Source organism: Conger conger, chromosome 8, assembly GCF_963514075.1.
Source record: "Conger conger chromosome 8, fConCon1.1, whole genome shotgun sequence".
In the NCBI taxonomy this organism is placed as follows: domain Eukaryota; kingdom Metazoa; phylum Chordata; class Actinopteri; order Anguilliformes; family Congridae; genus Conger; species Conger conger.
In genome coordinates this window covers 42,319,691-42,455,486 of record NC_083767.1, presented here as the reverse complement: position 1 = coordinate 42,455,486, position 135,796 = coordinate 42,319,691, and the positions used below count along the sequence as shown (strand labels likewise).

At 44.9% G+C, this 135,796-nt stretch overlaps 2 protein-coding genes across 7 annotated transcripts; both read left to right on the top strand.

The window, feature by feature from the left end:
• The first annotated feature begins 12,109 nt into the window (after positions 1-12,109).
• On the top strand, positions 12,110-52,587 carry ccdc136b (coiled-coil domain containing 136b). The gene is made up of 9 exons (XM_061250662.1): positions 12,110-12,224; positions 27,871-28,188; positions 30,236-30,310; positions 33,847-34,149; positions 37,912-38,029; positions 38,846-39,143; positions 39,650-39,784; positions 42,581-42,695; positions 45,991-52,587. Exons 1-8 carry the CDS (start codon positions 12,110-12,112, stop codon positions 42,683-42,685), a joined length of 1,467 nt encoding a protein of 488 aa, XP_061106646.1. The 3' UTR covers positions 42,686-42,695; positions 45,991-52,587.
• A 2,512-nt stretch (positions 52,588-55,099) lies between these two features.
• flncb (filamin C, gamma b (actin binding protein 280)) lies at positions 55,100-120,161 on the top strand. Of its 6 annotated transcripts, XM_061250629.1 has the most exons (49): positions 55,101-55,997; positions 75,105-75,353; positions 79,389-79,486; positions 81,998-82,148; positions 83,043-83,161; positions 83,281-83,358; positions 83,759-83,921; positions 84,182-84,382; positions 85,286-85,408; positions 87,182-87,319; positions 87,704-87,830; positions 88,247-88,383; positions 89,322-89,515; positions 89,780-89,893; positions 90,015-90,158; positions 90,634-90,757; positions 91,209-91,369; positions 92,173-92,263; positions 92,717-92,886; positions 93,078-93,195; positions 93,362-93,624; positions 94,618-95,215; positions 96,484-96,657; positions 97,833-97,995; positions 98,660-98,820; positions 99,198-99,365; positions 99,908-100,031; positions 100,675-100,831; positions 102,479-102,668; positions 102,926-102,949; positions 103,087-103,334; positions 103,635-103,727; positions 105,556-105,655; positions 106,037-106,177; positions 107,516-107,644; positions 107,934-108,107; positions 108,656-108,817; positions 109,262-109,465; positions 110,887-111,039; positions 111,589-111,711; positions 112,773-113,024; positions 114,780-115,049; positions 115,341-115,478; positions 115,567-115,682; positions 116,853-116,985; positions 117,214-117,390; positions 117,788-118,006; positions 118,197-118,403; positions 118,759-120,161. In XM_061250629.1, the coding sequence occupies exons 1-49, from the start codon at positions 55,619-55,621 to the stop codon at positions 118,944-118,946; spliced, it is 8,328 nt and encodes a 2,775-aa protein (XP_061106613.1). In that variant the 5' UTR covers positions 55,101-55,618; the 3' UTR covers positions 118,947-120,161. The 6 variants fall into 6 exon arrangements, with proteins under 6 accessions (XP_061106615.1, XP_061106618.1, XP_061106619.1 ...); XM_061250631.1 differs by lacking the exon at positions 85,286-85,408 and having other exon boundaries at positions 55,100-55,997; XM_061250634.1 differs by lacking the exon at positions 112,773-113,024 and having other exon boundaries at positions 55,100-55,997.
• The last annotated feature ends 15,635 nt before the right edge of the window (positions 120,162-135,796 follow it).

Sequence of the window (135,796 nt, the reverse complement as noted above, 5' to 3'; positions counted from 1 at the left end):
TCTTCACCTTCCTGAATTTGCATGAAAGAACGGGATTAGTCTTTCATCTTCGCTGCAGATCCCGGGAACGGCATGGTTCAGTGACCCGGAGTGGGACTAATATCCATCCATCCATCCATCCATTATCTTAACCTACTTATCCTGGACTGGGTCACAGGGGGGCTGGGGCCTATCCCAGCATACACTGGTCCAAAGGCAGGAATACACCCTGGAAAGGTTGCCAGTTGGGTCTAATATGTGCCGTTTTAATCTTCAGGTGTTAGTAGAGTGCTGCTAGCTGTAGAATACAACAAGCAACAAGGTTTTTTGTCGTCTTTTCTGGATGGAAAGGTCTTGGTCCGGCGGGACTTCTGAAAAGCATAGCAAGTTACTGAATATGTTTTCTAAAAAAAAACAGCCACACGCAATCAGGGATATGGCCGCAGTCGGCCACTAGATGGCGCGGTCCCTTACAATAAAGGGTGAAACGCTCTGGCTGAACGTTTGGTACTGTAAAAGAAGTAGTTTACTCTTTGAGTCTGCAGCGTGCGGGTTTGTGACCTAAACTGTTGATTGCGTGTCGATTTCATAACAAACCGCATTGCAGTGTTCAGGGTCTAGTTTGTGTCCGTTCCTGTTGTGTTCATTTAGTAGGTGAAACTGCAGGGGTCAACAGCTGCTTCGTGTGAGTTTGTGTACATAGCTGCACTTGTCTTGGGACGGGTATAATCCGTGAGTGGAAGGTGCTGTCAGTCGGTTGGTTGGTCGAGGATCTGGTTGTCTACATTGATGGGTCTGCTCCTTCCTGCACTACTCTCTTATGGCTGAGGGTGTCAGCCATAAGTAAAACCTAGAATCGCTCTTTACTTCAATCCATGTTCCAGATGTGGGAAGGCTCTGGGTTTTAATCAATGCTGTAACACTGCTTAGTGATCCAGGCCCCTGGTCCATACAGGCTGGAAGTGAGATGTTCTGTCCCCCTTAGTGCCCAGTGTGTACTGGCCTAAAATTCCTTTGAATTGTTTTTTTTTTACTTGCTTTGTGCTGGGTTTTGGGATTTCTCTCTCTCCCTCTCTCTCTCTCTCTGTGTCCCGCTCTCTCTCCCTCGCTCTATTCCTCTATCCCTCTCCCCCCCTCTCTACCTCTCCCTCGTCTGTGGTCAAGGAATAGAGCATCACAGGGCTTACAGAGGAAATTAGCATAAGGATACGGCTGAAAAGTTCAGAATTCACAGGCAGTATAGGCCCGCTGTTGAAATGCCAACATTCCCCCCCCTCGGACCTGTCTCTTTTCTGGGAGAACCGTGACATGTTAGCCAGCTTGGTGTGCCACTATCCCCATCCTGTGTGGACCTGGGTTCGATTTCCTGGCTCTGCGTTTGTCACAGGTCAGTGAGTCACAGCTTAGCAAGGACGAGAGGAGAATGGATGCACTCCACGGCTCATAAAAAAAAATCAATCCGCCTTTTCACCTGCTCGATATTCCATCGCACTCTGCAGCCCACGTTCGCCCTACACCACTGTAAAAATACATATATTCCTGTTGATATACTGACAATCCTGCTGGGATGGCCTGTCGCAGTCCCAGAGGGCTGTAGTCGTGCTGGTGTCAGGGGGATCGGGGGTCCCGGGGGGGCATGATTGACCCTTGGGATAATGAGATACAAGTTCCCAGAATTCAGTGGTTCTGACTGTCGTCGTCCCCCCCCCCCCCACGGGCCCAAGCAGGATTGAAAATTACCTGTGGACTTCAGGTCTTTTCTGCATATTAAAATCAATAAAGATATAGGCTAGTTTCTTCTTATTTTTTTGGTGAAGGATGAAATGTAGGAGGCTGAGTTAAGATGGAGTTATTAACCTGGCATTTGCTGGCCTATATCTACTCTGGTAAACTCCTGGGGGATGTCGTGCTGTGGGTGGTGTGTCTAACTAATGAGCCTATCTTTGGAGACCGCTTACCCTGGGCTGGGACTGAGTCCTGACCAGCGCCGGTGCCAACTGTGGCTAATTGGCACCTTTGGCGTGCTTAGGCTGTCTGCCGGAGTATGGGCTGGCAGGGTGTCTCCTGCGTCTTCGCGCGGTGAGGATTCCTGCAGTCGACGGTCCCTGGCAGCTGAGCCGGCTGTGCGGAGCGACGGCTGCAGTTAGTGGTGTGCTTCCTCACGCAGGCTCCTGTGCTCCCTCACACTGCTGCAGTCACGACTGGGCTTAAAAATAACCTGCTGAGAAAAGCCTTGGCATATAGGGAAGGTGAATGCCTTTTACATTTAGTTGTGAACAGTTTCTCTGGTAAGCTCGCTGTACCTGTGAATTGTCTATCATATCTGCAGGTTGTGTGTGTGTGTGGCAGAATTATTATGTTTCGTTTTTTTCGCACCGTTCTGAGTAAACTAGAGACTGTTGTGTGTGAAAATCTGTGAAAATCCCAGGAGATCAGCAGTTTCTGAGATCCTTAATCCACCAAAAATCATGCCACGGTTGAAATCACAGATCATATTTTGTCCCACTATTTGCATGATTTTATCCATTGCACTGCTGCCACACGGTAGGCTGATTTAGATAATCGCATGAATAAGCAGGTGTACAGGTTTTCCTAATAAAGTGCTGAGTGAGTGTATATTCGAAAAGCAATGGCTGAATTGCCATGACATTTTCTGTACCCAATCATGTTCCCTAGAAGAAGAAACTTGATTTTGGTCACCCCCCCATATCCTTTCTGTGACGTCACCATCTTAATTTATCTTGGAAATTAACAACTGGATTGTGTATTCTAGTTACCCTCTGTTATTGCATACCAGGTGAGGACTAACAGGGTCTGTGTTTCCATAGTCACGGAGCTTGGGAAGACCAAGGCTTCCTGAGGATTTGATGGACTGCACCAGAGACTGTTAGCTGTATGGAGCTTTGGCACGCATACATATGTATGTTTTAACTGTTGCATCTCTATTTTATTTTTATTTCTCCTTTATTTCACCAGGTGAGTCCCATTGAGATGGTTATCTCTTTGCTGGCCAAGGGAGGAGCAAGCAGAGAAGACAACAAGATGTTCAATACAATACAAAGGCACAACACAATTATACGTTAATACAATCTCAAGTAAAAACAGTGTCAAGTAAAACAGTGTCAAGTGAAACGACTGCAGACCAGTTTGATATCTTTCTGGAGCTGGTTCCAGGACCATGGAGCATGAAAACTAAAAGCCATCTTCCCAAAATCTGTGCACGGACGAGGGACAATAAGAAGTGGCAGGTCCTGAGAGCGGAGGTTGTAGGAACTTGTTTTCCAACTAAAAAGGAAATTTAGTTGCCCTAAGATAGCTTTATAAATGCGTCTATATGTGCGGGTCTGTGGTTCATCTGCTTTGAGGGCTGCTGTCAGTAAAAACAGAGTGCACCTTCCAACTCTGAGATCTCTGATCCCTGAGATATCGACTGATCGATCCCGAGTTAGGATGGTGCAGTCTTTATGCAAGCAGCTTTGTCTTCAGTTTAAATCTGGGAAGCTGTTGGAGGCTGATTTAGTTTACAGCAACGGACTAGTACTGTGTCATACTGGCAGTTCACCCTCTCCATGTCTGTATGTGTTTGCATGTGTGTGGGAAGTGTGTCTACACAGTGAAGGATTGTGGTACAACTAAGCCCTAAAGGAGAATCTGTCTTCCAGGCAAATATTCTATTACAGAACAAGAAGCATATTATATCATGCACACACACACGCACACACACAAATGTGTGCACACACACTCATTCTCACCCACACATGCACACAAACACACATGCACGCACACACACAATCTCACACATACATACACACAAATACACACATACAAACACACACACACTGTCTTTCAGGGAACTGGGACCCGCAAGGTCGGAGGTTCGATTCCCGGTGTAACCACAATAAGATCCGCACAGCCGTTGGGCCCTTGAGCAAGGCCCATAACCCTGCATTGCTCCAGGGGGGATTGTCTCCTGCTTAGTCTAATCAACTGTACGTCACTCTGGATAAGAGCGTCTGCCAAATGCCAAAAATGTAATGTTATGTAAACATGCACACACACACACACGCACACAAGCACACATACCCATACACACACACATTGTCAGATAGTTAATGACAGTGTACTCAGTGATCTCACACTGCACCAGTTCACAGTCTAGGTGGTCACTTGCTCAAGTATTTCTCAAGGCCCTAATAATAGGGTACACATAGTCAAGCTTGTTATAGGCCATTTGCCATTGATAGGCCAGAAGACACATTGGTAAATGAAGCAGCCCACTAATCCCTGACCCACTAACGAGAAATAAATAATAAATAAGAGAAGCCCATTTTGCCTATTTTATTATAATCAGAACAGAATTCCTGGTATTATAAAATGGATTAGATGGATTTAGATTTTGATTGGCTGTCAGTGTCTTATTGTTAAAGCAGCAGGAAAAAATCGCTCAAATTGAAAGTGATCCCAACAATATTGTTTGTCACTGTCATTGTCGTTGAGTCCACTTGAGTTAGAATTATTTGTAAAACATAAGACATAATATTTATAGTTATGGACAGGTGTTGGTGTAGATGGGCCTTTAGAGTGTGTTGAGGTGTCCAGTCAATGCTCCCTGCAGATGGTTATAGATGAGCGCTGTCTCCCTCCCTTCCTGGCTCTTACCCTGCTCCCACCTGCTGCTCCCTGTTCCCTCCTCTATCTCACTCTCTCTTCCTCTCTCTTATTCTCACTCTCTCATCTCTCTCCCTCTCTATCTTACTCTCTCAATCTCTCACTCTCACTCTGTCCCTCTGTCTCTTAAATCTTACGGCCTCATTCTTAATTCATGACACATTCTCTCTCTCCCTCCCTCTCTCTCCTTCTCACTCTCTCTCTCCCTCCCTCCCTCTCTCTCTTCCTCTCTCTTTCTCACTCTCAGTCTCTCCATCTCTCTCTCTCCCTCTCTATCTTACTCTCTCTCTCTCCATCTCCCTCCCTCCCTCTCTCTCTCCCTCCCTCTCTCTCTCTGTGGGTGTGTGATGAGAGCCCTGCTCCCCCCGTCTCTGCACTCCCACCTGGTGTCACTGGAGCTGTTGACTCTCCCTATCCTCCACCTACTCTCTCTCTCTCCCTCCTTCCCTCTCCTTTCATTTCACCCACTCTTTCACTCCCTCTCTTGGTTTGTTTCAAAGCGGGTTGCCAGGTTTGTAGGATTCCTCTGACGATGGGTCACGAAGCTGGCAGCCCCAATATGGCGCGCAGTGAGATGGTGAGATGGAGGGGTAGGTGTTCTTCCCCTTCTCCCTTTTCCAAGTGTGACTCCTGCTAAATTAAGTTTTCAATTGACAATGTACATTTCTGGATGTTATGAAGCACAACCTCTGCAACTAGATTCTCTATTCTCACAGCAGTTTCTATTTACCCAGGTTAATATTTAGATGCTTTGAGAACCTCTCTGCAGTACCAGGCTACAGTACTCTATATAAAGGGCAGAAGGGGAATGTGAGCTATCCAGACTTGGGTCAAATACATTATTGTATTAGTAATTACAATTGTATTGTAAATTAAATTATTCTGTCAGTTTGAAAATGTGAGAAATTCAGGCTAAGTGGATCTGGTTATAAAGTTATAAAGTATGCACGTGAATGGTCAACTTTGTGTGTGTCAGTGAATATGCATTTGTGCATATGTTTGTTTACTACTGTAAGTATGTAAGCATGTGTTTACCATGAGAGTGTTTTCGATCTCTCCTGCTGTGTTGGAAAGAGAGCCCCCCCCCCTCCTTTGATTACATTGAACAGACAGGGTCGCAGATTATTCCAATAGTGCATAACCACATGAAGTGCACTTAAGCCCTGTATCGGTTGAAATGACTTTGGAACAGAACGAAACCCATGAGTTTAGTTGTGCAATGTATCTTACATAATTTAGCATGATATTGTGAGGCCCCCCAGCTCCCATTGACTGCTGCCTCATAGAAAAGCCTTATGTAACCGAGACTGCAGTGCTTAGCGCTGTGCAGTATTTCTCCTCTGCATGATTCTGTTGAAAAATAGACAGTTAGGACAGGTTTATGTAAAATAATTGAGGACAGCACTTGAGTCCACTGGGAGTGCCCGCTGGTTTCCGTGGTGACGCATTCATGCAAGGTTTTTTAGCCCTCTTGTGTGGGCAGCCAAATTAGTCCGCCCCCCCGCCCCCCACCCCTCCACCCCCCACCGAGGACATGATAACCCGTCTGCCTGTCATCATCACGACTCCATCTGTACACACTCCAATGCAGGTAGTCACACTTATTCCATTTAACCTCAAAAAAGTTTTACAAATGTTTTGTCGTATAATCCTCAAATGTTTACAAATCAAAAGTCCTTCTCTATCAACTTTTCACCCGTTCATAGCAAACGTATGGCAGTGTGACAGCTACAGAAAGTAATTATTATATTTTATATATATATATATATATATTACCTGCTTGCTTTATGATATTTAGCTGAATAATGACTTATACCTTAATGTTTCATGATTAAAGCTTTCAATGATTTCCCGTCATCTCAAAGGCCCCCAGGTACCACCCTGTGGCCCCCTTTTGGGCCCTGGGCCCTCTGTTTAGACCCACTGATCTACAGTACTCGCTCTAAATGAGCTAGGTAGCCAGTGTGTTAGTCATGTTAGAAATGGCACCACAAACACTGTAGCCAAACGGGGGAGAAACTGGGCTGGTAAAGGTTGCAAGTTTGATTCCCAGGTAGATGTTGCTATTGTACCCTGGATTAAGGTACGTCACTTGATATGCTTTAGTATTCTATCTATCCAGCTGTATATATTGATGCCTTTTTGTTGTGTAAGTCACTGTGGATTGTGCACTGAATGCCAGTAATGTTATGTTAATGTTATTCTGTCATAGTAACTTGAACAAATGTCAAACCTACTTTATGAGAAGTATTATTTAGAACTGCGGTACTGTCATACAGAATAATCTCACATAAATGACTTAGTCACATTTGCTTGGATTTATTGTCACATTTGCATTCATCAGAATATTTAATTGACTTCCTCAGCACCACTGATAAATTATTCCTAAATATTTGACTCTGTTTCTATTCAGCAATAGAGTTCACGTGATAAAGTTATAAAAAATTCATTTCTGTTTAAAACTGAATGCTACTTCCTCTGCATAATGGCATCAAATCTAGCAAGTTGCCTCTTTTGTCATCTTTTAGTCCTGTGTTTGCTGATCTGCTAGCCACCCCTGCTCTGTGCTCGATTGGACTTGCATGGTGCAACTGAGCCAACCAAGGGGACCATAATGCGGGGTTTGCACTTTTTGAGAGTATCTCATAGGTTCCAATACACCAGACAAGCCAGACAATATTCCTTCCCACTGTAAACCATTCTACTTTAATCATACATTTTCTGTGTGTGATCTCTGTGTTTCTACATTCCAAGTGTAGTGTGTGCTGCAGGTATCGGACCTTTGTGAATTTGAACAGCTTTTGATGGATCTTCCTTTCTTGTCCCGCCACACAGGGACATTCACTGTGATGTTTTTGTGTGTAAATTACAGCGGCTTTGAAAGTTAGACTTGCTCTGCTACTGGCCTAATTCAGATGCACTCCGGGTACCTTCAGTTGCCTAGCAACACTCCAAAGACTGTGTGATGCTTGAAGTTAAATGTTGTTCCATTTTAGAAACTGAAGGTTGAATTGTGAGTCATTGTTTACTCCGGGGCCTATCGCATTAACTTAAGCCCAGTTTATTATTTAAGTTTAAGAGTCTTCTCTACCCGATGACTTTAACAGTTCTCTTCAGCAAATATGTTTGAAGCTGGAAAGTACTGTAAAAGAACAAGGAAAAATATATAGCGTGGTAAATTGGTATACTCTCTCAGAAAAAAGTGGTTCCAAAAGGAGCCCTGTGTGCCTATCTAGTTCATTTTAGATTTATCGGGCAAAATGATTCTTTGTCTGCAAGCTTTCACACATCAGTTCACACCTATGATTGAGGGTTCCATAAAGAATAGAAAAAGGGTCCTCCGTGGAAACAAGCCAGAGACATTTTTTTCTAACATATAGAGATATGAAACTGTAGATGTTGTTGGACAGCTAGGTTATCCACGTTAAAGACCTGTCCCTTGTTTTGATAAAATGTAAATTTGAGTGCAAAGCTCTCAATTTGTTTTGGAGAGGCTGATAAACACATATGCTAAAGGTGTCGGTGATAAACAGGCTAGGAATACATTATGCTAACGGTGTCGGTGATAGCGATTTGACATCACAGCCCACAGAAGGACACTGAGATGAAGAGTGTGGGTGGTACACCAGCCTCCCAGAAATGCAGGAGCCGCTGTTTTCAGGTGAGTAGGCTGTGCGTCAGATAACTGCATATTATCATGTTGTGTTAAAACCCAGTGTGGCTTTCTTTTTGTCTTTGAACATGCATTTAAAATTCTCGTTCCAGCTTTATGTGCTGTGAATGTCTCAGAACTCAACAACCAATGATTGTTTTACATTTTCTGTGACTACCCTGCTGAAAGAAACGGCTCAAGCAAGGTTTTGAAACAGCTGGTAGATGTTTGACCAGTTCAGATCAGCTCCCAGCTTGACATGGTTGACCAGCTGTTAACCAGCATTAGCATACCTGGATTTCACAGCAGGGTAAACTGTAAATTAATGTATTGGTAACTTAATATAAAAGCTTTTCTGGTAATTTGGTCATAAAAGGCTTTTGTTTGACACTGTATATGTGTGTGTGTGTGTGTGTGTGTGTGTGTGTGTCATGGCTCTGAATAATAACATTGTGATAGCCATGATATTTTTGGATCATGTATCAGAAACTCCCTCATTCTAAGAAAAGCAATAGCAGGATTCAGCTGTCGTGATATTCTGGGCCGTAGTCTTTTTTCAGTCAGGTTTCCCTGCTTGCTCTCTAATGCCCATGTGAGGCGACCCCCAGATGCACTGAGACTCCCAGTGTGTCCTTCTGCTGGCCTTGTTAAGGCCTGGTGAAGACGGGGGCTGCCAGGGGCAGGTCACCAGTGATGACCTCATTATTCTAGCAGAAAGTTCCAGAACAAGCAGACCTGTTTTTTGCTTTCATTGTGGAGTGGAACTCATGAGAGTCACAATGCATTTTCAAGTTTGGTCAGTGGTGATTGGCCACATTTTATGTTGGCACGTTTGGTTCGTGGTGATTGGCTGCATTTTATGTTGTCATATTTGGTCCGAGGTGATTCACCATATTTTATTGTAGTCTTGTTTGGTCAGTGGTGATTTGCTGCATTTTATGTAGTCACATTCAGTGTCATAGTCAGTGTCACAGTCATAGTCAGTGTCATTTACACTGTGCTGTGGAACTCACATCAGACACCACTGACCAAACGTGACAACATAAAATGCAGCCAATTACCAACTTAGGGAATGGCCACTCGTTCTGTGTGAGAATCAGTAAGCGCGTAGAAACACACACAACGCTGAACAGCACAGAGCGTGCTGTGATTGAGATGGCAGAACGGAACCGCACTATAGTCATTAACACACTGGCAACCGACGATTAGCCGGCAAATTAAAGCAGGACGTCTTGTTCCACAACCATCGATAAGTGGCAAATATCTTATTGGGCATTGCATGTATGGGTGTGATAAGAGTAGTTTGTGCGATTGCATGCCTGTTCAACCATTTATTTTTCTTATATTCTATACCATATTCTATTCTAATCATATTTCCATGTTCTTATATTCTATGTGCATGAGTGCCGTTGCGACAATCTCTCTGACATTCTCCTGTTCCTCTTCGGCAATTCCCCTATTTTTGCTGTCACCGCCGTGCACCCTGCCCAAAACAATTGCTGTCAGAGTGTCTCTGAGCAGAACTGATGTGGCCATCTAAACACCCACTACTCCATTTTGAGCTGCATTGTTATTGCCCTGGCTCCCTGCATATCTTTATGTCTGTATATATGAATATTTTTGTGCTGTTGAGAATCACTGTGTGGCTAGACTCCACGGTGTAGATGCTGATGGGTGGCCATGGAATCTAATACCCATGCCACAGTAGTGTGAGCAAATATAAACTAGATAGCTTATGTGAAGGTGGAGCAGCTACAACTGTGTACTCGCTGATTTTTTTTTATTATTATCGGCATTCCCGATTTCACGACCATGAACCTCCATACCCCATTACGTGGCTTATGCTTTGTTAAACAATTGGCTACTATGTATTATTTTTAAACAATGCAAGTAAAACAGTTCCCATTGACTATTATGATTCGTTTTACTTAAGAGCTTGTTAAACAGTTAAACAGACGCCAGTTATAGTGGGAACAATGTCATTTTGGTCATAATCCTGATATTCTCTCGTAAATTTGCTACCAAGCGAATACCTCACCATCTGCATTATCTTGACAACAAACTTACTTTTCCTCTTAGGTATTTATTTATTTATTTATTTATTTATATGCTAGCTAGCCTGTTGGTTGGCTAACTTTGCTAGCTACAATTCATGTAGTTATGTACAGGTGTAGCTAATGATATTATAATCTACAGATATAATAATATTGTAGTGCCGTTGGACATTGCACTGTGTTGTAAAAGAGCCAGGGCACGTTTGCTGAGCTGGTATCGTTTGTGTGCAACATGCTACTTGCAAACTTTTACATTAAAAAAATACATTCCTATCCAGTGAGAATAAACCATTGGGAGACGATCACAGTTTCATCTGGCTGGCCTTTTCTTACAGCTAGAGCCTGGCTGCCTCAAACGTGCTATTCAGAATTGAAGATTGGACCTGACCCTTTACATTCAGATTGATGCCACTCTGTTATTGTTTGTATTCCTCCTTACAGTCTGTGAATCCCCCTCCCTGCTCCCTTATTGTGATACCTGTTTGGTACATGGGTAGTGAGGGGTTAAATCTTACCCCCTCATTCTTAATTCATGACACATCTCTCTCTCTCTCTCTCTCTCTCTCTCTCTCTCTCTCTCTCTCTCTCTCTCTCTCTCTCTCTCCCCCCTCTCTCTCCCCTCCCCCCCTCCCTCCTGCAGCTCGCTCGTACTGCAGGCTGACGTACCAATAAGCCAGCTGTGAGCTGGGGATCGGAGCCAACAGTCAAATGTTTGAAAATTACAATCGCGTGGAAAAAACATAGAGACAGGCAGGGAGAGTGAGACCAAGACAATTAATCTGACATCTGAACAGTTTTAAGCACTAGAGCCCATCGAGGGATAAATAGAGAGAACACATTGTGAAAAGAAACGGTCTGAGGAGAGAGTGAGAGAGGTGGAGAGTGAGAAAGGGGGGAGAGAGAGAGTAGAGACGACAGAGGGGAAATGAACAGCTAGCTGGAGAATCGGCTGTCAGCTCCTCTTGCTGCAAGATCTGGATCTCATTAAAGGTAAATACCCTCAGCCAGTTGTATGTGTGTGTGTGTGTGTGTGTGTGTGTGTGTGTGTGTGTGTGTACAGTACGTGTATATCTTTGTGTGAGTGTATGTGTCTGCGAAAGAGAGAAGATAATTGCGGGCTGCTGATAGTGTTGCAGCTGATCTGCATTGGCGGTGAGAGAGAGAGAGAGAGGAGGAGAGAGAGAGAGAGCGCGCGAGAGAGAGGGGTGTCTGGAGAGAGGACGAGCACATCAAGGGAGCAGAGAACCAGCAGCACCGTGACAAAATGGTGAGGAGCATAAATGTCGTGACAGAACTGTGTAGTAATGGATTGGAGGAAGTGAACTAGAGAGAGAGGGAGAGTGTGTGTGTGTGTGTGTGTGTGTGTGAGAGAGAGATGAAGAGAAATGGAGGGGGGAGAGAGGGAGAGTGTGTGTGTGAGAGATGAAGAGAGAGAGAGAGAGGTGTAACATGCGTGTACATGTGGTGTTTGTCTCATTGATCTCTTCTTCCTCACATACAGGATGAAGCTGAGTTGCAGCTGAGCCTGTGTGGATCTTAGGATCCCCCCCCCACCACCACCACCACCACCACCACCACCACCCTGCCCTCCCAGCCAGCGTCTGTCCACTGTGACCCCTGAACCCCCCCCCCCCCCTTGCTTGTCTGCAAGGCCGCCTACCCCCCCACCCTCCTGCTGCGGTTCAGTCGAGTGTGCGGACGTCGCCCCCCCCCCCTTCACCCCCCCACCCCCCCAGCCTGTTCTGCGGCAGGAGCCATGGACGGACTGCGTCTGCCACCGCTCATCGAGGAGATGGCAGACCCCACAGGTCAGTGCGCCCCTGTGCGGGCCAGTAGGCCGGCTGATCATCGGACCGTTGCTCTGGTGGAGGGTGAGGAAGGGGGGGGCGGGGGGTATACGTCATAAATGTGTGAGATCTGGTGAAGACGGAGCAGGACTTTCATTCTCAAATTCATGAGAGAGTGAGCCGTCGCTAGCGACTCAGACTGCGTTATTAATGCGCTGGCGGGCTAATTGCATTAGCTTGTTAAGCTTTTTTTTATTTTGGTCGCCGGGGAAAAGCGTTGTGTTGTTGCCGTGGGCTCCTGGGACCGTCGGCTCTAACCAGCACGTGTCGCCATGGTGATGTCGTGACGGAGGGTTGGCACTCCTTCAAGTGAGCCGGCAGGTTGTTGGGATGTGTCTGGTATCCTTGGAAAAGGTCGTTGCAACGCTGTCATCAGAAAACATGGGAATAAGTGCAGGACTGGAGTTTGCCCTTCAGGTTGTAGGCAAAGTTGTTCCTTTTCAGGAGCTTCCCCAATGACCCCAAAACACAAATATCCTGTAACAGGGTGATCTTGGTTTTACACCTGAGGGGAAAATTCATGTTCAGAGATGTTTGGAGATGCTTGTACTTTTAAAGCAGGGACATTGTTCAAGATCTTTTTATTGTGTATTAAGTGGTTACGGAGAGCTTATTGTTCTCACTCAAATTTACTACCATTGCCATGGGATCATGCTGGTATATGATAATGAATACAGTGATATCAGTAATAAGCGGAGAGTACCCGTATAGGTGGGAATATTTGGCAGGGAGCGATAATATGAGCTGGTGTTAGTGTCGGAGTCCTGTCTGCTACACGCTGAGAGAGAAGGATTTTACTTTACGAGGATGACATTGTCTGCACCCCCCGTAAGCTGATTGGCTGAATGAGTCTAGCTCTGCATGCGCAGTTAGGCCTGAGATTTGATAGGCCGATGATGAGCTTACTGTAATTGTCTCAGGGTGACTACACTTTAAACAAATGGTTCCAATAGGGAACCCTATGATTCCATAGAAGAACCCTATCTAGTTAGGGTTGATTCTTCTGCTAAAACCAAAAAGGGTTCCCCTATGGCAGGGGTCGGCAACCCTGGTCCTGGAGAGCCACAGGGTGTGCTGGCTTTCGTTGTTGCTTGGCATTAATTGATCAATGAAAGCCGTTGATTACACAGTTAACTCACCTCACCTGGTTTCTTGGGTCTGAGTCGCTTGCTTATTTTAAGGTGGAGACGAAAGCCAGCACACCCTGCGGCTCTCCAGGACCAGGGTTGCCGACCCCTGCCCTGTGGAATCAACCCAAAGAACCCATTCAGAACCATTTTGTATGGAGTGTATATTCAGGTTTTCTTTATCACACAGATTCAATGACATGAATAGCAGTTCTGTTCATTAAGCCTTCTATGTCTTGTCTTTTTGGAAGTTGATGCAACATTATTTGACTGCTCGGTAATAATACAAACCCTTAACATTGCATCAGACAGTCAATGTGAGATAGGTGAGTGAGTGCAGTTTGTGCTCATCTGGGAAAGTCTCTCCATGGAAACTATACCTATAAAAGACAGACAAACTGGTAACACTAGATAGCTAGCTACCTACCTAGCATGACTAGTTGCTCCATTTTTTATTTGGGTACTTTTCTCTCTGAACGATTTATCCATAGTTTGGCTTGAAAATGTGGTCAAACTTTCCTCCAGAAAGGAGGAATAAGGCACAATTTGAAGCTAAACAAAAGAGAAATGGCACAATTTTCTTATAGAGCGCTGGCAGACCAGCCGCCCTGTTCTCCCTCCTGATGCAGGAGATAGGGTACATTTTCCTGCGTCTGCAAATTACATCTAATGCCAGGCTTCATTGCTTCTCCCTGCTGAAAAAAACAGCTCATGCTATGCTTTGAAACAGCTGGCAGCTGGTTGACCAGTTCAGATCAGCTCCCAGCTCGACATGGTTTAGCTGGTTGATCAGTTCAGACCTGCTCTCAGCTTGTCATGGTTTGACCAGCTCAAGCTATGCTTTGGTTGACCAGCTACCAGCTACCAGCAATAGCTGGTTTACCGGCTCATACCCAGCCAGATCAGCCTTATGACCAGCTTGGCTATGCTGGTTGACCAGCTCATACTTAGCTAGGCAGTTTATAACCAGCGTGACCAGGTCAATTTTCAAGCTGGTCAGGCTGGCACAGTTGGATTTTATCGCCAGGGTATTATGGCTGTCCCGCTCCCTGCTGCTCCACCTTCCCATCTCCCCCGCTGTGCAGAATCCTCACGCAGTCGCACTTATGGCGGCCGTGCACCATTATTCTCTCCCCAATCAACTTTCCTCCAGCGCCCCAGTCCCCTGCAGTACGCACCCTATTCCCACCCTTCCCCAGTGCCCACACATTCCTGCAGCCTCAGTCTGGTGCTCTGTGCTGGTGTACTGTACGCCCACGGATACCCTGCCTCCCCAAGCCTCTGTCCTGCTTTTAATACACGCGTCCCCTCCCAAAAAACACAATATACCCCCTCCTCCCAACAGCCACATCCACCTCCATCCCCATCTCTCAGGAGTGCCGAGGTGTTCTTTCTTTCTTTAGTTAAGAAAGTGTGTGGCAGTTTGTGGCACAATCTGCACACGGCTGGTGGGTGTTGAGTGACAGGTGTTGAGTGTCAGGGCTGGTGGGTGTTGAGTGTCAGGGCTGGTGGGTGTTGAGTGTCAGGTGTTGAGTGTCAGGGCTGGTGGGTGTTGAGTGTCAGGGCTGGTGGATGTTGAGTGTCTGGGCTGGTGGATGTTGAGTGTCTGGGCTGGTGGATGTTGAGTGACTGGGCTGGTGGGTGTTGAGTGACTGGGCTGGTGGGTGTTGAGTGACAGGTGTTGAGTGTCAGGGCTGGTGGGTGTTGAGTGTCAGGTGTTGAGTGTCAGGGCTGGTGGGTGTTGAGTGTCAGGGCTGGTGGATGTTGAGTGTCTGGGCTGGTGGATGTTGAGTGTCTGGGCTGGTGGATGTTGAGTGACTGGGCTGGTGGGTGTTGAGTGTCAGGGCTGGTGGGTGTTCAGTGACAGGGCTTGTGGGTGTTGAGTGACAGGTGTTGAGTGTCAGGGCTGATGGGTGTTGAGTGCCAGGGCTAGTGGGTGTTGAATGTCAGGGCCGGTTGGTGTTGAGTGACAGAGTTGGTGGATGTCCCTCCCCCCTCCTCTCATCCTCACCAGCTCCTCCACACTGGTGAGGTTCCAGTATGCTCCACCTCTGTGCTCCACCTCTGCGATCTTCTGTATCCACACCAAACCATGAGCATGTGCGCTAAGGGGAGATTTCTACTTGTTCACCCTTAGGAAACTTTGTTTAGGCTGCTTTTACATCTCAGATGGCTGTCTTGAAGTAGGGTATCTGTTGGTATTTATCAGAATTAAGCTGGAATAGAATAAGCAAATAAATCTTTGCTAGCCTCTTTTCCTTCATTGGGTTCCTTCTGGATGTTTTTGCTTTCCATTAAGACAAAACCATCTCATTAAATTGTCTCAAATTTGATATTTCTGGAACTGCTTTAACATTTTGTCTTGGGGAAACTTTGGCGCTTCATGATTGGTTGTTATGTATGCACGAGACGCTGCAGTTCTCTTTAGAAACGTATGGCAGTGCGTTCATACTGTACCTGAAATGCACACAATTGTTTATGCTGCCTTTGTATGTAAGATGAGTGTTTTTGAAGTAGGGCATCTGTGGGTAATTATCAAACTTAAACTAGAAAAAAAATCACTGGAAAAATATCAAAATAAATCATTGCAAGCCCCTTTTTTCCTTTGTATTTCCCTGTGGACGCAAAAACATATTGCTTCCCATTAAGACAATAAAATTTGATATTTATTGGACTACTTTAACATTTTGTCTTGGGGCAACTTTGGTGCTCCGTGATTGGCTGTTATGTAAGCACAATTTTGTCCTTGGTGCGGTGCTGTAGTTCTCCGAGCTGCAGTGAGTTGGGATAGCATATACTGATGCTCTAGCGATGCTAATTGTTTCCATGGTAACAGCTGAGAGCTTCCCTGCAGTTTCTGCTGGGGGTGACAGCATATGGGGCGGCCTGTAGCATAGTGGTTAAGGTACATGACTGGGACACGCAAGGTCAGTGGTTCTAATCCCGGTGTAGCCACAATAAGATCCGCACAGCCGTTGGGTCCTTGAGCAAGGCCCTTAACCCTGCATTGCACCAGGGGAGGATTGTCTCCTGCTTAGTCTAAAATCAACTGTATGTCATTCTGGATAAGTAAATACCAATAATGTAATGTAATGCGTACAAGTGAGGGGTTGTTTTGAGGGTAACATGCCGGAGTTCTGCACTGAGTGAGGAGGCAGAGGGGTGGTTAGTGAGGAGGGAGAGAGGTGGTGGTTAGTGAGGAGGGAGAGAGGTGGTGGTTAGTGATGATGGGGATGGGTGGTGGTGAGTGAGGATGGAGAGGGGTGGTGAGTGAGGAGGGAGAGAGGTGGTTAGTGAGGAGGGAGAGGGGTGGTTAGTGAGGAGGGAGAGGGGTGGTTAGTGAGGAGGGAGAGAGGTGGTTAGTGAGGAGGGAGAGGGGTGGTTAGTGAGGAGGGAGAGGGGTGGTGGTGGTGAGTGAGGAGGGAGAGGGGTGGTGGTTAGTGAGGAGGGAGAGAGGTGGTTAGTGAGGAGGGAGAGGGGTGGTTAGTGAGGAGGGAGAGGGGTGGTTAGTGAGGAGGGAGAGAGGTGGTGAGTGAGGAGGGAGAGGGATGGTGGTTAGTGAGGAGGGAGAGAGGTGGTGGTTAGTGAGGAGGGAGAGAGGTGGTGAGTGAGGAAGGAGAGGGGTGGTGAGTGAGGAGGGAGAGAGGTGGTTAGTGAGGAGGGAGAGGGGTGGTGGTGGTGAGTGAGGAGGGAGAGGGGTGGTGGTTAGTGAGGAGGGAGAGAGGTGGTGGTTAGTGATGATGGAGAGGGGTGGTGAGTGAGGAGGGAGAGGGGTGGTGGTTAGTGAGGAGGGAGAGAGGTGGTGGTTAGTGATGATGGAGAGGGGTGGTGAGTGAGGAGGGAGAGGGGTGGTGGTTAGTGATGATGGAGAGGGGTGGTGAGTGAGGAGGGAGAGAGGTGGTGGTGAGGGAGGAGGGAGAGGGGTGGTGGTGGTGGTGAGTGAGGAGGGAGAGGGGTGGTGGTGGTGAGTGAGGAGGGAGAGGGGTGGTGGTGGTGAGTGTGGAGAGAGAGGGGTGGTGGTTAGTGAGGAGGGAGAGAGGTGGTGGTTAGTGATGATGGGGATGGGTGGTGGTGAGTGAGGATGGAGAGGGGTGGTGAGTGAGGAGGGAGAGGGGTGGTGGTGGTGAGTGAGGAGGGAGAGGGGTGGTGGTGGTGAGTGAGGATGGAGAGGGGTGGTGGTGGTGGTGATAATGGAGGGGTTGTCTCCATGGCAACAGGACAACTGTGTCAGATGTGTACGCGCCCTGCGTCACTCCTCTCCTCTCCTTTGATAAAAACGGACAGAAGAGAGGGGAACAAGAGGCTCTCACACACTCGTACAGTAGCCCTCACAGTGGGACTCTTATGTTTTTGCGCTTTTGGAGCGGGAGGGAGGGATGGAGAGAGAGGAAAATGAGAGAGAGGGGGAGAGATGAAAAGTGAATAATTCATGCCCTCCTACACTGCTAGTGAGCCAACGCATATAATCCCCACCCCCACATTCTGGCATGTTCCGAGCTCAATGTACAGTGGAGGCCACAAAGGAGAGTGGAGGCACCGACATCTATAGACCTGTTTCAGACCCACGGCACCAAGAGCGGTCTGACAGATGGGAAAGATTTCACCCGCCAGCCTTACTTATTATTTCTATAGACTTTCTGTGCTGCCTGCCTCTCTCTGGTCTAATGGAGGGGAGGTTGACTTTACCCCAGGAAAAGGGACAATTTCACAGTTGCCTCAACATGTGTCCCAGCTGGGCTCTGTTGGTCACGGATGCATTAAACGACAGCAGTGACCTACTTCCTGTTTGAATTCAGCTCCGTTCAATTCAGCTCCATTGGCATAACAGGCCGTATGCAGTGCTGGCAATTTTATCATTTGTTTTTAGAAAATTAAAGCCCATTGTCATTTGCTCACAAAGATATTCAAACTGCAAACGTCTCAAAATAAAAAATGTATCAAGATCAATTTTAACAGTCCAACAGGGACCATACTCTACTCTATTAGAGGTAAAAGTCCTCTTTCTGAGGCGATTCTACCGTGCAGTAATATGACAGAGCAATATCACCAGACCATTCGGAGTGGCAGATGTCTACATCTCCAGAAATACATCCAAATATGTCTCCGGGTCTTAAAGGAATTTGGTGTCTTCCTCAGGCTGTTTGGTTAGAGCGGAACATCTTGGCGTCATGGCAACTGTCGTCCTGATCCCCAGCTAGGGGCGCACGCCCTGAAAACTCCCCCCTCTAGTCACGCGGTAATAACGGGCGGGAAACGCTGAGACCAGGGTTTAGTCTGAGCGTCTGCGTGTCGTGTTTGCTCTGCGGAAGGTGCTGGAAGCTCCAGAGGGTCCTGGGCAGCGCGAGCTGGCCGTCTGTTTATCCTGCGGAACAGATTGTCCGTCTCGCTCCCTCTCTCTCTCTCTGCGCGCTGTGGGAGAGTCTGGGGCAGCAATGTGAAAACAGACCCTACCTGAATCAGCACTGCAGATTCCTTCTAACAGGGATATTACACAGTTACACAGAGAGTATCTGAACTCTCAACTTATATTTTTATTTATTATAGCCCACCGATAAGCAACATTGCTTATTTAACTTGATATAGATTTTTCCTTTAGTTACAAAAAGAGAATGCGCATCATTGCCTAGATGCTAGCTGGCTGGATTTTCAGCACATTATATAATATTGACCTGCAGCTTCTGTCAAGTTTCCTTGTTTCTGCGAGACCTGCTGAAGCTTATTTCATATTAGGCACAAGAACACTTTCTGCTCCTCCATCTCTACACAGGAGCCAAATCCTTCTTCTTTACAGTAAGCAGAAAAACTGTGGGCATTAACAGGTACAGTGCAGTGATTTGGATTATGTGTGCTTGATTTATGAGTGTTTATGATGACTTTAATAACTTTCTGCTATCGTGACAGTACTTGTGGTCATTGTTTGTAGAGTTAAAGCACTATTAGTGTGATGGACAGGGTTAATGGAGTATCAGTGTTCTGGACACATCAGTTTGGGTTGAGCAGCATTCACTAAATGTTTGTGAACAGAGTAAATGGGTTTAGTGGGAGCTGATTGAATATTACTGGCACTGTGTATCGGTGGGGTGTCCACAGCTGAATGAGAATGGGCAAGATCATTGACTGAGTGAAGTATCAGTAAGTTAGATGAACTGCGTAAATGAGTAAATGGGGAGAGCTAAATATCTGTTCACTGGTAAAGAGGGGTATTGAACAGCGTCAGGACTTCCCCAGCTCTTGGTACACTGTCAGAGCATACAGCTGTTGCCCCTCCTCTCTCGCCACTCGTTACACTGCCAGTGAGCATCGATGAGACGCGTGTGTGTGCTGCATGTGCGAGCTCAGTGTGTGTGCTGCCTGTGTGAACTCATTGTGTGAGCTGTGTGTGTGAGAAGCGTGTGTGTGCTTCGCTGATGAAGCCGTCTTAGATCGCGCGCGCTGAGAGAACTTGTTTCCTCTCCGCTACTGACACCATCATCATCGCCAGGCTAGCAGCACAGAGGTACTGCCCGACTCCGCTGTGGGGTTGCGTTGTTCGGTCCGTTTGCTCCTCGGTCATGGGGGTTTAATGCTTGTGTGTACTCGTGTGTATCTGCTACCTGTGTGTGTGTTTGTGTATCTGTGTATGCATGTGTGTGCGTTTGTTTATGTCAGTGTGTGTGTCTCTACAGTATGTGGCTGTGTGTGTGGGAGTTTGGATATGTGTATATGCCTGTGTGAAATGTATTTGTGACTTTCTTGTCATGCATGTATATTTTTGTATAAGTATGTGCATACATTGTGTGTGTGTGTGTGTGTGTATGTGTGCATGTGCGTATCTGCGTGTGTGTGTGCGTGCGCGTATGAGTGAGTGTGAGTGGGTGTGTACACTGCAGTGTGTGTGTATCTGCGTGTGTGCATTTCTATTTATATGTTGGGCAGAAGGCTGGATTATTTCTAGTTTGGATGAGATTTCGGATCAGATTGGCAGGATGAAAGCAGATAGAGAGACTGAGAGATGGGGACCGTACGATTAGTATTCGGGTCAGGTCCCTGTTGAGGACTTCTCATGTTTATAGAGACACCTATGCCTTGTGTATGCCATAGATTATAATAGCACTTATGTATAGTTATTCTTGTACTCTGGGTATTCTAGAGTTGGTAAGTTTATGTGTTCTTCAAGGGTTCACGTTGTATCTCTGTGATCATGCTAGGACTTGCAACTGTACTTTCCTCTTGGATCTTTTCTGTTCTGCATGCTCTCTTCTGCAGGCTGCCCCATACCATTGAGTGCCTGGCAGTCAGTCTTAGTAGCCCCAGATCTTCTCTGCCTTTTCTGAACTGACGGTGGAATGATCTCCCCCTGTCAGTCATGAGGCTAGACTCCCTGGCTGGATTCCACAGATGTCAAAAACCTCAAATGTTTCTATTTAATGATAAAAAACAGTGAACCCTTTTCTCATTATATCTTGAAGCATGTGCCTTGATGGTGGTACTTTTATTTTCCTTCTTCCAGTAGATTCTTTTGTGTCTCGGGCAGTTGCAGTGCAGTGCTGGAATAAGGCATCGTTTGAGCTTTGTAGCCAGGGAGAGTGAAAGCAGGAGAAAAGCGGATTCTCAGATCCTCTCTGTTCGCAGAGGAAGCCGCCCTTCCTGCGCGCGCTCCCCAGAGGGGCGTAGGACTGTGCGCCGCGGGGCCAGGGGGGCAGCGGGAGTAATAATTACCGCTACAACTCCGGTGGCTAGGAGAGGGAATCGCCCCAGTGGACTCACCTGGGGAACAGAGGCACACAACAACACTTCTCTCAATTAACCTCCGTCTATTTATCCCTCTCTCTCTCACTTGCTTTCTCTCTCTCTCACTTTCAGAAAATTAATTTCACATCAAAGCAGCATGCAAAGTTGTAGTTAAAGCACTGCAATTTGTGAAATTTGAACACAGAATAATAACACTAAATATATGTTATTGTATTCATCTTAATCCAAAATCTGTAATTAGAATATGTATAGCTCTTCACCCTCTCTGTTTCTTTCTCCCTCTCTCTGTTTCTCTCTCCCTCTCTTCCTCCCTCCCCTACTCTCTCTCCCTCCCTCCATCCCTCCCTCCTCCCTCCCTCTCTCTCTCTCTCTTGCTTCTACTCTCTCAACCACAGCCATCCCTGGGTTCCAAGTTCTAAGTCATGAATCCGTCTGTCCCCAGATGCTGGTTGGGGGCTGTAAGCATCTCCTTGATTAATTCAGAGATGTACCTCGATAGCATCCAGTCGTGACTGTGGCTTTGGGGACTGGGCTGCTCTGTGTACAGGAGCAGTGGAGTAATGTGTCAGGATGTGGCTGGCTCCAGGGTGGGAGTTTGGGATCGGGAGCAGTGCGAGGCGAGCTGTCACTGAGAGTGGGAATGCCTGGACTGGGCTGGAGGCCTGAGGTCACTGGTCTAGGGCCAGTTTCACTAATGCGTCCTGTAGCCCACACACCTTGCCCCACGCTGCCGTTATTCGTGTTTTTACGTTCCCACACCTGTTTGTCAAGTGACCTGCTGCGTTGAAAGGGCACATGTGACACTCTCCTTGCAGGCTGGTTAAACTGAGTCTGTGCCACTCGCACAGAGTCAGGTCAGATACTGCAGAACCAAAGCGCCACGTCTGGGATTAGAGTCGGTGGACTTCCTCACGTTGCGACAGGTTCCCGCTACGTTTCGCACCGTGTTCGCCGAGTTGTTTCAGTCGCGCCACGCTACGATGCCACAGTAGCACGCCGAGGTTAGCCTCCTCTTCCTGAGAACCTCTCTGTGGGTCTGTGTGATGCGAGTGGATGTGTAAACCGCTGTGGATGAACCTAAACCACACAGCGCTCCGAACCACACAGCGTAACGAGGTTGTGTTCGCACCGCTTTTAGTTTTAACTGATCTGTTTCCATCTTGGCTCCGGGCCCTGAGCCTGGTGAAACTGTATGCCTCCTACGTACACGTCCTATAGGCTGCTGTGGAGAGAGATAATGCCAGCCTCAGTGCTATTTAGTTAGATAATTGTACAACTTTATTAATACACAGGTGAGCAACCATTTGAAAAGGTTCCTATATATTTCTGCATTATTCAGGCATGTATGTCTTTCTCTTTGGTATTACATTGAGGTGGTTGTTTTTCCTTGTTGAGATGGGTCTGGTGGTGCCACAAAAATGATATGTGTATGTGTGTGGTCAGATATAGTGTACCCAGTACAGGGGAAATGAGAGGTGCTAAAACAGGACGTTGGTGTCAGCCCCTGGCCGTGGGACAGGTCAGGGCTCCCGGGGCAGGAAGGGGGAGAGTTACAGAGGGTCAGTGAATGTGACGCGACTCTGGAACCTTCCGCTGTGTCAGAATCCCAGGGTCAGAGGTCAAACAGGTCACTTCCTCGTTCAGGCTATCTCCATGACTGTTTTCATTTGTCATGTTTTCCTTTTGCCGATGCAGTGGCAGAATGAAGGTACTTACTTTGGTTGCTCAACATATTTTCAGATTTCACACGATTTAGTCAATTTAAGGTTACTCATGGCACCTCTGCGATAACTGCAGGCACATTCTCTGCAGTATTCATTATATTACATAATGAGGAGGTTGCTACTGTGCAGTTCTGCAAATGTGTGTGCATGGATGAGTGTGTGTCTGTGTGTGCACTTCTGTGTGTGTGTGTATGTGTGTGTGTGCACTTCTGTGTGTGTGTATGTGTGTGTGTGCGGGTGTGTGTGCACACTTCTGTGTGTGTGTATGTGTGCGTGTGAGCATGTGTGTGTGATACATGCTATCACTATGTAGCAGATGCTGTATAGTGATTCAGTGTGTCTGGTATCACAAGCTCCCCTGTCTGTGAACACAAAGCCTCAGTTGTGGCGGGCCTACTGTCAGATAGAGGGGGCTTCTGTGGCCTTGCCACGGGGAACAAAGTTGACGGTATGCCCAGAATGTAAGAGACGGCCTCCGAGATTCTCCACACAGTCCCATATTATCTGGCCCCAGTGTGTAAGTGGGGCTGTCTTGCTGCAAGATAAGATACCTGACGTAGGTTTATCAGCTTGCTGATGTTTATGCAGGAAGATATTCGGTTTTGATTTGAGCCCAGTCCTTCTGTAAGGAGTCAGAGGTTTCTCATCAAAATGTATCAGCTGCAAAATAAGCTCAGGTCTCCGTCCGGCCCTGACTTCACTCTGTCATTCAGTCCAAAGCAATGACATCCGAACACCTCCGATACAGTCTCAGAGCTATTTTTTCTTTCAAGTTGAGACCTTTTAAAATGTAATTTCTTTGTAATATTCCACCGAGAAGACACTTCTACGAAATGCCAACCACTCACAGGCAAATCAAGTTGTTTGTGTGTGGTGGGGTGCCTACAGCACGTTCTTGTGCGAGCTTGCATGTGAGAGAGAAGTGGGAAGAGTATGTGTGTGAAAGAGAGAGATGGAGAGAGACACGCTATGTGATAATTGAATGGGACAGACAGTCATTTTGTTATCATAGTTGTCATAGCTTCCCCAGAGCTGGTTTCCTTCCAGGAGCCGATGCCAGTCCTGTGGTCACATGATTGACTTTTTGGGATTTGAGCTGCATTGCTGATGCGATGAGAAAGAGAATAAAACAGTGAGTTTTTAGGATCTCTGCCAGGTTTAAGTGACAGTTCCACTGTTAAAGTGTGTTTGCTTGCCCACCTGTGGCCAACATGACGACCTGTGTTACACTCAATGTTACCTGCGCAGTAGAACAGCAGGATGCTTTTAAAAAAATGTAATTGCAATGTTGCACAATAGGCACAGTATGAACGTGGGAATTAAATTCTTCATGCCGTGCATAGCTATTTTTGGCATAATGTGGCTCAAGATTAGGCACCAAATGAAGTAGAATGAACAGCTTGTTAAAATTCTGGGATTGCTATTGTGGTTGGAACAAAAAATATATATATACACGGTGATTACCCAAGACTGAGTTTGGGAACCACTTATTGGAGGAATATCTATAACTGCTCAGTCATGTACGTTTAGGAATAGTCATCAGTTTGATAGTTATCAGATTTGCTTTGACGATATAGCAACATGTAGACTGAACTTGAATCTCAGAACAAACTCAGATTGCACCAAATCTATTCTCGCTCAGTTCAGCTATCTTAGTTATTTACATTGAACATATCCGGTGCCCCCGAGTTGAGTAAATCACGTTCACGATGTGTCTGAAACTAATCTGAGAAAAGCACGCTGGTCACTCTGCTTCCAGTGGTAACAGAATCACGTCCTGGTGATGACTGGGGCGTAAGCCCTCCCATTTCTCTCTGTGACAGGGAGGAAGACTCTGAGTGGTACAGATACCTGCCTCCCCTCCTCCCACCCACTCCCGAACCCTGCCCAAAAGATTTATCTGCTTTTCACTCTTTCTCTCCCTTTCTTTTTATCTCTCTCTCTGTCTTCATTTTTCACTTTAATTCTAACATCCACCCCCACATGTGTAGGAATCAATACAACACCATGCTCTCTACCCTAAGATCTGTCTTTCTCTCCCTCCCTCTATCTCTCTCGCTCTCTCTCTCGCTCTCTCTCTTTCACTCTCACTCTTTCTGTGTTATTTATCATGTGGAAATCACACCTCTCCTACAGACAACCTGATAATAACGCTTGTGTGCCTGGCTAAAATTAGGATCTACGTTTGTTTTGTTTCTCCGCTGAAATTGCCACGCCTCGTTATCTATGTACCTGTGTTTGTGAACTCCCTCTCCACCTGGCTTACCTTGCCTTTAGATCAAGGCTGTTTGTCAAGGCTGTGGACTGCTGACACTCACAATTGCACAGGGAAGATAAATTGGTTTGAGCACGGTAATTACTAGCTGTGTAAGGCGGCTAAATAGCTTGGTTGAGTGAAAGCCTGTCTGTGCTGTAGCCCTTGTGGGCTGGGCTAGAATGGTCTTAAATCAAGTGTCGCTACGCTAGCGGTGTGTGTGTGTGTGTGTGTGTGTGTGTGCGTGCGAGGTCAGGAGCCTCAGTGGAGGAGATCGTTTTCTATTAAATTAAACCCGATGTTATGGCAGGTGAAGATACTAAGATACTGCGTTTTAAGTAAACAGTAAATGGAACCTTTGCAATAGTCGGCTAAAATACTTTCTCCTGAACTGTTTCTGCTAAAAATATGTTAAAGGAAGACCCACATAAGTCTTTATCATAATTTAGCTGAATGAAATCCTAGGGGCCACTGTTGTTAGTGTCAAGAACTTGTGGCAGGAAAATATGTGATCTAATGCCTGTACCAGGCACATTCAATGGCCTGTAAACACATTAGGTTGTCAAGTGGGCCAGTCAGTAATGGACAACATGGGGCCATTATTGATGTATCACAGATCTGTCAGCTGTATGCAATTCAGCCATTTTAAAAACTGGTGCCAGGTAGATGTTGAGTGACTTTAGATATGTTGCTTGTTTTTAAGTGGGACATGCATGCCTCACTCTGCTCCTTCCGATGTAGTGAAGTGGCAAAGGGCAAAGGATTGTGGGATTGAGTAGCTCATTACTATTTGTGAAAGATTTTAATCACCAGCTGGGACTGATTAGTGAGTGACACGCTGCTCTTTCCTCACCATGAAACACAGTATCTTCAGTGCTAATCCACAGGAAACCCACATTAAATAGTTGTGTGTGTGTTTGTGTGTGTGTGTGTATTATCCCTTCACAGCATATGCCACTGCTGACTTTGTCTCTGTGTGCGTGCGTGAGTGTGCATGTGAGCGTGTCTGTGAGTGGGTGTGCGTGTGTGTGTGTGTGTGTGTGTGTGTGTGTGTGTGCGTGAATACAGTATGCTAGTGCCAGTCTGTGGGCTCACTCGTTATATGAATATGCAGATATATTCTCCCTACTGATGGGACTAAGAGTACAGTAATGACCTCGTCTCCTTCTCCACAGGGACCTCATCTCTGACACTCTGGCTCTGTGCGCAGGGCACACACAGACCGCTGTAATCGCTAATGGCCTTAGCGCTAAGAGGATCACAGGCCAGTGTTGTCTGGTCTGGCAAGTTCAGACAGACTTACTCACAGGCAGAGCTCTTCTGTTTGCAGATGACCCTGAAATCCAATGAGTTAGACTCACACTCCAAATTTAACTTTCATTCTTATCAAAATAACTCTCTCACTAGACCCCCTCTCTCTTACTCTCTCTATTTCCCCTCTTTCTTTCACTCTCTCTACCCCCCTCTCTTACTCTCCCTCTTACCCCCCCTCTCTCTCTCTCTCTATTCCCCATCTCTGTATATATTAGTACACGTATATTCCAGGATAAGTATCCACCGCATAAACTGTATCCTAGCATTTTACGAGGACTGCTTCTGAATACTAAGAGAGCAGTCTTTAGTGGAGCTGCGTCTGGCAGGCAGTTAAAGACAAGAGACTTGAAGCAGAGAGATTGATTACAGTGGGTGGTGAAGACCTCATCGCTGCAGATATACTTTATAACACTCTAATCATAGATGACATACTCTTTCTTCTTCAAGGATTGCTGCCTGATTAATTGTGATGAATAGGTGTATGTAAATAGCCTCCTTACAAATGCTAATCTGTTTATATGAATGAAAGCTCTTTTAATTCTGTGAATATATGGGGAGGGAGGACCCCTTCCTCTGTGCTATAGCTGCACTTTCTGCTCAGTGCACGGTCATGACCACAGCCCAGAGGAATTTTAACTGGGGGGGTGATTTACAGAGACTCACCTCCTTTCCAGGGGCTGTGGAATGGGAGAGTAGTCTCACACACGCTGACCAATGGAATGACTGGGAAAGGTCATGTTTTCACATGAGAGCAAAGACACATACTTTGAAAGTATGACTGTATAGCAAAATATAATATAGAGTGGAAATTCAATTTGAGAGAGAGAAAAGAAAAGATGGAGAATGAGAGAGATGGTGAGAGAATAAGAATGGTAGAGAGAGCTATCGTGGTTATTTATAGGTTTCCGTATGCTGCCACAGGGTGGCGCACTTTATCACACGTTGTATATCTGTCCCTGGGTTTCTCGTCTCATCTTTGTGGAGAGAGGGTCTGACGGGGAATCGTGTTGGTGGCTTGTGTGCAGGGATGTGAAGGTATTGTGCCGAGCCGCTCGAGAACAGCCCTGAGAAGCAGTACAGACAGGGAAATGTGGAGGGTCTTGCAGCAGATCTGGGTCCAATATGTCATTGTTTTGGATTCAAATACTGTAATACCCTTTACTGGGCTAGTCTGGTGTATTGGAACCTAGTAAATGCTTTCGAAAAACCTCTGGTCCTCTTGGTTGGCTCAAGTAATCTGAATAATGCAAGATGGGTGAGGCCAACGTGATGGCCGAATGGCTGGAATGTTTCTGGATTTATGGTCCATCCCAACTTGATCCCAAGAGTTGATGGATTATTTGTGAGCATGGGGCGTGAATATAAATTCTCCCTTACAGAACAATAATGTGTTCAAAAGCCACATGTGAACACCCAGCATGTGAAGAGTATACTGTACTGTGAATTCATCGTTCCAGGTGAAAAATATGACTGTAACCCTTTCTGTCTATCTCCCTCCCTGTCCCTCTTTCCCACCTCAGACGACACGTGCGATCTCAAATTAGACAAGCCCGGCATGGAAGATGAGCTAACTGTCAAGGAGAGGGAGGTGCTGGAGGAGAACGAGCGGAAGAAGGAGAAGGAGGCGCAGGGGGGCGATGCGGACGAGGAGCAGGGGGAGGAGGAGAAGGGGGTGAAGGAGGAGAAACCGGACGATGGGGAGGAGCGGAACGAGGAGCTGACCTCCGAGGAGCAGGAGCTGGAGGAGCTCCGGGCCCAAGTCTTGCAACTCCTCCTCGAACTGGAGGAGGCCAGGGAGGTGTCCCAAAAGCATGAGGAGAGCTTTCAGGAGATGCAGGGTGAGATAATTTTACCATTCAGGGCCCAGATTCATGAACCATGGGGCAGCCTTTAGTGTAGTGGTTAAGGTACTTGACTGGGACCTGCAAGGTCATTGGTTCGATCCCCTGTGTAGCCACGGTAAGATCCGCACAGCTGTTGGGCCCTTGAGCGTTTAAACCTGCTTTAAGCTCTCTTTGGGGGATTGTCTCCTGCTTAGTCTAATCAACTGTAAGTCACTTTGGATAAAATCACCAGCCATATGACATGTAATGAACCATCCCCGAATAGGAGTGTTGATCTAGAACCAGGGCCTTGTCCAAAACGGCCTCCTAACTACTGTGTTCTAAAATTGTCTATTGTATTGTCTATTATATTGTTGTCTTGTATTGTCTATTATACATACTGCCTACTGTTAGTGCATATTCTTTCAGTAGGCAATGGGCAGTATGTGAGAAATATCCTCCATACTATTTTCCAACCGAACTATGGAGTAAGATGCCCCAGCATTGCAGTAAAAAGGCCCAGCCTGTTCCTCTCTGGGTGGAATGCAGTCCAAGCTGTGGCCTGCAACAGCTGCATTCTTCTGGATCTTTTGTCTTTGGGCATTCCAGACAGCACTGTGACATCACCCCTGGTTGGTTTTCACTGAGCATGCTCAGCTGTTGGGATCCTGTACTATACAACAGCTGTTTCCACTTGGGACAGCCCAGCTACTGCCATGGCCATCTGTGAGTCATTCACAGAGTCATAACACTGGCCTATCAAGGTACTCCATTTTACAGCAGAGCAAGACGGACAGGCACACACTATACCTTCTAAAACTTCAGTTCAGTTTGTACTTCCTCCATATGTTTACATCATGAAAGACTCGCCTTTTGTTGGTTTGGGTACCTTTGTAACTGGGAAAACAGATTACCATTTTGTAATCTGAGAATCTGAGAATCAAAGAAAATGTATATAATGTTAGGAACATTACTGATGTGAACCATTACGGTAACATAAAGCAAATTGACAAACTCTGGAAGCCAAACTATCACAGCAGAAACAAACACTCAATGTATTCTAGAAAATATACATATTTTAAAAGTTAGGTAAAAGTGCCAGCTTGCTTTTACAGTATTTTACTGTAATTTGTGCCACTAGAAGAGCACAGATTGTTATTCTCACTTTGCTATTAGTGGTGCTAATGGCAGTGAGCGTGACTAGCGAGTGGCTAATTGGCTAATGGCACGCGTACAGCCTTATTCTTGCATGCATCATACATCCTGCTGAGAATGCTCTCTCCTGGGGACAGTGGTGACCTTATGTAAACTCAGACCTAAGACTTCAGACTTTGGCAGCCTTACAGCAGGAGAGCAAGTGAGGGTGTGCAGTGTGAGATGCCTCTGTGTCAAGTGGGATTACTCAGAAGGGATCCAGATCAGAATGAAAAAAAAAGAAAAAGAAAATCCAAGATGCTTCAAATTGACTTTATCATGGATTAAATTAAATTAGGGGAAAGTAGAGTACATGTCCTTAACGTGGAGATCTCCCCTGTGGTCTGGAATCTGACCCTGATCATGCCGGGCCCTCCTAGGTTGGGATATGTGTGAGATGAAGTTGCAAGCAATTTTGGTGTTTCCACACAGTATTGCAGCTTAAAGGTACAATATGTAATTTCGGACAAGCGCTGACGTTGAAACTCCATTGGCTGTGGCAATTAGAACCAATTTTCAACCTATGAGCTTGAATTATTGTACAGTTATACAATGTTTTAGTACAGAGTGTCGGGCCGTCAACTGTATATTTTGAAACCCGAATTTAAGGACTATAAACACAGGCAGAGGGTGAGTCAAAATGTCAATGAGCCTTTTTCAATGACAGGAAGGGATTTACAATGGTCTGGTAACAATGTTTTAACACAAAAATCTTACCTATTGTACCTTTAATATACAGTAACACAAATTAGCAGTGATTAAAACCCAACTGTAAAGGCATGTTCATCCCCAACCCCGTAAGTTAAATTGTCTCTCTGACCACTGTCACCCTTTCTTTCTTTCATCCTTGTTTTTCTTCTGTCTGTAGGTCTTCTGGAGGATGAGCGTCTGTCCAGTGCCCACCAGGCAGAAGCTTTCACGCGGCAGATCCAGAGACTGCAAGGTAACCCGGCTGCTTTTGAAATGAACAACAACAGCTAAGGGCTGCAGATCAGATTAAGGGGCAGCTTGTAGCCCAGTGGCTAAGGTACATGACTGGGACAGCTTGTAGCCTAGTGGCTGAGGTACATGACTGGGACAGCTTGTAGCCTAGTGGCTGAGGTACCTGACTGGGACAGCCTGTAGTGTAGTGACTGGGACCCGGAAGGTTGGTGGCTGAAGCCTCAGTATAACCAGGATAAGATCCTGCTGGGCCCTTATCCCCACATTGCTCCAGGGGGGATTGGCCCCTGCTTAGTCTGTAACTGTAACTGTCAGTTTGGATAAAAGCGTCAGCTAATTTACAAGTTATTCTTATTATTATTATTATTATTATTATTATTATTATTATAAGTTATTAGATTAGGGTCAGGGGAAAGGGTAGCAGAAGTAGTTGCGGAAGTGCAACCTTTTTCCCCCCAAAAAATGGGAGAACACTAGCAAGCCCTGACACTCTCCACATGGCTCTTTGAGGAATCCGGATCTTCTGAGAGGACACAATTAATCAAGCGGTGGGTGTTTTGATACGGGGTCCAGACAGGGGACACCTGGGAGTCTCATCTGCGCTCTAATTAACAGCAGCCCCAGAGAAGGGTCCGGAACACGTTGGGGCTAATGCATGTAGCACCAGGACCACGGCTGTGATCAGTGTGACGGAAGAGAGCCGTAACGTAATTGGCTGGGCCGTGTTAGATGTTGACTGAAATAGAGTTCTGTCAGTCTAGAAAGATCTTAGAGGGGAAATACGTGTGGCTTGTCGATGTGTTAACTTCTGATGAAAATGGCTGCGCGATTCTACCATTTCTCTTCCACTGACACAATAAAAGAACCGTGCCTTTCCGAGTCCTTTCATGCCAAAGCCTTTGATTTTCCATCCTATGCATTAATTACACCGCCATGATTATTAGTTCCTTACTTCGTACTTCTAAAAGTTAACAGAAATAAACGAGAAAACATCTTCAAACATGCTTTGTTCTGTGTTTCCTCTCCAACATGTTTAGCACACGTGCACGCCCTAACATGCACATGCACATACACACACGCAGACACATATGCATACACACGCACGCACGCAGACACATATGCATACACACGCACGCACGCACACACACACACGCACACACACACAGCGAGTGCACTCACACGGTATGTGTTTCTCACACTGCTGTACAGTCTCAGTGAGGGGCTGTGGAAGTGTGTGGGGCCGGCCTCTCCTCGCTTACAAGCCTCACCGCACCTGTCATGTGTGTGTATGTGTATGTATTTGTGTGTCTGTTTGTGTAAGTGAGTGTGTCTGTTTGTGTGAGTGTATGTTTGTGTGTCTGCTTGTGTAAGTGAGTGTGTGTGAGTGTGTCTGTTTGTGTAAGTGTGTGTCTGTAGGGAGTTGATGATAGGGTCAGAGCTGGTGCCAGCTTTCGACTCTGTGGCCTCGGTTGTTAGTGAGACCTGACCTCCCCCACCTGTGTCCCTCTCCAGCCCTGCTCACTCACCCCTACAATCCAAACTCAGTGTCCCTCCCCAGCCCTGCTCACTCACCCGTACAGCCCAAACTCAGTGTCCCTCCCCACTCACTCACCCCTACAGCCCAAACTCAGTGTCCCTCCCCACTCACTCACCCCTACAGCCCAAGCTCAGTGTCCCTCCCCACTCACTCACCCCTACAGCCCAAACTCAGTGTCCCTCCCCAGGCCTGCTCACTCACCCCTACAGCCCAAACTCAGTGTCCCTCCCCACTCACTCACCCCTACAGCCCAAACTCAGTGTCCCTCTCCACTCACTCACCCCTACAGCCCAAACTCAGTGTTCCTCCCCACTCACTCACCCCTACAGCCCAAACTCAGTGTCCCTCCCCACTCACTCACCCCTACAGCCCAAACTCAGTGTCCCTCCCCACTCACTCACCCCTACAGCCCAAACTCAGTGTTCCTCCCCACTCACTCACCCCTACAGCCCAAACTCAGTGTTCCTCCACAGGCCTGCTCACTCACCCCTACAGCCCAAACTCAGTGTCCCTCCTCAGCCCTGCTCACTCACCCCTACAGCCCAAACTCAGTGTCCCTCCCCACTCACTCACCCCTACAGCCCAAACTCAGTGTCCCTCCCCACTCACTCACCCCTACAGCCCAAACTCAGTGTTCCTCCCCACTCACTCACCCCTACAGCCCAAACTCAGTGTTCCTCCACAGGCCTGCTCACTCACCCCTACAGCCCAAACTCAGTGTCCCTCCTCAGCCCTGCTCACTCACCCCTACAGCCCAAACTCAGTGTCCCTCCCCACTCACTCACCCCTACAGCCCAAACTCAGTGTCCCTCCCCACTCACTCACCCCTACAGCCCAAACTCAGTGTTCCTCCCCAGGCCTGCTCACTCACCCCTACAGCCCAAACTCAGTGTCCCTCCTCAGCCCTGCTCACTCACCCCTACAGCCCAAACTCAGTGTCCCTCCCCACTCACTCACCCCTACAGCCCAAACTCAGTGTCCCTCCCCACTCACTCACCCCTACAGCCCAAACTCAGTGTCCCTCCTCAGCCCTGCTCACTCACCCCTACAGCCCCTGCTCGCCTCCTCAGGCTGGTACTCCCTGCTTGGCACGCCGTTAGCAGTGCACGCCCCTCAGGCTGGCCACTGTAACAGCTCCCGGTCCCTTGTAATTAAACCGATTAACGAGGGATATGACGCGAAATAAACAAGTGGAGATGTGGAAGCAGTGAGCCTGCTCTGCACTATAGCAGTTTCAGGTATTATCTGCAGCAAACAGCATTAACTTACAGTAAACAGCTGGCAGTTATTAACAAAGCTAGTATGTTTTAGCCTTCCCCCATGGTGACCCTTCCTAACACTATCGTTGGACTCACACAATTATTCAATCGCTAGACCTGGCAGATTTTGCCAAGGTCTTTGCCAAACATCTACTATTTCTCTGTATCTGCTTAGATTTGTCCTCACTGCAGCTGAAATTCAGTAACCACATTTTATCTGTTCATGCTCAGTCAGAATAAGGGATATTGAGCGTGGGTTTGATATTCATAGGGCTTATTTAGCATTAGATTATACAATATATCAATACCAGACTTTATCAGCTTGTCACACACCTTCCAGAGGGGAAGATGCCTCTTAAGCCAATGTCGGAAAAATGATAAAAAAAACATGTTGTAAATATTCATTGACCCTTCAAAACTAAGTAAACACTTATTCACACTCAGAAATAAAGGTATGAAAAAGGTAGAAATGCTTGTCACTGGAGTGGTACCCTCTAGGCACATAAAATTGTGGCCAGCAACATATAATTATTTTGTAAATGTTTTGCTTGGAAAACATACTCATTTGTTTCCAAAGAGAACATTACTGTACATTACGGTACATTAGGGAAATGTAATCCTTGAAGAACAAAAATCTACCTCCGCTTTTGCTTTGTAAATGTGTAATGTGAGTTGTGTTACTCGGTAATGAAAAATGACCAGCCGCGGTTATGTAACCCCGCCTCCGCCCCCGTTCTCCAGCCCAGCTGCGGTCGGTGCAGGAGGAGATGGACAGCCTGGAGGAGGAGAAGGAGAGCGAGCTGTCGGAGGCGCAGGAGGAGCTGCGGGCGGCGCAGGAGGAGGTGCTGGAGCTGCAGCAGGCAGCGGAGGAGGCGGCGGCCGAGCGGGAGAACGACATCGCCAGCCTGCAGGAGGAGCTGTGCCGTCTGCGCGCCGAGCTGCAGCGTCTGCACGCCACCACGCAGGAGTACGAGCTGGAGATCACCACGCTGCGCGCCGAGATCACCATGAAGAGCCAGAGACGCGTGGAGGAGCGCAGGGAGGGTGAGACACACTGAGTCACTCCATACACTGGTCACTCCATAAAGTGGTCACTCCACTAAGTTACTCCACACACTGGTCACTCCACACACTGAGTCCCTCCACACACTGGTCACTCCACACACTGGTCACTCCACAGAGTCACTCCACACACTGGTCACTCCACACGCTGGGTCACTCCACAGAGTCCCTCCACACACTGAGTCACTCACACACAGAGTCACTCCACACTCTGAGTCACTCACACACAGAGTCACTCCACACACTGAGTCACTCACACACAGAGTCACCCCACACACTGAGTCACTCACACACAGAGTCACTCCACACACTGAGTCACTCACACACAGAGTCACTCCACACACTGGTCACTCCACAGAGTCCCTCCACACACTGACTCACTCCACAGAGTCACTCCACACACTGAGTCACTCCACACTTTAAGCAACTACAGACAGTGCTTGTGCACTCTCAGACAAAAAAGGTTCTCCACAGAGGAATCCTTTTTAGTATTTATTGGAACCCTCCATCATAGGTGTGAAGTGAGAATGCTCCCAGACAAAGAACCATTTTGTCCAACAAAGAACCCTTGAACTAGAGAGGGTTACCTTTCAAACCATTTTTTTCTGAGAGTGAATATATGAACTCAGCTGGTGGAGGTGCCTAATCAATTAAAGTCCCATATTGTTAATAATTCTGTGTGCCTAATATTTTATTAAGTAATCATTTTTTTGAGTGCCACAACAATCCCCTGCCATATTATATGTATCCCTAACAACCAACTGCCATCCACTACCCTACACTTCTCTCTCCAACAGCACAACCATATATTTGACTGCGATGCTCTTTCTTGCTGCCAACCAATCGCAGCCCACTTCCCCACTATGTTACTCTCTGTAAATCTCACTGTCGCTACTCCTTCCCTGTATTTAACTCTCTACCAATCATGTTGCTTTAACTGGCTGGATATCATTCTTGGCAAATCACACTGCATTACCTAATTTTATATCACTCTCCTCCGAGCAAATCCATCCTACCATTAAGGTTAAGTCCATGAATAAACATCAATAAAATTCCCTCAGTCCTCAGGAGTTTCCTCTACTGCGGCAATAAGAATAAGCGTACAGTGGAAAAACCACAGTAATCACTTATTCCAATGCATATTTTACAAGCATTACGTCATTTAATTCACTGAGAAATATATATATTATTTTTTCATTAATTATTTCAACTCAAATGAGGTTTTTAGTAGGAGACAGCCCGCCAAACAGGCCAAGATCTGAGGATCTTGTGCAAAGTCAAAGTTGCCAGATTTAACTTTTCCTGTCAAACTACTCGGCGGTCTCAAGTTGCATTGACTCATGGGATTTAAAGTCAACTGTCAATTAAACAAATGGTTGGCTCACTTCTCCAGCAGAATGAGTAAAAAAAGAAATGGGGTCTTTTAGTTCTGGTGTAATTTTTTTGAGTGAACTCATTTTGCTCACAGATACATAGTATATTTACATATAATCAGAAAATCACAGTTGAGTGATTCTTGAGTCTTGTTTTGTATACTTGTTTGCTTCTCAAATTCTTACTGACACCTCAAAGGGAATTGATTTCGTACAGCAAAACCACAGTGAAATACTGTGAACACATTCATGGCTAGGCTAACTCACGCCCTGCTTTCAATGCTCTGTGGGTCATGGCTAAGCTAACTCTTCGCCTGCTTCCAGAGCTCTGTGGGTCATGGCTAGGCTAACTCTTCGCCTGCTTCCAGAGCTCTGTGGGTCATGGCTAGGCTAAATCTCCGCCTGCTTCCAGAGCTCTGTGGGTCATGGCTAGGCTAAATCTCCGCCTGCTTCCAGAGGTCTGTGGGTCATGGCTAGGCTAACTCACAGCCTGCTTCCAGAGCTCAGAGGGTCATGGCTAGGCTAACTCACAGCCTGCTTCCAGAGCTCAGAGGGTCATGGCTAGGCTAACTCACAGCCTGCTTCCAGAGCTCTGTGGGTCATGGTAGTCAGACTGATGTTGTGAAGCCCACAGGCTACATCTGTACTGCTGCATGTGACTAATGTGTGTTTTGGAAACTTAGATTTGCCACACCTTGTTGGAGTTCTGAGAGAAAAATCTGATTGGTATGGAGCCACACCATCCTTACTGCTGTAGAGATATCTGAAAATATGAGAGAAAGAAATTAAGTGTAAGGGAGCATGCGAGAGAGGGGGAGTGCAAGAGATAATGTTTAATGTTTGCATTTGTGTTTATATGTCTGTATACATATGGTTATATATAATTCTTTAGCAATATTCATATAAGCACTCTATTGTACTGTTTGTAAAATGGTTTACTATGCCTTGGCAACTCAGTGCTATTTCTCATGCCAATAAAGCTGCATTTGAATTTTTAAAAAAAGGAGAGAGAGAGAGAGTGTACAATATGTCTGTGTCACAAAGCAAAGCCCATATCTGACCTTCATCTGGGGTCTGGAGCTTGTTGCACTCATTAAGGCCTTTGAGCCTTTGATTGGAATCATGTGCCGCTCTGGGGGTGGGGGGGGGGCATGAGGACCCTGGCTGACCCAGTGCTGAGGGTCTTCAGTGGGAGGCAGGCAGGAGGTACAGTAATCACATTACACACCCGCTCGAGGAGTGGACACACACTCCTTCCCTTAGACAAACTACAGCAGCATATGAGCAGCAGAACCCAGTCCAGGGGCCTGACAAAGGCTTCCCTGTCCTCCATTTGCTGTTCTGCGCTGCATTGTTTTTTTTTTCCTATTGTTCATCATCTGATGGTCCCTTGTTTTTCCTGTGAGAAGTGCCCTTCACTTTCCTGTTTCCGTGGCACCCTCTCTCATTCTCTCTCTCTGTTTCTCACTCTCATTCTCTCTCAATGTCTCTCTGTCTCTTTTTCTCTCTCCACCAGCAGAGCAGGCATACAGTAGTTTAAAACAGGTGATTAATGAGTACATGAAAAACCAAAGTACAGGTAATTATGGCATAATCTTCACTACAGTCTGAATATGAAGTATGAGTATCCAATGGTTCATTAGTATACAATTCATCATATTTTAATACAAGGTACTACGCAAGTTTACTATCTCTTGTTTCATAGACTGACGTTAATGAGTGAAAACCCTGTGGTTATCCACAAGTAATAAGAGGAATAAAGCCCTGTGGACCACCTGTGGCTGTAAAATTGCATTTCTTACATAACATAACATTTCTTGTACCACACTGCCAGCACTGCTACAGCACAGTGTGTGTACTGCACACACATATTCAGGGATTATTTCCCTGCTGGTCAGAGGCTTAAGAAATCTGTTATGGTTTCAAAATGGTCTCCAGAATTAGCATAGAATGAGGGAATAAAATGATACCTTATTTTATGTAGAATTTAATCAGGATATATCTCAGCACCAAAAAAATATATGCATCAGACCTGAGTCAAATACGTAATTGTTTTGGATTCAAATACTTTTCTACTTTCTTGTCTGGTGTATTGGAACCGATGAGATAGTGTCATGAAGTGCAAACCCTGTGTTCTGGACCTCTTGGTTGGCTCAATTTCACCAGGCAAGATTAATCGAGCACAGAAAAGTATTTGAATCCAAAACAATTACTATGTATTAACCCAGGTCTGATATGTATTAGACCAGAAGGTGTGAGTTTTGTACAGTAACACTCACTGTCAGCGGTTCATCTCTCCCCACGTGCTCATTGGCTCCAGTGCTTCCCTTGCTCTGTGGTTTTGGCTCACCTCTGTGTCCCCTGGCGACAGGTGACGTGGGCCAGCTGAAGGAGGAGTGTCGCACGCTGAAGGATGAGTGTCAGGCGCTGAAGGATGATAACCGGCAGCTGTCAGAGAGGCTGCGACTACTGCAGCTGCAGAGGAAGGGGTGAGGGCGGGGCCGTGCTGTCCGTCTTCAGCGTGTGTCTGTTGTTCTGTTGTTTTGTTTAATTTCTTCCTTTCAGCTACTTTTTGTGAGGTGCTCTGTTAACTTTGTTTGAAGAAAAGTGAAGATTATTAGTCCATTTGCCAATCTAAAGCTGTCCTGCATTCACTGTATGCTTGTCTTGTAGCCATAGCTCTATCAGTCCTTTGTTGACCTCAGAGGGGATGCCTAAGATTTAAACTTATATTTAAAAACTATAGCCTAGTAGTCAGCCTTTTCCATATCTTAATTCGCCCTTTTCCACATTTCGGTAAAATGTTATCTAAGTCAAATAATGTTTTAAAGAATTAGGTTGTCAAAGGGTAATGCCACCCTAACAGTGTATATCCTCTTTATAATTTCTTACACATAATAACATGTACAGTATCCAGCATTAGTACATACTATACTTTCAGCAGAAGAATGTCAAGTGTGCTCAAATGCATTCATCCTGGCTCTCAGCATAATGCCATACATTAAAAACCCCTACTTTACTGCCACTTGTTGCCTCTGTAATAATTGGGATATAAGAAAAATTCTATAAATATCACAGGTTTTGATATTACTCCCTGAATTGAAGAACCTTTGTAAGTATAATGTACTACTAAAGCATTGCCTTCTTCTCCTTATTTCTTCTTCTTCTTCTTCTTCTTCTTCTTATTAATACCAATAATAATAATAATAATAATAATCATAATAATAATAATCATCGTTGTAGTAGTAGTATTACCATAAGCTCTGCTCTGATGTAAAGATGCACCCACCCCCCACTCTGGGTAGGTCCAACGACGTGTACCTGGCACTGAAGGAGGAGGAGGAGCAGGAGGTGGGGGAGACGCGGGAGGTGGGCGGCGGGTTGGATGACGAGCTGACGGAGGACCACCTGACGGGCAGCTACATGAGCATGACCCAGCCCAGGGTCAACTGCCGCCTGGTGGACGCCTCAATCCAGAAGAACATCTCCTTCGAGGGCAAGCCCGTCACCCCCACCAGCTGGAACGGGGGGTTCGGGGAGGTCTTCTCCCTCCGAGACCAGCTGAAGCAGGCTGAGGAGAGGGCTTCACAGGTGCAGAGGGAGGTAAAGGTCTTTTATCAGCTGCCAAATATCACCGGTGGGTTCTCTTCAAGCCCACCCATAACCCACGAGTGGGTCCTCCTCAAGCCTACCCATAACCCCCCCAATGGGTCCAGACCCTCAGTTTGAGAAGCGTCTTCATTACAGCCAGAGGTGGAAAATCCAGATTCAGAAAGTAAAAAAGTCATTAAAAAAGTTGAGGCAGAACTAATTAGTGGAAGCAGTTGTGTGAGTTAATGGGTGGAAAAAACACATGGCAGGACTTTCTGACCCCTGGATTTTTTTTGTTTTTCTGCTTAGAGCAGAAAATCTTCATTGCCCTTACCATTAATTGGTGTCATTGAACTTACCTGATTTTCCTCTACATTTGCCTGTGTAAACAGGATGTCTGAATTAGATACAGATGGATTTGGATTAAACATTATTCAGTGAATGATTTTGAGATAAGAACTGATTTGGTTTAAAGGCTAATTTGCTTCTCTCTCTGTCTCTCTCTCTCTCTCTCTCAGTGTGATGGGTTGAAGGCGGAGCTTCAGGACCTGCAGGGCCTATACGACAGCAGTCAGCGTGAGAGGGCGGAGCTTGAGAGCGAGCTGCAGCGCTACCGTGATGAGCTGAACAGCCTGATGGGGAGGAAGGCACAGGTGAGGCGTCACAAGGGTCAGAGGTCACAGGTCAGACAGAGTCTCATCAGGGCCGTGGTGCTTTCCTCTCTTAGTGTCTGATGCCATTTCTGTGTCATTCACTGATGGGGTGTACAGTAAAGTGTCCACTTCTCTCAGCCTGGGCTGGGAAAAATGGTTGGTTACTAGTAACAGTTGCCATAGCAAGGGAGTGATGGACAGCAAGGGAAGAGTGCACAGCCATTCCCACTCGAATGGAGATCAGAGGGGAAAGGTCGGGGGAAAAGATCACAGGGTTTCCTGTGGGGCAGCGATCACCAAAATGTGTTAAAACTAGCTGCACTTATTTTTCAGCGTTATGGTAAAATGTTAATTGAATCTAAGCCCTACATGGAGATAAACAATATCTCCAGGTGGTCAATGTGTTTGATTGGTGCAGTGTTTCTAACAGGTGGCAAACAGACATACTGAAACCTGCAGAAGACCATCTTAGCTCACAGTGTTGAAAGAGATTGAAAGGTTTAACATGTTTTTTTCTTACAGGTTTTCCTTTTTGCCTTTGTAACTTGTGCAATATATACTGCTTGTGTACTAATTAATCTAAATAATGATAACGCCAGCCATGATGTCGCTGTTGCATCCTGTGATGTCACACCATCCCTGCTGAATGTGTGACCGCCACTGCAGCGCTGACGTCCTATCGCTAACGTCCTATCGCTAACGTCTTGTCGCTAACGTCTTGTTGCTCACGCCCTATCGCTAACGTCCGTTGCCTGTGCCCTCCCTCTGGGGCCTTAGCGTTTGTGTCGAGCAGCACGTCTGCGTCATGTCCAGATGTCCCTGTCCACCTGGCCCTACGCGCCATTCTGTCACCACCTTATCTATTCTCAACCAAGCGTCCCTCTGAGAAGCGCTGGAATTTAAATACGGCCCTCTCTTTCATCTGCAAGATCTGCCTAAGATAGTAAAAGAATGAACAAGCCATAAAGCCTTGAAGCGAAGATTAGGATGAACCTCACAAGCCTTGCGGAGATGCATCTGATTTTGCTTTCGTTGTTTTATCATCAGTTTCCGTTGAGGTATTAGATATCAATTTTGTAATAAGCATTCAATAAACACTAAATACATTTAGACATTTTTTATTTTGTATCCACATTAGGTGCTTCCACTAGTTGTAACAATAGCAAGAAGAACGACCTGGCATAGTTACCTAACACTAAATAAAGACCAGTGCTGAATACTACCTCATAGCAGAAACTTTATCTACCCTCTGGCTTTAGCAGTTAGCAGTTTAGCAGTTATAACTTTCATATCATTCTCAGTGTCTACATTTGCAGGGATTATCTTTGGCTGCTCCTTAATTTGAGCAGTCGTGAACGTCGGCAGTCTGTATTTAGAGGTCTGAAAGTGCAAAGGCGTAAAAGAATGAAAATTAGGATGAGATTGCTAGCCTTAGGCTCAGTTAACAGTTTTATTATTCTGTAGGAATTATTTCATTTTATTCATGGTATAAGGGCCAAGCACAATCGTAGGGAATGTGCCTCTCTAGTCCCACACCTGTATCACATCACTCATCTGTCCCTCATAGCTTTAGATTAATGTGTGATTAGCCCCTCCCCCACACCATTCTAGACCTCTTCTCCCAGAGTTCTACTGGCTGAGAGGTGGAGCCTCAGCTAATAGGATGGTAAGTGCTTTTGTCATCATCCTAGCAACAGGCATGACAACCACTACTTGGGATCCAAACAAACTTAATATACTTTTAGTATATATAGCTTATTCATCATTCAAAAGAAACATACAGGCTCATATGAGGGACAGAACATTAAAATAATTGATAGAACATTCAATAATTAGCTAAGAATTTGATAACTTTTCTGTAGCAGAAGCTTAGTTATTGTGGTTTAGTACTGTAGTGAAATGGGTTAGAAGTCTTAGAATATGGCAAAAAAGCACAAAAGATTAATTTGAGCTTTTCTGTCCAATTAAAATTTTGGATTGGATCCAAAGGTGCTGTTGCTAGTGAACCTGACATCACACTTTACCAGCAATTAGGAACAACATCAGCTGGGAGGGGGAATCTGGTTGGTGCGGTCAGAGATTCTTTAATGACAAGGTGGAAACCATGACTGTTGCTTCTGTCCTCTCTATGTGCTGAACAACCTTGAACTTTCTATCGGGAGATGCTTTGTGAATGACCACAAGATCTGTGCTACCGTGCTAATGCTAATAGCACATTTCATGGTGGCATTCCTGGAAGCACAGGGCTGATTAAGGAGGCGAAGTTAAAACAGCATTGGTTCCCATCTTGTCATTATCAATCTTTGGAGCTGTCCTAATCACAGTCTTTTTCTGTTTCTCCCCTCCCTACATTGTCTCTCGTTTCATTATTTTGTTGTACCCCTTCATGTATTCTTACATATCCGCATTTGTGTTTATGCATGTACTATACGCTTTTATACCCCACACCACTGACCTTGTCACTCACTTTGAAACTCAACCAATCTGATACCATTCATGATTATCTATCTATCTATCTATCTATCTATCTATCTATCTATCTGTCTGTCTATCTGTATCTATCAATCTATCAAATCATCCATCTATTGTTTGCATGAATTTATTTACCTATTTACCTGATCATGTATTATTTATCTATTACTCTATCTATATACCTACCATTCCATATGTAATTGTTTCTTTTTTGTCTTTTTTGTCTTTTTTTCTCTTGCCTTTTTATTTCTTTCTTGTCCCACCTCCTCCTCCTCCTCCTCCTCCTCCTCTCTCCATCCCCCACAATCCCTTGTTTTTCCTCAGAGCGCCACTCCTCGGTCTGAGCCCCCTGTTCTCTCCATCCCCTTCATAGGAATGATTGTAATAGTGGCCCTGATTTGGTGTTGGTGGGCGGAGCTCTCATCGTAGAGAGGAGAAGGTATGAGTACGCCTTTATTTATCTTCCCAGGGGGCCAGACACTCAGATAAAGATTGGTTCACTTACCGACAGCCTGTCTGAACACCAGACACACAGCTGAAATTGCAGCCCTTCTGTTACTCTGTATAGCGTCTTTGCTAGCGTTTTGCAGTCTTCTGTGAAAAGCACTATACAGATAACATTGAATTGAATTGAATTGAAATAAATGACTGGGTAACTACAATGTAATTATCAAGTAATTATAGTAGCCAGTATTTGATATAATTAATGTTATACAGTAGAGCTTGTATACTTACATAAAGGGTAGAGGCTAAGGTTTGTATAGAGAGTCAGCTGAGGCAGGAGAATGCATATTTTATTGCATGGACTACAGCCGTGTACTGTGTGATAGGCATACTTACAGTGCAGTTACATACAGTGTGATTACATTTGCAAATGGCTGTGAGTACCTTTATAAGCCAGTCAGAGCACCAGTGACTGCTCTGTTAGAATGTATGAATGGATGGGACTGCACATGTTTAATTCACAACTTTGAGAAGACACACAGGCCTGTTTTAAGTCAAGGAGGGAGTCAGCATTCTGTGCATGTTGGCCCTTTGTAGAATCTGGGGCATGGTTTCACACTGGTACTGTAGTAATATTCGTTTCACACTGGTACTGTAGTAATGTTCAGTCTCCACCAAACAGCCGAAACGAAACGAGACGAGACGAGACAAGACGGTTTTAGAACGTTTTTAGAAGAAAGTTTTATCGGCGTCCCGTTTTAGAACATCGGCTCTCGGCGGCTGGCGTTACGAAAACTGAGCATGCCAATTCTTAAGCCCGGAGTTTTAGAACAATTAGTGATTTAGCGTTACAGTTAACTCGGGTCGTCATGGAAACAGTCGCTTACTTGTTTAGTCGGCTCGCGGACGTTTTGAGATTTAAACACGGACGTTCCGAGATTTCTCTAGTCTTGTCTCGTCTCGTCTCGGCTGTTTGGTGGAGACTAGGCTTTACACTTATCTCTGAGTGCTATGTAGTGTACCGCATGAAAGAGCTCATTGCCCTTCATATATCATTTATTCCAGTGCTGGTTTTCGTTGCAGTAAACGTGTCTCCGGCGTTCTGCCTCTGTACCACTAGCACCAAATGCGTTGCGAAAGACACTTAGTTAAACTCTGGAGAGAAATTACTTAGAAATCTGATGCAGAAAGATTAAAATGAAGCTTTGCAATGAAAACAAACAAAAAAACAACAGCTCCTCCTTATTCTATTTCAATGAGACTCGCTGGATTTATGAAAGGAACTGAAGAAAACAAAAGTAAGAGAAATAAGTTATTTAAAGAGTTTCATTTAAAGTTGCGTATTTGATTCTTACTCACCTGTAATATATTCATCTTACGTGATATAGAACTACTGTTACACCTTCTTAAAATCCTCTTGCGAATGTGGTCAGTATTACCCATTTTTCTTTAAATACATTTTTTACATTTCTATATTTTTTACACTCTTGATTAATTGATGATTAATCAAATGTTGTTCTCATAAGCACGAAAACAGCCCACTTCCCGAAAGCTGCGCATAGCCTTCAAATGTGCAGTACCACCAGATAACCAGAAGGTAATGAACCTTCATCTAATATAAACCTTATGTAGAGACACGACCTTATCCATGTCAAAGTGTGCTTTTATAGGTAACTAATTAGGCATGGCTTTCTGTGTACGGCTCTATTTAAGATACAATTTGACAATATTACTGTTTTTATGAGGTAAAAAAAATAAAAACACACACCAACCACGCTCCCTCATGTCAGATGCCCTTTTATTACCTTTGCATATCCTTTAGGCTAAAACAAGTTTAATGATTTATGATTAAATAAAACATTTTAAGCCCTGACTTTAGCTGTATTTTTAAAGATAACCCCTTATCAACAATTTAATGCCTAGAGATCGCAAAAATAATTAGTATTGCAATGGCATTCTCATAAATCCACTCCCTTTGTGTCTTATACTTGCCTTTTTTTAAGCTCTTACATGTCTAATACTTCCGATGGACTAGCAAAAAGTCACGTCATCACTGGAGCCGCTTTTAATATAATAATAATAATAATAATAATAATAATTATTATTATTATTATTATTATAATAATACAAGACACAAGCAGCAAAATGCGCAAAAGACTATGAATCTTAAAAGGATAAAGATGGGCACATATAAGAAAATAATAGTCATAAACTAATATACGTATATCTCTATGAAACTGCGCTGCAATCACGGAAAGCTGGTGAACAGCGAGACAACCAAAAGCTGATGTCTCAACAATAAAAAGTGAGAGGCAAATGCTTCTGAATAATTGACATGGAAAGCAACCCCACTGTTCTCCAGTGAGGAATCAAATGAGGAAATAGCATGCCCATTAAGACTGGTCCCATTCCCACCTCAAACATGCGGACACAACAACCACCAGCACACTGAGTGTAACTTTTAATGATCCACTCCAGTATGTATACTATGTGGATATCGTTATAGGGAAAGAAAACGAGTTGTTTAGCGCGGCCCGTTAATGATAAACATACTGATATTAAACCCACACTCATGGAGGTGTTACTCCCAACAGATTTTAAATGTGGGCATGTTATGTATTGGAATATGTTATTAGACCGTCACCCCCGTGCCTGACACATTCAGATGCGGAAATACATGCCAATGTGCAATCATTCCTGTGGCCCCTCTCCAAATTTTAGAAAGTACGGTTTGAGCCAAAAGGAATAATTCAGCACCGGTTTCCACGCTCGCCTTCAGTGCCCCGCCAAGAGTGTGTGCCAGCCATCAGCAGCTCAAAGCTGGGACAAACTCCCACTCTCCCACAAACTGTTCCTAAATATGGATGAAGTTCAGCGTGGGCCTTGTCTCTGGGTATTGTTAATACCGAGATGGAATTTTAGAAACTTAAGTCTTTGGAATGAAGGTAAAAATTGATGACTTTGGAAGAATGTGTATGATGACAGAAGATTAAAGATGCCATGTTGTTTTTGTGAGAGACTGATGAATGTGTGGAGATGTTTTTACAGGGAGTTCAACGCTTCACCGTTATGCCCATAAATACAGAGTGTTAAGTGCAAAATATCTTAACCCCAAAAGGTCCTAACCCCAGGGCTATAAGGAATGTAACAGCAACAGTGTGTATGTGTGTCTGGTTTTTAATTGTGTATGAGTGCTTGTTTAAGGCTGTGTACAGTTGTATGTATTTGTGTTTTTGGCTTTTGTGTGTGGTGTTTGTGACCTTTGACCCCCCTGCTTCTGCCGTCTCCAGGGGAGTGAGGGAGACTGGAACCCAGTGCTGGTGGTTGCCGTGGCAGCCGCCATGTTGCTGATTGTCCCCGGTTTGTCCAGAGCTCTGTCCTGAGGAGCCCGCCACATACGCACGTCCTACGGTGATGTCACACCCTTCCCACCTCACTCCCATTGCCTCTCACACAGAAGCCCCACCCATTACCCCTCTGGCCCCTGAAATCCTCCACAGAGGGTGTCCACATTTTAAACAGGAAGCAGAAGCCTTCTCTAGTGGTACCTGTTTCTGTGGAGTGGGGAGTACCAGGCTCTTTGAAGATTGGTTGTGGGGACATTAAGTGTGGCTAAGTGTGGTCCCTATGGAACAGGATGGCAGCTGCCTGCAGGATACTGGACATTCATGCTCTGCTGTGTGGTGGTGCCATTCAAACAGAACTGTATCCTCTTCCCTCACTGACTCCTCATCTCCCCTCTCTGACTCTCTGTATCCTCTTCCCTCTCTGACTCCTCATCTGCCCTCTCTGACTCTCTGTATCCTCTTCCCTCACTGATTCCTCATCTCCCCTCTCTGACTCTGTATCCTCTTCTCTCACTGACCCCTCATGTCCCCTCTCTGACTCTTTTACCTGCGCTCACTCGGCAATGCTCTCCACCAATAGGACGGGGAGACCCCCAGGGGATTTAGAGAAGGACATTTAGTTTTTCGCTTTTTTCTCTTTCTTTGTATTTTCATGATGCACTGCTCGGCTACATGTATGTATTGTTTTACTTATTGATTTATTTGCCGTCGTGTGCATTGCTAACTGGAGAAAATGTGCCTCGTGTGTTCTCTGAGGTGTATTAGGAACAATGATTTGAGCATTTCAATATGTGGCAAGTTTGTTTTTAGCCACAGAGGTTAAGGCCAAATGTGAGTTCACCCTACGGGGGAAAGCAGGGGGATTTGAAACCTCTCATTGACGAAAAACCTCTGAAGAGGTCTCTGTGATATGAGAATGTATTCTCACTTTTCTTTCCTCTTGTGAATGCCTTCTTTTTCTTATGTTGATTTTTAGAAGGAATGACGACGATGTTTAACTTTATTATTTTAGGGCATGCTCTGTACAGTTTCAGTAAAGCAAAATGCTGATGTATAAAGTTTAAGTTTATACATGGAAGTTAAATTTGATGTGTTTTGGATGAGGTCACAAACGTATTTGTCTCATGCAGTCTGGGGCAGGGGTCGACAGCCTTGGTCCTGGAGAGCCAGAGATGTTTCTGCTATTTGTTCCATCTGAGCTTCATCCCAACAGTTTGATGGGTTTCAGCTAGATCTAGTCAGCCTGAATATTCAGGTCTGAATGCCCCCAGTGCACGATCACCTCCATTAATTAAACCTGATTAATGAAAATGAATCCAGTGTTGTAGTTATAGGGTTGGATGGAGCAGAAACCAGGACCGCCTCTGGCACTTCAGGACCCTGGTTGCCTACCCCCTGGCAGGAGGGGTGCAAGGCAATACATTACGCCCCACAAAACACACACAATCCTCTCTGATTGGACTGATGACAAGCCACCAATAGTCCACTGTGATAGGTCGTCTTGAAATCTGAGGTTTTGGAAGGTGTTTTCATTAAGTTGCCACTTGTTTGACATTGGTCTTGTTTCTGAAAGTAATCATCATTCCCAAGCCAGAGATGGGAGACACCGAGTGATGTCAGGCCTCTATCTGAAAAAGCTATGTTGTGTATTCTCAGTGGCCTTTCATAATGTGGATAGATGTGTTTTCATTAGTGAAATGGCCTGTATTAGGGTGACTGAGCATTTCTTCATTTTATTGCTAGCAGAGACAGTGGTATAGCACACAGTCTTGGAAAGTTGGATTAATATTTGCTAGTCATGCAATTTATTCTTGTAAAACATAACAATGAACTAAACTGGCATTTTATATTTGATCTCTATTTAATTAATCTCGCTAATTAGGTGATTAGCTGCAATGATTTCTGTGTAAGGGGAATATGTATGCTCAATGCAATCATCTTAAAACATGTCCATTTTTTAATGGAGGTCCACATAATTCCAATGGGACTATTTTTTCTGTGCATATGTGGAATTTCTTGTGTATTTTTGCTGCTTTTTGCTGCTCTTTCATACAGTGCCCTGTAAAATGATCCACACCCTGGGCCAATGCGGAGCTTTAACTGGGACCAGGCTTCATGGTCCGGTGAGACCAAACCTAAGCTTTATGGTCCTGGCGATGATCTGTGGGTTTAGTGTCGGAAGACAGATGCTTCTGCGGAAAAGGGCGTCATACCTACGGTGAAATACAGGGGTGAACCTTTCATGTTATGGGGTTATTTTGCATCTATTCGTCCTGAGGGGCTCCTGTTAATATCAGTGGAATCATAAACTCCTGCATGTACCAATATATTTGGGCCAAAAAACCTGTTACATCCCAGTGCAATCCCCACCCTACCTCAAAGCAATTGGGCTATGATATTATTTGTTTACAAATCATGTTCCCTTTTTTGAGCATGCAATATAGATAATTGTATATATGATTTATTTTATACAGCTTCTTAGCTCATCTTTATCAAGGGTGTGGATGCATTTATAGGGCACTGTGTTTCCTGTGATTTGTTGGCCTTTACTAAATAATCAAGTGGGTGTGCAATATTTTGTGAAATAGATTTCTATTTATTTATTTTTATTCTGGGGTACAAAACCAGGCTATTCCAAATTTTGGCACGATTATGCGATGGTTTATCTGTGTTACACAAAGTAAAGAAATGCATACAGTAACAATACGGTAACAATGTTCCGCTGTAATCAACTGTAATCTTTACATACCGTAATTCTGAATGCTCCACACACTGCAGGTTGGAGTACATCATGATAGTTAAGGGACTGCTCTGGTAGTATGGAGCATAAGTGCTCAAAAAAATGTCCTGATGGGGCTCTCAACTGCTAAAGATTGGGCTCTACAACGCAGCAGTTAAAGTACACAATATGTCCAGCTAAATAAGTCAGGATTCATTGATTGATAAGATAGTCAAGCAATCAAATAATATGATAATAGCTTAATAAAAAAAATAATACAATTACATACTGTATATATTCCGCATGCTTCATGCAATGTGCTAGACAGAAAATGTTTCATACAGTAAATGCAATAATTATCACTCTTCAAGAGGAAGTATATTTTTTTAGCCAAACACTTTTCCCTAAAGCCCAGGTATCAGGATGTGGAAGGGGGACGGAAGTGAGTGTTTAAATGGAAAGATATTTTTTTTGTAAATACTTATTTAAAATGGCATGCTGACAACAATTTTATTTACGAAACATGTCAATACTAGAAAATGGTTATTGATAAAAAAAAATCCTATTATGCCTTTTGTCAAAAGGGAACTATTCTGTGTATAGATATTGCTTAGATGCACAGAAATGATTCTTTAGTTCTCTTTTTTTTTTCCTGTCATAATGTTTTTGAATAGTTATTGATAATTGTACCCTCTCTGTTAGCACATTCTTACAATAATTATGCTATTAGTATTTTGTGAGTAGTAGATGACCATCTAAAACACTGTTAAAAAAACTCTTTCAACTTAAAAAGGTTAGTGTCTGGGCTGCTGGTTGTCAAGTTAAAGTGAACTCAAGCAGACAAGTTTACAGGATTACTGTAGGCAACTTGCCTTCTCAAGTTGACTTGATGTAACATTGTAAGGCAGGCTGGACACTTGGAAACTTTTTTACCGTGCAAAGATTACATTATTTAAAGTTATTTGTGATTTGACTGCTTGCATTACATACCTGTCCCAGTTTGTAGAAGACAACATTGAGTCGTAACAACCTTTACAAAATCCATGCAGATGGCTTAAAAAAAAGTGGCAATTCATATTACGACATTTACAAATTACAGATTTATGTCAAAACAGTACTTTCACCACTCAGATGCATTCAGTATAATGGCTCTCTTGAAAGGCCTCTCTCATCCTCTGCCCAAAAAGTTCTCGAAGCTGAGACACGATTTAGACAGATTAAAAGAACCACCCAGCTGACTCATGACATTGTTACAGTGTTGAAGTGGCGTCATGGTGTTGAGATAATGGTGCTGTGAAGATGTTGTGGGAATGCTGTACAGTATGTGCTGTGTGAAGACCATTTGTTCAGACATAGTTAGCCAGGAACACTAAAGACCATAGTGATGGTCCAAGCTAGGTGAAATGATCAATTTTAAATATTTAGCTAAACCCTAAAGAGCTGTTGATGGTGGGGGTATGATATGATTGGCAGATGCACACTACTGTTTGTATACAGACTGGGCCTGTGTTTAAAAGCCCTGTTTATGGAATTGCTGAGGTGTTCGAAATAATTTGAGGTTGGCTTACTGTAGAATGTAAACTCAGTACAAATACAGAGAATGCCTACCATCCCCATCCCCTCTGATGTCATCTGTCAGGGACCAATGCGTCACAGGGGCCTGAATTGAATCAATCTGTCCTTAATTTTGCCTTTCTGTTAAATGCTCGATTTCAACAGTTACCTAAATTTATCAAACACACCGTTTAATCCTAAACCAAAGTTAAGGCCACATTTTGATGGAATCCAGGCCAGAGTATCTATAGACAAGATTATACAGCCCAGCCCAAGAACATAATGAAAAACAGACTAATCTTATATGTAAAAGCAGGCACTTTGGTGTGCTGTTTAGGCTATGTACATACATTGATTGTGTATGTAAGTACATATATGGGATACAGTATTGCTAGATATGTACTTCCATTAGAATGTAGACTCTTTTAGTGAATGTCAAACATTTAAATAATATTTCAAATGTACATACATAGTGATGTCTTCCCTTATGATTATTTTTCCAACCTAGTCAACTGTGACTTAAGCTTGTATTATGTTTACTTGTGTAATGTAAGGTTCTTGTGATTTTATTTATGGGAAAGTTCATGATAATTATAAAATATTTTTTAGTTTGCATTGTATTATATGTGCTTTTAATTAAATGGTGAAATTATAAATTATTTATGTATAATTGCAGTCTTGGAAATTGCATCTAAAGTGCTTTATATTAAACACAATAGTTTATTGATACTGCTTATAAAACAAATATGTCATGATAACCGGTTTAAAATTAGTAGTATTCTGATGCTGTGAGATTTTAATTTGAATGCCTCTACAGTGATTTTTGCACAGAAACGTTTAGAAGCAGCTATTTTTGCATGTTGGTAGACGGTAGACTTTGCATGCAGAAACATTGCTTGTATATGTAGTCGCTATGGTTGTGTAATAACTATAGCTTCTATAGTCAGGACATGGTTAGTGTGATTGCATTAAAGCTATAGTTGTGTAATAACTATAGCTTCTATAATCAGGACATGGTTAGTGTGGTTGCATTAAGACTATGGTTGTGTAATAACTATAGCTTCTATAGTCAGGACATGGTTAGTGTGATTGCAATAAAGCTGTGGTTGTGTAATAACTATAGCTTCTATAGTCAGGACATGGTTAGTGTGATTGCATTAAACTGTGGTTGTGTAATAACTATAGCTTCTATAGTCAGGACATGGTTAGTGTGATTGCATTAAACTGTGGTTGTGTAATAACTATAGCTTCTATAGTCAGGACATGGTTAGTGTGATTGCAATAATGCTGTGGTTGTGTAATAACTATAGCTTCTATAGTCAGGACATGGTTAGTGTGATTGCATTAAACTGTGGTTGTGTAATAACTATAGCTTCTATAGTCAGGACATGGTTATTGTGATTGCATTAAAGCTACTGCATGGACATTCTAATACTTCCAAAATTCTGAGATTGAAACAGAGCAATACTTCATCTATTTATATGTGTATCTGTGTCTATAGAACTTAAATTAGAGGTATTCTAAATGCTCGTCCCGTTTGTTTTTGCCGATTTATATTTTCAACCCTTTTGAAATGTCATTATGGCTTATTCTAGATATTTAGCATTTGATTTGTGCAGCATGACAAAATTGAATTAAATAATTATTCATCCTCTTTTACAAAGCTACAATCTCCAAATAATTTGTGTTTTGTACTCAGGACGTCTGTGTCCCCAAAAACAACCCAATATTATACCGTGTTTGGAGTCAGTGAACAGTAGACCCTTAGAGGTTTGATTACAGCAAGAATTCAATTTATCTAAAATCTCCAGACCCCAGCTTTCCCCCTCTTCAATGCTCTGTTCAGAACAACTGCAGATGATGATAATCCCATTTCAGATGTAGCTCAGATCAAGAAACTTGTGTGAAGCATACTGACTGTATATGCATTTATTCTGTTCTGTGGTTAATACAACACTGAAACAACAACAAAATAGACCATAAGCACTTAGCTTCTCTGAGAGTGCTTTTGCCGACCTGACTGTTCTGTACGCACCCTAAAAGCTCAAATATATTGAGAGACTGTTGTGTCTGTCTGTCTCTGTAACATAAACCAGTTTGTACTGTCAAGTGCTCTTTCAATTGTGTGTATGGTTTCTAAACATGTACTTTGCTTTCCTTTACTGATAGGCTTTGTTGTTTCAAAGAAAATTGTGAGTATTTTAGTAAAAAGAAAATGTATATTTTGTAAAGTATTTGAAAAATAAAATACTTTATCCTTCCTCTTATTTATGTGTGAGGCTGTAGAATGTTGTTGCGAGAAGATACTATTTACAAGTATCCCTTTCCTTGGAAAATGATGGGCCAGTGGAATCAACCTCATTTATATGGAATAGGTGGTGAGACGGCTCTCTCTCTGAGATGTTAGACACTTCACCTGACAGCAAATTTGTGAATAAAGATGAGATATTTTCCTAGCAGGGCAATCCTTCCCTGCTGAGACCTACAGATACATAACATGAGTGTCAGCGAATTAAAAAATCTATTCCAAGAATGATTCTGAATCTTTTAGATAGGGTTTGTCCTAATTAAAGTCGGTAATTAAGTCTACAGTTATTCTAAATGAATAATGAAACAAAGGGCAGCTTTGATTCACAGGCGAAAAAGATCATCAGTTATCTGTAGGCCTTCCCCCAGAGACCAGGGCTTGGTACTAAATGGGCTTTACCATGTTAAAAGGAGCAGTGACGTATAGAGTGAGGGCTATATTTTAGCCTCCTATAAACTGCCTGTGGCTCTGACTCAGTGGCTAGGGGTCTACAGTTAGAAGGAGAGGCTCAGGCCCTATTCTAAGTGTCTGTGACATGGTCGCATTCCCCCAGACCATTCCTGGGTGAGCTCACCCACCTAACCATCAATAGACACAGAGTGTGAATGAATGGGCTGAGGACACAATGGACTCAGTGATCTATGCTCACAAACATACACACACACACAGACAGCAAATGTATCATCTCTGCTCTTTTAAAACATTATCATACGCTTGCATTGGTAGTAAAATGATATTTTAAGATACCACATTTGCCAATTAAATTCTCCCTCTCACATTTTCCCCTCTATTGTAATAATTGGATTGTAAAGGTAGATAATGGGCAATTGGGCATGGTATTAGGCTACATTGTAATTGAAAGTTGATGCTAACAAAAAAAGATACTGAAGTGTTTTTTGCTGACGTGCTGTTAATTATTGTTCATATTAATTGATGAAGGATTAATACGTGCCACGCCTTGATAATAATTAGGCTTATGTTTTACCTGGAGCCCAGCTTTAGAAAATTATAAATGGGAACATGCATGCATTGGTCAGGTGACTGTTGTCACAGCAATGTTACTGTGTGATGAACCAGTCTACTACCCAGGAAGTGTCCTCTAATGTGGAAAACAGCCCACAATGTAAAGAGTCAATGAGTTCATCCTGTGTGAACAGAGTCATAGGCAGAATGCCATATGTAGAAATGTAAAAATACCTGGCCACAAATTGAAAATGAGAGGCTATAGTTGATTTGCCAGAAAAACAAATACAAGTAAACACTGATGAAATGTAATATTGCTTTGTAAATGGTTATAATTATACTCTCTTAAGTACCTCCTCCCTGCATTTATTTCCTCATAAAATATAATACTTGCAACTATTAATACATGCATGGAATCCATAATAGTACAGATAAATTTGACCTCTGTATCAAAATATGTCATGTCAAAGCAAACAATAATTGTAACCTTTTTGTATATGCACACTATATGGAATATTATAGTATAAAGTACAGATAATATTTTCTAGATACATTAAGACACAGAATATCGAGAGAAACCATACAGTGGTCGAACTGCACGTAGGGAGGAGGCAGTAACTGATATGATGTGATATATGGAACACAATTTTACAGTACAATTTGTTGTTTTTATCTTTTGTCATATTCTTGTAGGTTTGCATTGTTCTTGTTGTTGCTGTATCAAAGCATGCTATCTTCAATGCAGTATGAAACGATAACATATTCTGTCATATCTGACAGGTATCATTTCCAAACATTTCCCTACAAACATAAATTACAAAGGCTGTTTTCAAAAGACAAAAATGAGCTAAACATGCCATGACAAAAATACCCAGGGTTCTCAGTACTGTACCAATTATAATATGCCCCGATTGAAAGGTTTTTGCGTTGCTAAATATATTTCATGTGACCATGTTGTATAGAAATAGCTCATTAATGAGGAATGTATGTTTGTGGATTATTTCAAAGAGGATTCTAAAATAAACAAAATCCAACACAAGTAAACAGTATGACGCAAGTTGCATCATCATGATCACAGTCATTATTACTATTATACTTATTATTACTGTTGTTGTTATTGTTAGTATTATTATTGTTATTATGAATTCACTTCAGGAGCATTTGACGTACGACTCCCTGTCATATCCTACATGTAAAATAATTGAGATAACACACAGCGAAGGATCCCAGTTTGGTTTATTTGGTGCGTCACTTTCTTTTCCGGGATCAATTGTTAAGCACGCAGGAGCCTCAGTCACTTCACACTTTTACAACTCCAGCCCCCCAAACCGAATTTGGTGCGCCTAAAAATAAGGTAAGCAGTTCCAACTGCAGGGGGTCCAGCCAATCGCTGTCTCCGTTATCCTTAGTGCCCAATCGTGCGTCGTGTCATTATCGCCGTAGCATTAGGCAAGTATCTATCCTAAATTGTATATGGTCATAGCAGGGCATTCCAGGGAATCCAGGCATCTGACGTGGCCTGGGGGGGTCTTCGTTCTTTTTAAACCCCTGCTCTGTCTTTTGCTTCATTTAGTCACATGCTGAACAAGTCTCTTAACGTCCACTTTGCGGCTGTCTTATAACTTATCTCCCATGCTCACAGGCTCCGAGTATTCATTCTCACAAACGCATCTGAGCCAATCTGTCTATTAAGAAGCGGCCTCCACATTTGTCACGATATCGCCAATTAAAAATTGAGACTAACTGCGCTGGAAACGAGAATCGGATTCTTCAGTTCTTCAGCCACGGAAGTGCTCGGTTTGACAAGCCAGATCTTCTTAACAAGTATACCCGAAAGACCTACTATCACTCACTCTTTCCCCCCCGGGAGGCTTCTTCCAACTTTTGAACTTTCTTCATCGCAAGCGCGCGCCTGGCACTGACCTGCGAAAATAGTTTTTTTTTTTTGCGCTCCCCCACGTGTGGTAAATTTCACACACAGGGTTCATTGATTGCGGTATAAAAAAGGGGGCAAGGAAACTAAAAACATGATGAGCAATAATACGTACTACGACCAGCAGCAGCCGCCTCAGTACTACCAGGGCTCCGATAACGGGGAAGAGCAGGACGAGGAGATGCCTGCCACCGAAAAGGATCTAGCGGAAGATGCTCCTTGGAAGAAGATCCAGCAGAACACCTTTACCAGGTGGTGTAACGAACACCTGAAATGCATGAACAAGAGAATAAACGACCTACAGAAAGACCTCAGCGACGGGCTCAAACTAATCGGTCTGCTGGAGGTTTTGAGTCAAAAGAAAATGTACAGAAAGTATCACGCGAGACCCAACTTCAGACAGATGAAATTGGAAAATGTATCTGTCGCGCTGGAATTCCTGGAGAGAGAACACATCAGACTGGTATCGATAGGTAAGTTATTTTCCTCATTCAATTCTGAGACGAGCCCCTGTATTTTTAGCGTTGGTTAGAAGAAGCTGACATTTTACTGCAATGCTGAAACGCAGAGCGCTTCCAAGGAACGGGTTAGAGGGCGTATTTGAGTCAGAGGACTGGGAGCGTCCTTTCACGAATTAACTTTACAATGAATGAAAACTATGTTGAAATAGTATTGCAAAACTGTTACTTCTGCATTTCAATGTTAACGTGGAATTTTTGAAGAGAGATTCCGACTTACTGCCTTGTTTCCGATATAGTACTGGGACGTGTGGAGTTTAATGTTTCTGTCGGCTCACCCTATGCTCCCAGAACATCCTGGAAAAAGTTTTTCCAGTTAACAAGACTGTATATTGACGCGAATTATGTTCGTCATAACCGATAAGTACACAACTATAGGAGTTTATATAGTTGGCTAATGTGGTGAGGATAGGCTACTACTATTGAATGTGTAACGTCTGACGGGCGGAACAAAGGCTGTGTTTACAGTCCTGATTGGGATATCGAATGGAGATGGAAGTTATGCATGCTTATTGGCACAGTATCTTTATTAGTGTTGCATTCATGATTATTATTAATCTCATTTCATTCCTTCGAGATATTCAAACCCTTTTTGCGGTTCTTCCGAAAATTGCATCAACGACCTTATGTAGCCTATAGCAGCTAGGCTACATCTGAGCACCAGCATGTAGGTACCATATATTACACGCAAACTAACGTATGTATAAACAGAAACGGCAGCAGAGCAGAGCTGAAGTAAATATTGTTTGTACATGTGGATAACCGGTATGGTTGCATTTTCTTGCAATCAGTGTTGCTGCAATGTAAATGATCAAGTACGTCTAGCCCCAGTATTTGGGAACTCGAGAGTTGTAATATTTCTGCATCTACAGTACAGTATGTGGTTAATTAATGAGCGGTAGAGGGACAGCAAAACTGTATATTATTGTATCCTGGAACTACAGAGTTCGTAATCTCTGTGTAGTCAAGCTGATCATCTGAGGAGTTATGCTGTACTCTGTGAAGAACTTATATATTTTTGAATGCAATGTATAGGTTGAATGCAAATCATTATCATCATCATCATCATCATCATCATTTTATTTTCTCATTGCTGATGCCATCTCTTTCATGATAAATAAGATATTCTTATACCTCACAACCTAGTTGGATAAGGATAACCTCACTCTTATCATGTGAAGTTCATTCTCTCCTATCATGTGAAAATGTGTACAGGATTAATAACATTTCCGGTGCATGTTTTGACCGATGATCAAAGACAACAAAGATTATTATTATGCTCGCTTTTCTGCATTTCATCAATATATGCTATACACAGTAGCTTAGAAATATCTCAAAAAGTAAAGCCATTTTCATGGGAAAATCTGATGGGTTGAAAGATATGGACATTGGCTGTATTTTCCTGCCTTTCTGGCTATTCATAAGGGAGTAGCCGTCTGGGAAAAAAAAAAAAAAAATGTAAAAGCACCATTTACTCTAGTTCACTGCCAGAAGAATAATATACGCGAGCAGCTCATGGATGTGCTAAATGGCCCTGCTGCACAGTAGTGGTGATAGACGGAGCCTGCTGTGAAACCGCTCTCTCCTCCTGTACAGGACTGCGGGAACACCCATGGAACCACGCTTGTCAACAGTTGCTCTAAATTGTTGATTACTCTCAGACTTGACGAGCTACTGCAGCTGTCCTAGTGCACTGAGAATGTTTGCTTTGGTTCTGATCATTATGCAAAGGTGTACGGAACTCCGGAAAGCCAATTTTTGGATAAAACCTACAGTTTTTACCTCATTTGTCTCAGTGTGGCCATTTTAACTCACACAAGAAGTTGCACTTTAGTAGTTTCTGTAATCCTGGTGCTGTTCACTGAATCACTTGCCCCCTGCTTCAGTGTGCCAGATTGTTACTAACACCGGCTCAGTGCCAAATGTTCTCTGAATGTTCATGAATCGTTTCGGTAAACGGATGACCTCGAGTGCCCTGTCACTGGATCATTGTGTGAGTCTAGCTGTTTACTTCGAAGGCACCTGTTTTAAGAATGTACACTTCACCCAATTAAGCTGAGCTTCTGTATTTCACGTCAGTTTCTGCAATGTGAATTGAAAAAACCCGGTGACTGAAGATGGTGCACTCACAACTTCAGTCACCTCTTGCTCACTGTCAGACTACCCAGCTTCTGTGGGTATTCTTTACTAATACATCAACTGTCGGTGGCTTTTTCTGATGAGTCATGGTTTCTGTTTGCAGTTAGCAGTGGGTTTAAGTGTTTACTTGTGTTGTCAGTGCAATGTAGGGACATAAGTGGAATCTTTCACTGATTCACTCAGCATAAATTACTCTGGCCTGGTGATGAAAACCTGCTGGGATCCTGGTCTAGACAAAACCCAAGTGCTCAGTCATTCAGAAATACTGTATGCTACCCTATGACGCAGGATGACCAGAACATTTTTCCTTTGATAGCCCTGTATTTAGACATATCAGGCTTATTGTGAGAAAATCTAGATTTGTTGTGTATTTTAATCATAGCATATTATAAAGGGGTTTTCTAATTCTGCCTGCCATTATTGTAGTTTCTCATTGCATTGTATATACGGTCCTCAGGGGAATCTGACCACCATACCTAATATAATACCATGACTTATACTGGCCACTGTACCTAGTATAATAGCATGACTTATATTAGGAAGTACAGGGGTTGAGGCCCAAATGGCCACAAAGTGGGAGCTGAAACTGCGTATAGATAGCACGTAGAGTCCTCTTGACACAGTGTTGTCACAGAGTGCCAGGGACCCGGAAAGGAAACGTTTACACCTTCTGATGTCATGGTGAAATGCAAGCAAGAAATGCGGGCAAGCATCTCTCATAACATTTGTGAGCTGGGCTCGGTTTGCAAGAAGAAAGCAGGGCAAGCCCAGGACTACGCCTACTGGTTAAGTAGGCACACACCTGGCCAGATTTGTAACATAATCTGCTTCCATCGCCCAAACTGAGCCCAGCTGCCACAACATTCAATCGAAAACAAAAAAACTGAGAAAGTTTGAAATTCCACAGGGCAGAGGTGGATGGGGATGGCAGAGTGGATGGGGCAGGAAACTCTTCTTCTCCTTTTTTTGACTTTTACATGAAGACTAAGCATGCTGGGAATCAAGGCAAGACAGTCCATTTTAGCTGTCCATTTGAATGTAAACAACGTAGCTGTGGTGTTGAGTTCGGGCTGCTACTGTTGACAGTCTCATCACATTAGTGCGAACATATGCAGTAGGCTTAAATATTTCAAACAACTCTGAGCTCATCCCCCTTTTACAAAATTTCCAAATTGAGAATAAATAAAACTAGATTAAGAGGATTTTAGCATAAACATTCATGCTGAACTTAGTGGAAACTCTCATACTGTGGAGAGGGAATTAAAGGGATGCATAAACGGATATGTTACTGGTCAATGGAGAACATTTTTGATTTTGTGGCATATATAAACACATATACCGTATGTAAACAAAAAAATGTATATGTATAAGAAGTATTTATATATAAGTGGTAGCATTTATTTCATATTATAATAGTAATAATTCATGGTGAGTTTCATTTTCTTATTTATTATTCCAAGATTAAATTGTAATGTTATCACAAAAGTGCCTGAAATACATCCATAGTATTCTTCTTCTTCTTGTTCTCTTATTATTATTATTATTATTATTAATAATATTATTAATGTATTATTAATTAACTCGTGTCACCTGATGTCCCCATGGCAGTGTGTACCCATAATGCATTTTGAGATAAATGGGTCAGGAGTAAATCTGAATGACATTGGCGATAAAACGGATCTTTCCAGAAGGGCATCTGTCATGGATTGCTCAATGTAGCACTGAGTGTCGGGTATCAGGAGTGCTGGAAAAGCACCCCCTCCTCCGCCTCACCCCACACAATCTCGCCAGGAAACAAGTCTTGGGAGTTAAATGTCTCCATGTCACTGTGGGATTGGGTCTACTCCAGGAAATATGTCATTCCGCACCCATGTTTTCATAATGTGCCAGTCTCTCTCTCTCTCTTTGTCTCTCTCTCTCTCTCTCTCTCTCTCTCTCACAAACACACACACGCACACACACACACACACATACACACACACATACACTTACGTTATTGAAATCTTTGAGCCAGGTTTAGAGCCCTGGGTGTAGACACGAGTGTGAGCCGGGGGTTTCTTAGTATGCTTGTGTGCGTGTGTGCCTGTATGTGTGTGTGTAGTGTGGTGTGAGGGTCCTGTCAGTGGGTATACCAGCTGAGGGTCTGACAGCTGACTGGAGCCTGGTTCTTCTCTGCCTCAGAGTGACTGATTGATGAAAAGACAGCTGGACTCTGGGCTCTATCAGTAACATTTACCAAAAATAGCCAGTGACCCAGAGTGGCAGCAAGGCAGGGCATCAGAGAGGGTGGCTGGGGGGAAGTGCGGGGAAGAGGGAGAGAGGGGTCAGTAGGTTTTGGGGGGAAATTCAGCAGGGACCCAATAACTAACAGGTCATTTAAAAATTGGCAACAGGTAAAGGTAAAGATTGTCAAAAATTGTATTTCTTTCAGGAAGACACTTTGGTGCCACGATGGTGCAGTTTCTAGCACTGTCGCCTCACAGCAAGAAGGTCCTGGGTTCGGACCCCACTGGGGTCGTTCTGTGTGGAGTTTGTATGTTCTCTCCTGTGCCTGTGTGTGTTTCCCTGAGGTTTCATCTGACAGTCCAAAGACATGCAGGTTAGGCTCCTGGGGGGAGGGGAGGCTAACAGGGTGTTGCTGTAAATGCGGGTGTTCAGTCAGCCCACGCTGTGTAAAATGAAGAAGTGGTTAGTATTTGAAGTTTCCTCTGTGAACGAGGTGTCTTGTGTGGGTACACGTGAACATGAATGGAGTTCCCTCTCTGGGAGACGTCTGTCACCACTGCGCTCTTACTCACGCTAATGTGGTTCTTGGCCCCAGAATGGGGGAATAATGGCGTGTGTAAATTGTGGGGGGATGATGAGGTCCCGGCGTTCCTGCAGAGGAGTAACGAGGGAAACAGAGCGGGAGTGAGGCGCGGTGAGAACGCTCGACTGACTGAGTCATTTTATGAGTACAGCCCCTGCCTCACTCACGCACTCACTCACGCACTCACTCACACACTCACTCACACACTCACTCACACACTCAGTCACTCACACACTCAATCACACACTCACTCACACACTCACTCACTCACACACTCACTCACACACTCAGTCACTCACACACTCAATCACACACTCACTCACATACTCACACACTCACTTACTCACACACTCACTCACTCACTCACTCCCTTCCTCACTCACTCATTCACTTGCTCACTCACACGCTCATTCACTCACTCACTCCATTCCTCACTCACTCACTCACTCACTCACTCACTCACTCAGCATATGGTGTCTGTCTGAGTCAAGACGTAGGCATCACTTATATCTCTATCTTCCTTATATTCTGAATATTTTTTAGAGAGGGATAGAGATGAGAAAGAGGGAAGGAGGCAGGGTGAGAGGAGAGAGTGAGAGGGAGGAGCACAGGTAGAGAAGAAAGGGAGAGAAAGAGACAGACTGACTTCCCCCTCACAACCCAGTAAAGACATGGAGAATTTGGTCTGGGCAAAGGACAGGTGAGGTGCAGCCACTCGCTGTTTTGACTCTGTCTAGACATCCTCCTGAGGTCCTGTGTCAAAACGTATCTTCTTACCACGGACGTTCAAAAAACCCTCTGTAGTCTCCAGACACACGCAAGGATGCTTATCACAGTCCAGGTTTCCTCTCTTAGCATAAAGGTGCAGTAGAAATGGGTACAAGCAGGAATCAGTGGCACGTCCTGGTCTCCTTTAAAGATGTGTCTGTTTTGTGAATCATGGCGGTACATCAGGAAGACCAATTTGTCCCAGCATGCCGGGGCTCGGAGTGTTTCTCTTTTCCAGAAAAAAAATAGCCGTCTGACCAGTTTCAGCTGCCTCATGTCTTTACTGGGCTCTCTGAGGGAGAAATATTTATCTCTCTCTCCCTCTCTTCCTCTCCCTCTCTCTCACTCACTCACTCACTGGACCGTTATGACGGCATTTGTAATTGCTACCATGTGTCAGGTAGTCAGCTCAGAGGAATGTTTGAGCGAGGCCAGCACCCCCAAACGATCAAGTACGAGGGACGTCAACGAAGGCAGGAACCTTTCTGTGACTAGAGCAGAACCCCTCCCCCACACAACTCCACCCTGTTATTAGTATCTATTATCATTTCTTGTTTTGGGGTCTTTCCCTGTCAAAGTTGCTTTCAGTCAATGTGTTGTGATTTCACATTTTGACAACATAACATTCAGTTTGGAGAGATTTTGTCTGCTTGCTATGTTGTTTTTGATTTGAAGTCAGTATTTTGATGAGGAAAAACACTATTGCTTCTATGAGCATTAATCTGTATAAGATGTCGTTGAGCGTGGTGCAGACAGGGGTCATGTGGGGTCGGGAGACCTTTATCGCTCCCGTGGAGTAGACAAAGTGCAGGCTTCTCTGAGCGCTGGGCCTGAATGAGCCCCTTCCTCTAGACTAAGGGTGTTTTCCCTCTTTTCCCCACACGTTGGATTTTAAGTTAATTTTCTGGAGATAGATATGTAGAATTAAAGAATAAAAAAAGAATTCCTAACTATTCTCAGATGTTGTTGTGATTTGATTTTCAATGGGAATGCGTCATTCCATGTCCTTTTTTTTCTTAATAGTGAATCCAACATCTGTGGGAAAGTTGTTTTTTTACTGTTTGGCATAACTATGATAAATACAGACATGTTATCGGGAACGCTGCTGAATATAACAGGTGAATATGGATCTTTTAGCACTGAGCATTAGTTTATTAGTGTCTCAGAGGGTAAGCAGTGGTGGTGTGAAGTGGGGAGCTGTGGTATTCGTATGGTTCAGCTGATGTGTGGTCAGCATTCTGCCGCAAAATGGCTGCCCTGCATCACCCAGGTGGGCCACATTAGTGGTGGTTACGGCGAGTTTCCCCCTCATCACTATAAAGTGCTTTGTGTGTGAGAAAAGTGCTATATAAATGCAATGAATCATTATTACTGATGAAACCATGACTGCATGATGCCAATTTTGTTAAACGTACAATAGCTAAGATCTTTGTGTTAAAATATTGTTACAAGACCATTTGGTGAATCCCTTCCTGTCATTGAAAAAGGCTCACTAACATGTTGACTCACCCTCTGACTCACCCTCTGCCTGTGTTTATAGTTTTGTACCAAAACATTGTATAGCTGTATGATAATTCAAGCTCATTGGTAGAAAATTGGTTCTAATTTCCAGAGCCAATGGCGTTTCAACCTCAGCGCATTCAGAGAGAAGGGGGAGGGATAAACAGTGTTGTGGTTTGCGCTTGTTTGTTGCTGCAATTCCTCTCTTGATCGTTAGAAGTCCGAAATGACCTATTGTACCTTTAAATAGCACTGGCGTGCATTTTTCCCATTTGCGTTGATATCTGGTTTTATTTACTTTTCTGTGACATTTGTGGAGGTGCTCATGAGTTCAGCAGAGGTGCAGCATCTGCGTTATCGGTACCTGGGGGAAGCCATGCTGAGGTACCTCAGCGGACTTGTAATTACTCAACAGTTGACTTGAAGAAGATGAGTACGCATGGGCCGCCTGCCTCCGGGGGATTAAATGTGAAAACCTGGTAACAGAAGGCGCAGGCCCACTTTTCTATGACAAATAGATACAGTAAGAGACGTGTGCTGTGTGCCAGGAGGAGCAGCCGTGGTGCTGATAAAAACCATGATGTCATCTGGAAGTGTTGGGTTCTTCTGAGGTCAGCCGTCTCCCCCGCAGGAATGGTTTAGACACTGCCGCCATGTGTGTCTCCTCTCGTGTTATCTTACAGCTCTCCCATCCCTCAGGCCCCGGGGGGCCCCGCGGACGCGATCTCAAACCTCTGTCACTCTGCCACAGGAACCCAGTTCATCTCCGGGGTCCTTAAAAGCTCTGACCGTCAGCCCGTGACTCCTGTAGGCCAGCTGTTAAATCATCTGTGTAAGATGTTTCATTTGTATTTTTATGGCTGAAGTACTGGAATTCGGTGAAATTAATCTATTTGGCGTATGTAAGGACTGTCTGTAGTAAAGTAAGTGAGGGTGTAAAAGTTCTGTCTGTGGAGATATAGAGCCAGGCCTCAATTCAGTGTTTTCCCTGAAAAAAACAAAGTGACTCAATTTCAACAAGAATATATAGTCTTATATTGAGACTTAAACTCTTATTTCATTGGCCAATGCGGCAAGCAAGGCAAACTTAACTTAAAACAAACCAGTATTTTCTACTTGACGGAAAAAAAAATTACACGATTAAAACGCTTGTTAAGATGCTTATTTTTTGCAGTGTGCCCCATGGCTTTGTACGAGGGCTGTAGCATGGCGAACATTGCGCGAGAGCATCGCGTTAAAATGGACATGTTCACGCCTGTGGTGGAGAGACGGGTCTCTTAGTGGGAGGAACGTCGCAGCGCCCCAGCTGGCCAGTGCACAACCTGATGGCAACCGCAGGAAGAGGGGAGGAGGAGGGGAGGGAGGAGACGAGTGAGAGGGGGAGGGCGGAAGTGTTTCACTGAATGATGTCCTACAGCAGTGCCATTTTCAATTTCTGTGTCCCTACCCCTCTCCTCATGCCACACGAGTGAAATCTCTGATACATTAGCATGCTGCAGAATATGTGCTCTGGAAAATGCTCTCAACATTGGCTGAGATTGAAAGAAATGCACTGCTGCCATATTTATTGTGCCTTTTGGTACTGACACAGACCTTTGGCTTTTGATTTTCACACTGATAGAGGCGTTTGTAGATTCAGGAGTGGTGCTACCTGCATGCTGAGGCACAATGTAAAAGAGTAATTGAGGTTATATTGCCTTGGCATTAAGGTTAGAGGCTTTAGCGGATCGGACTGGTATATTCCTGGCGGTGTAGGTGGCAGGGCTGCGGTAGTTTAGGGTCAGCGTGAAATGGGCGGGGGGTTGTACTTGCAGTGCAGTGTGGGAAACTGGGTGTTGCTGGTGGCGGGATTTGATGCAGCTGGCTGTCAGGAGCCCAGCGCTGATGTCACTGACAGCTTGACCCTCTCCAGAACTCCCACACACACACACACACGCACACACACACACACACACACACACGCACACTCCCTCTCCCGTTCTCCTGTCGCTGCCGCATTACTTCACATCCCGGTGATAACACGCTGCCCTCGGAGAGCCCTCCTTTCTCCGAGGGAAGCCACAGGCCTCGGAGTGTTTTTCCTAATTAGCGGGGGAAAGTGACAGATAACGCATTGAGGAATGTTCCCAGGCCCGTCTGTGTTTCAGCCCAGCGCTGAGGACAGATTTAGGCAGAGCTGGGAGCGAATGTGCCCTTCGTCTCCTGGCACTCACATCGCTGTGTTGGGCAGATGTTCTGCTGGCGAGGAGGCAGGAGAATATTTACACGTGCATGTGAGGAAAAAATGGCCGAACACGGGCCGCTCCTCCAACACGACCCTTTCCGATTTGTCGCGACTTTCTGCTCTGAGAAGCAAAAAAGCGTAGGGATAGTAATGTAATAAATGCCTAAAGATTGTGCAAGTGTGTGTGACTTTTAAAATCCTCAGCATCCCTGTTCTGTAAGTGTTTTGTGTCATGCTTCTCGGTAGAACTCTCTAGAAGACAGCGAGCAGACTCGCCTTCAAGTTTTGTCAATGCGAGCTTGTCTCTGCCCGGCCATCTGTGGAGTCGTCGGGTTTCAGTTGAAGCAGTGGCCAATAGGATTCGACATTACAAAACAGTTTATTGGAATCCGCTCCGAAGCATGCCGGTCGGAGAACATATTTTTCTGAATGGCTCAGCTCTCATTCCTCTTCAATTAAACCCATGAATGGAATGTCGGAGAATCATTCCTTATAATGTGGTGTCCAGGATCCACTGTCCGATCTGTCAGTGCCTCCTGACAGCTCACAGGATTGACTAAACTAGAGTGTGCTATACTACAGAGCAGCGTACATTGTACAGCATTACAGTACTGCTACAGAGGTGTAAAATCCAGGTTCAGAAAGTAAAAGTCTCCCCCGCTATTTTTGTTCCAATCCCCTGGATTTGCTAATGAGCACAATTCTTCACTCAGGAGGTAGAACTAAGAGTTCATGGGTGGAAGAAACACCAAGCAGGACTTTTACTTTCTGACCCCTGGACTTTCCTCCTCTGCTGACCTGTAAAAAGCGCAGCAGATTCTTGTTTTGTGAGTTGTGACTCTCTGGGCTCCATTTTAAGTACACTGCTGTGCTCTGTTTTCTTTTGTCTGTCCCAAGTGCTCTCTGTGCACAGAAGGGGTCCACATGTGTGTGTGCGCTTGTGTGTGTGTGTGTGTGTGGGTGCACTCTGAACCTCCCCTAGGCCCCTGCCAGCCTGTGAGATGTTACACGTTACAGAAAGTATCTGCATTATCACTGTGGAAGGACAGCTCGAGTCTGTGTGTGTGTGCTTATGTGTGCGTGTGTGTGCCTGTGTGTGTGTGTGCTTGTGTGTGTACAGTATGTATGTGCATGAGTGTGTGTGTGTGTGTGTGTGCTTGTGTGTGTACAGTATGTATGTGCATGAGTGTGTGTGTGTGTCTGTGTGTGTGCTTGTGTGTGTACAGTATGTATGTGCATGAGTGTGTGTGTGTGTGTGTGTGTGTGTGTGTGCTTGTGTGTGTACAGTATGTTTGTGCATGAGTGTGTGTGTGTGTGTGTCTGTGTGTGTGTGCTTGTGTGTGTACAGTATGTATGTGCATGAGTGTGTGTGTATGTGTCTGTGAGTGTGTGTGTGTGCTTTTGTGTGTACCGTATGTATGTGCATGAGTGTGTGTGTGTGTGCCTGTGAGTGTGAGTGTGTGTGTGTGTGTGCTTGTATGTGTACAGTATGTATGTGCATGAGTGTGTGTGTGTGTACCTGTGTGTGTGTGTGCTTGTGTGTGTAGAGTATGTATGTGCATGAGTGTGTGTGTGTGTCTGAGTGTGTGTGTGTGTGTGTGTGTGCTTGTGTGTGTACAGTATGTATGTGCATGAGTGTGTGTGTGTGTGTGTGTGTCTGATGAGATAGAGGGAGGGAGACTCTTTTCACTGTTGCTTCTCTTTGTTATTTTTTTACTCGGGTAGAAATCCCTCCCTGCAGCCTCCTGGACAAACTCACAGATTCGCGTCACAATCACTTGGCTTACATGACTGTGATGTGAACACAAAACAAAAGGAAAAACTGCAGCTATCAAAATTGTACAGTATGCCTCTGGCACTACTGACTTAGGAGCTGCGTCAGCGAGTTTAAGACATGATGAGTGTGGGGCTGTGGCTCAGTGTAGAACATGAGGACTGGGGCCTCGGGACAACTACAGTACACTGAAAACTCACCAGAAATGGAGAGATCGACAGTACACGGTGGATTATAATCGGCCCACCTGATAACAGAACATTTAGAACTAACAGCACTGTGCACTGTCTCCACAGGAGAATGTTGTTTGCTGAGATGTGGCTCTTTATCAGTGCGCTGACATGCTTATTCCCTCTGGCTCTGTGTAATGGAGGAGATACAGGAGTGTGTCGGGTGTGACGGGCGATAGCCTCCCTCTCCGCTCCTGGTACCGAGCTCGGTGGGTCTCTTAGTCAGGCTGAGACAGCAGAGAGAGAGAGACAATGCCCCCTGTGTGCTGGGGGCTGTGAATGAGTGGGTTGGGGGGTAACTATTGCTGTTGTCTCCGTCTGTTAGGCCTGTGAGCACCCCCTCAGTCCATTTGCTCAGCCTTGTGTTGAACACTTAGACGCCTTTAAGCAACTGGGCAGCAGCTGAAGCCATGACCCCCAGAGACAAGGTTCCCTGTTCTCTCTGTACTTCTGAGACAAAAGCTCCTGCCACAAGCTGAGATTAATAACAACAGAGGACGACTTCCCTCTTAGCCACACTGTTTGACCATCTTCCTTTTTGGACCAGGGAAACCTGTGTCCCTCTTTCACCTCTTTAGCTGCAGAAAGAAACTCAACATTTTCCTGGCTCTGTCTTTCCTATTGTTTCGTTGTGGTTCCTTTCTTCCCCCCTTAGCCCTCACAGAATATTTATTCAAACCGTTGGTTGGTTAAAACAGCTCATTTCTCAAGCCTGTTAGCATCCTGACAGGATTATTACAACAGTTCATAAATAAATGGCTTACTTTTTATTAAAAGTATGTGTAGAGTTATATTGATTTGACATATGACTGCAGATATATGGCCTGTGACTTGTCAAAAATGTATTTATTGCTAGTTTTTGGATATGATTTGTATTTTAACTGCTTTTGTTTCTTCAACGACTTTTCCCCAAAGATATACTATTACTCAAAGTGTTACATTTGTTTTTTGATTGGGGTGTAGATATCATTTTCATGTCATCTCTTTTAAAATACAATAAATCATACTCATCATTAAAAAAAAGAAATGATATTGTCAGTGGAGGTAATCTCCTGCAGATGTATTGTCAATTCAGGATTTAATGCAGTGTTACACAAAAGCAGTAATTTGTGGAACATTGTGTCACTATACTGTAACTGCATAGCTGCACTGCTGGTCAGTTAGTCTTATTCTGAGATAGAAACTGTATGCAAAGCATTGAACATGCGCCATTTTGACTGGGGGGTTACATTGCGTGCATGCCAGCCGGTCTGACACCCGACAAGAGCGCCAACTCACAATGTCCCCTGTCGTCGGGCGGAATTTAAACCTTATAAGCCACAGGTGATTGGTCGCGGTGTGTACTCATGATTTATTTCACACTGAAAATAACTGGAGCTTTTTCTGCAGTGCGATAACATGGTCAGAACTCCCCGCGTCACTGTGGGGCCTGTGCTCTTATGAGGATTTGGTTTCAGGCCTAACATTTATCCAGCTGCTGTGGCCCTTGTACACACCCGTGGGATGGTGTGTGTGTGTGTGTGTGTGTGTGTGCACGCGTGCGCGTGGGTGTGTATGGGGGATGGGGGTCAGCTGGTCTACTGGGGAAGGGGCTTCAGATTCCTGCAGTCTGGTCATCACAGGTCACCCAGCCCGACTCAGGCCTGTGCATTCGTTAGTGTCTCCAGAGATATGGGAACTAGCCACAGACATATTTGCCCTTTTTTGGAAGTTGGGGTGGAAGATATGTCACCTGCCTGAGCTGAACAGCCCCTTGTGGGGCGGGGGGGGCAGGGGGCGGGGGGGGGGCAGTGAATTTGAGGTCCACTGGCTGGTGGAGGAAGGGTCAAATCTTACGCGTAAATGTCTGTTAGGAGCATTGTTTTTTTCTGTGTTTGGTCTGAACCGATCTACTAGGTATATGCCTCGAATGGCAACTGAACTACAATGTTTAATATCCATCACTGTTGCTTATTTAGTGACAGAGACACATTTTGGGGGATTTATTTGTTTCTCAGTGAAACAATAGTGAGACGTTCTGATGCCGTCCGTACTGGGGAGAGCACAAGGCGCGTTATCAATGTCATTAAGTGTAAACTGCAGCATTATTGTAAAACACATTCCCTTCAGCTGGCCTGGAGGCCTGCCAGGCCATAAACCCCTGGATGAAATGTAATGAGTAACCGCAGTGCAAGGGGAGAGCCGCGGAGCCAGAGAAATTCCTGAAGTTCACTGAGCACTGCAAAAAATGTCTGTCTTAACAAGCGTTTTTAGTCTTAAAAAGACTTATGATCTTTTTTTAGAGGAAAATATTAGGTTGATTTTAGTTACTGTTTGTTTGACAAGTGAAATGTTCTTATTCCATTTGGCACATCTTGAAATGACCCAAAACTGTCTTAACTCATTGGCAATATTTTTGTCTTATTTTGCAAAACAGTGACAGGAATAGATCTTAAGTCTCAATGTACACTCACCGAGCACTTAAGTAGACCTGTACACCAACTTGTTAATGCAAATATTGAATCAGCCAATCATGTGGCAGCAACTAAATGCATAAAAGTATGCAGACACCAGAAATGTGATCGAAGTCACTTTGGCCGTCGAATGATTGTTGGTGCTAGACAGGGTGGTTTGAATATCTCAGAAACTGCTGATCTCCGGGGATGTTCACGAACAGCAGTCTGCAGAGAATGATACGGAAAAACAAAAAAAACATCCATTGAGCAGCGGCTCTGTGGGTAGAAACACCTTGTTAATGAGAAGAGAAGGGCCAGACTAGTCGAAGCTGACAGGAAGGTGACAGAAACACAAATAACCACACATTACACAAGTGGTATGCAGAAGAGCATCTCTGAACACCAACACGGTAAACCTCTGAAGTGGATAGGCTACAGCAGCAGAAAAATTTATCTAGCAAAAACTGCTCGCTGAGTGTAAGTACTAAAATACTTCTTTTAGGTTTTTGCAGTGAGCTTGCTTGCAGAGAGGCTGTGAGCGTGTTTGTGTCAGCCTTGACCAGGCTCAACCCTGACTCCCTTTATCCAAGTTCTGATTCAGTTTCCAGGCAACAAGTTGAGCTGCTCTTTTGCCCTGAACTGGGCGTATTTGTTCAGAGTGTTGTATTCCATGAATTTAGCGCTGTTTAACCTCATCACGGCAGCTGTTAAAAATGCCAACCCCTTCATGATTCCAGGACCTGCTCAGTGTGTAAATAACCTGGACCGAAATGTATGAATACTTACAGTATGTTTGAAAAATGCTATGCTTACAACAAATAGTAAAAAAAGCAAAAGGTAGTGGTGTTGCTCTTGATTTGAAGTACTGTGCATGCGTGTGTATTTGTCTACGTGTGTTTGCGTGTGTGTGTGTTGTGTGTGCATGTGTGTATTTGTCTACGTGTGTTTGAGTGTGTGTGTGTTGTGTGTGCATGTGTGTATTTGTCTACGTGTGTTTGAGTGTGTGTGTGTGCACGCAGCTGCGTGCACGTGTGTGCACATGTGTTTGTGTCCGCCCCATGTCTGCAAAAATGCCATGAAGTGAAAATGGGAAATCTGCTGCTATTATTAAGTCATTAATTACTACTTACTGTACACACACATAATGACTGCCATTTTTTAGTGCATTGGGTGGTCATTTTTACTCTAACTCTTATTCGTTACTTGAATTATGCAGACTGTATGCTTTTACGAACAGTGCCTTTCGGGTTACTGTATAACTTGTCCTCGTGTCATTCCGTCATACACTTTTCCTCTTTACAGCGCTCTCTGATTGTGTTCTGCTTCCATTGTGTTGGAGAATTCCTGTGGAAAATGTGAGCCGTCGGTGGCATCTCTCCAGTCTGCTGCTTTGTTTCTTTCTTTTTTTTTCTCCTGCTGGAGACGCTTGTGCTTTCGGAGGGATGCAGTCATGGAATCCCGTTTTCCTGCCTCTCCTCTCCTCAAAACATGGAGATTCCGAAGGGGGCTACGCTTCGGAGCCGAGGCAGAGGGTGGGAATTATCTTCGGGAAAACCCTCGGAGAGATAAGGGCATGCAGGACTTCAGGGCAGGAAGCAGCAGATTGGGACACACCACACGCGTGCCGGTGTAAACGTTCCCTAGGGGGACGGGGAAACAGATAACAGGGTTCTGGGTTAGAGTTGGGTTGCCCTTGGACATTATTTGCCTGGGTTCTGAGAGGGGAAACATGCACTAGCTAGGTCACTGCCACTTGCTGCTGTCATGGCTGGATACATGCATAACATGCAGACACTATTCTTTCAGCATCTCTGTGATATATTGTAGTTCTTTAATAACTACAGAACATGCAGAATGTCAGAGGCTGATTGGATGGGTTAGATGATTGAAGGAACGAGACAGATGAATCACAGAATGAAAGTGAATTAAAAATGCTCAATCATGAATACAAAACAACAGCTGCAGTAATAAGCAAGGGCTTACTGAACACAGGTGTGCTGAGTCCACATGATCAGTCTTGTTTCACCGTACTTAATATGCTTTCAAATTCTCAATCCACATAAAGATAAAACAAATAAAAAATAAATAAACAAAAGAACCATGTTGCCTCAACTTTCTGATGTTTATGAGAAAAGCATCAGTGCCTTGTGTGTATGCATGTGTGTGTGTGTGTGTGTGTGTGTGAGTGCGTGTGTGTGTTTGTTTATGCATATGTGTGTGTGTTTGTTTGTATGCATGTGCGTGTGTCTGTGTGAGTGCATGTGTAGGACTAGCCTTAATGAAACACTCCTCAGCTAGAGTACCCTTCGAAAACTCAACACGGGAGTCTTATGAGGTCTCCCTTGATTACAGAGTCAGGTCATGGCGGAGCTTGTGAAAGTGCTGTTTAAATGCCAGGCCGTATATCTCATTTAACACCGTGTTAAAACGCAGAACAGGGTGCTCCTGGACCACAGCCACAGGCTTGTTTGGAGGGATTGGTTTCCCCAGATTTATGCAGAAAAATGTTACGGCCTATGTTTGTCAGTGATACAGGCCTACAAGTTCATGTTTCCCCTGGCAACCAAACAAACACCAAACGTTTCTCCCTTGGGAGGAAACACCTAGAAGCCAAAAGGCCACAGTGCTCCAAGACCGGCTGACACAAAGGCTATGTGCAGAATGGCCACTTTGTCTCTGGAAAGGTTAATATCCCCCTCCCCTGCTCCCCCTTATCCTGCAGAAAAATGGATAGAGAGAGAGATAGAGAAAGAAAGCATGTATAGAGAAAGAGGTGGGAGACAGGGTGAGAGTAGAGAGAGAGTGATAAAGCGTGAGAGGGAGGGAGAAAGAGAGAGAGAGAGAGGCACATTGTGGAAACACGGATGCAGAAGGCACTATTTCCTGAGTGACAGGGAACAGTTAAACATTTAACACATTAAATCATGCAGCGAATGGCTTGTGCTCTCTCCGTGTTTTGGTCCTGGCTGTTTGTTCTCTGGGTGGTGAAGGGTATTGATATCTTTCCAGGAAGTGCTGGCCACAGGAACAGGAACTGTGGCAGGGTGGCTCTGGATGAAAGAGACACATAAGCTTACCTGGAATTAATGTAGTAGTAAATGACTACTACATGCATGCGATAGTCATATTTCTGCTAAAAGGATTGATGTCTTGATAAAAAAACAATCATTTCTAGCCATTTTTACGATCCCATCAACTCTTACACCCCTCAACTGATGCATTAAACTGTAGCTACAGACACAACACTTAATGTGCTGAGCTTGCTTTTCTGAGGAAAACCGGATACTGCTAGTATCAGGTAGCTATGGAGAGAGACCTGATTTAGCCCCACCCACCCAGTCTGACATTGGTTCAGAGGGGGGGACCCATACACCCTTCCCCCTATCCAACAGCTTATCATCTGTGGGTTGCCAGCTTAACATGTTGTCCCATTTTGACGCACTCCAAACCTGGCAACTATATTACCAGTATATAGTCATCCCTCCCAGTCAGTACTCTCCACACACACGTCCTCCACACAGTTAGTGGAGATTCTCACGCAGGGTTGAGGAGGAAGGCGCAATGGCGCATTCAGTCCCCTGGCTGGTGTAAAATAAGTAGAGCTTGACGTGTTTATGCAAATACGGCACGGCGGGGCTTCCCTTGCGCGCTGGTATAAATTCCTATAAGTCTTGTATGTTTTTTTTCCCCTCCAATTCTACATTGACCTCGTTATGATGTCAGTGTATAATCTCATCCGTCTCTCCCAATGCGCTGTGCCACTGTTGTTGTGTTATCTCGACATACAGATGTACTGCACAGTGTATCGTATAAACAGTGCCGGGGCTGAGGTTTGGCTGTGTGCTGCTGTAATGAGTGCGAGCTAGGTCCCTTCCTGGAGTCCAGTCTAGTGCCTCCCTCCACGTGAGACCAGCAAAGTGCTACCAGGGAGGTACTCCGTCACTGTAAACACAGATGTTGTTGTTGCCATTCAGCCAGGAGACGGAAAACTGAGGGGTGGCTTTGTTAAGCTGGTTTGGGCCTGTTATTTCATTAAAGCAGATTCCTTTCCTGCTCTGTGCTCTATAGATATGACTCGGCAGGTTTGACTCACACTGTTGTGGGTGTTAATGCAGTGTGGACATCGTTGTAGAACAGGGTTTGTAACTTGTGGTCTGCGAGTCAGAGGTTCAGATCACAGTTAAACATCTTTTAGCCAGAGCACAAATGTACCCGCTAGAATATGGTCACTGCATTGCAAAAAAATTGTGCATGACTGTACAGTATGAAGCTGTTTCACATCATGGAAAATGGATTGCATTCTTTGATATTGAGCTTTGATATTGTTTGTCTTTCATTATCAGACTTTATTACTTACACAACTGATGTCAAGCCTTTTCTGGGTTGGAATACTCAAGGGATAAGGCACCAGAGAAGATAATTATATTATCAATTATTGAGTCACAGAAAAAATAAACTGATCGGTGCAATGGGCAGTGGGGGTTTATGTTTATTAGAATTATGTGGTATTGTAAGTTGCCTGATTCATTCACTTCAATGGTCTCAGACCTGTATGCGGGTTTTCATTCCAACCAATTAATGCTGTCTTAAATCTTTCTAATTACTCATTCAGACATATGCATTTAATTGCATTAACGCAAAGAATATAAGCAACACTTGTTATTGAGACAACACAAATGACACAAAATTCACATTTTGTACAAGCCTACAGCCCTAATTCAGCAAATAATTGAACTAATGAAATAGTATAACCCAGATCAGAGGCTGGAATAAAAACCAGCATAGACATGGCCCTCCATGGCACTGAGTTTGAGATCGCTGGTAAAGAATCTTCTGTAACAGTCACTTCTGTAAAGGCGTACCTCTGGGCTCGACCCTGAGTCCGTATGCCACTGCTTTATTTGCTTTACATAAAAAGCACTGAAGCAGCTGCAGGCATCGTTGTAATAACAGCATTGTAAACGTATATCTGTGTGCAGACAGCAAGGCCATCGGTGTAATAACAGCATTGTAAATGCTCTCTGTGCGCAGAAAGCAAGGCCATCAGTTTAATAACAGCATTGTATATGTCACATGCAGACAGCAGGGCCACAGGTGTAATAACAGCATTATAAACGTCTCTGTGTGTAGACAGCAGGGCCGTCTGTGTAATAACAGCATTATAATCGTTTCTCTGTGCGCAGACAGCAAGGCCATTGTGGACGGGAACCTGAAGCTGATCCTGGGCCTGATCTGGACGCTGATCCTGCACTACTCCATCTCCATGCCCATGTGGGAGGACGAGGATGACGAGGACGCCAAGAAGCTGACGCCCAAGCAGCGGCTCCTGGGCTGGATCCAGAACAAGGTCCCGCAGCTGCCCATCAACAACTTCCACAGGGACTGGAGGGACGGCAAGGCCCTGGGAGCCCTGGTGGACAACTGCGCCCCCGGTAAGCACTGATCCAGGGTCAGCCTCAGCTGGGGCGGAGGTTGCCCATCATACAGACAGGGCTGGGTCAAATACGTCATTGTTTTGTATTCAAATACTTTTCTACGCTTTACTGAGCTTGACAGTGTTGTTCATTTAATTGAGCCTAAGCTAGTGTTTGTGTTTGGTAACGGCCATGGTTCATATGGGCGTGCCACACCCCTGGCACCCTTGCTAGTTTTGCTTCTGATCTCCGGCTGCTCAGTGAAAAACGGGCAAACTGCTCTAGCCTTAGTTGGCTGTACTGCCAGCACTGCTGTTGTAGCTGTGTGATATTATGGGTTGGCGAGCATGATGGAGGTGGTGACATTACCCCCAGGGAGAGAGTCAGTCGTCGGAGGTCATGAGATCCCCCGTTTCAGTGAGTCTGATAGCCTGACAGCTCAGCAGGCCGATAGCTTGTTATCAGGACCTCCTCATCACACACAGTTATGAACATCGCTGGTTTGGATGTATCGTTCTGAGTCAGACTGTTCTCTGTCCAACGATGAACAGAATGTGACACAATCAAAAATCGAAAGCTCATAAAACAAGGCAGTACAAAAACGCAGATCATTAGGCATGACACAAGAATGGAACTGGTATGATGTAATGGCCTGCAAACAATATAACCCCCTTGTAATTAAGTCATAAAAAGTGAGAGAAATGTGTTTTGTTGGGGTGGCACTTCATCTTAAATTCCATTACAAATCTCCCTGAGGCTGTGGCTCTCGACACATGTAGAGAATTTAAGGGATGACGGGGTGTAGGGAGGTGAGGGGGGTCAGGGAGAGCCTCTTGTTTAGGAGTTAGTGCACCCTTCAGCTAGGCAGAGAAGAGGGGGAAGATCCCATGTTCTGTTGGGGGGTGGGGGTGGGCAGGAATCTTTGACTCAGGTAGTGTCTTGCAGGTCTGTCACAGAACAACACAATTAACCCTTTAAGGTCACAAATAGTAACTGAAAGCAACAGAGCTCTAGAACACACTCTAGACTTAAAATACAATAAACGTTACTCAAAGAGTTAGGCAAAGATGGGCTCCAAGGAATTAAGAGAACTGAAATCAGTGAATTGCACTTATTATAGGCTTTCATATATTCAACAATAATTCAGGAGTTGGCTCATTCTGGTCAGACTGAAAGGTCACATCCGGACAGATCAGATGTGAGGGGGATGGGCCTTTTGCTAAAGTAGATGAGAAACATGGGACCAGCATCACATCCTAGTTTCAACAGCCCTCCCTCATTAAAACCACATCAGAGCAGGCGGGATGGCCAGGGGGGCTCAGTCATTCTAACACCGGGCCCACAAACAGATTACACCATCAGCACTGTCAGGAGATCCGCCAGGGGGCCGGGCCCAGGGGCGTCCCCGACAGCTGCCCCAGATCGAGTGATTCCCCCCGGAGACGGCATCGGACCTCCCCTCCCCGCCCAGGCCGGACGGCCCTTTTTTAGCCTCTCCCCCGGCTGCGCTCTCCAAATTTGGACAGGGTTCATTTTAATCTGACACGGGACGAGGCGTCGAGCGGATCTCTGGGACAGAGCTCTGGAGGAGGCAGAGAGCACAGACCTGTCTGTGAATCAGTAACGAAGCTATAGAGGGTGTTCAGCCCAGACCTGGGTCAAATACGTCATTGTACATCAAATACACTTTTACTGTTTGGTGTATTGGAACCTATGAAATACTTTGAAAAAGGGCAAACTCCACCTTCTAGTCCTCTTGGTTTGGCTCAGTTGCACCAGGCAAGATCAATATAACACAGAAAAGTATTTGAGTCCAAAACAATGATGTAATTGACCCAGATCTAATGTACACTCGATGACCACTTTATTGGGTACACCTGTACACCCGCTTGTTAATGTCAGCCAATCATGTGGCAGCAAGTAAATGCATAAAAGCATGCTGACGTGGTCAAGAGGTTTGAGTATCTCAAAGTATCTCAGAGGTTTGAATATCTCAGAAACTGCTGATCGCCTTGGATTTTCACGCAGAACAGTCTCCAGAGTTAGCAGAGAATGGTATGAAAAACAAAAAACATCCAATTCTGTGGCCAGAAACACGTTGTTAATGAGAGAGGTCAGCCAAGAAGGGCCAGACTGGTCAAAGCTGACAGGAAGGTGACAGTAACGTAAATAACCACACATTACACAAGTGGTATGCAGATGAGCATCTCTGAACCCCAAAATGCTGTTAGGCTACAGCAGCAGAAGACTTAATAAGTCTAAAATATAAGTCTAACAAATACGTAATAAAGTGCTCACTGAGTGTATATATATGTGCATAATGTGTAAGGGTGTAGGTACTGTATATATGCGCAAGATTTTGTGCATGTGTGCATATGTGCGTACGCACATGCACTAAATATTTGTATACTTCAGAGGGTCCCTCCTGCAGGGTATTATGAAGCAGTGCAGAAACAGGTGACATTGCTCAAGCCAGTGATTCCCCAATGAGTCAGTACTCTTCCAGCCAGTCCCTTTCTGTACCAAACCACCTTCAGTGTGGAGCCAGGAGAGAGCAGGGAGTTTTAAACTGTGTTTATGAGACTGAAGAGCCTGACATTAAACAGCTCCATATGGCAGCCTAGAGCCATGTCCATACAGGGCTGTGCTCTGCTCCTGTATGTAGCGATGTGTCCGTCTTTTATGGCCGTGACAATAATAACAGTAATGATGAATCCAGCTTGTCACCTCGCTGTGTGAAGCCCATCCCTGTTCCTGCGTGTTTTTAACGCAGGCAGTTACTCAGGCAGCCTCTGAGAATAAGCTGCTGGGTCCTTCAGTAAAACTCTCAGACACTCCACCACCCCCCACCCACCTCGCTGCTGCTTCCCACCCCCCCAAATTAAAATAGCTGGAGCCGGAGTTTGTGTTCTTGCACAATGAAACGAGAGCCTCTGTTTCCCAGTGCAGTTCCCCCTCACGGCCGACACTCGCTCCCTTTTAAAATAACCCCACCGCAGACACACAATACTGATCCAACGCTTCTGCACTTAGCTCTAAATCACACTCTAGTAACAGTAACAGTACCCCATGGAGTGCCAGAGAGAGGGGTTTATCATGCTGCCAGGGCATTTGGGGTTATGATAGATAATGAGACTGGCTGGGATCGCCGTAGCTGTATATCTGCAGGGCTCTGTCTGAAATACACCTCATCAGAGATGATTTTCAGAGGAAACACATACGCCGATGCCAGATAGATGTACAGAAAGTGTTAGTCTGAATTTAGAAATGGGGTTGGATGTGTTAATAGACACTTATTGTATTGTGTATGAGCTCAGTGTGTTAAGTGAGTTCCCACCACTGAGAGGCTCGTTTGAGTAAGTCTTGAAAAATAATTAAAGTATCAGTGTCAGACAGCTGTTATTTTTATAGGTGTTACTATTAAATGTTGGAAATTAGTAGGGATGTTATGCAGTATGACATTATAATGCAGGATTTGCTCTCAATGGAAGATTATGTTACAACATTTTGAGCACTTTGTTTCTAAAATATGAGATGAAAACCCTGGTCTGTCGGGGTGTAGGTATCATGTAAAGTGTCAGTCAAAATCTCTGTAGTTAGGCAATCAGCTCTTTCCTCGTGTAACAGTACCTGTTATTCTTTCAATTCTGCCATAACATTACTCCAACGTGATCATTATGAGTAGAATAATGAGGTCTGTACAGGAGTAGGCACTTTAAGTCCTAGTGCTGTGCCAGTACAGAGTGTTATTCAGAGCTAATCCAATTAAGGCATTACCTCTTTCAATGGACTGTTCCGTTTAGCCACAGTATGTAGCCGCGAAAGTGCGAAACACCGTGCCCAAGTCACCGGGGCAACAAATTTACTCAAGACGTGTGCTTGCTCACCCTCGTTAACACGTTGTTGGAGCAGAGGCTTGTGGGTAAATCGTAGCTTGTGCAGACGGCGCAGTGGTAAACATGCGGTTTCAGGGAGCAGCCAGTCCAGCTGCAGGCTGACACTGGGATCCAAAATGGAGTCCGCTCACTTCCTACTCGCCCCTCTGTCCTGCAGGTCTGTGCCCCGACTGGGAGACCTGGGACCCCAACCAGCCCGTGGAGAACGCCAGGGAGGCCATGCAGCAGGCTGACGATTGGCTGGGCGTGCCACAGGTAAGGTCACGTGACCTCGTCGCTCGCCCACCTGGAGCACTTTGAAGTGAATGTGGATACAGAGCAATGCAGATACCGCTTTACACGCAGAGAAAAATACTGCACTGAAAATCTGTAGATTTGATCCAGGGGGATGACTGTAACATTCTATATTTTCCTGACCTGGGTCAAATGCAGAATTGTTTTGGATTCAAATACTTTCTTTTGGTCCTCCTGGTTGGCTCAACTGCACCAAGCAAGATCAGTCGAGCACAGATTGAATCCAAAACAATTCGGTATTTGACCCAAGTCTGATACTTTCAGCTATTTTTGACTGATGAGAACCACAAACCAGTGCTGAACCCCAAACCCCTATCCTTAGTGTGAAGCGGCTGGTAACAGATGAAATGGAACAGAGTGCCATGAAGACTAAGCGGCAGCGTGGCTAGGTGCATCATGGGAAATCTCATCTCTCAGTAGAGTTACCTAAAGGAAAACTAGTCCGATGTTTTAAGTGCACTCTTCTTTGGAGAGTGACTGGGAAAAAGGTAATTGAATGCAGATGTATCTTCCTATTTCAACTGAATCTGGAAGGTGTACTGTTACCACCGCCAGGGAAATGTGAAGTTTATATTCACCTGCAAACGGATCTTTGGTTAGAAATTAATACAGCAGGAACAGGAAGTGATGCATAGTAAGCATGTAGCACTAGTTACCAAACAGTCACTGAGTCGTGGAATAAAATATGAGACTCTTGGTGAAATGTGGAGAGCTTAAGTTTACCACAGACCTTATTTCTGGCAGAAATCTAAAATCTCTTTGGGGAAAAAAGCATGGGAAATCTGCCGAGGAAGAAACTGTCGAGTTGGCCTACGAAAAGATGTCATCACTGTAACACATATTAGGGTGGGAACTGGATATACACAGCTCCATGTTGGCTGCCAAATACTTTAATAAAGATACAACAAAAAGACAAATCTGAGGCAGGGAGATGTAAAGTGAAAGTGCTGTGTACTTCCTGTGCTGGCCTATGGTTTGTCCTGCCAGCTCTGGGGAAAGGCTCCTTTGTGCTAGCTTCGTTCTCCGGGCCCTGCGAAGGCGGAAGGGGAGCGTAGCGTCTCATCCCGCGGAGCTGCTAAATGCCGGCGGGGCTATTTCGGGGAGCCCACCTCAGCCCCGCGGGCCGGTGTTAAATATAGCGGGGGGACAGCGTGACTTTGTGCCGTCACATAGGGCTCAGTTCTGCAGGGTAACGCGGAGGACAGCAGGGCGGCGTGAGCCGGACGCTTTCATGTGGAATTCAGGGAGATGCTGTGAGGATTACTGTCTCAATGATGTGAACACAGCTCTGCCAAAAACACGCAGAACTGCTGAAAATCCTCCCACAAAATACTTAACAGCATTTCAGTCTTATGTTTACACTTAAAAACTTATTTCTATTACTTTTTTGCTAAATAACACAAAAATATTGCCAGTGACGTAACATGATTTCACTTATTTCAAGATTTGCCAATGGGGGAAGAAAATTGAGTTACTGTTTGCTGATCTAACTATAAAATTGTAAGTCTTATTAAAAGACTAAACACTTGTTAAGACAACCTCTTTATTTGGGGGCGAAATGCCTGGTGCCTTTTTACGTGAGGGCACATGGCAATGGGGTTGATTTTGTGAATGTAAAATGGTTCTCGTCCCTGCGGTTGTTTTTAGAACAATCAGTCGCAGTCCTTTTGCGAAGAGGCAGCTTGTGTTAAAAGGTTCCCTGCTCCTGGCCTGGTTCCTCATTTGAAAAAACCACAGGCTCATAATGAGGACCACATTGATCTCAGACGCACGTCGAGCTTAGTTATGTAGTTAGTGCAGTACAGTTTAATGGCAGAGAGTGCACGCGTACACCTGGTGTTTATGGTAGGGTGGAGAGATGTAGCCACTCAATTAGAGCTCTTTCATGTGTCCACCATCTGGAGAAACAGCCAAGCCAGGTCTCTTCCACTCTCCATCCCTTCCTCCCTCCCTCCGTCTGTCTCCCTCTCTCTCTTTTGTTTTCCCTGTCCTAAGCAGAGGGGAATTCTGAACCATGTCTTCCTCTAGGCTAATCTCATTTAGCCTGCCAAAAAAAACTACTTCCTCGTGAATCTTCTATTTCTTGCCTTGCCCCCCCCCCCAAACAACAGAAAACATTGTACATTTCGACACAGCAAATTAGCACAAAAATTGAGATTAACTCCTCATGGCTCTGGATAGTTTCAGGCCTATTTTAATGTCTTTTATTTTGAATAGATTTCACTGGAGTGAGATTTCCTTATTAAATGCTATTCCCTTGCACTCTCCAGATTGGTGGTCTGTCCTAAGAGTGTTATTTCAGTCACACTTCACACCACTGAAGCTTGAAAGTGTATGTGTGCAGTAATACCTTTGACCTTGTTTGTCTCCGTGTATTCGTGGATAACATGTGACCTCTGACCTTTGGCCTCTCAGTCCAGTCTTTAATTATATATGATGTGTGACCCTTGCTCTCTCCCTTCTCCTCTGCAGGTTATCGCTCCAGAAGAGATTGTGGATCCCAATGTGGATGAGCACTCGGTCATGACCTACCTGTCACAGTTCCCCAAGGCCAAGCTCAAGCCCGGGGCCCCACTGCGGGCCAAAACCCTGCACCCCAAGAGAGCCAAGGCCTACGGGCCAGGTAAGACACAGGCCAAAACCCTGAACTTTCAGAGAGCCAAGGCCTACGGGCCAGGTAAGACACAGGCCAAAACCCTGAACTTTCAGAGAGCCAAGGCCTATGGGCCAGGTACGACACAGGCCAAAACCCTGAACTCTAAGAGAGCCAAGGCCTACGGACCAGGTAAGACACAGGCCAAAACCCTGAACTTTCAGAGAGCCAAGGCCTACGGGCCAGGTAAGACACAGGCCAAAACCCTGAACTTTCAGAGAGCCAAGGCCTACGGGCCAGGTAAGACACAGGCCAAAACCCTGAACTTTCAGAGAGCCAAGGCCTACGGACCAGGTAAGACACAGGCCAAAACCCTGAACTCTAAGAGAACCAAGGCCTACGGGCCAGGTAAGACACAGGCCAAAACCCTGAACTCTAAGATAAACTCTGTGTCAGGCCGTACACGTACTGTGAATCTTCTGTGGATATACTTCATGCCAAATTATTTGTACAGGTCTGATTTGTGGTCCCAACAGCACACCAGTATTTCTAGTCTGATTCATTGAGAAATTGTTTGTTATGAGTTCAACTAGCCGCCGGATTGGTGGTCTGTCAGTGATTAATTCCCATAATTGTCTGCCATTGGTTCCAGCTGTGTATGTTGTCCAATTTTACAATTTCTAAATATGGTAACCCTAGATGCACTGTAGAATGTAATGTAATATACAGGACCATAATATTCACTTATTGGAATCGTAATCACAATTTTCACTTCGGCAGTAGGTGGATGTGCATTTAAAAAAAAAAGAACAAGGTTTTCAGACTGTGTGTTTTATGGAAAATAAAATCACTTCAATTTAAAGTTATTTGCATACGGTTTGCTTTGAAGTGACTTTTAAGTGGCCGCGTACTCCTCCCACCCAGGTATCGAGCCCCGTGGGAACATCGTGCTGAAACTGGCCGAGTTTACCGTGGAAACCGTGGAGGCGGGGCTCGGTGAGGTCATCGTGTACGTGGAGGACCCAGAGGGACACACGGAGGAGGTGGGCCCAAACCCGGAGGGATGTGTGGTGTGACTCATGAACACGGTCCCTGTCTCACTGAGATGAGACTGTCAGCTTTTTGTGTTTTCATTTTTCGTTTTTCATAATTTTTTTTCCAGGCCAGAGTTGTTGCCAACAACGACAAGAACCGAACCTACACAGTGACCTACATGCCCAAGGTGGAAGGCCTCCACAAGGTGATGACATCACATGTTGGACAATCCGTCACATCCTCCTGAGACATCCTAGCAGAAACAAGTTTAAATATAATAATTTTTTTGATGTAATACAAGCATCTTGGGTGACAAAAAAATCTTGCAGTATAAATATTTTCAGAAATATGTTTTGTTTTAGTTGAATGTACCACGTGGTGTAGGTTTCAGCTTAGTAGACCATATGCTTCTTGAGATTAAGACCAGAGACTCATATCCTCTACAGGGGGAAAAAAATTGTCAGGACGTGGCTTCCAACAACATTACAGTGTATGGTCAATGGACAAGATGATATATGGCTTCTAGGTTGTGCTGCGCTGGTGAAGCTAACTGAGAGCAGTGCCTGTCAGGTGAGACACAGTGACAGTGTCTTTTCTCCCCGCAGGTGACTGTACTGTTTGCGGGGCAGGACATAGACAGGAGCCCCTTCATGGTCAGCGTCTCCAAGGCGATGGGAGACCCCAACAAGGTATCAGCCCGCGGGCCGGGTCTGGAGCCTGTCGGGAACGTCGCCACGAAGCCCACTTACTTCGACATCTATACCGCAGGTGATGCGTTTAGTTTAATGTTTGCTCGACAAGTGAATTTTTTTAAAATTCCATTGGCAAATCTTGAAATGTTCAAATTATCTTACCTCATTGTTATTGTTTTCTTAAATTTCTTGGCAATATTTTCTTACTGCTTATTTAACAAAAAATCAAATAAATGAGAATTTAAGTATCATATTAAGACTAAAATACTTGTTGAGACTGAGTTCTTATTTTGTGGTTTGTGCAGCGATCCTAATCTCTGCTTTCTGTTCCTCCAGGTGCTGGGGCGGGAGATGTGGGCGTGATCATCGTCGATTCTCAGGGTCGCAGAGACACGGTGGAGATCCTTCTGGAAAACAAGGGGGACAGCATTTTCCGCTGCACCTACCGGCCCATGCTGGAGGGTCCGCACACCATCTACGTCACCTTCGCCGGCCAGCAGATACCCCGGAGCCCCTACTGTGTCAACATCTCAGAGGGTGAGAATGTGTCCCTCGTCTCTGCCCCCCTTGTGCCCCCCCCGCCCTTTAACACAAAGGAGTATGCTCAAGTTCCAACTGTTGTTCCTTCTGATAAATTTCAGTTACTGTTTCTGACTCCCCCTCCCTTTTTACCACCTTCTTTCTTCAAACTAATGAATGCATTTCGGCATGGGATTCTGATATCCAATGTAAATATAGGAGGTGTTGAAGGAAATGGATTAATATTTTGCTTTTTTATGATTATATAAACATTTTTGTGCTGAGACATGGCCTTTGGTCTGAAAACACTGCTAAACTTGTGATGGTGGCGCAATGTAATAGTTTGAACGGCAATTTACAAAAGCGAATTTGGCTTGCCGAAAAAATGTTTCTGCCTCAAATTAGAAGCTTATATGTTGTGTTGAACTTGTTTATCCCTGAAAATGTCAAGCCAATGGCAATAATGGTACTGTATTTATGATATTTCATGTACAATATTAAAAATTGCTCCCTTGATGATTTGTCTTGATGTTGAATTCTAAGTAAAGTAATAAATGTTGACATTTATATTGATAAAACTGCAACAGCTGGCGATAAAACACATTTCCCATTAATAATCGCTGGGCTAAATCATTTGTTATGTGCAAGCCAAAGTCATTGTGATGATAGAACAAAATGGCTTTAGAAACAACACCTTGTTTATGGGCTATGGGTGTGGTGTAGTGCTATAGGCAATAGAGATAGGATTGAATATTTTTTTCACAGCTCACAATGAGGTGAGCAGGGCTTGTACGTAGATTCTTGGGTCTCCTCTTGTACCAGGTTGATTTTCGAATTCATATTTGGGGAGGGTAGAGCTAAGTCTGGCATCTGGACTGTGTGAAACGCTGTTCCCTGTTCTCTGCCTGTCTGTCCTTCTAGCTCCGCCTAGCGCCCTGCCAACCGGTACACCGGTTCAGATAATCCCCCAGTCTATACGCACTCCGCCCACAGAAAAGACCAAGAAAATCCCTCCCCCAACGCCACCTAAGCCCAGGCGACCAAGTTAGTACAGGCCCCGGGGTGGGGCTCGTGCCTGTGCAAGCCCGGCTCCCCCCCACACACGCTCCCCCCTCCAAGCGACGGGTGACCCTGCCTCCCCCCCGGCACCCCCTGGCATGTTGGCATGCGCTGGCATCTTGCCTCCTGTCGCCCAGCTCCAGGCAGCTTTCTGTGGACAGAGACTGAGTGAGAGACCAGCGTCCTCCATCTTAACAACTGGGCTGAAGCGTTGAAGAGCTGCGTTGTTCATGTGGACGATCACCTTAACAATCGCTCAAAGCGCCGGGCATTCTCCATTCCCATTGTGACTGTGTAACCTTTCGTTTCCTCGCCACTTTTCAAAGTTTAATCAGTCAAAGCTTCGTAATTAAACCATTGTCTATTTCTGTCACATAGTTGACTGACAGCTCATTTCACAGTTGCTCCAATATGTGCCTACTTGTTCTGTTAACATTTACTACTCTCTTTTACTTGACTAGTCATTAATACGGACTGCGTGACAGCCACATTTCAGCACAATTTATGTTTGTGCAAAATTTAACACAATAACAATCATGTCTTGAAATTTGTCCAGCATGCCTTAGTATGCAATAACATTGGAATAACTGTCTGAATCAGAATTTATGGAAGGAGTGGTCGGGATGTTTATTTAGCGCTGCGAGCGATCTTCAGTGTGGCCATCCTGACATGTGGGCTTTAAGGAGAGAACTCTGGACTTTCGTTGTCTGTCTGTTCCTCATTCTCTTGGCATTAAAGCGAATGTTGGGTGATCATTGCACCCCCTCATATTCCCTTTCTGATTAACACTGAGAATATTTTTTAAAAAATCTATATAACCTGATTATATAACCTGATTTCTGTCACTGACGGTCTAGTTTGTTGTCGTAACCTACTCATGAGCAACTTACCTGGAAAAGTCATTGTATCCGTCCATCAATCCTGTTGCTTGTATGGTCTGTTTGCACACGCTAGTTGTGTTGTAATTTACTTTAGGAGTAAGGTGAAATCGGGGTTGGCGTTGGAAAAGCGCATTTCTGATTCCTCATTCGTATCCAAGGAGCACTCAGTTGATTTGTGCTGTCTTTCTGGTCAGTCCAGCAGCTTTACTGCAGTGGAGAAGTCCTAAGTAAACTGATGCTAATTAGCATCACTATCCAGATGGAAAATATTGCCTGCTTTTCTTCCTTAAGTGTCATTAAATGCTAGCAGCTGGAGAAGCCAGCAGTAAATTGCTGCTGTCCAATCCTTCTTATTTTTATATGTAGGTATCGCAGCACTCATTACTGCTCATTAGCTGACTGTAAATTCCGTTAGTAATTGTGAAATGCAGTGTCCTTGTTGACAATAAATTCACAATTAATCTAGAATCTCACAGTGCCCACATGAAAAAGCGGAGTTGTTTTTGATGAACTATTTGCTATTTTGTTATGGCATTGATTGATTGATTGATTGATTGATTGTATGCAAACCCATCCAGCTTTCAATACTTTTTGTGTCTTTCATGTTCTGTATCTGTCCTGTATTTTACTGTCCAGTGCGGTACAGAAGCATTGCTATGCATTTTGCGCCTGTTTGCCTCTTGTGTCCTGCTTTTTGGATGATCGTTTTTTTCTTTTTTCTTTTTTTAACAAGGAATTCTTTCTCTCCAGCTGCTTCCGTCTGGCAGTGTTTCTCCACGTCCATCGCACTAACACAGAGCTCTGGCTGATGAGTGTGCCTCTGACCTGGGCCTCGGGCGGTGATTTAACGACCTCTCTCTCCCCCTTCCCTGTTTAGCCAGCAACCCTAATGCCTGCAGGGCCACCGGGCGGGGCCTCCAGCCCAAGGGGGTGCGGGTGAAGGAGGTGGCCGACTTCAAGGTGTTCACCCGAGGAGCTGGAACTGGGGAGCTCAAGGTCATGGTGAAGGGGCCAAGTAAGTATGTGAGCCATCATGGGAGGGCTTGTAGTAGCATGTCCATTTATCTCAAACTGCGTTAACCATTGTGGTAGCCTGCCTGTTTGGTGCTAACTGTGTTGGTCATTAAGGAAGGTTATTGTGATCGCATGTTAATTTACCGCTAACTGCATTCGCCATTGTGGAAGGTCATTGTGCAGCAGGTCCATTTGGTGCTACAGTAACTGTGTTAGCCGTCATGGAAAGTCATTATGGTAGCATGTTTGTTTAGTACTAATTGTGTTAGCCATTGTAGAATGTCATTGTGTAGCATGTCCATTTGATGTTATCTGTGTTAGCCATTGTGGAAGATCATTGTGGTAGCATGTCCGTTTGGCGCTAACTGAGTTCTCGTGCTCTCAGGAGGTGGAGAGGAGCCAGTGAAGGTGCGAGACGTTGGAGATGGGGTGTACGAGTGTGACTATTATCCCATCCTACCTGGAAAATACACCATCATCATTACCTGGGGAGGACACACCATTCCACGCAGGTGAGAAGAACTCTGTGGATGGTACCACTATTTTCCATCCCTCAGGGGTCAAAAGGAATGGGCAGTACCATTTCAAACAGGGTAGGCACAATACAATAGAGCACTACTACTTCAATATTCCACTAGGATAGAACTAGAACATTCCCTTCAAACTACAGTGTTAACCTGCTATAAGGCTGTGTGTAATTCTATTAAATGGTAGCCATAGTTATTAGTTTAATCTTATGGATTGCATTATTGTACATGATGGGTCATGACATGACTATATTACATGGTTACAAATGTCAGTCTTAAGAAATAATTCCCTACCAAATCTTATCAAGTCCATATGGATTGTATACACCTCACCCCAAAGGGGAGTAATGTACATGGAGACTGCAGGCAAAACTTTTAAGACACTGTGTGTGTGTCCACAGCCCCTTTGAGGTGGAGGTGAGTGAGGAGGCGGGACTGCAGAAGGTTCGGGCGTGGGGTCCGGGCTTGGAGACGGGGATGGTGGGAAAGTCAGCCGACTTCGTAGTGGAGGCCATCGGCACAGAGGTGGGGACACTGGGTAAGTCGCAGAGACCAGGAGAAGCCATGCGTCAGTCCAACACTGGCCTACTCGGATATTATGGACATGGGTGGATCGATGATCAGATGTTGCAGGTGTGTCTGTTGGCAAGACAATCTTATGAGAGGTCTTGTACTGTTTGCTAGTCCCATACAGCAATACTGAAAGGGAGTAGTGAGAAAGCAGCCTCCTACACACCACAACGGAAAACAGAGCTTCTGTACTGAAGGTTGGGCTGACCCATGTGGGGGGTGCGGGGGTTGACCGCTGCTCTCATCCACCTTAAGAGGTCTTGGCCCAGCCCCACCCTGGGCTGTAATTGTTAGCAGATTCTGCTAAGCAGCTGCTGCAGACCTCTCTCTCCTAACAACCAGCCTGCATAGTGTCAGTACAGAGGAAACAGGTGCTAATGCCTCCCTGTATAGAAAAGGGAAATCTAATGACTCTTTTGTGATAATGCATTCCACAGTGTATACACAAGGCCTGTTTTCAATCTGCAACTTATGTTCTTTCTCCTCTTAATTTCCCTCAACCATCCCAGCTGGTTATAGTGCTTTTGGACCGTAGTTTTATGAGGTGTTAGTTCGGTTAATTTTCGGTTTTCATGTCAGGTGTAATTGGAGTGAGTGTGTGAGGACTCTGGGCTCTACCTCATGTGAAGCATGTTTATGACATGGAGCAGGGCCCTGTTCCATAAAGCCGGATTACTGAGTCAGTTGGATAACTGTGCTAACACGGAGTAAAACACGGAACTTTTCCTTACTTCAATCCATGTTCCAGATTTGGGAGGGTTCTGGGTTTTACTCAGTGCAGTTATCCAGCTAACCCACTAACTCTGGCCCCTGGACTTTGTCTGCTATGTGTTTTATGATGGAGAGTGTGCGTTTAACTGTGGTCTGAGCTTGATGTCAGGGTCCACACGTTGGTCTGGTTCACAGGATTCTCTATCGAGGGTCCATCTCAGGCCAAGATCGAGTGCGATGACAAGGGTGACGGCTCCTGCGATGTGCGCTATTGGCCCACGGAGCCCGGCGACTACGCCGTACACGTCATCTGTGACGACGAGGACATCAAGGACAGCCCCTTCATGGCCCACATCATCCCCGCAGCCAACGACGTCTTCCCTGGGAGGGTGAGCTACGCCAACAACCAACGAGTGTAGTGGGTGTAGCTCGGTTAGCACTCACACCCACAACCTCTGCATCATACTCACACACCCCAGACTCTCACAATTCATTCCATGAACATTGTGCTGCAATGTCACTAATGATGTATAGACTTGACATGCTTGCTATTTTAGGAGTTCAGGTCTGGTGTTTGCTCTACTACTCTGGAAAGTTTCCTTGAGAGAAAAATAAAGTTGAATTAAATTGAATTGAATGTCTCCCTGCCAAAGGTCAAGGCCTACGGCCCAGGTCTGGAGCCTACCGGCTGCATCGTGAACAAACCCGCTGAGTTTACTATCGACGCCCGTGGAGCCGGGAAGGGTCAGCTGAAGATCTATGCTCAGGTACCGTGACTGAAAGGACCCCTTCCATGCTGTGTCTCCTGTTAACATGGACACAACTGCATATCACCTGAAACATCTTCTCAAGAATTGCTGCTGACATACTGCTCTGTTGCCACTGCAGGACGCTGAGGGCTTCCCCATCGACATCCAGATCACGGACAAGGGTGACGGTACCTTCATCTGCGTGTACATCCCCACCAAGCCCATCAAACACACCATCATCATCACCTGGGGTGAAGTCAACATTCCCAACAGTCCCTTCAGGGTAAGTGACCAATCACAGTCTTATTGACATCATCATTGTTCCTCAGTGTTCCTGGTCTAATGGTGGGTTTCCATTCAGAACCGGACCTTCTTTAGAACTTCTTCAGTACTGACTGTCTTGTTTACTGTATCTGTCTCAGCATCTCTCAGCATGAGCTGTTTGAGTGCATTCTCTAATTTCTTTCTTGACCCTTTCTCCACTACGTCCTGCAGTATGCATGGAAACAACCTCCTGTCTACCTCCTATTTACAAATTATTTTCTACTTCAATTAATACCCCACTTTAAAATCAGCTATGGGCAGCTTGAAATTACCAGCCACCTGCTGTTTCAAAACCTAGCTTGAATGAAGTTGTGTTTTTCCAGCAGGGTATAAAGCTATTTTTGCTTAATGATACATTTGTACAGACAAAAAACAGGGATATATAATGGTCCGTGCCTTGAATGTGTCCAAGTGTTTGTACTCTGTGTGTGCAGGTGGCCATTGGAGAGGGCAGTCACCCGGAGAACGTGAGGGTGTACGGGCCGGGGGTGGAGAAGAGCGGCCTGAAGGCGGGGGAGCCCACCTACTTCACGGTGGACTGCAGCGAGGCGGGGCAGGGTGAGCCCGGGGCTGCTCTTCAGAGACACGGGGCTTCAGCCGTTTATTTCCTTACTCTGAAAACGCACACAGGCAAGGTTGTTTTAGTCATACGTATGTCAGGACAGGACTGTAACTGCCATTGAGGAAACCAAGGTCATCTCCAAAGCCTGTATTTAATTTAATTCTTCATTGCGTTGCATTAGTCACAACTCATTTAGGAGGTGAATGAATGGTCTTTAATATTTTCCCACATTTAAGCATGATCTAGAGGCATATGTACAGCATTTACACCCTATAATTAATCCTCAGTGAACAGGAGAAAACAACCATACTTCAGCCTAACCCGCAACTCCTTCTCACCCTACCTCACCTCTGCCAAGACTGTCGACCTGTGTATTCACAGTACGGGGCCAAGGTGTTCCCTGTTCTCTTGGTAACTACCTCTTCCCCCTTTCCTCTGATGCTGCAGGTGATGTCAGCATCGGGATCAAATGTGCTCCTGGTGTAGTGGGCCCGGCGGAGGCTGACATCGACTTCGACATCATCAAGAACGACAACGACACCTTCACTGTGAAGTACACGCCCCCTGGGCCCGGGCGCTACACCATCATGGTCCTGTTCGCTGACCAGGTAAACGTTTGCCATTTATATAGCGCCTTATATCCAAATCCAAATGTATGTATGTTTACAGATATGGTATTATAAGTAGGACCCAAACAAAACCTCTAGCATGTAGATCTATTGGCACTCTGGGTGTGCAGCTATCATTTTGCAATATGTGCAGACAAGTGAGTAATTATTTAATTAAGGACTAATTTCCGGGTGTTCATCAGTGCAAAACAATATAATTATGCTGTTACGGGTAACTGTGGAGGAAGTGAAACATGAAGGTACAAACACTTGTCAGGATTGAGATCCTACGGTACATTTCCCACCGACAGATTTCATTTTTCAACAGACCGGCAATTTAATGCACAAAAACAGGAAAAAAACAATGCCTGTTTCACCCATTCCTGGCCAGAGGGGAGGGAAAAAGTGCTATCAAAGAGCAGAACAGATAAGAGAGCAGTGAGAGGCAGCATCATTTGCATAGTTTAAAAAATGTATTTATTAGAATAATAGCTTAAAGTTACAATAGGTAATTTCGGACTGCTAATGGTCGAGAGGAATTGCAGCAACAAACACCCTCAAACCACAACACTGTTTATCCCACCCCTTCTCTGTGAACGTGCTGACATTGAAACGCCATTGGCTGTGGCAATTAGAACCAATTTTCAACCAATGAATTATTGTACAGCTGTACAGTGGTTTGGTACAGAGTGCCGGTGCATCAGCTGTATGTTCTGCAACCCTGGACTATACACAGGCAGAGGGTGAGTCAACATGGCAGTGAGCCTTTTTCAATGATTTACAATGGTACATGTCTTGCACAGGAAATACCCATTAGCCCCTTCAGGATCAAGGTAGACCCCTCCCACGACGCGGCGAAGGTGCGAGCTGAGGGTCCCGGGCTCAACAAGACAGGTGAGGCTTTATGTCGCAATGCATCATGGGTTTCTTCCTGTTCAGCGGGGCTGCACATTAAAGCAGAGATTAAACAGAGAGAGTGCTGTGCTGTCTCATTCTTTATGACAGGGATCAGCCACTCTCAATCCTCGAGGGCTGAGAACTGCTGGTTTTCTACCCTCCCTTTACCAGGGAGTCAGGTGTGAAGACAGCCTGGCCAATCAGTAGCACTAATTACCCGGGAGAAAGGAAAACTGTATCTTGTACCTCATCTGACCTATGTTCTGTAATTGTTCCAACAACTTTCAGTATGCACTTATTGGATAAAAGTGTCTGCCAAATAAATGTAATGTAAAATAATGAGAGGGTAGTATGAGTCATAAAGTTGAAACACCAACCTGCTTGATGCATCACCAGATCAGTTCATGCACTGTGTTAAGAGCGGATTGATCTGAATCACATTTTCTGCAGGTGTGGAGGTCGGCAAGCCCACCCACTTCACCATCTATACAAAGGGGGCGGGGAAGGCCAAGCCCGACGTCCATTTCGCCGGTGCGCTGAAAGGCGAGGCCGTGCGAGACTTTGAGATCATCGACAACCACGACTACTCCTACACCGTCAGATACACGGCTGTGCAGCAGGTAGGCCTGATGCAGAAACACTCCTTTATGGTCAAGCACATACAGGTTTTGCATACATAATATCAGATCAAATCATCAAATCAAAATGTATTTGTGTTGTGTATTTCACAAACAGTTGTCATAACACACTTCACAGGAAACACTGCCCTAAATATACATAAATATGCTCCTCACCCACCCCCCCCTCCTAGGGAAACATGACAATCTCTGTCTCGCATGGGGGAGACCCCATTCCCAAGAGCCCTTTCAACATCACCGTAGCCCCTGCCATGGATCTCAACAAGGTCAAAGTTCAAGGGCTCAACAACAGTAAGTGACCCACTTCATAAACACCAGTGTGCAGACCCTGGAGAGTTAGCGAGATGCTAACCAAAAAAACATTAATCATAAGATGAGCAGCAATTGCCTGTGTATGACAACTTGCTGCAGTAAAGAACGTATGTTTTAATATAAGCGCCTGTCTGTGATGTCTCAGAGGTTGACGTGGGGAAGGATCAGGAGTTCTCCATCAACACACGGGGCGCAGGAGGACAGGGTCACGTGGATGTTAAAATCAGCTCTCCCTCGCGCCGGCCAATCCCATGCAAGCTCGAGTCAAGCGCGGCTAATGACTTCCACTCCGTGAAGTACATTCCCCCAGAGGAGGGACCCTACAAGGTGGACATCAGCTACGATGGGAACCCCATTCCGGGGAGCCCCTTCACTGTGGAGGGGGTCATGCCCCCCGACCCCTCAAAGGTAGGGGCTTCCAGACTGAGTGTGTATATCTGAGAATCACATTCATAACTCACTGTGATGGCAGGCATCACGCTTTCTGTTCAAAGTGCAGGAGTACAGGCATTTACAACTTACCAATTTGTGTTGTTTGTTTCTGCTTAATAATTGGCGGAGATAGTGCTACAGCTTTAGCCAATTTCTTAACATCACAATGGGGCATCAGTAATGTTTATAGGAAGAACATACTGCAGTCGTTAACAAAAAAAATAATTTTCTTAATCAAATCCAAGGCCTATTCAGGGCCTGCTTAATGTTACTCCTTGTCGGCTGTTGAGTGACTGCAGTCCTACAGAGGTTAAACAGCCCTGTAAATGGTGGCGTATTAACTGGCGTGTTGAAAACTGGCTGCAGATTTTCACTCGGCCTCATCCCCAGCCATTCTCGTTAGTGCTTGGCGGAGGTATGGCTGAATAAGACCACACTGTTCATGATGCTCTTACTGCAGGATGGATGGGTTGAGCAACTGCTCTGCCCCCACGCACCTGATTCTAATTATTATTTGTATCCAATTTAAATTGCACTCTGACATTTGAAGTTCACAGTAAAGTTCCCTGAGTTTATTGTTTCCAAAGAAACAACAAACACTGTTATGTTCCCATCACAAGGATAGCAATAGTAGGGACACTTAGCATATTTCCATGTTCTTATGAGCAATGGCCCCTGGTGAACCTCATGCAGTAATCTGTCCTCAGCATTTAACCCATCATAGATACTTAAGAGCAGTTGGCAGCCACAGTGTAGCACCCAGGGACCAACAACCTACAGTTCTTGGTCAAGGGCAATGGCAGAAGTATATCTAACCTGACATGCATGCACACAGGAGGAAAGTGTAGTACCTCAAGCAAACCCACAGAAACACAGAGAGAACATGCAAACTCCTTACTGGCCTCCTTGCAAGGCAACAATGACTGTGCCACCGTGACGCTTTAATGGATGGTTGTCTCTGTCTCCCAGGTGCGTGCGTATGGCCCAGGCCTTGTAGGAGGATTTGTGGGTAAACCGGCTCCCTTCGCTATCGACACCAAGGGGGCGGGGACGGGCGGGCTGGGCCTGACCGTGGAGGGTCCCTGCGAGGCCAAAATCGAGTGTCAGGACAACGGGGACGGCTCGTGCTCCGTCTCCTACCTCCCCACCGAGCCCGGCGAGTACGCCATCAACATCCTGTTCGCCGAGGCCCACATCCCCGGCTCGCCCTTCAAGGCCGTCATCCAGCCGGTCTTCGACCCCAGCAAGGTGACGGCGAGCGGGCCAGGCCTGGAGAGGGGAAAGGTCAACGAGGCGGGCTCCTTCAACGTGGACTGCTCCAAGGCCGGGGAGGCCGAGCTGACCATCGAGATCATCTCGGACACGGGCGTGAAGGCCGAGGTGCACATCCAGAACAACGCCGACGGCACCTACTCCATTACCTACATCCCGCCGTTCCACGGCACCTACACCATCACCATCAAATATGGAGGGCACGCCGTGCCCAAGTTCCCTGCCCGTGTGCAGGTGGACCCCGCCATCGACACCAGCGGAATCAAGGTCTACGGACCCGGGGTTGAGCCCAGAGGTACGCCTTTACAGAACTGACTGGAAGAGTACTGCAGTACTCATATAGAGCACAGAACATCTTGAATTTGGTGTAACGGCTAACAAATTTTATTTAGGAATACCACCTTGCAGGCAACTTAGGAGGATGTTGAACTAGAACATGATGTGATGTAACATGAAAATCAGGAGAACCAAACTTTTCTGCCCTTTTGGCCTGCTTTTAATCGTCCTCTCTTCCACTTGCTTAATCACCCAATAAACTACACCTGCTTCGCTAAATGTTGTTAGGTCATCTTAGTTTATTGACTCAGACTACTTTCCGGTGGAACCTAATTAAGAGTGCTCTCTCAGGGCAGAAATGATTGAGTTACCTCTATAGACCCCCCCCTCTCCCTTGAGGGAAAATAAACACTATTTAGGGACAGGGCCTCAGTTTGGCTTAGATACTGCTGTTTGCTAACAGGGAGGGCTGTATGCCCATTTGCTTACAGGTAGGGCTATATGCATCCATATCAATGGGCTTCTGTTCCAACCACAAGAGCTGTGTGGCTATTACCTTAATGATAACATTACCAAAAAGACAATAAATTAAAAGTCAATAATAGCATTACATCGTTATTAATGTGGCAGGAATGTTATAAATTATCCTCCATTAAGTCCAATGTGGGACATTATTCTCCATTCATCTGAACTCAGGCAATTTTTCATTGTCTATTTGAAGCAGTTCCTATAAATCATTATTTACCCTGAGGATATTGTGAGGAATGAAATATACATGCACTGTATATGTGGGGGAGAGAGATAACTTCAACCATTTGTCCTCATCGCATAGTTGAACAGGAAGCTGTGTTGACCAAATGAGCCACTTAGTAAGGGCGACTCTCAAGAGAGGAAATCTTTTAGTAGCTACCTCTAGTAGCTGATGTCATTGCTAATGTAATTCACTCAGTGCCAGAGTGCTGCAGTTATATTCCCCAACTGTAAATATCACAGAATCTGCTGATTTAGATCTACAGTAAAACTCAGTGTCAGCTTTTCATACAGATCTTTCTCCTCTTTCTGTCTGAAATGTCCTTTTTTATATGGATTCTTGTGTTAGGATAGGCTCACATACATGTTTAGATTTTTATGAACATGATTTGAAAAAAACCCACACCCATTCAACAATTGCTATAAATGGGTGTAATCTGTAATGCTATAGGTGTGTTGGGGCCCAGCTCTCTGATGCTCTGAGGGCTGTATATTCTTTGGGTAGAGCAATAAACACCCTTTTTGTCTGTTTTCCAGGCGTTCTACGTGAAGTCACCACGCACTTTGTTGTCGACGCTCGTGCCCAGAGCAAGACTGGGGGCAGTCACGTGAAGGCCCGGATTGTCAACCCGTCAGGCACCAACACAGACGCCTACATCTCGGACAAAGGAGATGGGACTTACCAAGTGGAGTACACCACATATGAGGATGGTAAGAGTTCAGTCATTAGGTTTCACAGATGTCTATGCTGAGGCCATTTTATTTACCACTGGGTCTGGATTGGAGTCAGCACTGGTTTCTGAGAACTGGGGCGATGAATTGTCATAAAGGCCCAATCACAGCCTGAACAAACTTGATGAACCAATAAGGCTAACAATGTTCACATAAGAGACCAATCCGAGTTCAGCAACAGGTGTGGCAGTTTCACAATATGCTTGGGTTTTTTGCTAAATCCAACACTGGCCAGAATTATTGTTCTAACATAAATGGGTCTCTGGCATGATGGTTATCAAGTTTTCCTGCAGCAGCACGTCTCAACCTTAATACAAAGCATTTGCGGTTTCTACAGAGCTTCTGTATTTCCACTTAGAGTGAAGAAAATACCCCTGGAGTGCTTCAGATTTCATTGTTGTAGCAGATGGAGACTGTTCTTCCTGAGATCTGGTTTTATAGGGACACGCAGTGGAAGATGCAACAGCAAAAGAGTGCAGGACATAGATGAGCGAGAGAAACAGAGAGAAAGAGAGAAATAAAGAGAGGGAGATAGAGAGGTATAAATATATGGGTGGGAGAGTGGGGCGCCAGGTGACCGATTGCAGGGCTTCAGGACCACAGACAGGAGTATAAATATCTGAACAGATGCCCCAGCCTTGGCAAGGATGCGTGTCAGACAGAAGCCCACGGGGCTTCCAGACAGGAATATGGGGTGCAGTAATCCCCGGATCAGTCCTGGTATATATAGAGGAAGCCTGGGGCTCTAGCAAGGTGAGAGGTGCTCATCCAAAACATGTAGTTATAGTGAGCTGAATGAGCTGAGCTCTGGAGTTGAGGTATGAATGTTGAAAATCACAGGAAATGTACATTCTTCCGAGTTGTATGAGCCTGCTGATGTTACTGTACACTATTGACAACAGTTATATTTGGCACTTATAAAGTGGCATTTTAGGTGGAAATATAGGGGTGGCACCTGGGGTGGCCACCCCGGCTAGCCCATTGGACACACCCCTGCCTCCATCGCAAATGTTTGCACCCCAATGCCAAACTGAGGTTATTAGATGCTTCATGCCAAGGGCTAAGCTAACTCCTTGCACTTGGGTACCATAGAGACTTGAATGCATGTATAAGCCACCCTCTGGGTTTGTTGTTTTCTCCGACTCCGCCCCCAGGTATCCACCTGATCGAGGTCCTGTACGATGATGTGGCCATTCCTAAGAGCCCCTTCCGGGTCATGGTGACCGAGGGGTGTGACCCGACCCGAGTGCGAGCGTATGGGCCTGGTCTGGAGGAGGGCCTGGTCAACAAACCCAACCGCTTCACCGTGGAGACAAGGTAACCACTGACAATGCGTACTTACATAGAGAGTAAAGTCTTGGTTTCAAAATTAACAATGCCTCCAGTAGTTCCATCCCTGTATGTCCTATTATTATTTTATTTTAGCCTGGTAAAGACATTTCTAATCTGATTTATTTTTTCTCTCAAATAGAATATATTTTTTAAGTTTTAAGTAACTATTTTGCGAAGTGAAATTGTCTTACACCTTTGGCAACTCTTGAGTTGGTTTTGCCTTTTTGTTTTTGTCTTATTTAGCACAATCGTAATATAAATGTTTTTTTATATTGAAATGTAAGGCTAAAATACTTTGTAAGATGTTTGCACATCTAAGTCAGTCCACTGAAACATATCATAGGAGTGCATGACATAGGATGCCTTCACACTATTTATTGCTCATATATTTTTGTCCAAAGTCATTAAGTTCCATTAGAAGGTTTTGATGAGTGGTTGCCAGATGTGACTTGCTATTTTCAGTAGTTCCTATAGCAGGGGTCATTAATTATGGCCCTCAAAGCCAAATCCAGCCTGGGTTTTCTTTTATCATGAGTAATTAACTGGCTCCCAGGTAAAGGGAATGTGGAAAACCAGCAGTTCTTGGCCCATGAGTACCACGATGTGATGATCACTGTCCTTTAGCAAGCATTGATGGACTCTGCTCTAGGGGTGCTGGTACTGGGGGGCTGGGCCTGGCCATTGAGGGTCCATCAGAAGCCAAGATGTCCTGCAAAGACAACAAGGACGGCAGCTGCAGCGTTGAGTACATCCCCTTTACCCCGGGCGACTACGATGTCAACATCACCTTCGGAGGACTGGCTATCCCAGGTAACGCCACACATTTAATCTGACTCCATCCAGCAGTGGTCTTCTTACTGTACTCACAGCCTGCCTACGTCTGAGGAACACACCACAGAAGTAGTGTACAGTATAAGAGATTTACAGTTTGTGGGATATTCTATGAAAGGATATTCTAAGGAAGAATTCCTACTGGATACTTTGTATGGAAGAACTTCCGAGTATTCATGTATTAATGAATATACAAAGTTTTGAATATATTAAAAATGTCATACTGTTTCAGTTTGAACTCATGCAGAATCAAAGGTCACAAAAAAACTTTTATCAGTAACTATTGCTAATAACTGAAGTTAAAACCAGACAGCCGATCGTGAGACATTTGACCGTGTTGGTGTCCCCTCCTGCAGGCAGTCCATTCCGCGTGCCGGTGAGAGAGCTGGTGGACCCCAGTAAGGTGAAGTGCTCGGGCCCGGGGCTGGGGAGCGGGGTCAGAGCCCACGTCCCTCAGACCTTCACTGTGGACAGCAGCAAGGCTGGCCTGGCCCCTCTGGAGGTGCAGCTCCTGGGACCTACTGGTGAGACGAGATGAGGCACACACACTCGCACATACACATACACAGGCACACACAATTACAAACACACATAGAGATTGAGATGATGCACACACACTCACAATTACATACTGTACCTGCACACACAGGCACACACAATTACACACACACAGAGGCAGAGACAAAACACTAACTCACCCATTTTAGTAGGTTTTTTGGAATGCTTCCTTCAACATTCCAAGTCAGTGTTCTATTGCTTTCATGATTTTCATTGTTACATCAGCATTAGAATATTCAGTTAAGAACATTCTAATCCCACCTTCGTGCTCTTACAGCTTGAAGGGATCTTTAAACTGTTAGTTACCCCAAGGCGAAAGAAAATGTTTTCATGTATCCTACCTTCAAGTCAATGAGCTATGTAAGCCTGTTCTGTTCTGCAGCGATGCTACTGTCAAGAGTCTTAAATGAAATGGAATCTGACTTGTTGAAGAATAATGTGATGAGAATATGAATGCTCTGTGGAGTGAGAGTGCTATAGGAGTTACAGACCCCTCCTCTCCCTGCAGGTGTGGCCGAGCCCCTCAGTATCAATGACAACGGTGACGGCACGCACACCGTCAACTACACCCCCGCCAAGGACGGTCCCTACACCGTGTCCGTCAAATACGCCGACCAGGAGGTCCCCCGCAGGTGAGACCCGCACAGCCAATCACTGCACGAGCCATCAGCGCAGGTGTAAACCTATAATATTAGGAACCTTCAATAAAAAATCTATTAAAAAAACTCACATTTGTCATACAAGAAACATAATATAAACTTGTATTATGTCAAACAATTCAAAATAAATCCTAATAATATGGCATCAAATTATATCCAGACCTGATATAATTTGCAGCACAGCTCAGAACAGAACAGTCTGTTCCTGTTTAAGCTGAAGAAAGCTAGCAGGAGAAGCGAACAAAGGATTGTTAAACCGTTCTTTGTATGTTACCCTCCCTGCTTCTCCCTCTCCCTCTCTCTCTTCTCTCTCCCTCTCTCCCTCTCTCATGCTCTATCCTTCTCTCCTATTCTCTTTCCCTCTCTCTCCCTCTCGCCCTCTCTCCCATGCTCTCTCTCTCCTTCTCCCTCTCTCTCTCTTTCTTCTCTCTCTCTCTCTCCCTCCCTCCCTCTCATGCTCTCCCTCTCTCCCCCTCTCTCTCCCTCTCCCTCTATCTCTCTATCTCTCCCTCTCTCATGCTGTCTCCCTCTCACTCACTCTCTCTCCCCCTCTCTCCCTCTCTCTCTCTCTCTCCCCCCCCCCTCTCTCTCTCTCTCTCTCTCTCTCGCGCTACAGTCCGTTTAAGGTGAAGGCTCTACCGGCTCATGATGCCAGTAAGGTTCGTGCCAGTGGCCCGGGCCTCAACGCCTCCGGCGTTCCCGCCAGCCTCCCGGTGGAGTTCACCATCGACGCCCGCGACGCTGGCGAGGGGCTTCTGACCGTGCAGATCCTGGTGAGTGCCACCGAACACTTCCTGTCCCCACAGGAAGCCGGTTCTGTTGATGTCTCTCCCGTCCTTGTCTGAATGAGTGCCCTCAGTGTTGAGGGTTATATGGTGCTTCTTACAGTAGAATAGATGAAAATGGAAAGTGTAGTAATAAATCACATATCATATATGGAAAAAAGTGTCGTATGACAAAAATTATGCACTTTCAACTGAAATAAGTGATACTTTCTAGAAAAAGTCATGCTACGAAGTGAAAATCAGGCTTTATTGGGTTCCTTACTGTACATCCGCATGTGAAATCCATACATAACCCATGAATACCCCATCACACATCATAAATCCCCACTTTCTGTTCCTGTACGCATCACTTCCTGTGAGGCCCTGGTTCAGTTCCGGGGCAGGTGGGGTGAAGTGACCTGTCTCGCTGTCACTGCAGGATCCCGAGGGGCGGGAGCAGCAGGACTCGGTTTTTGTGGAGGACTGGGGCAGGAGGGTGTGGGAGAGGCACATTGTAAAGGGGACCCTCCCCACCCCCGTTCTTAAAAAAGGCTGTGTAAGGCCGCTCTTCCTCTTCCCTCCTTTATCATCCTTCACCCTGTCTGATGTCTACCTTTGACCCCCTGACCCCATGACCTCTCACCCTTACCCTGTGTGTATAGGTGTCCCTGTAAAGTGACTTGGCTTCCCCCGGAGGCAGCAGTACACAGTACAGACCGCTGCAGGAGATCAGTATGCCCTGTGTAAACCGATAGCGCGACTGCATTTTAAAGGCGAAATGCAGATTCCTGGCCCTGTCCGCTCTGCTCCTTGTGATTGACGAGCAGGAAAGGAGTGAGGAGCTCACAGAGAGGCCAGCAAGATGGCGTCAGGGAGCTGAGGTCATCTCTCAGACTGGGCTTTAACCGGAGCCAAGACTGACTCACCCGCACAGCTGCTCAAGTCCGAGAATTTACACACGCCGCGGAGCTCTTTCCGCTGCGCGTATCCAAGCTTTTCTTCTGTCACACCCCTGCGAGGAGGGAACAGCGTCGAGCATTCGGGTGCGAAAAGCTCTGAGAGGGCCATTCAGAATGACAGCGGCAGGTGTAATGCCTGGGGCTTTTTCCAGAGACTCTTAACCCATTGAGTAGGTTTTATTGGAATGTTTCTTTCAACATTCTACGTCTACGTGTTCTAGAACTCAATTACCAGTTGCTTTCAATTACCAGTACTGATTGTGACATCAGCATTGGAATGTTCAGCTAAGAACATTCTAACCTCATACAGTATTTGTGCTCTGACACCGTAAAAAAGTTAATATTCCTCATCAAGTCCACGTGGACTGACTTCTCATCAGCCTTGACTAATAGATCCATGTGGTTTGAAATAAACAACTAACTCCAAGAAAGCGGTGGTATCCACACAAGCCACGCTGAACAGAGACTGCCAGAAGTATATTATATATAGAAGTATATATATATGAACTGCAGTATATTAGCTGTCTGACACTGACTGGCATTGAATGTGTCCAAATGTATGAAGGCAGAGTGGCCTATGATGTAAATGAAGATTTAACTGTGTATTCACTGCCAGAGGCTGCAAACACACACGTGCGTACACACACACACACACGCAGCGAGCGCGTAAGATGCCTAAAAGTTTCTCTGCTCCCAGGATCCCGAGGGCAAGCCGAAGAAGGCGAACATTCGGGACAACAGGGACGGGACGTACACCGTGTCCTACGTGCCGGACATGACCGGCCGCTACACCATCACCATCAAGTACGGCGGAGACGAGATCCCCTACTCGCCCTACCGCATCCACGCCCTGCCGTCCGGAGACGCCAGCAAGTGCCTGGTCACAGGTCCGTCAGGCTCCAGAAAGCACGTGTTGAAAAACCACATGTGAACACCCAACGTGTGAAGAGTACACATGTGGCCATTTAAAAATAATCCCATGTATAATATGGGAGTTGTAAGGCTTCATGTAACCTGGTTTCTTTTCACATGTGGAAATTTTCATGTGAAAATTTATTTAACGTGATTTTTTCACATGGGTTATTTGCAGTTTTATATTGTGAGCTTGGCCTCGGTTTTAAAACTTCATTCTTTCTCTTTGCAGTGTCTATTGGAGGACATGGATTGGGTAAGTAGCTCCAAATGTTTCCCATTTGAAAAACAATCTGAACACTGTTGTTTTCACTAATCTTTAACGGTGATGTAAACCAGTAAATCCCTTCACTATCTGGCTTCACCCGGTGTAACATTAATTATCCTTCACAGGCGCAGGTCTTGGCCCCACCATTCAGATCGGAGAGGAGACGGTCATAACTGTAGACGCAAAGGCTGCTGGGAAGGGCAAGGTGACCTGTAAGGTGTCGACCCCCGACGGGGCGGAGCTGGACGTAGACGTGGTGGAGAACTCCGACGGAACCTTCGACATCTACTACACCGCCCCCGAGCCGGGGAAGTACGTCATCACCATCCGCTTCGGAGGAGAGCACATCCCAAACAGCCCCTTCCACGTCGTGGTGAGCCCCTTCCTGTCCCATTGCATCTTGGGTCTTGAAGTCCTTTGGGAGGGATTTGAAGGCTGAATGAAGCTGAGGTTTTTTACTGATGTTTTATGGGTGTCACGGAGGCACAGTGGTTAGCGCAGTTAAGCTAATAAATTAAGAGGGGATACCCTATGTTGATTAATGATAGTTATTTATTTAAAAAACAGAGGGATTGGATGTTAGCGATGTACATTTTGTTTTGGTTGCTGCATGGTGTTTTGTGGGTACTGTATGTTGCCTTGAACGTGATCATATGACTTACCTTCCCGCTAGGCGTGTGACACCATTCCTATAGTCGAGGAACCGTGTGACAAGCTGCAGTTACACCAGCCCTACGCTCCGTACCAGGGCTACCCCCCGCACTGGGTATAGACCAGCGCCCACTCCCTCTCCTTATACTGCAGCTACCCTGATCAGCAACCTTTAAGTGTCTATCCGTAACTTCTCAGTTTATGTAGTTTTAGCGTTATCTGTGGTCACTGGTGGTCGCAAAAGTGACCAGAGATAAAACATTTACATTCAAAACTAAGCTATTAGTGACTAGGAGAACCTATTGCTTATTCTTCTTGGAAGATGATCCAGCGGTAGCGTGTTTTGGAGCATGAAGACTGCCTGGAGATATCCAACAATGCCGTCTGACACGGAAATATTGAACAACGCATTAAACCTGTTTTTAAGGACGCTTTCTGGATTTTAGACGCTTTTGGCATTTGGGTTCTAGAATACATGGCAGAAACGCCCAACACCACAAGCACATACTGTGCATTTAAGAAGGCAAGCACATTGCATTGATGTTGCTACAAAAAATGCCATTGTGAGAATGTATTCAGCAGTAACATAACAAATATTTCATTTCTTCATATGAAAAAAGTTACGGATAGACACTCTTTGTTTTTACCTCTGGATAGAGCCCATCTCATGCCAAGCCTTTTCTGCCTTTCCCCTGCTCCCTGCTCCTCTCTGCACCTCCCTTCTCCACACTCTCCGACTAAACTCAGGCCTGATTTCAATTCACATTCATCATCATGTAAGTTTTAACTCATAGGTAATTGAAAAAGTAGTTTTATTTTTGGTATTTTCTTCACAAACACATCAAAGTTCATCAAAGTTCACCACCAAAGGTTCCTTGTCAGACTGTGAAGAGTGAGCAATTCAGCTGCATCTTAATTTTTCAATCAAAGTTAGGGGCGAATGTTTTCTTAATCCTTAAACCTTTTGCTTTCATGAAAAACCACAGCAACAGCACAAAAATAATGAATTTACCCTGATGGAAAATCATTAGCTGACCCAAAAAAAACATAAAGAGACTAATCACACGGCCCTGCATGAACTTGAGCTACATATTAGTGCAGTGTTGTTTCTGTGCTTATTGTGCGGGTAGAGAGAGAGATCAGAGAGAGTGTACCTGCTTGTTTCATCCTACTCTGTCCCACCTTTCCTGATTTCTCCCATTTCACAAATCATCAGTTCTCCTCGCTCATTCGATCTGTCACTCACCATTTCAGCTTTCACCGACTCAGTCCAGTGCTTTACTGCTCTGTGGTATGTGGAACTCACCTTCTAAAACAGTGTTTTTGTACCTGAAACAACAGCACTTTATAGCAGTGTTAGCATAATGGTGAAGTCTGGATGTGCAGTGTAGCGGGAACCTAACATACTAAATACTGTATATTCTAGACATCCATTCATGTCAGTATTACAGGTTTATGACTTATAATTATATTATTATTATTATTATTATTATCATCATCATTTCAGTTGTGTAATGCTTATTTCATTTGTAAGTGCTGCTGTGTCTTGAGTTTTTCCAGAATGGCTAGTGCTGTTATTCAAAGGAAATTCATAGCAAAACTTTTTACTAAACAGATGTGTGACAGCTGTAGCTGTATTATTGGTACATTGCCGTCTTTTGTTTTTATTATTTTCTACCCTTTATTCTGACCACTGTAGTATTCATATTTCCATTCTTCTGTGCATGGATCCGTGTCTTGTGGGTTGACTTATCTTTCTGGCAGTCCTACTGCTTCTTGCAAGTTCGGCCTACTCATCCTGGACTTTGCCTATCCTCCTCACCCAGGGCCAGTGCCTCCGCTCAGGCCCTGAAGCTGTCTTACATCCACCCCCTGTCCCTGCTTCTTATGGATGACCCCATAGACAGATGCTAACTGTATGTTTCCTTCCACTCCCACCTCAGGCCACGGAGGAGCCAGTCTTACCTGTGGACACCATGGAGCCCATGTTGCGCCCCTTTAGCCTGGTCATACCCTTCACTGTGCAGAAGGGCGAGATCACAGGTGAGGCAGGGGTCAGGGATGCCTTGAGGTGGGGGGGAACTGGGGAGGGATACCCCCTATGAGCCTCTCTTTAAACTCTTATACAAAATACTCTGTCAATCACCCCCCCCCCCCCCCCCGCTCCCCATAGCTCTTGGCTCTCAATGTGGCCAGGATTCAGAAATCCATCATGACTTTGTGGAAACCCTTTGAAAAATGTTTGTATTTGAAATCCAGCCAAATTCATGAGCATTTAATTAATTTCGTGTTTTGCTGATAACGCCGAGGTATTGTCATTAGATCACAATGTTGTAGCCTCACACATACTGTACTGTACGGAGAGGTTTTGTAAAAGAGCCTCTCTGGGCAGTGATTTTAACTACACACTCTTACGTTCGGCAGGTGAGGTTCGCATGCCTTCAGGCAAGAAGGCTCGTCCTCACATCACGGACAACAAGGACGGGACCGTGACTGTGAAATACGCCCCCACGGAGAAGGGCTTACACGAGATGGACATCAAGTATGACGGCAACCACATACCAGGTACAGAACCACAGTGCACTGCAACCGAGCATGCTTACCCTGCTGCTCAAGCTCGGTTTGGAAAAGCTGGGAGCTGGTTGACCATTTCAGATCAGCTCCCAGCCCGATATGGTTTGACCAACTCATACCCATCTAGACCAACTTATGATCAGCTTGGCCATGCTGGTTGACCAGCTCATAGCCAGCTAGTCCAGCTTATTATCAGCTTGACCGGCTCAATTCTCAAGCCGTTCAAGCTGGTGTAGCTGGATTTTACAGCATTTTACTCTTTCAGCTGTAAACTAGGTTCCAACCCATAATACTAACCCAACCACATACCGAGGACCAACCTAGAATACACTGTGAATCTTTTCATACTGTTGTCAACAATACGCTTTTGGTCGGACTGTGTATATTGTTTTTACTTACATTTATTTGAGTTTGAGAAAAGTGTCTACGATCGAGGCCTCTTGCGCTCCATGAGCGCAGTATTTATTAAAAATGTAATCAAAGTATTGGCTGAAGGAAGCCCCGTGCAGCACAACTGACGGCACAGGCAGGCAGCCATGTTTTAACATTCCTGTTACAACCTTGCCCCTGTAGCCTTGAGCGAGGGGATTCGGCTCATAAACCATAAAGTGTATGATGCAAAATGTTTTGCAGCTGTTGCTGTAACATGAGGTGCACTCAAGACTGCGAACGTTCACTGTGAACTATGTTTGCAGCAAACGATTTTCTATTTAGTTCGCCACCTATGCATTTTGAATACAAATGGATGCAACTTGGATTTAACAATGCCAGCTAACTGATTCGCTGCTTATCTGTGATGTATTTTTTAAGGTAAGAACAAATATTAAATTGATTAAAGTGTATTATAACAGCAAAATAATTGTAAACTTTTGTTATCTCTGCCTCTTCCCTGTTGGCAGCCATTTCTGTTCGGGGCACACTACCTTTTCATATTGTTAGCTAAAGTTTGCTCATGTTCGTGCCAAACATAAAAAAGTTTGAATATGTACACGATTGTTAGCGAACGCTATTTGACATTTGCAATCTTGAAGGCACCTATGGTCTACTGTATTCGTATGCATTACATTAATGGCATTTGGCAGACGCTCTGATCCAGAGCAACATATAGTTGATTAGACTAAGCAGTTGACCATCCTTCCCTGGAGCAATGCAGTTACCGCAGAGTTTGGGCCTTGCTCAAGGGCCCAACGGCTGTGCGGATCTTATTGTGGCTGCACGGGGATCAAACCACCGACCTTGCGGGTCCCAGTCATGTACCTTAACCACTACGCTACTGGCCGCCCTGTATATGTATGCTTGAGATTACTCACTGGATTCTGTTCCTCGCAGGGAGTCCACTGCAGTTCTACGTTGACGCCATCAACAGCCGCCATGTGACCGCGTACGGGGCGGGGCTGAGCCACGGTATGGTGAACAAGCCCGCTACATTCACCATCGTCACCAAGGACGCCGGAGAAGGTACGGTTCAGTTCACCTGGATGAGATATACTGAAACATGGATGATACGTAGGATGTTCTTACAGTATGTAAGTTTACTAACCAGCTCCCTGACTGTCTTCTAACAGTTGTAACCCAAACATAATATTTTTTTAAGTAAGTCTTAATAAATCCTTCCCCTGTCCCATCAACCTCGCCACTCCTTCAGTAATGGAGTTTTGTTTTATTTCCATGAGATAGTAGAAGAAGGATCTTATAGATCTTATTTCTGTGAGCATTTCTGTAAGCAGATATGTTGGACTCCTCCCAGGTGGTCTGTCTCTGGCTGTGGAGGGTCCATCCAAGGCTGAGATCACCTGCAAGGACAACAAAGATGGCACCTGCACCGTGTCCTACCTGCCCACGGCTCCTGGCGACTACAACATCATTGTCAAGTTTGACGACAAGCACATCCCAGGGAGCCCTTTCACCGCCAAGATCACAGGTACCACACCATAGAGTTCTGCTCTGAATTCAGCATAAAGCAAGATCACAGGTACCGCTCCATGGAGTTCTGTTATGAATTCAGCATAAAGCAAGATCACAGGTACCACTCCATGGAGTTCTGTTATGAATTCAGCATAAAGCAAGATCACAGGTACCACTCCATGGAGTTCTGTTATGAATTCAGCATAAAGCAAGATCACAGATACCACACCATAAAATCCTGCTATGAATTCAGCATACAGTATAAGTACTCTACCATAGAGTTATGGCCTGATTCTGCAGTCATTAAGCTGACAGGTAAGAGCTCTATAGGCCAATGTGTGTCCATAGCTAGCATCTAATCTTTGCGGATAAACTGTATGAGTGTGACCTTTCCTTAGTTTGTCATGAGTGCTTTAAAACTCTCTATAAGCTTTCCTTTGTTTAGTTAAGCAGATTGATTGATAATGTGTATCAGATGGTTAATAACTGAAGTATCATTCTCTAATACTGGAAAATATAAGCAGGATTTTTCTCATCACGTGTCTCTCTGTCTTCTCCCTCCAGGCGATGACTCTATGAGGACCTCTCAGCTCAACGTTGGCACGGCGACAGACGTCTCTCTGAAGATCACAGAGACGGACTTGAGCTCGCTGACGGCTAGCATACGAGCCCCATCGGGCAACGAGGAGCCCTGTCTGTTGAAGAGACTGCCGAATCGCCACATCGGTGAGCCACTCGCCAGGCCTGGTAGCCTCCATCACACTGAGGGCCAACAAAGGCCTGACCAGTCGAGAGCACTTGATCTGGAGCTGGGTTTAGGTTTCTAGGCCCCAAGCACCAAACAGTGTGACGGTCAAAATAATTCAATTTAATATTTTGTAGATTTTGTTCAGAAACCAGTTGGTGTAGAAAGCATGAAAATAATGCTACATTAGGCGATATGAATCAATATTTTTATCTTGGATAATAGTACAGTTATCCAGCTAACTCACTAATCCTGCTTTGTGATACAGGCCCCAGGTATGCAATAGGCATATATAAACATGCCCGTAAATAAAGATGAGCAATGATCAGTTGATACTCAAGATAGTCAGAATGATCTTTGGGTAAGGAGAGAAGTTTATTTAAATACTTTTGAGTATTTAACCCTGTCCCCCTCCTGCCCCACAGGGATCTCCTTCACCCCTAAGGAGGTGGGGGAGCACGTGGTGAGCGTGAAGAAGCAGGGCAAGCACGTGACCAACAGCCCGTTTAAGATCATGGTGGGGCAGTCCGAGATCGGCGACGCCAGCCGGGTGAAGGTGTACGGGAAGGGCCTGGTGGAGGCGCACACCTTCGAGGTGGCCGAGTTCATCGTGGACACGCGGAGCGCAGGTGAGACGGCTGGGGCATCTTTATCCAAAGCGCTTCTCATTCACCTGTTCATATACTCACTCACACATCAACGCCGAGGTGTCTTGCTCAGGGACACTTCAACACACCCGGGGCGGAATCAAACCGGCAACCCTCTGACTGCCAGACGACTGCTCTTACCTCCTGAGCTAATGTTGCAGGGTCACGGTGAGGTCGTCCGGTTTGGTGCAGACCTGGGTCAAATACATCATTGTTTTCGATTTGATTCTTTTCTGTGCTCGATTGATCTTGCCTGGTGCAATTTAGGCAACCAAGTGGACCCGAACATTGCATTACATGACAGTTATTTATAGCTGACGCTTTTATCCAAAGCGACTTGCAGTTCATTGGACTGAGCAGGGGACAATCCAATCTAAAGCAAAGTGGGGTTAAGGGCCTTGCTTAAGGGCCCAACAGCTGTGCAGATCTTATTGGGGCTTGAACCATCAACCTTCCGGGTCCCAGTCATGTACCTTAGCCACTAGGCGACAGACTGCCCTGGCCAGAAGGCATGGTTTGCCCTTTTTGAGAGTATTTCATAAGATCCTACATACCAGACAAGCTCAGTTAAGCATAGAAAAGGATTAGAATCCCAAACAATTACGTATCCCACCCAGGTCTAGTTTGGTGTCCGTGGTTACCACAGGCATTTGGAAGCTTAATGGGCAATTTCACTTTATAGCAAATTAAGAGCTGCCAGATGATAAAAACACGTTGTTCTGAGAGGGGCAAACTTTGTAAAGATTGACGTCAAGCCCAATTTAATTCAAAATGAAGTGTGTAGCTGTGCTGTTAGAAGGTAATAAACCAGGACAGACAAACCTTTCTTTCTTTTAGCAAGGTCACTTTTCCTGTACGACAACACAGGTCTGAAGTCTGAACAGACTTCAGGGTTATTAGACAACAGTGTGTGCCTACAGAGAGATGGCGCAGTCATTAGGAAACATAATGTGTTTTCAGAGTGATGTCACGCTCACTGAACAACACCGCACTTTCGCAGGCAGACATCAGGGACCTGGAACGACAGCGCAGGTTTTTGTGAGCTGTCAAGGTCATTAGGCAGAGAGGCCTGTTGAGGGAGAGTCCAAATCACATTACATTTCATTTATTTAACACGCTTTCATCCAAAGCAACGTCCTGTAAGGTCATAGTAACATAGTAACATATGGGTTGGATATGGAAGAATTCACATAAAAGATGGGCTAAGCCAGTAGGTACAATATTTCAGATGAGACGCAAGGTGTGATACAACAGATATGGTAAACAAAGATGGTGTAGTACCAAGACGGATACAAATTCAAAGCAACAGTGCTGAAGATGCAAAGTGCTACTGAGTGGTACTAGGTTATGGTACTCTGTTCACACACAGCTCTGCCCTCACTCCTGCTGTTCTGCCTCTCCAGGGTACGGGGGTCTGGGCCTGTCGATCGAGGGTCCCAGTAAAGTGGACATAAACTGTGAGGATATGGAGGACGGGACGTGCAAGGTGACGTACTGCCCCACCGAACCCGGCACTTACATCATCAACATCAAGTTCGCCGACCAGCACGTTGCAGGTGAGTACAGTGCCACACACTGGTACGGTGGGGTATTACATTCCTGTTCATACGTATTTACTGTTATTAACTGTGAATGGTTTGTGTAATATTAATTACATGAAGGTGGTTTTATGATGGTCACAGGAAATAAAAGGAAAAACAGAAATGTGATTTTAGGAAATTATGAATGTAAATACACCCCATACTTGACACGACTCAATTTTGTGTTCTTGTGCTTAGAGCTCACATTTTCCAAAAGCATTCTAGCCTTCTAATATTGCACCCACTAGATACTCTGATTTTTGCTTGTTTTATTGTATTCCTATTTGCATTTATTATCACTGTTGTCATTCATTTTTACTGCACTGCAAACAGTTACCATAAAGGAAGGAGTTAGCATGTCTGACCCCGTCTTTGTCTTATTCATCTTTAAATTGCATTTCCGCTGGTGTAGTTAAGCACAGCATGTACAGAGTAGCTGTGGCCCTCCAGGCCTTCCCAGTAGATGGCTGAGCAGATGGTTGGGTAATGGTCTGTTAAAACTGACGGTTGGTTTCCGGTCCACAGGAAGTCCGTTCACGGTGAAGGTGACCGGAGAAGGGAGGATGAAGGAGAGCATCACCAGGAAGAGGCAGGCCCCCTCCATCGCCACCGTGGGGAGCACCTGCGACCTCAACCTCAAAATCCCAGGTGAGAATCCCAGCCAGGTGCGGTCACAACACGACGAGCGGTCAAAATCCCGGGTGTGGTCACCGCGCGGCTACAACAAGACGAGCAGGGTTGATATTCCAGAGGAGAATTGCATCATGACAGTGTGTATGGTCAGAATCACAGTCTAGCACAGATATAATATAACGACTGCAAACTAAAATCCCAGGTTTGCCACAACATGGTCCATGCAGTCACTAGCAGTCGCTGTCGCACCCCGGTCCGTCGGCTGTGGTTGGATCATTCTAACAGCAGCATCCAGAGCAACGATGGCTCTGAAGCGTCGAAACGCAGCACGACAAAACCCTCCCTCCACTTGTCCTTACCTCCTCTGGCCTTTTGTTCTTTCCTACTGCTCTTTTCTCCTGCTCTCTCTATCTCACTTGGGTATTTGAACACCTTGCACATATTGTAGGTATCTGATGCTAGTGTCCAGCGCCAACCCAGAAAAAGCACGGAGAGGAGAAACAGGCTGAACCATGGGGAGACCAGAGTTGGGACAATAAGACTCGGGTTTCGGCCCTGACTCACAGCACTGGAATAGCCTGTTGCTATATTAACCATCTTCCGTTAGGCCCTCTGGGCTATGTTGAAATAAACAAGTTATTGAGCATCCAGTTTGCTTTCTCTGAAATATCCTGCGTCTTTTCCAGTCTCGAAGGAAAATGAAAACTGAAATGTATGTTTACTCACAAGTCACAATAGTACTGAGTGGGAGTTTGATCATTTGTCTTAGTGCTCCATAGTGGGCTTCAGGCCATTAATGGGAAAGTGAGGTTTCATGAGCCTCTTTAAAGGGTGGAGCTACAATGAGCTGTCAGTCATTGACATTTTGGAACCTTCTGGAAAATATTTTGTTCATCACAGCAGAACACAGTGATTGGCTCAAATCAGTGAGTTCTGCTGACTATTGGTTTCATGTGACTACACTTCACAAGTACTTTTTAGGGCCAGAGTTCTTTTCTTTTCCGTCTCGCCTCTGTAAAGCTCTCCTGCGTGACTCCCCCTGTTCCTTCCTCCTCCTCCTCCTCCTCCTCCCTCAGGGAACTGGTTTCAGATGGTGTCGGCTCAGGAGCAGCTGACGCGCACGTTCACGCGCAGCAGCCACACGTACACGCGCACGGAGCGCACGCAGATCAGCCAGACGCACGGCGGGGAGACCAAGCGCCAGGTGCGCGTGGAGGAGAGCACGCAGGTCGGGGGCGCCGGGGACCCCTTCCGAAACGTCTTCGGGACCGACTTCATGGGCCGGGAGAGTCTGGGCACCTTCAGCAGTGCCCCGCCCAGACCTGAGGGTGCGTGAGTGCCCCCCAGGGGACCAGTGTGTGGATAACGAGCCCGAGTTTCGGCTTAACTCCCCGTGGTCTCTGAGGAGAGAGGGCTGCCGTGCTGCTTGCGTTTTGTGTTTCACGCAGCTCTAAGTGTGTGTTTTGCATGGTTTACGCATGCGTGTGGTCCCACAGGTTTTGGACAGCACCATGTCAGGAGAAACGGACTCTGGAAGAAGTTTGGGTGCTACCAGCCCTAGTGTCAGATGAAGGATTTGTCATTGGACAATCTTAAAGCAGGACCGTTCTCGATTGCATCTTACAGCAGAGACAAATTTCAGTGTCTTATTCAGATCAAATGGTTCAGAGTAACTAGTGTGGAGGGCAGAAGAAAGCATGCGATGGTTTGCGACTGCTTGTGCGCTCACCTTATAAGCATGCAAGGTGACTGTGTAACCACGCATGTGACTTATGAAAAGTCATGTGACCTATCCTGGACCTGAGAGCCCCTTCTGCTCCTGCTTAACCTCCATGTCAATCATTCTCTGACCACCTGGGGTACCTGGGAGGTCACTGATATTCTCCAGGAGTGAACAGCTCAGACTGTCACAGGGTGCTGGCATGCAAACCATTCACCTGCTTCTTTTATGGTTGTGTCAGTTTTGTTAGTGCCATTAACATTGGAGTGAATCTTTATTCCTGATTTATTACCAGCTGTAAGATGGAAAGGAGCACCTTGTCGTGAGAAAATGTAGATGTTTTCCAGAGATGGAAAGTCCAGGGGTCAGAAAATAAAAGTCCTTCCATGTGTTCCTGCTGCCCATGAACCGAGCCAGCAGATTTCACAGATTCTAATTTCAGTAATTCTGAGCAAATGTACTAATGAGCAAATCCAGATGATTGGAACGATATACCGGGGAGGGCTTAAACGTTCTAAACTTGGATTTTCCACCTTTGGCCTTCCCGCTCAGGAAATTACTGGTCTATGAGGGAAATGGAAAAAGTTGATTCACACAAAACATTTCCAGCATCTTGACTGCTCTCATTTGACAATGATTAATGAATGTGTTGCTAAGTGGGGTTATCACATGGGAACACTTTACCCAGCGAAAGCGATTTCATTTTGTGAACAATTATTCGGATGAGTGATCTGCACACACGTACAAACAAATGTTTTGATCACTCAGAGGATACTGTATTCATTGTGACATTCTAATGGGAATGTAGCTCTTCTACACAGTAGAGCAGTGGTAACCAACTCTGGTCCTGGAGATCTACCAGTTTTTCATTTCTGCCATAATCTGATTAGCAGCACAACAAGATCTCTAGCTGTTGAGTGAGGTGTACTTTGATAGGGTTGGGGTGAAAACCTAGAGGACAGCAGATCTTCAGGGTTGGGTCCAATGCAGTAGGGCAGGGATCATCAACTCTGAAATCCAAATCCAGCCCTGGTTTTCTTTTCTACTGGGTAATTGGTGCTGCTGATTGGCCAGGCTGTCGTTACAGCTGACTGCCAGTTAAAGAGAGGATGGAAAATCAGCAGTTCTCGGCCCTCAAGGAACATGAGTTGCTGATCCCTGCAGTAGAGTATATTTCACATGAGACAGATTATTAGGAGTGCAGCATAAATTGGTAGGTGAACTGACTGGGATCCCTGTGATGGTCTGGTGAAAGTTTTTTCACGCACAAGCCAGTTTCTTGCAATGGAGTTGATAGGGATATTGCGTTTGCTGGAGCAGCCATCTTGTGCCGTGCTGACGTCTATAGCGACTGTGCCCCCAGGCGAGACGGGCACCCAGGAGATGACCGCCCAGGTGACCAGCCCGGGGGGGAAGACCGAGGACGCCGAAATCATCGAGGGCGAGGACAGCACCTACAGCGTCCGCTTCGTCCCCGAGGAGATGGGCCCCCACACCGTCAACGTCAAGTACAGGGGCCAGCACGTGCCCGGGAGCCCCTTCCAGTTCACCGTAGGGCCCCTGGGAGAGGGAGGGGCCCACAAGGTCCGGGCCGGGGGCACCGGGCTGGACCGGGGCGTGGCAGGAGTGCCAGGTATGTCGTCGGTCGTGATTCCTCTTGTCGAGTTGTTCAGACCAAAGATTTGTGATGCGACGAGCTGAAACTGGCTAGTTAAATCCCCTGCAACAGCAAATGCTGCCTTCAGATCTTCTTAAGTGGGCAGTTCACACCATTGCTACTACCCTCTGCAGCATTCGAGAGCGGTTTTGTCACACCGTGAATTGTTGGTCTGAACTGAGCTTTACAGTCAGGACACTGCTGATGCTGTACTGAGGTATGCCACCAGGGGGCAGTGTGAGACATGTCTGTGCCTTTCTCCCACAGCGGAGTTCAGTATCTGGACTCGAGAGGCGGGCGCGGGGGGTCTGTCTATCGCGGTGGAGGGGCCCAGCAAGGCGGAGATCTCCTTTGAGGATAGGAAGGACGGGTCCTGTGGGGTCACCTACGTGGTTCAGGAGCCAGGTGAGGGCCCGTTCAGCCGTAAACCCGTCTGTTGGACCGCGAACGTGACCGTGACCACTGACACATCCCCGTCTCCCTCTGTCTCCAGGCGATTACGAGGTGTCGATCAAGTTCAACGACGAGCACATCCCCGACAGCCCCTTCATCGTCCCCATCGCCTCGCTGTCGGACGACGCCCGGCGACTCACTGTCACCAGCCTACAGGTGGGCCGAATGGAGCATGTGACTCACCTCACACCTAACCCTAACCCTAACCCTTACCCTAACCTCCCACACACATCCTAAATTGCCTAGCTGCAAACAGAAAAATTTAATTAAATCTAACCCGCACCCTACAGAACACAAACATTATCCAGAACTATAAAATTATCTCGGCATATAAAAGAAATAAAAATATTAAAGATCATCTGGTGAGTAGCAAACTACCAGAAATTAATACTATACCTACACAGGGCCCAGTATTCTACAACCAAGCCACTACAGTCAGGAACACCACTACGAACACAACCTACATAATAAAACAAACACTAACCAAAAATACTAAAAACTGCATATATGCCATTAAGTGCAAACAATGTGGTATGAAATATGTAGGAGAGACAGGGAATACAATTAAATGTAGACTAGCACAACATATATATATAATATTAGAAATCACAGAGAGACAGACACACACCTAGTGGCTCATTTCCTTCACCATGGACTTACAAATATTGGGCCTTCAAACAAATAATAACACCGGAGGAGAGACGCAGGTTAGAGAAACACTGGATTCTCAAACTTAGCACTCTATTTCCAAGAGGACTGAACCAACGCACATAGAACACCAACACAAGAGGGACCAAATTCTTCCTACTTAAAGGCTTCAGTACTCTGAATGGCCAGTGCAAACTTTTATTTCCCAAGAGGCCCTAATATGGGACAACTTGGGAAATAAAGATTTCTTACTCACCTAACCCCTACCCTAACCCCCCACACACATCCTAACCCTAACCCAAACCCAGATATAATCAGATCTGGCCCTCAAATCCAAATCCGGCCATTGTTTTCTTTCCTCTCGAGTAATTAACTGAGCAATTAGTGCTGCTGATTGGCCAGACTGTATTCACATGGAACCGGATTCCCAGGTAAAGGGAGGGTGGAAAACCAGCAGTTGTTCACCGTTGAGGACCATGAGTTGAGGAACAGGGCCCTAACCTATTCCAGGTCACTTTAGCTACAGGTAATGTCGCTAGGTATGAACAGTTAGTGTAAAAGCACAATTTATTAAAGCTGTTGATGTGGTCTGTTTTTGAGGTATTTTGACCCTTTTCCCCAGTCATCTGTTACATGATGAATGCCCTTTTTCACCTCTTCCCCGTCCCTCTGTTTCAGGAGAAGGTGTTGAAGGTGAACCAGGAAGCCTCCTTCGCGGTGCAGCTGAACGGGGCTCGGGGGGTAATAGATGCCAAGGTGCACACTCCCTCGGGGGCAGTAGAGGAGTGCTACGTCACCGAGCTGGACAGCGGTAAGCTAATGCTGCAAACCCATGAGAGATAAACAAAAAGTGGTGGTAGCTGAAATATTTCCGACTATATACATTTGCTCATTTTGAAAACTCTTGCTGACTACCCTGTGGAAAATTCCTACATTCTGTGGCTGGTTAAAGCTGGTTTATGGCTGCACTGGTGGTGCTGCCATAAATGTGCTGCATTGATGTCTTACACATACGACTCCTTCATCTTCCCGCCCGCAGACAAACACGCGATCCGCTTCATCCCACGGGAAAACGGTGTTCACTCCATCGACGTGAAGTTCAACGCCTCCCACATCCCGGGAAGTCCCTTCAAGATCCGGGTGGGGGAGCCGGGGCAGGCCGGAGACCCCGGAATGGTGTCCGCATTCGGGCCGGGCCTGGAGGGAGGCACCACGGGTATTTGTCTTTTCTAAAATACTTTGTTTAACCCAGGGACGTCCATTGGGAATGTGTTCTCTTTTGCAAGGAGGCCCTGGGAGAAATTCCGGAGAGAAAAGTTGCAAATGCTAGAGAGAGAACTGGGGTAAAGCCCCTGGAGCAGTTTTTGGGCTAAGTGCCTTGTTCAAGGGTCCAGGGTTTATCTCTCCACATCACGGTCAGCATCCTTTATGTGACCGTGGGCTGGAACCAGCAACTCTAAACTCTACACTGGGCTACCCTGCCGTTGGTACACCCCTACATTATACAGCCTGTGGGCCTCTAGCGCCCTGCTCAGGTGGACTTTCTGTCCATCAGCCTCGCAGAAACGAGACACAGAGAACTCATTTCCCATGTCCCCTTCTCTCCCAAACAGGTGTGGCGTCGGAGTTCATCGTGAACACCTGTAACGCGGGCCCCGGGGCCCTGTCCGTCACCATCGACGGGCCCTCCAAGGTGAAGATGGACTGTGTGGAGTGCACCGAGGGGTACAAGGTCACCTACACGCCCATGGCCCCCGGGAGCTATCTCATCACCATTAAATACGGAGGCCCCCAGCACATCGTGGGGAGCCCCTTCAAAGCCAAAGTCACAGGTGAGAGGGGTTTCAGTGCTATATACCCTTCAAAGTCACAGATGAGAGGGGTTTCAGTGCAATATACCCTTCAAAGTCACAGGTGAGAGGGGTTTTAGTGCAATATCCCCTTCAAAGTCACAGGTGAGAGGGGCTTCAGTGCTGTAGTTACCGTGGTTGTTAAGTTACCCTCCTATGTCTCGTGAAATAGGAGCGCGGCTGTCAGGGGGACACAGCCTGCACGAAACCTCATCTGTTCTCGTGGAAACTGTCACCAAGACGTCCACGAGGGGCGGGGCCTTCGCCTCCCTGCCCAAGTTCTCATCAGACGGCAGTAAGGTGGTCTCACGAGGGGCTGGCCTCTCCAAAGCCTTCATCGGGCAGAAGAACACTTTCACTGTGGACTGCAGTAAAGCAGGTGAGGAACGGATGCATACATGTGTGCACAAATGCACACACACACACACACACACACTCACATACATACATACACACACACACACACACACACACATTCACATACATACGTACACGCACACACACACACACACACACACACACATACATACATACATACATGCACACACACCCGCAAACAGACACATGCTCTCCTGCAAACATTTGCTAAAACTTGCTAAAGAAATTATTCTGACGGCAGAATAACTGTTCAGGGACTGTCTGTACCTACTCTAAAAAGAAAGACAGGACCATGGTTCTGACCCCAGCCCTGTAAGTACAGCTCAGAAACGGTGTGTGTGTCTCTCTGCCTGCAGGGACGAACATGCTGATGGTGGGAGTCCACGGGCCCAAGACGCCGTGCGAGGAGGTGTACGTCAAACACATGGGCAACAGGATGTACAACGTCACGTACACAGTGAAGGAGAAGGGCGACTACATCCTCATCGTCAAGTGGGGAGACGAGAACGTGCCGGGCAGTCCTTACCACGTCACCGTGCCCTAAAATCACAGCCCACCCCACCCCCACCGTCTCTCCCACGCCATCTCTCCCCCACCTTCTCTCCCCCTCCTTTACCATGGACTGCACACCCCACCCTCCCCCCTGCTGTCTCTCCCTCACCTTCTCTCCCCCTCCTCTACCATGGACTGCACACCCCACCCTCCCCCCTGCCGTCTCTCCCACACCGTCTCTCCTTTACCATGGACTGCACACCCAAACCTCTGCCCCACCATCTCTTGCCCTCCTCTGCCACGGACTGCACACCCCACTGGCTCTCCCCCTCCTTTACCACGGACTGCACAGCCTAACGGACCTATCCCCTGGGGCGCTTTAAGAACCGCAGACTTTTTTTTTGATCTCTCTTGGAAAAAGGCAAAATATTCTTTTCACGTATTGTGCCAAATCCGTGTATTAAGCATAGCGCATGCTGATGGCCACAGAACAGCAGAGTTCCATGCCAATCACTTTAATTGTACCTCGCAGCTCTTTGGTTAGGTCAGCCCTCCCAACAGTTTTCATTTCTTTTATGCTGGTATTTTTTTAAAGTATATTTTTGATTATAGACAATGTACGGAGAGGAGTGAAAGTGGATCTTTTTTATTTAGGTCAAATCTCACCTGTTTTCAGTGTACATTTGAAGGAACTATAAAACCGAATCAGCTGCAGATTTCTTCACCTTGTTGCCTGAAGGATGAGAATTCACAAAGTGCTTTTTTAATACTCTCAGATTACACACAAACACACAAAAAATACAGACATTACGGAAAAACTAGTGATTAATACTACTTTAAAAAGCTGTCGAGTCAAAAACAGACAAAAAGTATTGGAATTTATTTATTTAGTTTTTTAATTACCATTTTAGGACAGGATTTTGTCTTATTTGTAATGAAGAAAGAAAAGTGAGCTTGATAAAACAATCTCCACCATCAGAATGCTGAAGATTCTGACAGTCCTGTCTGACACTGTGACCCAGGGCAAAGTAACCTGATTGGTCGGCGCACTTTTGTACTGAGGTGACAAGACAGCGGTGGTTTCTTATGTGAATGTTAAAGCAGACTTTGCAATTTAAACGCAGTATTGAGTGACATTTTATAGGGGTTTTGTATGTATGTATTAAAATGACAAATGTACTTGTTTGATATATTAACATGCTGTCTGGTAAGAATTTGCAGACATAATAAACTTTTAACTGCTAACTTGCCATGAAAAAACACAGAACATGGAACTGAGTTTTATTTTTAAAATAGTGCTGTTACTTTGTGGACTGATCATTTTTTTCATTATAACTCCAGCAGTATCAAGCCTATTATTACACATTATATTATATTGCAATTATATGAACCCATGGAATTTCACCTACTGAATTCTGTTTAAAGGAATATTTCACTTTGGTAAAACACAAGTAATTTTGTGGAGCTTATCCCATCAACATCAGCTGTCCCTGCTGACTGTTAACACCATCACCATTCTTCCTTGTTATCCAGCTCCCAATTTACTCTCATTCATTTTTGTGACCACAACAAAATTCATAGTTTTTGAATCACAAACAAACTATAGCGGTTAATAGTTTTATAAAAGTGTACTACTTTGAAATGGTCAATTACATTTTCTGGCATTCTCATTCTAATATGTATATGAGTATATAATGCAGGTACAGTGGTTGTAGTTAGACTGGCTTAAAAAAAGAAAATGAACACCCTTGGCCCCTGTGGATCTGAAGCTACAACACTGGGTCAAGCGAATGACCTTCCTTTGTTTATAGTTCATGTTTAAAATCCCAATCGCGTTCTGTAATTTGATTAGTGCTGAAGTGGGTCTAGAGCCAATCTTGATTGCACTTAATAGGTTGTTCAGTACAAATGATCAGTGTCAGTAGGAAGGTAGGAAGGAAGGTCTGTGCAGTTGAAAAACTCTTTAAACGTAAAGTGTGGTTGGTGTTGGTGTTAAAAGTAGTTCTGTTTCACTGGTTCTTTCCAGACTGATTGGAGTTATATGAGTGCAGAAGCTAAGCATGCTGGGTAAACTCACTTAAAACACAGCATGTGCTTCAGTGTGTGTTCAGGTCCACTCGTACTACATTAGTCAATGAACCCAGGCAGGTATAAAGTGAGTGTTTTAATCCGTTTGAAACACAGCCAGAAACCAAAAATAATATACATACAACATATATTATATCTAAACTGGAACAGAAATCAGGAAACATTGCGCATGTTTTTTCTTTAGAAAAGCCCTTCATGTGTATTTTACTAGTTATGGATGTGATGCTTTAACTTGTGGAAGAACCTATGCACTTGTAAATCGCTTTGGATTAAAAGCGTCTGCCAAATGACAAAAATGTAAATGCACATTTCTGCAAACGACGATTAATTAATACAGCACGACAATAAGGCTTCATTATGAAAGCTAACTTTCCTAATGGCTTAATGTTTTGCCGTTTATCGTGCGTAGCAGGTCGATGCGCTGGCGTTCTAGCTGTCAGCTAGTGAGTTATCGGACTATCTAGCTAGCTAGCTAATTTAACACTAAAGTTACGCCAGCTAACTAACTAGATAAATTAGCGATTTGGCCATACAGATTCCAGTTTGTTGGCTAGTAGTACACAAGGGGGCCATATTACATAAAAAGCATTCAAGGAATATATTTCTTGTTGAGACTAACGGTGGTTACCTAACGCCAGCTAGCTAGCTAGTTTGATGTTATTTAACAAACAATGAAAGTCGTAAAAGTTTCACTTTTAACAGGAAATGACGTATTTCACAAAACCGGAAATGACGTATTTCACGAAACCGTAAATGACGTATTTCACGAAACCGGAAATGACGTATTTCACAAAACGGGAATTGACGTATTTCTCGGGAACCGGAAGTGACGCATTTCACTAAACCGGAAATGACGTATTTCTCGGGAACCGGAAGTGACGTATTTCACAAAACGGAAATGACGTACATTACTGAAACCGGAAATGACGTATTTACGGAAACCGGAAGTGACGCATTTATCGTGAACCGGAAGTGACGTATTCTATGAAACAGGAAGTGACGTACTTCCAGAAACCGGATGTGACGTATTTCACAAAACCGGAAGTGACGCATTTCCTGAAACCGGAAGTGATTTATACAAAAAAAATACTACAAATAAGCAAATCTAGAGCCAATCTTGACTTGCTCTCAACTCTTTAAGCGTAAAGTGTGGTTGTTACTGGACTTGGTGTTAAAAGTAGTTCTGTTTCACTGGATCTTTCCAGACTGATTGGAGTTATATGAGTGCAGTTATATGATTTAAAGAGTGCAGAAGCAAAGCATGCTGGGTAAACTCACTTTGTGATTTATACAAAAAAAATTACAAAAAATAAGCAAATTAAAAAATACCAAAAAAAAATTGGAGGCGTATTTCTCGGGAACCGGAAATGACGTATTTCACAAAACCGGAAAAGATATATTTCACGAAACCGGAAATTACGTATTTCTCGGGACCCGGAAGTGACGTATTTCCAAAAAAACCAAAATGACGTGTTTTACTAAACAGGAAATGACGTATTTACGGAAACCGGAAGTGACGCATTTCATTAAACAGGAAGTGACGCATTCCATGAAAAGGGAAGTGGCGTATTTCTCGTGAACCGGAAGTGACGTGTTCTATGAAACAGGAAGTGACGTGTTCCGTGAAACCGGAAGTGACGTAATTACGCAGAAGTGCAGAAGCTAAGCATGCTGGGTAAACTCACTTGAAACACAGCATGTGCTTCAGTGTGTGTTCAGGTCCACTCGTACTACATTAGTCAATGAACCCAGGCAGGTATAAAGTGAGTGTTTTAATCCGTTTGAAACACAGCCAGAAACCAAAAAACATTTGTACACGTGTGCGCATGTTTTTTCTTTAGAAAAGCCCTTCATGTGTATTTTACTAGTTATGGATGTGATGCTTTAACTTGTGGAACCTATGCACTTGTAAATCGCTTTGGATTCAAAGCGTCTGCCAAATGACAAAAATGTAAAAATGCTGCAAATTCTGCAAATGTGCTGACACACAGGCACACACAAAAACACACACACACACACACACACACACACAGTAGTAGCTCCTTAGCAGGGTTGATGAAGATGAAGATTGCAAGCCCATCTCTGAGGAGACATTGGTCTCAGCCTCAGCACAGCTCTGGCGGGTAAGTCTCAGATTTACGATCTTATCACAGTGAGATGGGAGGCAGCAGCAGTGCTGGCACTTTGAGAGGCCACTTCTGGCTGTACACAGCGAGAGAGAGGAAGGAGAGAGAAAGGACTGATTGTAAAAGCAGTATTGGTAGGACTGCAGTGAGTCTCTGCCATTGGGAACTTCCACCCATGTGGCTGCAATTGTGTAGACCCTGCCAAGGTCAGGGGGTCGGATGTAGGCTATGAACAACTGAGAGTGTTCCTGCCTTTCACCCAATGCATGCTGGGATATGCCCCAGCACCCATCGCGACCCTGAACAGGAATAAGTGGGTTAAGCAGACGAACGGATGGATGGATGCTGTGAACAAGGTTGTATTGAAGATTGTCGGGTGGATTGGGTCATATATTTGAAAGGAAGGACAGTTACAGCTCTGGGCTGTGCCTGTGCAGGAAACAGACACTGTTGTCAGCTGCAGAATAAGAATGCCTTTCTCTTCAGCAGGCGATAGGGTCTCCACAGTCCAGGGTGAAGTTCTGCTTTTATTTTCGGCACATGAAAGTTCCTTCCCGTGTGATGTCGGTTATAACTGCTTGCAGGAGTCTGTTTGAACCAGGTCCAGAGAGCTTTCACACCAAGCTTGCTCCGAAGATTTCATCTGCAATTTAATACCCGGTATGCCGAAAGCTTATTATCCACCTCTTGAAACCGTTGCTCGACATTGATCGTGAAATTGATCTGACTCGCGGGTGAGATAAATTATTACAATCAGAGGAAGAGGAAGTGTGCTGCCATAATGGTTAATTGAAATCAGAAAAAGCCATTCAGGATTAATGGTATTAAATAATTTAATCTAATTTGAATGTGAATTTTAACTGTCTGTGGCTGGTCAAACCTGCAATTCCCACAAATGTGTACAATAATAGAATTTAACGTGATTTAAACTTATTTCTTAGCTTATTGGTCTTCTGTTGCTGTAGCCTATCCATTTAGACGTTTGACGCGTTGTGTGTTCAGAGACACTCTTCTGCATACCACAGTTGTAATGTGTGATTATTTGCTTTACTATCACCTTCCTGTCAGCTTTGACCATTCTGCCCCTTGTTTTTCGCACCATTTTCTGCAAACTCTGGATACTGTTGTGCATGAAAAGGCACCATGAGATCAGCAGTTTCTGAGATACTCAAACTACTCTGTCTGGCATCAACAATCATTCCATGGTCAAAGTCACTTGGATCACATTTCTTCTCCATTCTGACATTTGGTCTGAACAACAGCTGAACCTCTTGACCACATCTGCATGCTTTTATGCATTTAATTGCTGCCACGTGATTGGCTGATTAAATATTTGCATTAACAAGCTGGTGTACAGGTCTACCTAATAAAGTGCTCTCTGAGTGTATATGAAAAGATGAAAAAGATTCCCCACAAATCTAAAATGCACAGAGCAACAATAGACATTGCATTACATTTTATTTAGCAGATGCTTTTATCCAAGTCACCTACAAAAAAGTACATATCAAGGTCATTAGGACAAACTACAGGACAGGTTGGATAAGATACAATTAACTGAGAATCAGTTGTACGGCCATGAAGAAGATAGCAAATGGATTCAGTATCAGTGCCCAGTTCCAGTCAGACGGCAGATCTTCATCAGCATCGTAAGCTAGCCTTTCCCTGGCTGAAGTGCAGAGGGCAAAGCCCTCGGAATTATTAGCTGCAGTCTTGCCCTTGCGCCAGCAGCTGTGCACCCGCCCCATGCCCCCGCAGCCTAAAAAAGAGCCTGTCTCTGGTGCAGATTTTTATCTCACAGCTTCCAGAAACGTGCCAGAAAATAATTATGAGATGAGGTGTCAGTGAATGAGAAACGCGAATAACCGCCACACGCGCTGTAGCTCAGCGCAGGGTGATGGAAATGGCCGTCGTCCTGGATTCCAGCGTACATGCCTCGCTCCTGCCCCTGCCCGTCTGCATCCTGCCTGCACGGAGAGATGGGATGTTTTTGGACCGAGTTCAGAAGGGCGAGCAGATGGCAGCGTTATCAGCACAGAGTTGGGCAGGGTGACGGAGGACCCTCCGGTGGCTGGTGGCTGGGAGACGTTGCTGCTTTTCCACCCTCACTGACCAGGGGAAGCGGGGTTGCTGCCCAGCTGCCAGCACTTCCAACCCTTTCTTGATCAATTATTATTGCAAAAAATCTTATGTGGCGTCTTTCGCTCTGATTTTGCTCTTCTTATTCCCTACCCACCTTCCTCATCATCATGTGTCCTAAACAGTCTGCATGATACACAATTAGAAATATATACTATGTTCCAGAGAAGCATATTAATATGTTTTTTAATATGACAAAGCATCAATGACATAACTAAAAGAGACACATTTGAAAGCATTTCTGCCAGGTTTTCCTGTTGACTATCCACCATCTCTATTTTTACAGATCAGCAGTGTAACCCCCCACACACACATACATAGCAAGCATCAACACCACAGTCCAGTACTCATAAAACGTTTTCATAGCAGTCAAAATGAATCAGAAATGTTAATTGTGGTGTTCATTTAAATATAAATTCAGTGAAGGGTAAATTTGTATAACATGACCCGCAAAGAAGAATAATCACCATGACGCAAAATGTAAAAATAAAAACCATATGAGTCATTTTATTTAATTCAAATTAAAACTCTGGATTTATTAATATTATTAGAAACTTGTCATGCTGAAGGCTGAGGAAGAATAACCCAAGGATATTTTTTCCCAGTTAGATTTTTGTGTGTAAAGTGATTCATGACAAGATGACTTTTCACTGTAGCCTCGGGGGCCAGAAATGTGGCTGTTAAATTATGCATCTTCTTTTGCTCCTGATGTCAATGTAACGTAATGGAATCTGTCAGATATTCCGAGTCTGACTCCTGCAACAATGACGACTGGCTCATTTACATATGGCATGCAAGTTAGTATGGATTAATTATAGAAATGGCAAAAATCTGAAATACTTAAATGCGATGTATGAGATGCCAGTTTTGTCGTGTCTCGAGATGCTGTGTTTGCGATTCGCCGTAACGGTTCAGGGAAGATTTAATTTAAGTGAGACACAAATTTCGCAAAAATAGAACAGAATCCAATGTGATGGACCTGGGAACATGTAAATTGAAAATATGTGTGCATGGATGCCCAAGACAATATGTATGCAAAATCTCAGGCCTACAGACCTTACCTTTAATTTATTTTTTTATCATTACAAAATTTGGCAGCTATATTGAATTTTGTGGATGCATATGGCTTTGTCAGTTGTGTTTTGTTGGCCACGAAGAAGAAGAAGAAGAAGACGAAGAAGCTTCTAGTCTCTTCCCCGCATCAGAACCTGAAGCATGGGACCAGCCTATGGTAGGAGCTTCCCCTAGTTAAAACGAACTAACCTTCCCATCTCAATCTTAGAAAGCATGGAGGTGTGAAACTTGTTCTAATGTATGTGACTGGCAGTGTGTTCATTAATAGAGGCTCTCTCTGTCCCGGGCAGAGGCAAGAGGAGGACCTCCATCAGCAGACCCTGCAGAGAGCCCAGCGGCAGTGAGAAGCAGCCCAGCGAGGCGGTGGGGAGGGCAGACCCAAAGCTATTAGTGCCGCTTTCTCCATCTGCCACTGGAGCAGTGTACACGGTGAGCAGCAAGCGTACAGTCCTCCCATTGCTCTCTCTCTAATAATAGTCTGTTATTTAGCTGACACTTTTATCCAAAGCGACTTACAGTTGATTAAACTAAGCAGGGGATAATCCCCTCTGGAGCAATGTGGGGTTAAGGGCCTTGCTCAAAGACCCAACAACTGCACTGATCTTGTTGTGGCTACACTGCGGCTTGAACCACCAACCTTCTGGGTCCCAGCCCAGGACTGGTCACAATTTAAACAATTATGCAGTTACAAGGTAGAAAAAGCACATCTACTGAGAAAGTGATTTCTACACACAACCTCGGTGGTCATGAACAACAGACTGAGAGAGACACCTGGATGTGTAAGCATGTGTTCCTCACAGAAGGTGTGATGTTTTATGTCTATTTTCAGACACACGTTATTATCGTGTGATTGCTTGGATCAACTACCTGCTTGTTCACATGCAGTGAGATATAATTGGACTGATAACACAAGTGCTAATGATTCTAAAATTACGATGAGGAAACATTTGCAGGAGCATGTGACTTTTTTCAATGTAGACAGTAAAACAGTGACATGTTCACCGAATATGAAAGTGTACACATGCACATGTCAGCTCTACTTGAAGGTAGGCTGTTGCTTTGGTTCAACACTTACGCTGATATTATAGTTCTACAATGAGCATCAAAACTAGTCAGTAATCAATGAACAAATGGTGTAAAAGTAATTTCACAGATTAGACAAAATGGAACAGGCAATGAATCTTATTTCTAAAGAAGTGAATAGAAAGTGCAGTTTAGGTGGAAATATACGTCATGTTGGCCTTGGTCTTTGTGAGATTATGTGATACTGTACAGTAGTGATTAAATCATGATTGACTGATTATTTATTTCTAATAATACAGATTACTGAAATAGTCTTGGAAATGGTGAGATAGTGTAGAATTGTCTTACCACTGTAGAATTGTTTTAGTCTATTTACACAATACACTATTCGAGGTTGTGGAAATGCTATGTGGCTTTGCATTTCCATATGGCCCCAGGGCTCATATGATCTTCAACAGGTCACATGAAGCTGGAGTGCACATGTATGGTACCATAGATGCACAGTCAGCTGCCATTGCACTTTGTGTAGCATATTAAAAAGAGATGCACTATTTCCATATATACAGTAGCTCTACTGTCAACACACAGACACACTTATAATGGGAAAGACGTCGGAGGAAAAAAAAAGACAATTTCTTCAATATCAGCTCAAATTCAAGACACTGGCAGAAAATCTGCAGCATAACGTAAAAAAAAAAAAAACCTTCACAGCGTATCCAAAATATATTGAACGGCAAGAACAAAAGACTGAGTATAAATCATTACAGATGCCTCATGCACCACTTAGTGCGCTGCCACACGGAACAACGCACAACGCACAACGCATACCGCATTCCCCTACAGCAGCCTGAGCTGACCGCAGTACCCATCTTTCCCCACTAGATGGAAGTGTACGCAAGCATTTGCTTGATTTGAAATGGCCCGGAGGACAGTCGTATCACTGAACAAGCAGTTTACGGTTGCGAAAAGGGAGCATAAAAAAATTCTGCTTTAATTGCTATCTTCTGTAACAATGAGCAAGCAGTGACTACACCCGCCAGCTGGGCATTATTATGGAACACAGCGCTCTGTTTAGTGCCTGGTCAGAGCCAAAAAAAACCCCAGAAAAAAAACAGGAAGGTAGGCCCACTGACGCTTTAATGTGAGGTTGTACGTGTCGTCACCGTATTAATAGCCTGGCCTGTGCTGCACCGCGACACCAGCTATTATTGAACTGCAAGCCCTTTCTTCTGGCACGAGCCGGGCCTATAATTAGGCGCTCATTTTGGCATGATGCGTGACTTGGCACAGAGCCGGTGATTAACGCGCCCCTTTTCCTCCTTCGGACCATCTGGGTGAGGGTCTGTGCGCTAAAGCGGCTGACCGACCGCGGTCCGCCTCTCTCCCGACAGACGGACTGAGCGCTCTTTAGAATAGCGACGATGGCGGAAGCTTGTTTCTCAACAGCAAAACGCCGCATTCTTCCATCTTCCCATCAATTTATTCACGGTCTGATCAAACAAATCCAATAACAATGTGTCCATAGGGGGTCGACCAGTGCTGCAATCTTTTAGCTGTTCCAAGCACCCGGGAAGGAAATGTAATTGCTTTGGCAGCTGACCTTTATTAAAACATTAATAAATGTATTATTAGGCTAAACTGATAGGAGGTAATTAATACTATTCAGAGGGGGGGGGGGGCTAATGTGGATAAAAATAGTCCTCCTATTTATACAACCCGGAGACTAATCCAGGAGAGATGACACGTCGCCCCCAGCCTATTAGAATGCTTTTCTCAGTGAATAACTCACCCTGCCAACCTCTCTCTCTCTCTCTCTCTCTCTCTCTCTCTCTCTCTCTCTCTCTCTCTCTCTCTCTCTCTCTCTCTCACATATATGTATACACACACACTGTCTCCTTTCATCCGCTAACCTAGATACAGTTCAGCTCACTTGCTATCCCCTTCCGACCCCACATCTGACTCCTGAACAATGAGAGTGAGTGAGTGTGTGTATATGTGTATGTGTGTGTGTGTGTGTGTGTGTGTGTGTGTGTGTGTGTGTGTGTGTGAGAAAGAGAGAGAGAGCACCTAATTACAGGCCCAGAGGCCCAACAGGGCTGATGAAGAATATGCTTTAATAAAACTGTGGTCTGTGGAGCCTGGCTCATATCATTTGTCCGCTCATTCAGATGCATGGGCAGAGGGTACAGGGAGTCACGTAGGGTGTCTTTAGTCTCTGGCCAAACCTGGCAGCCATCTTAAAGACACTGTTGTCACACTTCACCAAGTTAGCACCCAGTGCTCAGAGCTCATAGCAGTGTTGCATGACACCAGCTGCCTAGATCAAAATTTGAAAAGATGTACAGTAGATACATTACATGTATTGCACGTATCATAAGCCTTTGCTATTTTTGTGACAAAACAAAACATGTTCAAACATAATGCTTGTGCATATTCATGACTGACTTTACATCAGTATATAATAATATATCATTTGTTATTTAGCTGTTGCTTTTATCCAAATCAACTTACTGTACAGTTGATGAGACAAAAGCAGGGGCAACACCCCCTGGAGGATTGTGGAATTAAGGGCCTTGCAGAAGGGCCCAACAGCTGTGCGGATCTTATGGGGGCTACACCGGGGCTTGAACCACCAACCTTCCGGGTACCTTAACCACTACACACTGCCCCCTCATCAAGAGTAACCAGTATTCAGAATATTTAGTGGGTATGTTTGCTTCTCTTGTGGTCTGTGACAATTGCAACCAAAAACCCTCCTCTGACAGCTGCTGTTTAAGCCACTGTGAATATTTGAATGAATACAGTTTGTTCCTTAGTCTCGTATGGAGACCAACCATTGTAAATCTGTTGAAATTCATTGTAAATCGGTTGAAATGCAATGTGACATTATATTCAGCCTGGCATTTACCTTTCTTACTTCTCCTGTTGCCTTTGATCCAAAATTCTAGGTCGTGTGTTGTTCAGTGCTGATGTTTTCATTCAGTTTGCAAGTCAAATTGTTAAATGTTAAACTGAAATGTGAGCTACACAGTAAAATGACCAGGACCAATTTAACTCTAACACAGTACATACACTCACTGAACACTTTACTGGGTATCTATTTAACTGTTTTTGACTTTTTGGTCTTCTGCTGCTGTAGCCTATCCACTTAGAGGTTTGATTTGTTGTCTGACTAGATAATCACATGAATAAGTAGGTGTACAGGTGTTCCTAATAAAGTGCTCAGTGAGTGGACAGTATGCCTCCAATCGGGACCTACAAATGTACTTTGTAAGAATTGATTTTACAGTGAACTTTTTACTGTGCAGACATGTGTGCACAGATCGTACTATTCTGGCTTTCTACACCAGCTTTCCAAAGACTGTAGTGTCTCTAATGTGAATACAGTCATTACTTTATGTAAAGATAACCCTGTAGCACACGACTGGGAACTAATTCAGCCATGAATTTCGTATAAATCCAGTGATGTTTCTAAAAGAGGACCGGGCAATGCTACAGAAAGGTACGTGACTTAACATACAGTACGGCAATGTACACTTCCATTTCACCAATCATCAATCTTTTAGGGATTACGTTAGATAATGAATAATGAACCAATAGTCTGATTTGCAAGCCACAGGCCTCACAAGTACAGATCTTAATACGAAACAGCCGGAATTCAAACATATTTTTCCCCACGTCCTGGTGTCTTAAATATTCATGACTTTTTCTCCATTACGTATTTCACCAAGTGCTTCGAAACCAAATCAAGCTAATGCAGCATGCAGGTTTTCTCCTGGTGCCAGGTGGAATGGGTATGTGAGAGGAATAATCTGATCTGTTTTGGAGACACACCGCAGGGCACCGGCAAGACAAATGGAGCAAATAAAGCAGGACTGATGGAATGAATAAGTGGAGAAATGATTTCACCAGGCGCGGTAAAGACGCGGCGGTGATAAAACAGGAGACCGCGGGTCCCACAAAAACAGAATTACAAGTGCATAAATTTAAAGACAAACCTCCAGTTCATCAATACAATCTCAGCACCTTACTGAAATCGCGACCCTGGATATTTTTATTCCCCCGAGGTGGCATCGCCCGTTTTTGTTCTCTTGAGTGAGTGTAATCATTCCAACGCATTTTTAAGTTGGTTCACATTATCCTCGTTTCAGGGAAAACCAATCCAAGCTGCCGTTCTATTAGCATGAATTTATGTGACTTTGTGCAAAAGGCCTAATTATGGGCTAATGTGGTTTGGACATTTTCTGAATGTACAATTGGCGATTATCATATTTATAAATTACATTTTCATTTAAAGTGCATCACCTCCTGCACTATTAAGCTAATATGCATCTATCCAGATCCATCCAAAAAAGCGTTATTTGCATAAGTGTTATGATCTGGTCATTTCGTATCACCAGTCAAAGTGTCCTCTATGAACTCCTCACGGAACAGTTGCCATGAAACTGAATATGAGGAACCTCGTATGACGATCTATCTAAATTACTGGGGAATAAATCCCCGCTGAAAAAACAGCCTGCCATATGCCAATAAATTTACCGAATTTACAAAGCCACATGCACATATTACCGACTCTACGTTTGCTTCCGTCTTGCTGTAAACTGGAGTACAAGACTACGGCATCATAAATTAGTATGCTGTCAAATTTGAACATGATGCAATAAACAGAAGACAAATGAAACGCTTCCAACTTATTAAATAAATTTCTGTTGGAAAGTAATGTTAAAATATAACCTTGAGAAGTGTAGCTCATTATAACACACAGAAAAATATGTTCAAAAAGTGCCTAAAAGGTATGTTTGTCACTGAGGTGGTACCCTACTGGTAGCTACATAACACTGTACTCCTAGCCATAGGTTTAATAATTAATCTATACCTTGGTTGTAAAAGGTGCCTATTAGTACCAAAATATTTTTATTGTACCTTTCAGGGTACATTTGGGAAATGTGTTCCTTAAAGAACACAAATGTACCTCCATTGTACCTTGCAAGTGTAATTACAATTGTACTTAGCAAAACAATTGAGCATTTTTAAACACTGACCATTTCTGTGAAATATTCATTAAATTCATTAATGCTGTTTTGAGTTTTGTTGCATCCACTGTTACTTTAAATCCAAAATAAAAATGAACAATTATCAGTATGGAAGGGATTGCACAGAGCATGAGCAATTACCCACTTAAACTCATTTAAGGGCTGTGATTTCAATGATACCACTAAAGTACCCCTTGAATATTAAATAATTGTTAATGATCTACCTAATCATTCCTTGATTATGTCTCTCATCAGTACATTTCTAAGTTTGTCAGTTAATTCCTTTTTAAGCACAAGCATATCTCCCATGAAATAACATTCATCACATTTTTTAATAATGTTTTTCATTTAAATGCCTGTTGTAAATGCATTATATATTGAAGTGAATCCAATTGTTTTATCTGGCCCATACGACATTGGATTACATTAGACATTCACATACACAACAACCACACAATAACAAACATTCTTCCAGTGCTAGTCAGACATTATTCTGTTACTACATTGACACAACCAGACAGTGGTTACCAGGGATATCAGGTTTACAGTCCATAAAAGATAATATAAGAACACATAAGTCTGCAATATGCATGTTTACACAAGTGTAGCACTAATTTAGTCATTACAGATTTGAGATTAATTTAGTATCTGAGACATTTTCAAACCAGGGATGGAGGATGCTGGTTTTGGAGAGCCATAGGGTATGCTGGTTGTTTGTTGTTGCTCAGCACTTAATTAATCAATGAAAGCAACTCACCTCACCCACTTTCTTGGTTCCAAATTTGTTGCTGCCAAATTTGTTTCAGGTGAGAATCAGCAGACCCCTCGGCTCTCCAGGGCCAGCGTTTTCCACCGCTGCCCTGACCAAAAGAGATCTTTTACAGCCGGTGAATAGCCACGTGAAGCTCAAATACAGAGCGCTACACCAGACAAACGGGAAAGCATTTTTGAGACTGCACTTCTGCTTAACATACATGCTATGTGTCTATTTGTAATTCTCCAGATGTACAGGGACCAATTCACCACCGTAATTTACATGTTTAGAACCTGGGCTGAATTTAAATAAAGCGCACTCATATTCAGCGCTTCTTCACTCATTATCAGTCTGTGAGAGGAGCTACAGATACTGCCTTTTATCTGCTGTCCATGGGAATTCTGCCTCCTCTCCATCTGCTTACTGGACAGAGCCCCTCCACAAACTACCCCCTGTGAATAGATAAACAAGGAAAGGATAAAACACAGATTTAGCCATCTGCCTGTTGCCGTACACCTTATACACCTGCGTTGGTGAAATCTGACAATATTATCTGTTAAAAATACTGTATCATACTGTATTCTTGCCTCTGGTGAACTGGGATTGTGCATGGTAGCTTTTTAGGAGTGGATGTACAGTTACGCAGTGAACGTAAAAGCAATTTGCTTGTTTTTAATCCAGAAATTAGTGCTGTTCGACCTGTGCTAAACTTTTCAATTCAATACTGGTGTCTCGAATTAATGTATAACACTATTCAAAACCTTTTTGATTACAGAAGTCTGGTTGTAATTTAGATCAGGGGCCTGTTCCACAAAGTTAGACAGATAACTGTATAAAATAAAAATCCAGTTAAGAATATTGTAGTCACATCTTTGTGATCTTACACCTTAAACGGTTATAGTCCCAGTGCTACCACGAGAACCGAAACACCGCCCTTGGCAGTGTGAGCGATCCCCGCTGACTCACTGTCTTTAGCCGAGTCGTGGCAAGGACTCTGGGTTCGACAGCCTCCAGAGTGGTGGAGACCTTGTTGCCTGTTTCAGCAGCCTCCATCCTCTCCGGAGGAGAGACATCAGGATAAGACACAATTATCTGGTCATGGACTGTTTGCCTTGTTACTTAAGCAAGGGCTGCCTTGGCCTCGTCAGGCCTTGTGCCCGCTCTGATGGGCAAACAGAGCAATTACCGTGTTGCCATTAGGGTGAACTCAAATGAGGTTGGGGGGAAAATTTGCCGCACGCTATCATTACCCTCACATAATTCATCTGGAACACTTAGAGTACTTTATCCCGCCTAAAGGGGCATATTACAAATAATAACCTGTGTGGTTTCCATAATTAGAAAGGTTTCATACTGTCCTGTTCCGATGCAATGTCACCCGTGGCCACAGAGTGGTGTTAATTAATGATGTGGTGTGGAGTTATTGCCCTTGAACAGTTGATGGAATGGGTCTGCTGTTGTGGCAGACTTTGTCTCTGAGGCAGAGCTGGGGAGGGCTGTTTGGTTGCGTGCAGTAGTTCTCTTACAGGCCTGACCAGGTTTGGCTGGGTGAGAGAGGGAGAGAAAGAGAAAGAGAGAGGGGGGGAGGGAGAAAAATGAGATTAAAAAAAGGGGAAAAGAGAAAGGGGCACTCGAGCAGCGAGGGGGGGAATAAGAATGAAGGATGTAGGTTTTATGCAACAAAGGTAAACTTTACTGCAAAAACAATTTATGCTGCTAATATTTGGCTGTGTATGTGTTTGAGAGAGAGAGAGAAAAAGAAAAAGATACGAGAGAGAAGAGAGAGTGTTTGTATGTGTTGAAATTGAGTGTGTGCCTGTGTGTGTGTGTGCGTTTTGGCTTTATGACTGTGTGTGTCTGTGTGTGTGAGTGCCTGCATGTATCTATGTGTGTGTTCTGGCTTTATGACTGTATGTGTGTGTGCCTGCATGTGTGTATTAGTGTGTTTTGGCTGTATGACTGGGTGTGTCTGTGTGTACATGCCTGTATGTGTGTTTGTGTGTGTGTGTGCGCGTGTGTTTGTGTGTGTTTTGGCTTTATGACTGTGTGTGTGTGTGTGTATGTGTGTGTTTTGGCCGTATCACTGTGTGTGTGTTTGTGTATGTGTGTATTTGTGTGTTTTGGCTTCATGACTCCGTGTGTGTGTGTATGTGTTTGTTTTGGCCGTATGACTGTGTGTGTGTACATGTGTTTTTGTGCCATATGACTGTGTGTGTGTTTGTGCCGTATGACTGTGTGTGTGTGTGTTTGTGCCGTATGACTGTGTGTGAGTGTTTGTGCAATATGACTGTGTGTGTGTGTGTGTGTGTGTTTGTGCCGTATGACTGTGTGTGTGTGTGTGTTTGTGCCGTATGGCTGTGTGTGTGTGTGTGTGTTTGTGCCGTATGACTGTGTGTGTGTGTGTTTGTGCCGTATGACAGTGTGTGTGTGTGTGTGCTGTATGACTGTGATGGAGAGCACTTGACATTGGAGGTGTGTGTGTGCTGTGTAACTGTGATGGAGAGCACTTGACATTGGAGGTGTGTGTGTGCTGTATGACTGTGATGGAGAGCACTTGACATTGGAGGTGTGTGTGCTGTATGACTGTGATGGAGAGCACTTGACATTGGAGGTGTGTGTGCTGTATAACTGTGATGGAGAGCACTTGACATTGGAGGTGTGTGTGTGC

Bases quoted from the DNA above. Each gene is read 5' to 3' on its own strand.
- ccdc136b (XM_061250662.1), top strand. From the start codon at position 12,110: ATGGACGGACTGCGTCTGCCACCGCTCATCGAGGAGATGGCAGACCCC. The intron at 30,311-33,846 runs GTAACCCGGCTG...CCCGTTCTCCAG, and splicing joins GCAGATCCAGAGACTGCAAG to CCCAGCTGCGGTCGGTGCAG. The intron at 39,785-42,580 runs GTGAGGCGTCAC...GTTTTTCCTCAG, and splicing joins TGATGGGGAGGAAGGCACAG to AGCGCCACTCCTCGGTCTGA.
- flncb (XM_061250629.1), top strand. From the start codon at position 55,619: ATGATGAGCAATAATACGTACTACGACCAGCAGCAGCCGCCTCAGTAC. The intron at 82,149-83,042 runs GTAAGACACAGG...CCTCCCACCCAG, and splicing joins AGCCAAGGCCTACGGGCCAG to GTATCGAGCCCCGTGGGAAC. The intron at 84,383-85,285 runs GTGAGAATGTGT...CTGTCCTTCTAG, and splicing joins CTGTGTCAACATCTCAGAGG to CTCCGCCTAGCGCCCTGCCA.